The 131,361-nt window shown below is 42.5% G+C and overlaps 9 protein-coding genes and 1 long non-coding RNA gene across 21 annotated transcripts; 2 read left to right on the top strand and 8 right to left on the bottom strand.

Moving 5' to 3' along the window:
* Positions 1 to 7,180: 7,180 nt before the first annotated feature.
* LOC103716822 (thiamine thiazole synthase 2, chloroplastic-like) lies at positions 7,181 to 8,604 on the bottom strand. Its single transcript, XM_008804994.4, has 2 exons — positions 7,605 to 8,604; positions 7,181 to 7,512 (listed from the first exon to the last, which is right to left on the bottom strand). Exons 1-2 carry the CDS (start codon positions 8,505 to 8,507, stop codon positions 7,348 to 7,350), a joined length of 1,068 nt encoding a protein of 355 aa, XP_008803216.2. The 5' UTR covers positions 8,508 to 8,604; the 3' UTR covers positions 7,181 to 7,347.
* Positions 8,605 to 19,485: 10,881 nt separating this feature from the next.
* Positions 19,486 to 22,089, bottom strand: LOC113463370. Its single transcript, XR_003387499.2, has 3 exons — positions 21,489 to 22,089; positions 20,817 to 21,002; positions 19,486 to 20,647 (listed from the first exon to the last, which is right to left on the bottom strand). It is a non-coding gene; the product is annotated as an uncharacterized LOC113463370 (long non-coding RNA).
* A 1,222-nt stretch (positions 22,090 to 23,311) lies between these two features.
* On the bottom strand, positions 23,312 to 24,568 carry LOC120110676 (protein GrpE-like). The gene is made up of 2 exons (XM_039126261.1): positions 24,149 to 24,568; positions 23,312 to 23,515 (listed from the first exon to the last, which is right to left on the bottom strand). The coding sequence occupies exons 1-2, from the start codon at positions 24,566 to 24,568 to the stop codon at positions 23,312 to 23,314; spliced, it is 624 nt and encodes a 207-aa protein (XP_038982189.1).
* A 17,480-nt stretch (positions 24,569 to 42,048) lies between these two features.
* LOC103716823 (probable xyloglucan endotransglucosylase/hydrolase protein 8) lies at positions 42,049 to 43,973 on the top strand. Its single transcript, XM_008804995.2, has 4 exons — positions 42,049 to 42,378; positions 42,589 to 42,689; positions 42,778 to 42,980; positions 43,372 to 43,973. The coding sequence occupies exons 1-4, from the start codon at positions 42,177 to 42,179 to the stop codon at positions 43,760 to 43,762; spliced, it is 897 nt and encodes a 298-aa protein (XP_008803217.1). The 5' UTR covers positions 42,049 to 42,176; the 3' UTR covers positions 43,763 to 43,973.
* A 1,428-nt stretch (positions 43,974 to 45,401) lies between these two features.
* Positions 45,402 to 49,787, bottom strand: LOC103716824 (protein translation factor SUI1 homolog). Of its 3 annotated transcripts, XM_026808376.2 has the most exons (6): positions 49,662 to 49,767; positions 47,715 to 47,766; positions 47,346 to 47,460; positions 46,994 to 47,199; positions 46,832 to 46,885; positions 45,402 to 45,709 (listed from the first exon to the last, which is right to left on the bottom strand). In XM_026808376.2, the coding sequence occupies exons 3-6, from the start codon at positions 47,380 to 47,382 to the stop codon at positions 45,665 to 45,667; spliced, it is 342 nt and encodes a 113-aa protein (XP_026664177.1). In that variant the 5' UTR covers positions 47,383 to 47,460; positions 47,715 to 47,766; positions 49,662 to 49,767; the 3' UTR covers positions 45,402 to 45,664. The 3 variants fall into 3 exon arrangements, with proteins under 3 accessions (XP_026664177.1, XP_008803218.1, XP_026664178.1); XM_008804996.3 differs by lacking the exon at positions 47,715 to 47,766 and having other exon boundaries at positions 49,662 to 49,787; XM_026808377.2 differs by lacking the exons at positions 47,715 to 47,766; positions 49,662 to 49,767 and adding an exon at positions 49,389 to 49,551.
* A 2,366-nt stretch (positions 49,788 to 52,153) lies between these two features.
* On the bottom strand, positions 52,154 to 58,260 carry LOC103716825 (transcription initiation factor TFIID subunit 7-like). Of its 6 annotated transcripts, none has more exons than XM_026808379.2 (7): positions 57,961 to 58,097; positions 57,517 to 57,872; positions 53,469 to 53,602; positions 53,278 to 53,397; positions 53,149 to 53,212; positions 52,627 to 52,813; positions 52,154 to 52,532 (listed from the first exon to the last, which is right to left on the bottom strand). In XM_026808379.2, exons 2-6 carry the CDS (start codon positions 57,629 to 57,631, stop codon positions 52,650 to 52,652), a joined length of 597 nt encoding a protein of 198 aa, XP_026664180.2. In that variant the 5' UTR covers positions 57,632 to 57,872; positions 57,961 to 58,097; the 3' UTR covers positions 52,154 to 52,532; positions 52,627 to 52,649. The 6 variants fall into 6 exon arrangements, with proteins under 6 accessions (XP_026664180.2, XP_026664179.2, XP_038981856.1 ...); XM_026808378.2 differs by having other exon boundaries at positions 52,631 to 52,813; XM_039125928.1 differs by adding an exon at positions 58,104 to 58,247 and having other exon boundaries at positions 52,156 to 52,813; positions 57,961 to 58,020.
* Positions 58,261 to 58,308: 48 nt separating this feature from the next.
* LOC120110580 (polyubiquitin-like) lies at positions 58,309 to 60,364 on the top strand. The gene is made up of 2 exons (XM_039125927.1): positions 58,309 to 58,530; positions 58,912 to 60,364. Exons 1-2 carry the CDS (start codon positions 58,324 to 58,326, stop codon positions 60,055 to 60,057), a joined length of 1,353 nt encoding a protein of 450 aa, XP_038981855.1. The 5' UTR covers positions 58,309 to 58,323; the 3' UTR covers positions 60,058 to 60,364.
* A 7,362-nt stretch (positions 60,365 to 67,726) lies between these two features.
* On the bottom strand, positions 67,727 to 126,636 carry LOC103716828 (tyrosyl-DNA phosphodiesterase 1). 4 transcript variants are annotated; one of them, XM_039125923.1, is made up of 18 exons: positions 126,377 to 126,636; positions 123,492 to 123,677; positions 123,126 to 123,207; positions 122,935 to 123,041; positions 111,385 to 111,603; positions 105,656 to 105,716; positions 104,738 to 104,814; positions 104,386 to 104,643; positions 103,788 to 103,877; positions 84,151 to 84,285; positions 82,895 to 83,044; positions 78,641 to 78,744; positions 74,052 to 74,105; positions 73,799 to 73,925; positions 69,006 to 69,086; positions 68,749 to 68,899; positions 68,467 to 68,638; positions 67,727 to 68,301 (listed from the first exon to the last, which is right to left on the bottom strand). In XM_039125923.1, exons 1-17 carry the CDS (start codon positions 126,389 to 126,391, stop codon positions 68,541 to 68,543), a joined length of 1,995 nt encoding a protein of 664 aa, XP_038981851.1. In that variant the 5' UTR covers positions 126,392 to 126,636; the 3' UTR covers positions 67,727 to 68,301; positions 68,467 to 68,540. The 4 variants fall into 4 exon arrangements, with proteins under 4 accessions (XP_038981851.1, XP_038981849.1, XP_038981848.1 ...); XM_039125921.1 differs by having other exon boundaries at positions 68,429 to 68,638; positions 122,935 to 123,207; XM_039125920.1 differs by having other exon boundaries at positions 122,935 to 123,207.
* LOC120110579 lies at positions 85,721 to 87,154 on the bottom strand. The gene is made up of 2 exons (XM_039125926.1): positions 86,997 to 87,154; positions 85,721 to 86,904 (listed from the first exon to the last, which is right to left on the bottom strand). Exons 1-2 carry the CDS (start codon positions 87,004 to 87,006, stop codon positions 85,880 to 85,882), a joined length of 1,035 nt encoding a protein of 344 aa, XP_038981854.1. The 5' UTR covers positions 87,007 to 87,154; the 3' UTR covers positions 85,721 to 85,879.
* On the bottom strand, positions 96,727 to 103,780 carry LOC120110578. 2 transcript variants are annotated; one of them, XM_039125925.1, is made up of 2 exons: positions 98,909 to 103,780; positions 96,727 to 98,810 (listed from the first exon to the last, which is right to left on the bottom strand). In XM_039125925.1, exon 1 carries the CDS (start codon positions 100,987 to 100,989, stop codon positions 99,259 to 99,261), a length of 1,731 nt encoding a protein of 576 aa, XP_038981853.1. In that variant the 5' UTR covers positions 100,990 to 103,780; the 3' UTR covers positions 96,727 to 98,810; positions 98,909 to 99,258. The 2 variants fall into 2 exon arrangements, with proteins under 2 accessions (XP_038981853.1, XP_038981852.1); XM_039125924.1 differs by having other exon boundaries at positions 98,791 to 98,984; positions 99,063 to 103,780.
* Positions 126,637 to 131,361: the final 4,725 nt, after the last annotated feature.

Here is a 131,361-nt window from a genome sequence, read left to right as displayed (position 1 = left end):
GTTTGATCGCCATTTAACATTCAGTCCTAGCATGGCTCTTTATTTTACATTTAGTGCTTAATTTATCACTCAAGGATACTGCGTGGCTTTGGCTAATGGGAATCTGCGATTACTCGGGAAGTTAAACGAACATGCCTTGGTGGATGAACAAAAAAAAGCATATGGGGCGGGCTCCGAGGAAAAAAAAAAAAAATGGGCTGGCTTTCTATTTTGCCATGTTCACATAGTGCCTATCTTAAAAAAAAATCAAAAAATCAAAGTGTGAGGACACATGCGGGCATATGCTTAATCCCACATCAGTTATTTGCAAGGTAGATCTTGGGTACTTATACGAACGAGTTCAAGAAACCAAAATAAAACCATATGGTGAGCCTTTGAGGGTAAGGTCCTCGGTTATGACAAATAGTATAACTTCATCCATTTAAGCCTAAGTGTCCTCACCGATCCAAATCCATTCAAATTCAATCCCAAATTTTACGACCAGCTCGTGGTTAGCACGAATATTACCTGTGTTGCAGTGGCCCATAGCCTACATAGGTCATGGTGTCACGACCCCCGCCCCGTTCCCGGCGGGCCGCCGCGACGGTCCTAGGGTGCGGGTAGGCATAAGGCCACCAGCCACCGCGTAGAACCCTACTACCTATCAATCATCAATAAATCTTGAAAAATTTGGCATGATGCATGCACAAAATGATCACTTTTCCTATAGTGACCTGTCAGGATTATCTCAATACATACAACACACTACCTGTCAGAGCAGCAATCACATAATCTGTCACATATAAACCTGGACAATATATAGCAATACATTATCACAGGCACACAACTGATCTGCACACATATATATACCTGCTTCCCAATCCATCCATGGTCAAACCCATATCCACAACAGGATCTATGACTGTAACTATGCACTATATATAATAGAAGGTTTATAATACACCAAAAGGGGATAAACCTCTATCTACATTATACTATACTATGGAGCGGCACAGCTAGCAGGCAACCACTAATCCTGCTCCTCTCTATACAATACCTGCCCTGCAATCAAAAATATCAAACTGGGGAGTGAGTATATAAATACTCAGTGAGTGGAGTAGAGAGTACTATGCACATGAGACAGAATATAATCATGGCTCGAGATGAAATCTCAAGATCAATAACAACATGAACATGAACTCAACATAGAGAATATAGAGTAAATCATCAATATCACCACAATCAATATCAACTCATCTGAAGCATATATGGAATAATCAAGTAAACATATATGCTACTCATGAATATGCTCAACAGATCATAATGCTGGAACATACAAATCAGGTGTCAATATGCTGAAATCATCACTAGACAGCTGTCGGGAGGTGGGTTTTACGCCCCAGGCGAACCAGCAACAACTCCCTACTGTCACATGCATATGCAGGATAAGACACCATATCGATAATGTAAATGCTAGACAGCTGTCGGAAGGTGGGTTTTACGCCCCAGGCGAACCAGCAACAACTCCCTACTGTCACATGCATATGCAGGATAAGACACTATACCGATAACATAAATGCTAGACAGCTATCGGGAGGTGGGTTTTACGCCCCAGGCGAACCAGCAACAACTCCCTACTGTCACATGCATATGCAGGATAAGACACCACACTGATCATATAAATGCTGGCCAGTATCCAGAACAGAAATCCATCTCACATTTACATACTAAACGGCACCTCGCGGGAATTCTACATCCGCGGAAAGCCATACTGCACCTCGCGGGGTCTTACTATGCCCGGCGGCAAGCAGAATATAAGTCGTAGGACCGGCCGATCCTACGCCTAGGGCCGTGTCCCCCCTAGGAAGGGACTGGGCTCCGCCCACCCAGAAGGCTACTATGTGCACAAAGGCCGATGTTCAACCCCCATCGACTATAGGTGTCCTGCAGATACTGCCAAGCCATGCATAAATGCCATAATGCACCCTCCCAATACTCTACTAAAAAGGAGTATGATCAAGACTACCACTCACTCGACTCCGACCCAATCATAAACTAACATCAGGGTTAGGAGTGAGGGTCAAGGAAGTGCAATACAACTCAATATACCACTAAAAAGGCTCTACAAATCTTTGAAATAGAGGAAATGAAATCAATTTACAAAAGAAGTCATTTTACAATTCAGAATCAATTTAATTACTCATCAACCCCTCGTAATTCCTCTCAATGCTCCCTCAAATGCATGTACAGAATAATCAAGCATGGAGAATCAAAATATAGAGGAATCTACTACAATATCAATCAATATGCTCAAGTGGAATCAATTCACACTTGGCGACATTTATGAAAATGAATAAGGAATGTGCTCATGGTGCAAAGTACAAACTCCCACTCACCTGCCAATCCGGCACGGCCTCGATACGCCTCTAGAATTCTACAGCAGGCAGTGGAGAACTTCTTCCTCTCGTTCCCTAGCTTCTTGCCCAACTGTGACATGCATTTACCATACATTTAGTCTTGTATCAAGGTCATAATCTACGTGCCAATTATAATATAGGAAACTTTAATTGATTCAACTCCCCCGTTCCCTAAATCTTTTCTTTTCTTTCTCTTTTTCTTTTTCTATTAATTAACTCATCATTTATGTGTATTAGGGACTCCCTTGCACGAGTACAAGGTCTCCCTTAGCCTAATCTAGGCTTAATACCCTATTATGGCATGAAATCCCTTATTTTCCACCCGAATGAACAGTAACCCGAACTGACAGTGGATTACTTCATCCCAGTTTTGATCCACTTTCAGGACTCCAAATTTGATGAAATTTTTACCTAACATTCTACACTCATAGAGGATTCCAAAGAGATAACATGCATCATCATCGGAGGCCGTTTGACCCCCTAAATAATTCGCCGAAGTTGGGACTTCGACACAGTTTTTCCGTAGTGCCGGAAAAATTTGTTAAAATCCGATTCTTCCTCTTTTAACCACCTCTACAACCCTTATCCGACCCCTCTAGACTATATCCACTCTTTGTATAGCCTAATGTCATCAAAAGACTAGATAGGGATGGATATTTACCTTTTTCTTTTTGGAAATCGAGGTCCTTGCGTAGAGGGGAAGGAGATCTACACTTTTCCCTTCAGCTGGCAGCGCAACCGGGATCTCCTTCCTCTTCCTTTCTTCTTTTTCTTCCTCTTTCTTTCTTCCTTTCCTTTCCTCTTCTTCTTTTTTTTTTCTCTCTGTTGTCGTCTGAGAACCCTCCCCCTCTCCTCTCTGTTTCACTCCCATGAGCTAGCTCAAACCCTCCAATTAAATCACATCAAAGCACTATTCACCTTTGTTTAATATTATTAAATTCCCATTTTGCCCCTAACACTTCAACATATCTACCGTTATGCCATTAACTTTTGATTCCTTTCTAATTTTACCCTTACCACTTCAACGCATCTACAACTATGCCATTATCTTTTCATTCCTTCCAATTTTACCCCTCATATCAATTTTAAATGACTATTCTATCCTTTTTTTATATATAAAAAAAAATATTTTGGGGTTATTACACATGGGTCGGTCCGCTTTAATACCATTTTATCACGATCCAGGATCTCACCTAAAATGGCTAGCCGAAAAGTAATATTTAGATTTCTTCATCTTGTATAAATGCCCAAGATCTACCCAATAAATAACTAATATGGAACTAAACACACGCCTGCACGGACCTTCACACAAAGACTCTTCTTACTAATGGAGTCGTTATCATGTGATTACAAATAAAAAACCTAACATCCTCTTTCTTCCTTATTTTCAGGATGTACTTTTTACTGGTACATACTACGTCGTCAAGTGATATATACCAAACAAATTAATTATCTAGTAAATTATTGCATACCTTTAAGTAAATTGATACATAATTTTCAGAATATAGTATTTACCAGTATACACTACACGATCAGATGATACATACTTAGCAAATTAGTCATCTAACAATCTAATACACATTTCCAAACAAATTGATACATAGTTTCCGGAACATCATATTCACCAGTATACACTTTATGACTGGGTGATACACATTCATCGACTTTTGATACATGCTGCAGGCCTCTTTGATACACACTTGACAGTGATCCAATACATACTTTCAAGTAAATCGATTCACAATTTTTATAATATACGTTTTAATCAGTACATACTACATAACCAGATAATACACATCAAACAAATTAGTTATCTAAAAAGTCAATACATACCTTCAAGTAAATATATACACAGTTTTCAGAATATAGTGTTTACCAGTACCAGTACACAATACACAATTTTCTAGCTTTGTCTAATTTGCTAAGTATATATCACCTGGCCATGTATTGTGTTATGATAAATACCAAATTTTGAAAGATGTGTATGGAGTTATTCAAAGGTATATATTGACTTGCTAAATAATTAATTTGCTTGGAGTATTATATCTAACCATATAGTGTGTGCCGATAAAAAATATATTCTAAAAAAGAGAAAGAAAGAGGATATATATTTTTTTTAATTACGGGACTAATAACTTTGTTAGAAAGGGAAGTTTTTGGCTTTTCATTTTTTTCTTTAAAATATATACCAAAGAAAATATAGCAAAATAAAAACATCGCTTTTTTTTTTTTTTCTCTGATGGCTCCCCCATAATTTTTGTGTATGGCTGACAGCATGTAGCTCTACTTTTTGGCTCACTAATCTATGCGCGTTCATTATCTCTGGTCCTCTTGACCGTTGTTTTGCTCTCCCGATAATAGAAAATTTTACTCTCCCGCTATTCACACTCTTTTGGTCAGCTACTCCTAGTTAATTCTAGAACTCGTCCAAGCATTCAAACAGGCCCGTACCCAGATATATTCTTATTTTTTTAGGAGCCCTCACCACCAGGCCATCCCAAGATGAACTTCAATGGTATTATACCTATCGGTGAAGATAGAGTTGGAGTAGCATTTATGATCAGAAACTAGTAACTCCAGGTTGGTCACTGCCGAGAGCGTGGATCCTTCGAGATGTTAGGTTTTAGGGAGGAGCTAAGGCAACATGAAAAGGGCTCTCCTATATAAGATAGATGCTTGAGGCGGAGTGCATCATTATCAAGGGGAACTCAGCCAGGATGGTTGAGCATATCCAAGAGACAGGGCAGGAGGCTGAGCATCCATTGTTGCGCGACATCCGGCAACTGCTAAGGGATATTATGTTTCGTGAGGTGAATGAAGCTGCTGATTGGGTCGTCTCTTTTGCTGCCCACCATTCAGAAGAGTTTTTCTGGACTGGGTATGCTTTTGTTTTTTTGCCACTGTGCAGTCTACTTTCTGGTGATTCAGCTGGTTGTACTCATATGAGATTAGTGTGAGCAGCCGATATACTAAAAAAAAAAAAAAACAGCCCCCTCACCAATATTTTTTCCTTTGCATGTAAGAATAAACCCTACTGCTTTGGCGTGAGGCTGACTATGCCACCAAGATGTTACAACATCCTAAGCTGTGTTGGCTGGGCTAGTGGTTTAGGGGGCTCGAAATGAGTGGATCTTTTTTCATGAGTCCATGCAGAGTTATGCGTTATCCGCAGTGTGATTGACTGAGTATTGATTTGAGTGAAGAAATGGTTTTATTGTCTTACCTCATTCATTCAACCATAGCACCATGTATCCGTTTCTTTGTTGTAGTTGATGAACCCCTACCTTTTGCTCTGTTTTTTCTCTAGATGTCAAATCCATCAGAATGATCAAAATATTTGATGAATCAGATAAATATGATATAATAATGATGATAGCAATACAGTGTATTATATTTATCTCTTGCCTGCCGGCCTTTAGCCCGAATTGGCTGGCATCCTGCTCTACTTTGAAGAAGCACAAGATTTGTATTATCGTGGTGATAAAAAAAGACGTTATTACTCAAAACGCAGAACCCAATATATCTTCAACTCCTTCGACTGAGTTTCAAGCAGCATGCAAGATCACCATCAATTTGGATGGAAGGAGATTTTGCTGTCATATGGTATAGGGTCCCCAAGCAGATGAAACATATAGCATATCTCAGTGCAAGATGGTATAACCTATGAGGATTGTAACTTTCGAAATCTCATTACAGTGCGAGCGTCTGATGCTGAACTTGGGACCATTTGGTTCCCACGCCTCAACAAAGCAAGTCTTTAAACTTTAGTTTTTGTTGGATTTTGCTAAACCATAATTACTTATAATGCAAGTTAAAGTTTTAAGCAAAAATGATCTTTTATACCACCAAGTTGGTACGAGATTTTGTTTCTAACGAAATGACCCAGATTCGAAATGCGCGGACGTCGATTAAATGTAGAAACCGAATGCCTTCCACTTGATTTGTCCGTTGGAAGCACTACTTATTTATTTATCTGCCCTTAGAAGTAGACTAAACAAATGGAAGAAGGCGTTGGTGACAAAGCCATCTTGTCCGTCAATTAAAGATGAATAAGCCGCCACTCTCTGGAAGGGCAAGGCAATCCTTCCATCTCCAATCATGTGGGGGATGTAAAGACCATCTGAGTTCCTTCTCTCTGCCTTTTGTTGCTTTCACAACGGCTAAGTTGTAATCTTTTTTAAGCGCTTTTGCTTTCCCCTCTTCTAACATTCTTTCAAAACAGTTCTTGTACTGTACCGTAACCAGAAACCGAATCTTCACACACCCTTCCCTTATTCTGTCTTCATCTGCCTTCCCTTATCTCCTTTTCCTCCGTCCATGTCATCCTTTCCTCCCTTTTCTTCCATGGAGCTGCTGGTCTTTCAACTTTACTTCTCTTCCTACTCCAAGAGCGTATGCTTCTGTTTTAAAGATATTATTTGAAAGAAGTTCCATATAACTCAGAACCAAAACGGCCACTGTGTCATCACCGAACATTCAGTTCGAGTCCTTTCCTTATTTCCACGGAACCATCTATGTAAACCCTTCTAAAAGACGATCTTCTGATAGTTACCGAAACCCCAGCGAGCGATGAAAAACAGAGCAAGCAGGAGTACATGCAGAATAATAAATCGAATAAACCTAGGTCTTTTAGCCCTGCATTTTCCGGACAACAGACTACAAGAACAGTACTTACTAATTTCCTACTTACTTAACCAACAAAATCTTCATAACCTTTGCATATATCATATATGTCGCTAATATGCGGACATGCAAATCTATCAATTGATGTTAGAAAGAGAGCATTTCACATGAAAAATCCCGAGTTATTTATAGACTCAAGAAAGAGACATGCTAATATTATTAAAACGGAAAAACCACAAGAGAGGTTTCTGGTGTTTTTTTCTTTCACTTCTCACTACTCCCCTCCCCTCCTCTCCTCTACTACTATTCTTCCATTCCTCACTCCTACTTAAGCATCAACGACATCCCCGCCCTCCGACGAGGCCAGCACCATCTCCGGGTGCACCTTCTCCGCCCAGCCGATCCCATCCAAGGCGTTCGGCCTCCCCAACGCCTTCAGCGCCAGGTGCGCCGCCTTCTGCCCAGATATCATCATCGCCCCAAACGTCGGCCCCTTCAACACCAGAAACAAATCAGCAAACATCTTATCTCCATGAACCAAAACCATTAGAAGTGAAGAAGAAAGAGAAAAGATGGAAATTTTACCATTCTGGGGGCGCCGTCTATCTCGGCGACCTCCATGCCGGTGACGATCATGCCGGGAACGATCTCCCTGGTGAGGCGGACGATGGCATCCTCCGCCGAGTTCATGTCGAGGGCCTTCATCCCCGGGACTGAGTCGATCATTCCGATGTCCTTCAACCGCTTCACACCGGTAGCTCCGAAGGGGCCGTCGTGTCCGCAGGAGCTCACCACCACCTTGGCCTCCATCACGTTCGGATCCATGCACGACTGGGTGTCGTGGTTCATCGACACCAAGGCCCAGTTAGTCACCACACCGGCGACCCTCCCTTCCTTCACGATGAGGTCCTCCGCCGCCACGGCGTTGAAGAGCTTGACGTTGGGGCGGGCGAGGAGGCGGCTCATGATGGTGGAGGTGAAGAGCGCCGCGTGCTTGATCACGACGTACGAGTCCTGCTCGTCGTAGGGGATGCCGAGCTCGTCGAGGAAGAGGTGGGCGGGCTTGCGGACGACCATGGCGGAGAAGAGCTGGCCGCCGAGCCAGGCGCCGCCGCCGGGGGAGACGGACTGCTCCACGATGGCGACGCGGACGGAGGGGTCCTTGGAGAGCTCGTACGCGCAGGAGAGCCCGGCGGACCCGGCGCCGATGATGACGACGTCGGTGTCGGCGTGGGTGATCATGTCCGTCATGTATCTCCTGGTCATCTCCCGGGAGACGATCGATTCTTTAATAGGGTTGAAGCGGATGGAGTTGAGGTCATACCTGGGGGCGGCGGCGGAGGCGGAGATGGAGAGGCTGGGGGAACTGTGGGAGCGGGTGGCGGAGACGCGCGAGGGGAGGATGAGGCCGCTGAAGGAGGAGTGGTAGTGGTCGACGAAGGAGGTTTTGGGCTTCGCCGCGAGGGTGGAGGTGGCCATAGTCGCCATTTTTGAGGAGAATAAGAGCTTCTAGGTTCAGGGTTTCACGCGGTTCAGAGGCTTTAGAGTGATTTTCGGGATGAGGCGAGACGAAGTGAGATGGAGGGTTTTAAGCAGAAGGCGAGGCGGTGGGAGAAAAAATCTTGGGGGAGAACAGAAAGGTAAATGAGTGGCTGTGGATGATGTAAATTTTTTTTTCATTTATTTATTTGAATTTAGCCGTGTGGTTTTAGATTAATTATTTTTTGATTAATTATGAGAAATTATTTTTTTCTGTTTTTGATTTAAAATAATTGGCTAACTAATTGGGAGAGATATTTGGGCGGAGTTTTTTTTTTTTTCCACTGGCTGTTCACACACAATAAGTATGAGTACCATCTATAAAATTATGAAAAAGAAAAAAAAATATACAAAATAGAAATATGATTCTTTCAAATAAAATTTTTGAAATGATGAATAATCCCATCTATTTACATACTGGTTGCCTCTCTGTATATATAAAGTGGTTTGTTAGGTGAAAATTTTTAACATCCAATAAAAATAACAAATTGTACCAAAAAATAAATAAAATTTACTAATCTAAGAAAAGGTTAGTATCAAGTGTGGATGGTTATGATTAAGAGAGAGGTCAGGAATTTTAGTTCACGACCACAACGTGGCAGAATCTAAAATCGTTTCGAGGGAACGCACATTTGGGGTGGGGGGCCCAGTTCCCACTTTCGCTTTCACCGCTGTGATGGATGCACGCAGCGGTGCCGGTGGGGATACCTCCATCATTGCATTTGCATGCATTTCGATTAAGGCTGCAAATGGGTCGGGTCACGAGTCGACCCGACCCGACCCAACCCGCGTAGACCCGACCCGACCCGAATTTTAGGACCCGCGGATCCGGGTCGGGTCCTAAAATTGGACCCGAATCATTTTCTGGGTCGGATCTGGGTTTACCAAACAGACCCGACCCGACCCGAATGGACCCGAAGAGAGAGGGAGGAAAAGCAAAAGAAAGTCTTTTTTTTTTCTTTTTTTTTTTTGGCGTGGGTTGTAGTACTGTTGGTCAGTGTGGGAGGATAGCAAGTTAGCAACAAGCATAGGTTCACAGAATCCAAAGGAACGTCGGCCCGTCAGGATTCTCTCTCGATCTATTACACTGTTGAGACCTCTGGTGTCTCGGTAGCTGCCTTTTGTTTTTTTTTCCTTTTGTTTTTTGGTTTTTGTTTCTTTTAACTTTTGAAGGGAGAAAGTGAGGGAACACTGCAACTGAATATGGGTCATGTGCCAGTTTTCTGTAATGGAATTGGATTTTGGAAGAAGGTCTGGGATTTTTTTTGTCCTCGTGAGAGGGGAGCTGGGAGACACCGAGTTCCGTCCAATCAGTCATATAGATAAAAAATAGTGTGATATGAAATTTGGCTTGTAGACCGACTTAGTTAGTAAGTCACGGGTCTGTTCTGACTGTAGCTCAATTGCAAAGTCTTTCAAGTCATGGGTCACCCAGCACCTCATAATTATGATATGACCAAATTAGATTTACCCAAATTTTTTCCCAAAAGCACAAAAAAATTGGACCCGGACCCGACCCGAATCAGACCCGGACCCGACCCGAATCCGACTCGGACCCGACCCGACCCAACCCGATCTTCAACCGGGTCGGGTCCGGGTCCAAAATTGGGACCGAACAAAAAATCGGGTCGGATCGGGGTCACCTTGGACCCGACCTAACCCGACCCATTTGCACCCCTAATTTCGATGCATGAATTTTACATCATTCCATTTGTATGTCTTTAATCATATTTTAATTTTTAAAGAATACAAGCATTATTATTTTGGAAGGCGACTCGGCTACGACATTAGGTGGATTCAGAGGAGAGCACAGACCACTCTTTGATCCGCGACATAGAGAAATTGCAGCATGGAGATCAAAAAAAAAAAATTCTAGAAAAATTCTTCTACATATGACTTTCTGATTTTGCTGGATTGGTCGTCAGAATTAGGTTAGTTTTTAAGATGATTTCAAAGTTTGAATATTTAATGTTGTGTCCAGGCATGGATCTGATGTCCATATCTCAAGAAGCCTAAGGCCCTGTTTGGGGAGCTTTTGGAGGGCCAAAAAGTACTTTCTGGCCTTCCAAAAATACTTTTAGATAAAAAATAGTGTTTGGTAAAATTTTTGAAAAACTGTTTCAACTTTTATGGGAAGCTGAAAACAGCTTTTGAAGAGAAGCTCCAATTTGATGCTATTTTCAGCTTTGTCGGGAAGCTATTTTTTGGACCAAAATATCCCTATTTAAATCACACTTTTTCCCTCCAAAATTCTTATTCCGCCTCTTCCTTTCTCCCTTTCCCTCTCAATCTTCTTCTTCCTTTCTCTCTATTTGTTAGAGAGATAAATGGTCATTAGAATGATAAAAAATTAATTTATACTAATAATTATAATATTTTATATATTTATTATTGTATTATACTATAAATATAATATAATATAATATCATAATACATTGATATGTTATGCTAAATAGGGCCTAAATAAAATACCAACTAAGAGAGGCATTAGAAAGAAAGATTTTGGTGCATAATTAGAGAGAGAGAGAGAGAAAGGACGTGGGAAAGAAAGTAATGAGGAAAGAGTCAATGTAGGGATCAAAACTTTTATAAAAAGAGGAACGCAACAAAATGTTTGGCTAACTATATCTATTAAAAAGGTGATGGGGCAATTTGAAATCACAGCATAGAAACCGGAATTTTTTTTCTGGAAAAATTCTTCTACCCTAATACTTTTCATTTTGTTGGATTGGTTGTCAAAATAGATTAGTTTCCAAAAAGATTTTAGAAAAATAATATTATGTCCATACTTGAAGAAGCATAATGAAAAAACCAATTAAGAGACATGTTAGAGAGAGAGATTTCAAATTTCTGATTTTTCTCACTAATAATTGATTCAACTATCTATAAATCCATCATGGAAATAATCATCAATAAGTGATGTCAATTGTCTATGATTCTCTCCATTCAACTTGCTAGAAGGTAACATATATATTTTGGCTTACTCAATTGCATTTTCTTGATAATGTACTTATACTAATTACACTCTTTCTGATTTTCCAACTCTGCAATTTTTCCACACCCGTAGCAATGAGATTGTAGAGTCGAACTGGCAAATCTTCTTTGATATTAAAATTACTCATGGCCATGACCATGCAAGCATTAATTAATAACTATGAAAAAATCAGACATTTGGCAAATTTATTGGAATGACGTGCAACATTTCATGGATAATGAAAAATACCATTACACTACATATAATTTATAGTAAAAGGCCATTCTTATCCCATGTTGGTGGCAGGTGACTTCAACTGTATCACGGATCCCCAGGAGAAGATGGGGGGGAGGGCCTTCACTTATAAGAGGGAAATCCGTGAGTTCCAAGATTTCATAGCGTCAAATGGACTGATAGACTTGGGATTTTCGGGACCAACATTCACATGGTGCAATAATTAGCAGGGGCAGGCCCGGGTTTGGGAGAGATTGGACAGAGTCTATGCCACAGCGGGGTGGGCCCAGTGTTTTTCTGACTACCATGTCCGTCACTTGCCGAGAATTGCGTCCGACCACTGTTCCTTACTAGTTAGTACTGATGCAGCTGTCTCTTTTCATCCCCCTTTTAGATTTGAGAAGTTCTGGACATGTTACCCTCGGTCCTGGGAGATTGTGAGGGAGGCTTGGGATGTACTAGTGAGAGGGGATGCTATGTATCGTGTGTCTCGCCGGTTGGAGCTGACAAAAAGAAGGTTGAGAAGGTGGAACCGTGAGGAGGTAGGGAATATCTTCAGGAGGATTGAGGAGACCGAGGAGGCTATTGCCGGATTACAGGCTCAGGAGGCCTTGGGGGGGAGTTTGGCAGAGGAGGAGATGGGGGAGCTTAGATCTCTACTATCCTTACATGATTCTCTCTTGAGACAGCAGGAGATCTTTTGGAGACAGAAATCGAGGGTGCAGTGGATCCAGGAGGGGGATCGGAATACTAGGTTTTTCCACCAGTCGGCAGTGATCAGGAGGCATCGGAACAGGATTAGGGTAATTAGGGATGAGGATGGGCAGTTAGTGGAGGATCCAGATTTGATTCGGAGGGTGCTGGAGGGTTTCTTCAGGGCCAGATGGTCTGAGCAAATGGGTACTGGGAGTTCAGGGAGTATCGTATCGCCAATGGCACGGGTGGCAGAGGAGGATATGGTCGCACTGATTAGGCCGGTATCGGAGAGGGAGATTAGGGAGGTGATGTGGTCCCTTGAGGGGGACAAGGCGCCGGGTCCGGACGACTTTCCACCGTTATTCTTCCGGAGGTACTGGATGATTGTTGGTCAGGGGGTGACGGCGGCCATACAGCAGTATTTCAGCACAGCAGTGATGTCTACAGATTGGCAGAGGACCCTAGTCACTCTGATACCGAAGCGACAGGATGCTTCGGAGCCTAGTCACTTTCGCCCGATCAGTCTCTGTACTACCTTGTACAAAGCGACGGCGAAGTTACTAGCTGTCAGATTGAGGGATATACTTCCGAGATTGATCAGTCCGGAGCAGGGGGCTTTTGTGGGAGGACGGAGTATCACAGATAATGTTCTTATTGCCCAGGAGTTCATGTATGATCTTGGCAGGGCGTCGAGCAGGAGGAGTCTGATGGGGGTCAAGCTTGACATGGAGAGGACATACGATAGGATGAGATGGAATTTTGTACAGCAGTCCTTGCAGGGGTTTGGATTTCCCGAGGCATGGATCAGATGGGTCATGGGATGTATCAGAGGCCCTTCCTTTGCCATTTTGGTAAATGGAACGCCATCACGGTATTTTGTGTCCTCTGGTGGGCTGCGTCAGGGTTGTCCCCTCTCCCCATTACTGTTTATTATATGTGCAAATGCGCTTTCCAGGACCTTGCGGCATGCAGTGATCACCCAGGAGCTGGAGGTTTATAGGCTTGTGCTGGATGCCTCACCGATTTCTCATCTACTATTTGCCGATGATTGTCTTCTGTTAGTACGTGCGACTAGACAGGCAGCAGGGATCATTTGGACGATCTTGCGGGATTATTGTTCTATGTCTGATCAACGGGTTAATTCATCTAAATCAGCAATTTGTTTTAGCCCGAAGACCAAACCAGATGTGAAGACCGCTATACTGGAGATTTTGGGGGTGGGAGAGCAGGAGGGCAGGTTAAGGTATTTGGGAGTCCCGATCTCTGGTCAGCGTCTGCGTAGCAGTGATTGCACCTCTCTTGAGATCAGTATCCGGCATAGGTTGGAGGGGTGGCAGATACATTCTCTCTCCATGATGGGCAGGATTATACTGGTACGGTCAGTTCTTTCCTCGATCCCGATTTACCTATTATCTAACTCTCTTATACCGGTAGCGACAGTTAGGAATATTGAGCAGATCTTCAGGGATTTTATTTGGGGGAGGACTGGAGGCAGAGGGGGTATCCATCTTATGGCTTGGGAGGTTGTATGTCAGCCGACGAGATATGGTGGTTTGGGTGTGCAGTCTTTGGTGGCGAGGCGTGAGGTTCTAGCTGCACGACACGCTGCTAGAGTGGTGTTGGAGCCTGATGGCATGTGGTCTTCACTTATGAGGGCCAAGTATGGCGATCCAGTGCCGGGTGCCCGGTCTGGGCGGCGCCACTCACCGATCTGGAGGGAGATTTGTGCTAGAGCAGGGTTGGTGTTTCCTGCGATTAGATGGGCCATTGGTGATGGTCGATCTATTGATGTGTTGGAGGACCGTTGGGTGACGGAGCAGCCTATGAGTAGACTTCCGGTTACAGTGGACACATCGAGGTTAGCCGGTCTCAGGGTCAGTGACTTGATGGAGCCGGGGGGGACCGCTGGAGGGTGGAGCTGATTAGGGAGGCTTTCGGGGAGCAGTTGGCGGAGAGGATCCTGGCCCTACCTATTTTTGCCCAGGGAGGGGCGGATAGATTAGTCTGGATGCCGACAGGGCGATCGCAGGTGCGAGCCAGGGATATCCACACATTATTGAGCCGAGAGCCAGCCCGACAGATAGAGGGAGGATGGATCTGGAGGATGCGGATTCACCCGCGTGTGGCGCTCTTCATCTGGAAGGTAGCGTGGGGTTGCCTACCGACCAGGAGCTTACTAGCACAGCGAGGGGTGAGGATCACTCAGTGTTGTGATTAGTGTACGGAGACAGAGGAGACGATGGATCATGTTCTTTTGCAGTGCCCCAGAGCTTGGGGCATTTGAAGCCGATCGCCCACATTGCTGCCCCATTCAGTCGAGTCGACACAGGATTTGATTCATTGGTTGAGAGTGGCCATGCGGCGGCCCAGCACGGTTGAGGCCGGGATCCGGTGGGCATATTTGGCTCATTCTATCTGGCTGGACAGGAACGCGGGTATTTTTGAGGGCAGGCGGTTACCCCCGCGGATGGTGGTGGACAGAGCCATGCATCTTGCCAGGGAGGTTTCTACCACTGCTATTACTTTCTCTTCTGAGATGGCCAGGGACACCTGGGGTACTCTTTCTGCTGTCACAGCGCCCAGGTTTGCCCTAGTGTAATAACCCCAAATTTTTTTTTATTTTTTTATATAAAAAAGGGATAGAATAGTCCTTTAAAATTGATATAAGGGGTAAAATTGGAAGGAATCAAAAGTTAATGGCATAACGGTAGATATGTTGAAGTGTTAGGGGCAAAATGGGAATTTAATAATATTAAAAAAGGGTGAATAGTGTTTTGATGTGATTTAATTAGGGGGTTTGTGTGGCTTTTGGATGGGGACCGAGAGAGAGTCACAGGGGAGTCTCAGACAGACAGAGAGGAAGAAAAAGAAGGAGAGGAAAGGAAAGGAAGAAAGGAAGAGGAAAGGAAAGGAAGAAAGGAAGAGGAAGGAGATCCCGGTTGCACTTCTAGCTGAAGGGAAAAACGTAGATCTCCTTCCCCTCTACGCAAGGACCTCGATTTCCAAAAAAAAAAAGGTAAATATCCATCCCTATCTAGTCTTTTGATGATATTAGGCTATACAAAGGGTGGATATAGTCTAGAGGGGTCGGATAAGGGTTGTAGAGGCGGTTAAAAGAGGAAGAATCGGATTTTGACAAATTTTTCCGGTACTACGGAAAAATTGTGCCGAAGTCCTAACTTCGGCGAATTATTTAGGGAGTCAAACGGCCTCCGATGATGATGCATGTTATCTCTTTGGAATCCTCTATGAGTGTAGAATGTTAGGTAAAAATTTCATCAAATTTGGAGTCTAAAAAGTAGATCAAACTCGGGATGAAGTAACCGGCTGTCGGTCCGGGTTACTGTTCATCCGGGTGGAAAATAGGGGATTTCATGCTATAATAGGGTATTAAGCCTAGATCAAGCTAAAAGGGACCTTATACTCATGCAAGGGAGTCCCTAATACACATAAATGGTGAGTTAATTAATTAAAAAGAAAAAGAAGAAAGAAAAGAAAAGATTTAGGGAACAGGGGAGTTGAATCAATTAAAGTTCCCTATGTTATAATTGGCACGTAGATTATGACCCTTGATACAGGACTAAATGTATTATAAATGCATGTCACAGTTGGGCAAGAAGCTAGAGAACAAGACACTACAAGAAGAAGGAGCTTTCCCGACTTTTGTCTGCCGACGCTAAGTAGAAGCGTCGGTAATTTTTTTGGAAGTCTGGCTTCCGCCGACGCTTATAAGCGTCGTCGCAACCCGTGGCTTGGGCCGACGCTTTTAAGCGTCGGCAGAAGCAAAAATCATTTTTTTTTTAATTTTTTCCTCCCAACGACGCTTTAGAAAGCGTCGTCGGAGGCCATTATCCCCTCCTCCCTGCAAATTCCTCCCGATATTTTTCCTCCCAACGGCGCCCCCCTCCCCTTCTCTCTCCGCCGCTCGCCCCCTCCCCCTGCAAAGGTGGGAGATCATCTGCCACAATCACCACTGACTCTGCCGCTGCTCCGAAAGCCTAAAGTCATCAGCTGCAGTCTTCCTATTTCAGCGTTCTCGTCGCCACAATCTGGTTCAGCTGCAACGAAGAGCTTCAAGAAATGGAGAATTCCAGCACAAACAGCCCCACCCTGCTTTCCACTCCTTGGCTCGCCAGCGATCCACAAGTCTTGTGGTGAGGGGAGATCTTCTGCGCCATCAGATGAGTTCGACATTCTTAGAAGTCCCGGCATGAAGCTGCCTGAAAATGGAGTTCCTCTGCAAGTGTAAGGACTCTGAAGAGCTTGATCCTCGAGCGGAAGAAAACTTCAAATGCGGGGTATTGTGCTTGTTTTTGCCCGCTTTCTCCAAGAAGAAACAAGTAGAAGCTAGCCGAGATGAGCAAGGAGAGTAGAGAAGCACCGTGTCAATCCCCTCCCCTCTCCCGATCCCTCAAACCCCCTCCCTTACAAATCTCTTTTTATCAATATTGGCTCTTCTATCTTATCTCTCTTCTTGCTTTGCCGGATTCTTATCATGGCGTCCATCGTCGACGATGACTCCACCCTCGACCTGATCCGCGAGCATCTCCTCGGAGACCTACCCCTCTCCCCTCTTCCCCCGCCCTCCGCCCCCCACGGCATCGCCGTCTCCGACTACCTTGACACCACCCAGCCCTTCTCCGGCAGCGGCCGCATCGATCCCTACGGAGTGCTGGAAGCTTACCGCTTCGCCGAGCCGGTCGACCCCATGATCCGGTTCGGCGGCGACTCGCAGCAGGCCTCCGACCTCTGCCTCCCGTCGCTCACCATCTCCCTACCCCCGGTCCGAAAGTTCGAGATCGAGTGGACGGAGGCGGCAGCAGCCGTAGGGCCGGCGGAGCACAACGACGGGCGGCGGTAACGGAGGGTGCGGCAGCGGCCGTGGGGGAAGTTCGCGGCGGAGATCCGGGATCCCAACCGGCGGGGATCCAGGATATGGCTCGGGACTTTCGACACCGCCGTCGAGGCCGCGAAGGCCTACGACCGTGCCGCTTTCCAGATGCGCGGCTTCAAGGCGATCCTCAACTTCCCCAACGAGATCGGCAGCTCCGGCCGCTGCATCCCGCCCCCTCCACCGCCGCTCGCGACGGCGGGGAAGAGGAAGAGGGCGCCGGCCGCGGCGGAGGAGGCGAAGGAAGGTGAGATGAGGCCGATCAAGAAGGAGAGGTCTCCGGAGATGGAGGAGTCGGCGGAGGAGAATATTCCGTCGGTTTGCCCCTTGACGCCGTCGATTTGGAACGGGCGTGCAGCGAGGAGTTCCTCTGCAACGAGGAAACCGTTCTTTTTTCTTTTTTTTTGCAGGGGACAGCAAGGTTTTCTTGGGTATTTTTATATTTTTTTTTCCATAAAAGCAATTTATGACGACGCTTTAAAGCGTCGCTAATTGAAGCTTTAGCGACGCTTAAAAGCGTCGCTAAAAGTTTTTAGCGACGCTTTTCAAACGCGTCGGTAATTTTTTTTCCACTCCGACATAGCCGACGCTTTGGTGACGCTTTTAAAAGCGTCGGGAAGAAAATTACCGACGCTTATAAGCGTCGGTAAAAGCCTCAAAAAGCGTCGCCAAAGCTCCTTTTTCTTGTAGTGAGAGGAAGAAGTTTCCCACTGCCTGCTGTAGATTTTTGGAGGCGTATCAAGGCTGTGCCAGATTGACAGGTGAGTGGGAGTCATGTACTTTGCACCATGAGCATCCTTAATTCATTTTTATGAATACCGCCAAGTGTGAATTGATTCCACTTGTGCATATTGATTGATATTGTAGTAGATTCCTCTATAATTTTGTTTCTCCATACTTGATTATCTTGTGCACGCATTTGAGGAAACATTGAGAGGAATTACGAGGGGTTGATGAGTAACCAAATTGATTCCGAATTGTGAAATAACTTCTTTTGTAAATTGATTTCATTTCCTCTATTTCAAAGACTTGTGAGTGGTAGCTTTGATTATACTCCTTTATGAGTAATTAAATTGGATCTGAATTGTGAAATAACTTCTTTTGTAAATTGATTTCATTTTCTCTATTTCAAAGACTTGTAGAGCCCTTCTCATGGTATATTGAGTTGCATTGTACTTCCGTGATTCCTCACTCCCAACCCTGATGTTAGTTATAATTGGGTCGTGGCCGAGTGAGTGGTAGTCTTGATTATGCTCCTTTTTAGTAGAGTATTGGGAGGGTGCATTATGGCATTTATGCATGGCTTGGCAGTATCTGCAGGACACCTATAGTCGATGGGGTTGAACATCGGCCTTTGTGCACATAGTAGCCTTCTGGGTGGGCGGAGCCCAGTCCCTTCCTAGGGGGGACACGGCCCTAGGCGTAGGATCGGCCGGTCCTACGACTTATATTCTGCTTGCCGCCGGGCATAGTAAGACCCCGCGAGGTGCAGTATGGCTTTCCGCGGATGTAGAATTCCCGCGAGGTGCCGTTTAGTATGTAGATGTGAGATGGATTTCTGTTCTGGATACTGGCCGGCATTTACATGATTAGTGTGGTGTCTTATCCTGCATATGCATGTGACAGTAGGGAGTTGTTGCTGGTTCGCCTGGGGCGTAAAACCCACCTTCCGACGGCTGTCTAGCATTTACATTATCGATATGGTGTCTTATCCTGCATATGCATGTGACAGTAGGGAGTTGTTGCTGGTTCGCCTGGGGCGTAAAACCCACCTCCCGACAGCTGTCTAGTGATGATTTCAGCATATTGACACCTGATTTGTATGTTCCAGCATTATGATCTGTTGAGCATATTCATGAGTAGCATATATGTTGACTTGATTATTCCATATATGCTTCAGATGAGTTGATATTGTTTGTGGTGATATTGATGACTTACTCCATATTCTCTATGTTGAGATCATGTTCATCTTGTTATTGATCTTGAGATTTCACCTCGAGCCATGATTATATCTGGTCTCATGTGCATAGTACTCTCTACTCCACTCACTGAGTATTTATATACTCACTCTCCAGTTTGGTGTTTTTGATTGCAGGGCAGGTATTGTATAGAGAAGAGCAGAGGAGAGGAGACACGGGATGGGGGTTAATTTCAAGGACAACTTTAAGCTGCAGAAAGGCTATGTTTGGTTCAAAAATAAGTTTACACAGGATAGGAATAAGACAAGGAGAAGGTGAACAAGAAGAAGAAGAAGAAGAAAGGAGGAGTGCTACAGGAACTAAAAAAATCTTCATAGGCGCCAAGAACTGCACTGATATCAGGAGAACCGGAGAACTGAGCGGGTTAAGAAATGGGACAGCTGTCGGTAGCGCTGTGACTCCTTATATGTCTTGCAGTATAGTCTTGCTTTGCCATTTCCAATAGACTTGCTAAGAGAGAACCAAAAAAATATTTGTCTTGCCCATTGGGAAGAATTTACCAAAGCTTCACAAAAAAATTTCAATAATTAGAATTAAGAAAAATGAAAGAAGAATTATATGTGCATGCATCTCTTTTCATGCAACGATAACCACTGAAGAGGCAACCATCCAAGTTCTTCCAGAATCCTCATAATAAAAATCAACAAAAGTCTTTGAAGGCACCTTATTTTCCACATATAATAATAGTACTAGGCATGTCCAATGAACATGGATTAGGGAAAAAGCTGTGAAATAGGATTTTGAGGCTCTGACAAGTCCTGCATCTAACAGACCCCATCCATGCATCTGAAAGATCCAAACAACCCTAGCAGACCGTAAAAGTTCCTCCAACATTGTTAGAAAAGACAAAGGAGAGGAGATTGAGTTAAAGTATAGAAGTGTTCTTATGTGGAGCTGAATAAGAGAAAAGGCTCATTTTTCCTGCCTACCAGCAATCTTGTCCGGTCTCCAATATGCTGCAGTAGTAGCCTGCAGAACAACTGACCTTCCGAATTACAAATAATACAATGTTTACATTTTATTTCCACTCTTTCCCAACTAATCTGTAAATTATATAGCAAAAATACAAGTATAAGTATAAATCCTCAATTTCAAAAGGATATAAAATATATTTTTGCTTGAAATGAATATAAAAATGTATGGTGAGTAACTGCTTTCATGAATAAGTCCCCTAGACAAGCAATACTAAGATATTTAAGAGCAAAGAATAGTTGTAATGGACAGAGTTCATATCAAATTCGAAGATGTTGTATAGAAATTCTTCGAGAAGCACTTGTACACCACTTGATAGCAATATGAAACATGATCCAGGTACCTGAAGCATAAAAACGTAAAGCATAACGGATTACTGCCACCTCATTAGAGATAAGTAGGAAGACTAAGAAAAGGAAAGGCAGATAAATCAGCAGAATAAATAGTTGAATGGTTCTATTGGATATTAATGAGATTGACAACATTATCAAGGAAAAGTTAGAGTGGATAACCTTATTTAATACTGTCTCCAGCAAAATTTATAAGCTGTGAAACTCTTGCATAAAAGAGGCTCTAAAAATGAAGCAACTTAAAGTTGTCATTAATCCCGGTCAACTCCTCGGCTAGCAACGTTAGAAGAGCAACGCCAGGGAAACCAGCTTACGGAACCAGATTGGTGCAGCAACATAGAATTTGGTCTGGAGGATAGCATTGGAGATTTTTCAAGTTGTCTCGTATGTTATCATTGTTCATATAAACAAGAGAATAGACAGCAAGGGAGGAAAAAGGAATCTATGCAATACCAAAGCCTTTGCTACTGAAGTAAAAAAGAAGCCGAAAAATGAGTAACGAAAATTGAGAATATGCGGCTGGAAGGGAGTAGATTCAAAACCCTTAAATATGTAATAAACCCTAATCCACAGCGTACAATCCCTAATCTTGAACAACCAAAATAGAAGATTTCGGAATTTGGGTTCTCCAAACCCTAGCGACTATCAATGCAAGATCCCCACCCCAATCTTTCAACGGTCTCCAAATTGTATGAATTCTTGGGGAGCCAAAGAAAAAAATTATCCGAAGAAATTAATTACGGTGAAGAAATTAAAGAACTCCTGAAAAAAACGAAATCTTTGAAGGGAGAAAAAGAAATTGCAAAGCGAAAGGAGGAAGAGGCTCAGATTTACCACTTAATCTCGTATTGTGTTGTTAGTCACCAAGTCTCCGCATCTAAATTGCCCGTAGAACAGCAGCAGACCATCCAAGATTGCCTTGCCGTTAGAAATAGTCGTCTTCTACTTCACAATGCAGCAAAACGTTCGTCAAGAAATCATTACAGCCTCTTCAGATAAAGCTTAAACCGCTGCCACTTTCCCAATTCGGGGAACAAAAAATGAAGAAGAAAATCAAGAAACAAAGAGAAAGAAAAGCTAAGAAGAAGAAGAGAGAGAGAAAAAGACGCTCTCTCAGATTCTTGAATGGATGAGACCAAAGCCGAAACATCCCCCTTCCTTTCTCCTCCTGCGACCTCTCCATCCAACAATGGCTGCATACTGGTTGCCTACGGTACAGACGGCCTTCCAAAGTTGCCTCGCCCATCGTTCAAGAAGAGAAGACAAGCAGAGGAGAGGAGAGACGATATGGGGTTTGATTTCAAGAACAAGATGGCATGAGATAGGAATAAGAAAAGGAGAATGTGAAAAAGAAGAAGAAGCGAGGAACGGTGCTACGGTAACAAAAGAAAACTCCATAGATGCCAAGAACCATCCTGGTACCAGGAGAAGCCGGAGGGAGAACCGAGCGAGTGGGATATTGGGAAGCGCTGCGGCTCCTTATATAGCTATGGGTCATGTAGCCGTTACAAATACCCCGTAGCTTACGTCTTATGCGACCTCTCATTCTCGAGCGTCTAGCGAGATCTTTTTCATGTAAGTCGGCATTGCTTGCCGATATTATGTACGCACGTTAAGCCTCTTTTTTTTTTGGTACAACATCTAGTATGAGTACTACTAGCAGAGTCAAGGAGCACCGACCTTTATATAAGCACTCCTATTTTTGATATCTACACTAAAAACTTTGCCTTCTAAGATACACCAAAGGAGTGCGACAACCAAAAATAGAATCATGTTTATCATATCACCCGAAAATTATAGAATCATGTATATAGGACTTGATCTAGTCTCGGCATGCCAAGTAAAGGATGCTTGTATAAAATATATATATATGATATAGCAACCTTAAACATAGTACGTCAACAAATATTAGTATTAGAATACCAATATCTAGTTTGAACTAGTCTTGACATGCCAAGTGTTGAGATAAGCTATAATACAATAGAAGTAATCTTATATATAAACCCTTGAATAGATGTTAGTAATAAAGATGAGAAAATTTTTGTTCCACACATGTTCAAAATAAACTAGTCTTGACACACCTAGTGCTGGGACTAATTCAAACATGATAGAAGCAAAAATATCACAGATCTTTGAGAATGTAAGTATTAGATGTGGATGTAGGACCCTAGCTGCAGCATTATAATGAAGAATGCAAACATTAAGTCCTAAGTAGCCATTGAAATTGGATTTCCAGGACCTCCAACTATTGATGTATTGACACAAATAGGCCGACATAGCATTTGTTGACAATGGCTTAGATTACTGAATTTCCATGGCCAGCTTGCTGAATTTCATCTTATTCTCAAAATCCTAGGAGTGAAGAAGAAAGTGAATTCAGCAAGAAAAGTAATGCATCTGTCTGTAAAGATGTCAGGATATGAGACTTTGTATCTATCGATCTATTTTAGTTCAGCAACATGACTTTAAACACAACATCCAAATCTCACATGGACTCAAACGATGACTCTTGGAGTTTCCCTCTCCAGAACAATAGCTGCAACATTGAGAACTTGACTGCTAGTATGGTGCAGCCATAAGTCTAAAGCTTCAGATCTTCTGAGACACACGAGCTCTTACAAAATTGATTCAAGAACTAACGAACTCGACAATACTAATTAATCAGAATCTCCACCTTGCTTGGTGCTTTCTTGACTTGCTTCTCCATTGTCTTCATCTGCTGGTGAGCCTCCATTGTCAGGCTTTGCGGGGCCTGGTCCTGCCGATACCTTCACCATCGATGGATGCAAGAGCCTTTCACTGAGTTCGAACCCCTTACGAAATTCTTGAATTATAATGCCTTCTTCAAACTCCATTGATTCCTCATGCATTCAAGAAGCTTTTACAAAAAAAATGAAAGTAACGTAAGAGTAACAACATAAGTGAATGAGAAATGTAGAGATTGCGTATATAGATGTGTGTGTATTTCAAATTTTACACAAAAATAAGAAGGAAAGAGAAAAAATCTTTTGCAGACAATTCTTTTCCTGTCACTGTAAAAAGAAAAGTTACATATATTTGTTAGATCCGGAGCACAAGTACGATTATCTGTTTGCACCATTCTGCTTCAATTAGGTTATTTGGCATGGAACCTGTGCCTCCAAGATAAATGCAGCTCCTTCAATTCAATGGCTGCGTCCATAGCGAGCTTAGACTGCATAATTGAATGGTTATGCCAAATGTTGCATCAAACATCAATTTGGCAATGACAATCGCAGCGCTGCTGTCTTGTTGAGAGTCAGTCAAATGTTCATAAACCTCAAGTTTTCATATTTTTAACAATAATTCTTGCACCTTATGCATGTAATTAGAGGCTTGCTGGTTAAAATTGAGAACAGCTTGAATACCACGCAGGTTTATTCATGGATTAGGCAGGAATGAAACTTCTAAAGCTTCATAGCAGGCAGCACATATAAAGGGGGCATAACTCGACATTATAAACAAAGACGACTTACCAAAGGATCAAATGGATTGCCGACACTTTCCACCCCTTCAACACCCAATGAGCTCAAAATCTCCAAAAACTGTTTGTAGGTGCTCTGATAACTGTTGTGTACTTTTTTTCTTCTCCCTGTCTCCACCTTTATCTGAGTTTTATCTCTTTCAAAATTGTCTAGAACAGGCAATAAGCTTTCTATAACTTGTCCTTGCGCTTTTGTCATCAAAGAAAGCCCTTCTTTCTCCGTTCTTTTCCTGAAGTTGTCAAAGTCCACAATGATCCTAAGAATGTGGTCTTCTTCGGACAAAGTAGCATCTTTGGTTGCAAGGGAGGAAGCCATTGATCTTGAACTTCTGAGGCGGGTATAATCATTAAGATCTGGTGGAATCTTATATACTTGGACCCGGAAGACGGCCTTAGACTGGCTGGATTCCATGATGGACGTAAAGAGAATGCCACTTACGGCAATTGTCTTTGGCTCTCTCAGGAGGGAAGTCTGTAATTCTTCTCATAGTTCATGACCCGGGAGAAATCTAAGCTCTGCTAACAGTTTCCAGCTTCTCCATAGATGCAGTCAGAGGTGTCTTTTTTCAAAGACCTAATTTTTATTAAGGCTACAAGCACGATTTGCAGGAGCAGTAGGTGTTTGGTTGCTTTTTTTTTATTAAGCCCCTCTGACTCCTACTGATTGCTTGGGCCACGATTTAACCTCTCGTTGAAGCTGAAACTCTAGGCTACAAGCACAATTTGCAGGAGCAGTAGGTGTTTGGTTGCTTCTTTTTTTTTTTTTTGCTCCTTCTCTTATTTTTAGACAAGAAGGAAAAAAAAATATAGCTATAGAGTTATTACTAAGGCCCCGTTTGGATACTTTTCTATGCTTTTTGGCTTTTCAAAAATATTTTTAGATGGAATAGAAGTAGCTCTACTTCAAAAAATTCTACTTTCGAAAGCTCTATTACTAATAGCTTTACCAAACAGAGTCTAAGACTAGCAAAAGCTAGTTCTCGCTACCCTCTCCCATCCCAAGCCAAGCCAAGATTGGTTGGAAAAAAAGTATCCAACTTCTCTTATTTTAACACAGGAATGGATAAAAGAAAGGAAAAAGAAAAATAGAAATCAATCTCCACTCGCTACCGTATCCTACACCCCAACTACGAGCCTAGATTGCTGGACAAGCCGAGACACTACTCGCAGTTGCTTGCTTAAAGGGCAAGATGTAGTACTCTAAAGTAAGGTTCAAGAACCGGATGTCATCAAATCACACACATAAATTTGGGTCATCATAGTCCATATAACCATGTACCATGATATTTATGCTAAAGTAATATTTATGTAAAAAATATATTTTTATTAAAAAATATTTATTAAGAAAATAATACCAATATATCAACAGCAAAATCATATGCTATAACTCAACTATCCATAAGTTTACACTATATGAAGAAGCATGCCAAATGCTGGTAGACATGGTGTTGCTTCTCTGAAATGTCTTTTGTTTCAATGTTTAACCTAATTTGCCCGAGTCCCAAAGTATATACAATGGATAGAGCCCAATTTAAAGTCTAATTATTGTAAAAAATCTACGCATTATTAGATGGTATGTAGAACCACATCATCGCCTCCAAAATATGATCAGTCGGCTCAGGATCACCTAATTTAAAGTTGAAGAAAGTAAAAAAGAAAAATTACTTATGAACAACATATGAAAATCGAAAAAAAAGGGCAGCAACCGAATCCCACCATGATAGGAGAGCGTACGAAGGGGGAGAGGAGTGAGAGAGAGGAGTGAGAGAGAGCCGCGTCAATAGTCGTGCGGTCTTGGGGGGTTTTTCTCAAACGGGTGTGGGGTGGCTCAGATGGCCGACAGTAGGGCTAAGGAGAGGGAGACGGGGGAGCGTGGGAGGTCCGGGGGGTTGGGGCGCCAGCCCCTTAGGGCCGACTCGAAGGGTGTGTCATGGGCGGCGGTGGCTAGGGGTTCGGCGAATCAAGGTCGATGGACACGCCACCAGATCTCGAAGCGGGAGCTGGGAGCCCTGAAGACTTGTTTCACGGAAGTCCTGGAGGTCCCTGAGGAGAGGTTGGAGATGACCAGGAAGGAGTGGAGGAGTACCTCTGTTTTTATGCAAAGTGTGGGGCGGAAGGTTCCGGCGGAGTGGGTTGGGCGGGAGCTGAGAAGGATGGGGAACCTGGACTATAATGTCGAGGTCATTACAATGGCTGACGACGTCTTGGCGGTCCGCTTCGCCTGCGAGGAGGATCGGGAGGCCATGCTGGTGAGGGGGCCATGTTTATTGGCCGGCCAACTTCTCACGATGGAACGGTGGAAGCCAAACTTCATCACCGGCTCCGGTGGTGCTGGACGGGTGGTAGCTTGGCTCCGCCTCCCACGGCTGCCGCTGGATTTCTGGGCTAAGGAGACATTGATCCAGATTGCAGCGACGGCGGGGAGACCTTTGGCTTTGGACGCAGCTACCGATCAAGGGAGGAAGAGGTGGTTTGCACGGGTTAAAGTGGAGCTTGACATAAGAGCTCCTTTAAAGCCGGGAATATTCATGAAGGGAGCTAAGGAGGGATTAGAGAGGAAGATCTGGCAGGAGTTTGTGTACGAGAACTTACCCGTCTACTGCTACAGGTGCGGCCGAATCGGTCATGGGGAGGCGGCTTGTGAGTTTTCTTCCCCGGTGACGGTTGGAATGGAGGCCGAAACTGGTAGTAATGCTCGATGTCCAGATACTGGGAAGATGTCAAGGGAAGCGGAGGATCCTCTGATCTACGGCCCTTGGCTCTCCATGAGCTGGAACGAGGGCATCGGAGCTCCGAAAGGGGGGAAAGGGAAGATGATGCAGACAGGGGCGAGCACCAGTGTGGGCTCGGCTCCGGCGACGTCTGCGGCGAGTCCGAGCGAGGGAGATAGGGGGCCGCGACTGCCCGTCTCACCGCAGGATTTGGAAGGTTGGCAAAAGCCAACCAAGGTGGCCAGACGGAAGTCGCCGGAGAAGTCAGCTCTAGGCGGCTCGTCTGTGGAGATGGACGGAGGCCTGAGTCAACCAGGTGAGCAGGACTAACCCAGTTGTGACTCGGTGAGGGGACTCGGTGGGGGGACTCGGCCGCCCTCGTTGGGCCAGATGGATCTGGGAAGGGCTGGGCCGGGCCCAAGTCCGCTTAAAAGGGCCCGGAGTCCGTCTAAGGTCCACCGGGCGCTGCCAACGCGTGGGCCAAATCGGGCAGCCGGGACGCCATCTGTGGCCGGCCCGAATGCAGTACCGAGACGAGATTTCCCCCCACCCCCCGGGGAGATGGGTTCCGCTCGGCCGGAGGTGGCTGCCGGCGTAGCAAGAGTTCGCCGCCACCCCTTGTGGCGGCGGACACGGCTACGATGAGGCATGCGGGGAGGAAGGAGGGGGCCGACGGCATGGGGAGAGCATACCTTCTTGGCAGGGGCTGGCCCGAGCGGCGTCGGTAGCGGCGGAACTGCTGGCGGCGGTGACCGGTGAGCCGGCGAGAGTTGTAGCTGGACCGTCAGTTCAGGTGGGAGCCGGGGAAGCCAGTGAACAGGTGGAGGTCACTCATTCCGGTGTGGTACGATCCATGGCCATGGGGGTTTCAGTGGAAAGGGAGGAAGACGACTCGTGCCGTTTGGTACACCAACAAGGTGATACGAAGGGTGCTGGGAGCTCCCTTTCCTTCGACACTCTGGTGGGAAGCAGGGTCTGCGGCCCAAGATTGGAGGAGAAGGCACACTGCGGTGCTGGTAATGGGGAAGAAATTAGTTTGATGTCGATGGAATCCGTGTGCCAAATGGCACAGGTGCATAGGGGGTCACACCATCAAGCTGTTCAGCAGCTGTTGGCCACTGCTAAGGGTGTGATGCACAGTGACTTGGAGCAGGGAGGAGCTGTGCTGTGTAGTAAGGAATTGGAGTTGGAACCTAGAAGCGGGAGCGGCCCTGGGGAGGTGGGCTGTGTCGACACACCAGGTGCACCATGAGAGCCCTCCTTTGGAATTGTCGGGGTGCAGGTAAGCCCTCCTTTGCCCCGGCTTTTCGCAGGTTGGTGCAACAGCATAAACCTGAAATTTGTGTTTTGTTCGAGACCCGGCTCTCCGGGTAAAGCCTTCAGAAGGCCCGTGCGACGATACCGAGGTCTTGGGATTTTTATGCAGTGGAATCTCAAGGACTGTCGAGAGGTATTATAGTGACTTGGGCACAGGGTGACTACCAAATTGATGTTTTCAATGTTTGTAAACAGGAGGTCATCGTAGTGATATCAGAGGACAATCGGAGCCCGTGGGTTCTAGCAGCTGTGTATGCCAGTACAGATTATAGAGTGCGGAGGCGGTTGTGGGCGGAGGCGTCTCAGCTTATCACTCAGGGTTATCCCATGTTGGTGGCAGGTGACTTCAACTGTATCACGGATCCCCAGGAGAAGATGGGGGGGAGGGCCTTCACTTATAAGAGGGAAATCCGTGAGTTCCAAGATTTCATAGCGTCAAATGGACTGATAGACTTGGGATTTTCGGGACCAACATTCACATGGTGCAATAATTAGCAGGGGCAGGCCCGGGTTTGGGAGAGATTGGACAGAGTCTATGCCACAGCGGGGTGGGCCCAGTGTTTTTCTGACTACCATGTCCGTCACTTGCCGAGAATTGCGTCCGACCACTGTTCCTTACTAGTTAGTACTGATGCAGCTGTCTCTTTTCATCCCCCTTTTAGATTTGAGAAGTTCTGGACATGTTACCCTCGGTCCTGGGAGATTGTGAGGGAGGCTTGGGATGTACTAGTGAGAGGGGATGCTATGTATCATGTGTCTCGCCGGTTGGAGCTGACAAAAAGAAGGTTGAGAAGGTGGAACCGTGAGGAGGTAGGGAATATCTTCAGGAGGATTGAGGAGACCGAGGAGGCTATTGCCGGATTACAGGCTCAGGAGGCCTTGGGGGGGAGTTTGGCAGAGGAGGAGATGGGGGAGCTTAGATCTCTACTATCCTTACATGATTCTCTCTTGAGACAGCAGGAGATCTTTTGGAGACAGAAATCGAGGGTGCAGTGGATCCAGGAGGGGGATCGGAATACTAGGTTTTTCCACCAGTCGGCAGTGATCAGGAGGCATCGGAACAGGATTAGGGTAATTAGGGATGAGGATGGGCAGTTAGTGGAGGATCCAGATTTGATTCGGAGGGTGCTGGAGGGTTTCTTCAGGGCCAGATGGTCTGAGCAAATGGGTACTGGGAGTTCAGGGAGTATCGTATCGCCAATGGCACGGGTGGCAGAGGAGGATATGGTCGCACTGATTAGGCCGGTATCGGAGAGGGAGATTAGGGAGGTGATGTGGTCCCTTGAGGGGGACAAGGCGCCGGGTCCGGACGACTTTCCACCGTTATTCTTCCGGAGGTACTGGATGATTGTTGGTCAGGGGGTGACGGCGGCCATACAGCAGTATTTCAGCACAGCAGTGATGTCTACAGATTGGCAGAGGACCCTAGTCACTCTGATACCGAAGCGACAGGATGCTTCGGAGCCTAGTCACTTTCGCCCGATCAGTCTCTGTACTACCTTGTACAAAGCGACGGCGAAGTTACTAGCTGTCAGATTGAGGGATATACTTCCGAGATTGATCAGTCCGGAGCAGGGGGCTTTTGTGGGAGGACGGAGTATCACAGATAATGTTCTTATTGCCCAGGAGTTCATGTATGATCTTGGCAGGGCGTCGAGCAGGAGGAGTCTGATGGGGGTCAAGCTTGACATGGAGAGGGCATACGATAGGATGAGATGGGATTTTGTACAGCAGTCCTTGCAGGGGTTTGGATTTCCCGAGGCATGGATCAGATGGGTCATGGGATGTATCAGAGGCCCTTCCTTTGCCATTTTGGTAAATGGAACGCCATCACGGTATTTTGTGTCCTCTGGTGGGCTGCGTCAGGGTTGTCCCCTCTCCCCATTACTGTTTATTATATGTGCAAATGCGCTTTCCAGGACCTTGCGGCATGCAGTGATCACCCAGGAGCTGGAGGTTTATAGGCTTGTGCTGGATGCCTCACCGATTTCTCATCTACTATTTGCCGATGATTGTCTTCTGTTAGTACGTGCGACTAGACAGGCAGCAGGGATCATTTGGACGATCTTGCGGGATTATTGTTCTATGTCTGGTCAACGGGTTAATTCATCTAAATCAGCAATTTGTTTTAGCCCGAAGACCAAACCAGATGTGAAGACCGCTATACTGGAGATTTTGGGGGTGGGAGAGCAGGAGGGCACGTTAAGGTATTTGGGAGTCCCGATCTCTGGTCAGCGTCTGCGTAGCAGTGATTGCACCTCTCTTGAGATCAGTATCCGGCATAGGTTGGAGGGGTGGCAGATACATTCTCTCTCCATGATGGGCAGGATTATACTGGTACGGTCAGTTCTTTCCTCGATCCCGATTTACCTATTATCTAACTCTCTTATACCGGTAGCGACAGTTAGGAATATTGAGCAGATCTTCAGGGATTTTATTTGGGGGAGGACTGGAGGCAGAGGGGGTATCCATCTTATGGCTTGGGAGGTTGTATGTCAGCCGACGAGATATGGTGGTTTGGGTGTGCAGTCTTTGGTGGCGAGGCGTGAGGTTCTAGCTGCACGACACGCTGCTAGAGTGGTGTTGGAGCCTGATGGCATGTGGTCTTCACTTATGAGGGCCAAGTATGGCGATCCAGTGCCGGGTGCCCGGTCTGGGCGGCGCCACTCACCGATCTGGAGGGAGATTTGTGCTAGAGCAGGGTTGGTGTTTCCTGCGATTAGATGGGCCATTGGTGATGGTCGATCTATTGATGTGTTGGAGGACCGTTGGGTGACGGAGCAGCCTATGAGTAGACTTCCGGTTACAGTGGACACATCGAGGTTAGCCGGTCTCAGGGTCAGTGACTTGATGGAGCCGGGGGGGACCGCTGGAGGGTGGAGCTGATTAGGGAGGCTTTCGGGGAGCAGTTGGCGGAGAGGATCCTGGCCCTACCTATTTTTGCCCAGGGAGGGGCGGATAGATTAGTCTGGATGCCGACAGGGCGATCGCAGGTGCGAGCCAGGGATATCCACACATTATTGAGCCGAGAGCCAGCCCGACAGATAGAGGGAGGATGGATCTGGAGGATGCGGATTCACCCGCGTGTGGCGCTCTTCATCTGGAAGGTAGCGTGGGGTTGCCTACCGACCAGGAGCTTACTAGCACAGCGAGGGGTGAGGATCACTCAGTGTTGTGATTAGTGTACGGAGACAGAGGAGACGATGGATCATGTTCTTTTGCAGTGCCCCAGAGCTTGGGGCATTTGAAGCCGATCGCCCACATTGCTGCCCCATTCAGTCGAGTCGACACAGGATTTGATTCATTGGTTGAGAGTGGCCATGCGGCGGCCCAGCACGGTTGAGGCCGGGATCCGGTGGGCATATTTGGCTCATTCTATCTGGCTGGACAGGAACGCGGGTATTTTTGAGGGCAGGCGGTTACCCCCGCGGATGGTGGTGGACAGAGCCATGCATCTTGCCAGGGAGGTTTCTACCACTGCTATTACTTTCTCTTCTGAGATGGCCAGGGACACCTGGGGTACTCTTTCTGCTGTCACAGCGCCCAGGTTTGCCCTAGTGTAATAACCCCAAATTTTTTTTTATTTTTTTATATAAAAAAGGGATAGAATAGTCCTTTAAAATTGATATAAGGGGTAAAATTGGAAGGAATCAAAAGTTAATGGCATAACGGTAGATATGTTGAAGTGTTAGGGGCAAAATGGGAATTTAATAATATTAAAAAAGGGTGAATAGTGTTTTGATGTGATTTAATTAGGGGGTTTGTGTGGCTTTTGGATGGGGACCGAGAGAGAGTCACAGGGGAGTCTCAGACAGACAGAGAGGAAGAAAAAGAAGGAGAGGAAAGGAAAGGAAGAAAGGAAGAGGAGAGGAAAGGAAGAAAGGAAGAGGAAGGAGATCCCGGTTGCACTTCTAGCTGAAGGGAAAAACGTAGATCTCCTTCCCCTCTACGCAAGGACCTCGATTTCCAAAAAAAAAAAGGTAAATATCCATCCCTATCTAGTCTTTTGATGATATTAGGCTATACAAAGGGTGGATATAGTCTAGAGGGGTCGGATAAGGGTTGTAGAGGCGGTTAAAAGAGGAAGAATCGGATTTTGACAAATTTTTCCGGTACTACGGAAAAATTGTGCCGAAGTCCTAACTTCGGCGAATTATTTAGGGAGTCAAACGGCCTCCGATGATGATGCATGTTATCTCTTTGGAATCCTCTATGAGTGTAGAATGTTAGGTAAAAATTTTATCAAATTTGGAGTCTGAAAAGTAGATCAAACTCGGGATGAAGTAACCGGCTGTCGGTCCGGGTTACTGTTCATCCGGGTGGAAAATAAGGGATTTCATGCTATAATAGGGTATTAAGCCTAGATCAAGCTAAAAGGGACCTTGTACTCATGCAAGGGAGTCCCTAATACACATAAATGGTGAGTTAATTAATTAAAAAGAAAAAGAAGAAAGAAAAGAAAAGATTTAGGGAACAGGGGAGTTGAATCAATTAAAGTTCCCTATGTTATAATTGGCACGTAGATTATGACCCTTGATACAGGACTAAATGTATTATAAATGCATGTCACAGTTGGGCAAGAAGCTAGAGAACAAGACACTACAAGAAGAAGGAGCTTTCCCGACTTTTGTCTGCCGACGCTAAGTAGAAGCGTCGGTAATTTTTTTGGAAGTCTGGCTTCCGCCGACGCTTATAAGCGTCGTCGCAACCCGTGGCTTGGGCCGACGCTTTTAAGCGTCGGCAGAAGCAAAAATCATTTTTTTTTAATTTTTTCCTCCCAACGACGCTTTAGAAAGCGTCGTCGGAGGCCATTATCCCCTCCTCCATGCAAATTCCTCCCGATATTTTTCCTCCCAACGGCGCCCCCCTCCCCTTCTCTCTCCGCCGCTCGCCCCCTCCCCCTGCAAAGGTGGGAGATCATCTGCCACAATCACCACTGACTCTGCCGCTGCTCCGAAAGCCTAAAGTCATCAGCTGCAGTCTTCCTATTTCAGCGTTCTCGTCGCCACAATCTGGTTCAGCTGCAACGAAGAGCTTCAAGAAATGGAGAATTCCAGCACAAACAGCCCCACCCTGCTTTCCACTCCTTGGCTCGCCAGCGATCCACAAGTCTTGTGGTGAGGGGAGATCTTCTGCGCCATCAGATGAGTTCGACATTCTTAGAAGTCCCGGCATGAAGCTGCCTGAAAATGGAGTTCCTCTGCAAGTGTAAGGACTCTGAAGAGCTTGATCCTCGAGCGGAAGAAAACTTCAAATGCGGGGTATTGTGCTTGTTTTTGCCCGCTTTCTCCAAGAAGAAACAAGTAGAAGCTAGCCGAGATGAGCAAGGAGAGTAGAGAAGCACCGTGTCAATCCCCTCCCCTCTCCCGATCCCTCAAACCCCCTCCCTTACAAATCTCTTTTTATCAATATTGGCTCTTCTATCTTATCTCTCTTCTTGCTTTGCCGGATTCTTATCATGGCGTCCATCGTCGACGATGACTCCACCCTCGACCTGATCCGCGAGCATCTCCTCGGAGACCTACCCCTCTCCCCTCTTCCCCCGCCCTCCGCCCCCCACGGCATCGCCGTCTCCGACTACCTTGACACCACCCAGCCCTTCTCCGGCAGCGGCCGCATCGATCCCTACGGAGTGCTGGAAGCTTACCGCTTCGCCGAGCCGGTCGACCCCATGATCCGGTTCGGCGGCGACTCGCAGCAGGCCTCCGACCTCTGCCTCCCGTCGCTCACCATCTCCCTACCCCCGGTCCGAAAGTTCGAGATCGAGTGGACGGAGGCGGCAGCAGCCGTAGGGCCGGCGGAGCACAACGACGGGCGGCGGTAACGGAGGGTGCGGCAACGGCCGTGGGGGAAGTTCGCGGCGGAGATCCGGGATCCCAACCGGCGGGGATCCAGGATATGGCTCGGGACTTTCGACACCGCCGTCGAGGCCGCGAAGGCCTACGACCGTGCCGCTTTCCAGATGCGCGGCTTCAAGGCGATCCTCAACTTCCCCAACGAGATCGGCAGCTCCGGCCGCTGCATCCCGCCCCCTCCACCGCCGCTCGCGACGGCGGGGAAGAGGAAGAGGGCGCCGGCCGCGGCGGAGGAGGCGAAGGAAGGTGAGATGAGGCCGATCAAGAAGGAGAGGTCTCCGGAGATGGAGGAGTCGGCGGAGGAGAATATTCCGTCGGTTTGCCCCTTGACGCCGTCGATTTGGAACGGGCGTGCAGCGAGGAGTTCCTCTGCAACGAGGAAACCGTTCTTTTTTCTTTTTTTTTGCAGGGGACAGCAAGGTTTTCTTGGGTATTTTTATATTTTTTTTTCCATAAAAACAATTTATGACGACGCTTTAAAGCGTCGCTAATTGAAGCTTTAGCGACGCTTAAAAGCGTCGCTAAAAGTTTTTAGCGACGCTTTTCAAACGCGTCGGTAATTTTTTTTCCACTCCGACATAGCCGACGCTTTGGTGACGCTTTTAAAAGCGTCGGGAAGAAAATTACCGACGCTTATAAGCGTCGGTAAAAGCCTCAAAAAGCGTCGCCAAAGCTCCTTTTTCTTGTAGTGAGAGGAAGAAGTTTCCCACTGCCTGCTGTAGATTTTTGGAGGCGTATCAAGGCTGTGCCAGATTGACAGGTGAGTGGGAGTCATGTACTTTGCACCATGAGCATCCTTAATTCATTTTTATGAATACCGCCAAGTGTGAATTGATTCCACATGTGCATATTGATTGATATTGTAGTAGATTCCTCTATAATTTTGTTTCTCCATACTTGATTATCTTGTGCACGCATTTGAGGAAACATTGAGAGGAATTACGAGGGGTTGATGAGTAACCAAATTGATTCCGAATTGTGAAATAACTTCTTTTGTAAATTGATTTCATTTCCTCTATTTCAAAGACTTGTGAGTGGTAGCTTTGATTATACTCCTTTATGAGTAATTAAATTGGATCTGAATTGTGAAATAACTTCTTTTGTAAATTGATTTCATTTTCTCTATTTCAAAGACTTGTAGAGCCCTTCTCATGGTATATTGAGTTGCATTGTACTTCCGTGATTCCTCACTCCCAACCCTGATGTTAGTTATAATTGGGTCGTGGCCGAGTGAGTGGTAGTCTTGATTATGCTCCTTTTTAGTAGAGTATTGGGAGGGTGCATTATGGCATTTATGCATGGCTTGGCAGTATCTGCAGGACACCTATAGTCGATGGGGTTGAACATCGGCCTTTGTGCACATAGTAGCCTTCTGGGTGGGCGGAGCCCAGTCTCTACCTAGGGGGGACACGGCCCTAGGCGTAGGATCGGCCGGTCCTACGACTTATATTCTGCTTGCCGCCGGGCATAGTAAGACCCCGCGAGGTGCAGTATGGCTTTCCGCGGATGTAGAATTCCCGCGAGGTGCCGTTTAGTATGTAGATGTGAGATGGATTTCTGTTCTGGATACTGGCCGGCATTTACATGATTAGTGTGGTGTCTTATCCTGCATATGCATGTGACAGTAGGGAGTTGTTGCTGGTTCGCCTGGGGCGTAAAACCCACCTTCCGACGGCTGTCTAGCATTTACATTATCGATATGGTGTCTTATCCTGCATATGCATGTGACAGTAGGGAGTTGTTGCTGGTTCGCCTGGGGCGTAAAACCCACCTCCCGACAGCTGTCTAGTGATGATTTCAGCATATTGACACCTGATTTGTATGTTCCAGCATTATGATCTGTTGAGCATATTCATGAGTAGCATATATGTTGACTTGATTATTCCATATATGCTTCAGATGAGTTGATATTGTTTGTGGTGATATTGATGACTTACTCCATATTCTCTATGTTGAGATCATGTTCATCTTGTTATTGATCTTGAGATTTCACCTCGAGCCATGATTATATCTGGTCTCATGTGCATAGTACTCTCTACTCCACTCACTGAGTATTTATATACTCACTCTCCAGTTTGGTGTTTTTGATTGCAGGGCAGGTATTGTATAGAGAAGAGCAGGGTTAGAGATTGCCTGCTAGCTGTGCCGCTCCATAGTATAGTATAGTATAATGTAGATAGAGGTTTATACCCTTTTGGTGTATTATAAACCTTCTGTTGTATATAGTATATATTTACAGTCATAGATCCTGTTGTGGATATGGGTTTGACCATGGATGGAATGGGAACCAGATTTTTATACAGATGAGTTATATGCCTAAGATAATGTATTGATATATATTGTCCAGGTTCATTATGTGACGGATTATGTGATTGCTGCTCTGACAGGTAGTGTGTTGTATGTATTGAGATAATCCTGACAGGTCACTATAGGAAAAGTGATCATTTTGTGCATGCATCATGCCAAATTTTTCAAGATTTATTGATGATTGATAGGTAGTAGGGTTCTACGCGGTGGCTGGTGGCCTTATGCCTACCCGCACCCTAGGACCGTCGCGGCGGCCCGCCGGGAACGGGGCGGGGGTCGTGACACCTAGTCTCTTGGGTACCCCCACCCCTTGGTCATCTCAAAGTGAATTTTGATGGTAGTAGGTCGGCGGACGGGGTGTTAGGAGGAGTTGGCTTTGTTATCAGGGACCATCTCGGCAGTTTGATAGCAGCCGGCGACTGCCGCGCGTCGGGATTTACTGTAGTCGGTGCGGAGCTGCGGGCAGCCTGGGAGGGGATATCCTATGCGAGGCGGGTACTTCGTGCTGAGCACATATGCCTTGAGGGAGACTCCTCTGTGGTGATAGAGTGGATTCGGGGAGTGGACAGATATGGAGATGATCATCCTCTCATCCGTGAGATTCAGAGATTGGCTCAGGAGTCGACTGTTTTCCAGGCTTCACATGTTTTTCGGAAGGCGAACAGTGCAGCAGACTGGGTCGCCTCATTTGCCGCTCGGCACTCCGGAGAGGTCATTTGGACATCGTTAGGAGATATTTCTCCCACCTTGCACTCTTTACTTTATTTTGATATGGCTGGATGTACTCAACTTAGAGCTATATGAATTGCCGTTTTCACAAAAAAAAAAAAAAAAAAAAAACCTCTGCTCGTCTCTTTTACCATAGCGCTTCACGTGAATAATTCGAGTTAGGGCACTTTCAAAGAAACGCCTCAAGGCCTCTCGTCCAAAACCAAAAGTCGCCTCTCTTTCTCTCTCTCTCTCTCTCTCTCTCACTCATAAAAGGGAAGTCATTTAAAGAAAACTCTCCAAAAGACTCACAAAAAAGCACTGAACTGGGATGCCTCACGTGAAACTCTAAAAGGACGTCTCTCTCTTCTTCTTTTTTTTTTTTTTTTTTTTTTTTTTTGTTGCTAAAGAAAAGGGATAGGGGGGAGGAAGGGACAAGCCCACCCCCGCGTAGCAGCCCCCACTGGGCCCCTGCCCCGCCAGGAGAATGTTCGATGCGGGCAGAAATGGCCGTGTGTTGGGCACCCCGACCGGTTTTACTCATACCCTCCCCACCCGTGGGCCCGGCTCAGCTACTCCTCTGAGCTCTGGCTCGAGTCCCACGTGTGAGTACGTCACACCCGGCACCACCCCGGCTACTAGCGGTTCAAGAGCGGTCCTACACCACAAGTCCAAGCAGTGGCCAAAGTAGTGAGCTTCGGTCCACAATTTAATCGTCGCCGCAGCGATTCGAACTTGAGACCTTGTGGTTAGAATTGCTGCCCAGTACCACTAGGCTACCACCTTGGTGGCGTCTCTCTCTTTAAAAAAAAATAAAATCACACTTACTTAAGCCTTTTTTGTTTTTTTTGATTTTTTTTATGAATAATCTTCTCAAAATTCAAATTACATAAATACCTACTTAAAATTAATATTTATTTCTGTACCTTCATAAAATACTATTTTTGCACAAATACTCTTAATATAACGGATCTTCCAACAACGTTAATAAAAATCATATTTATTTTAATTAAAAATAAAATAAAATTTTAAAATTATTTTTTTTATCCTTCAGTCTTACAAATGTTTTTTTTTACTTATCTACATATTGAGAATATTTTGTTATTTTAATTTAAAAATCGTTAATTTTTTAACGGCGTTAGATGATGTAGTTACATATGCAGAAGCAAAAATAAAAAAATAAAATAACAAAACAAATATTTTTGAAAGTATACATATAAATATTAATTTTAAAAAATATTAATATAAAATTTGATATTTTAAAGAATATTCTTGTCCTCTTTCCTTTTCTTTTTTTTTTTTTTTTTTCACTGATCCAGCACACCTCGTGGACACGCTGTGGCAAGCTAATAATGCTTTATATTAAAAGCTGCCAACCTCACCACAAGACGATGACATCTAGTTCCGATAGTACAAAGACTTCTTCCCCGTGTCATTGGGTGACTTCTCCCACTCGTGACGGACTTTTTACGCTCAAACAAAACCATCTATTCTCCCAGGGACAACAATGGAATAGCCCGGATTAAACTAGAAATAGGATCTGAGTTCAGCTATGACAAGCAATGGACTCCCAGCAGAAGCAGTTGAACAAAAGCGATCGAGCAGAAAAAGTTTAATTTTTCAAATTCGGATATGTAGAGGAGCATGGAACACTGTAGTTATGATCTTGAGGAATTGATGTCATTGGGAAACGAAATGATAGAAAAGCCATCCACCCGCCATATCCTGCACTTAAAAAGAACTTGATGCTACAAACCAAGCATTGAACTGCCCCCAGGGTCGATTTCAGGCTCGGCTCTGACAGTACTCCACTGTCCGCTGGAAAAAGCACTCCCACCAGCGGCACTCCTTTTCATGGCTAAATCTAGGACAGTCCAACTTTTCGAGTGAAATCTTCAGCAATGCCGCCCAAGCTCTCCCAAAGTTTTAACAAAATTTTGAAGAGCCTTTCGGCATGATCATAAGGCCTGGATTCGAATCTGAATGACAGCAATTCGGGGATAAGTTATTGCACTCCATAATTAATTTTGGAATAAGATTGGTAATGGATAAATCATTTTTATCCCTACTTATGTTTATTTTATACCATACTGTCATTGAATTATATTGGTTAGTTGTCGATTAAAGACAAATCTAGTCATCTCTTTTTTATTTTTTTGGTGCTAATGAGTGATACTTCTGATCATTTTAACAATATAGATGGGATAAATATGGGGATAGGGTATTTATCCCTTCGTTATCTATAATATACAAAAATGATAAATTTTGAAAACTTTCATCTATCATTTTCTATGTCTAGAAAATCCTTGTAAATCTTTTTCAAAAACGTATTTTTTAACCCGATTACTTTGTGACTTACGGTAACTACCGTATATGCTTTCTCTCCCTCCCTAATCAAATTAGAACCCTTCTATAAAACTCTCAAAAAGATTGGATTTTTTCTCTTTCTAATTTGACTGAACAAATTCTAACCTATCACTTGCTTCTCCTCTCTTTTCCCTCAAACGTACCTGATTATAGCTGTAACATCAAAACCGTCATTCACACATTGAGGCATGCATGATTATATAATTTAAATTATCTACTTATAGGGCACTACTTTTTGTAAAAAAAATTATTATTTTTTTATTTTTTTACAAATTCTTTATAAATAGTTACTGTAAACTTTATTTTTTTAATAAAAGCCAGATTTCTTTGCTTCTCGCTTTATCAAAAAAAAGATATATAATTTAATTCTTTAAAAAATATCCTAAGGTTTGGCCAGACTTGAGCTCCGCATTCTTCATCAGAACTAGATTTTATGGTCCACGTATAACCCAACCTAATCCTACATAATAAAGTTGCATTTGGTTCAGGAATAAGAAAACTACGAATAGCAAAAGCTATTCCTTTGGAAATAATTATGCTGAGTTATGCCAATTTTTTTTGGGGTACCATTTGTGAATATCCAATAGTACTTTTTTGAAAGAATTGTTGAATGATGACTTTTGTTCATAAAAAATAAAAAGTAGGTATAAATGGTGTCTTTGTGCCAAAAAAAAAAAAACAGCTTGTGCAACTCCCATTGAGGCAGCCATACCTGTCTTTAGAGAGTACGAGCGAGATAGCAATGTCCTAATTATGCCTCATGCCTCCATCTCGAGTGATGAAAAAGTAATTTTTTTATATCCTGTATAAACTTTTTTTTATAAATATAGAAATTTTATTACCATATGAAAGCTATTTTTACGGGTTTCTTAAAAAAATTAGGTGTAAGTAGATTGTTGGATTTGGTTGAGACCCGGTATGTTTTATCTAAAGCCAGACCTGGATCCGAAGCTTTTTACGAGTTATCTTTGTACTTTAATCAATGTAAAAGTTTACAGTCTTGATTGGATTTTCCTTTTTTTTTGGTAAAAAAAAAAGAAAAGAGGGGAGGAAGAGACAAGCTCACCCCCACATAGCAGCCCCCACTGGACCCCCACCCCGCCAGGAGAATGTTCGATGCGGGTAGAAATGACCGTGTGTTGGGCACCCCGGCCAGTTTTACTCATACTCTTCCCACCCGTGGGCCGGTTTGGTTACCCGACTCGACCCTCCGTGTGAGTACGTCACACCTGGCACCACCCAGGCTACCAGCCGATCAGTAGTGCTTCCAGACCCCGTGTCCAGGCGTGGGGCATCCGGTCCCCAAATTTAATCGACGTCCGTGCGTTTCGAACCTGTAACCACTTGGTTGGAAGCAAACGTTCCGTTCCAACTGGGCTACCATCTTGGTGGCCTTGGATTTTCCTTGGGTTCAGAGGTTAGAATTCATAAGAAGAGTGGGCATTATTGCTATTGGGAAGGTAGGAATGCTGAGAAGAAGTGTGTCATCCAACTTTACGTTAATGCTAAGCAGCTTTGTTATGGTCTTGCTCGAGGTGCTGGAATTGTGCAAGACATTTACAACCTTCCTTTTTTTCCCGGCCATAAGTCCTTTTTTTATTGCTTGCAGAACCAAATCTACCTACGCTACTTCAAGAGATTCTAGGAGCTTTTCCACAGAGGCCTTCAGAAATTTTGTCAAACTTTCCTGACAACCCAAAGTACAGAGCTGGCTTTGGCTGATACACTGTATCTTACCCAGGCAAAAAAGCATTCCGTTTACAATGCACCACATTATTGGTTTATTTGCTAAAAATCTTTTGCTCAAATCTCGATCTATTCATCTCATTTGTAATGCCTTCTTTTTTCACTCCATGCCACTGAAGATTTTACTGAATTATTAAAGCATTCAATCTTTTTGTTCTATAATCCTCAAACATAACACACTTAACATAGAACTCAGATTGCAAAGTGAAACAAGCTTTTCCTTCCACGTTCAACATGTGAAATGGAAGAGGCTTTACACTATATTTTAACCTGAAAATAGGTCTGTAAGTCTTCTTTCTCTGTGTCGGCAGAGCACCTACAAGGAAACGCACTTGTATTGGCGATTTGAGAAGAGCAACGGGGCCAAAAGCAGACCAATTCACAGCATCACATCATATGGGAGCATGTCAGATACTCACTTTAAAACTGAAAAGAATCAGTTCCTAACCTTTTGCTTTACCCAATTCAAATTCAGATTTCACGCGCAAGAACAGCTCTAAGGACAGCCCTTAACAGTGGCTTCCCGTGACCCAAGGGAAATACTTTTGCGTGGCCCAAAGGAACCTTCCCATTATTTAACAGCCAATCATTCATATTATACACGGGACATGCAGCCCCCACTTGCAACTGTCTGTTTTTGACCCAAGCTCAAAGGCCAGCCCAAGGCAGCCTGGATTTCTGTATTCTTGACAACGAAATCGAGCACTTCACTGCGAGTCTTCCACACCGAAATGGAGCTCAATTGTAGCTGAGGGAACAGTCTTGAAAGCCATCAGTTTCATTGCATGTTCATGGCCAGTTTCATAGTATACAACTTAGCCTGGTGTGGTGGATGCACACCTAACAATGTATTTTTTTGAAGGACCGGATCTGGCGTGATAAGCTTAGCATTGTATAATTGTGGGTCACACGGAATGTGAGAGGAATCAAAGCTGCTGCTATAAGCTTCGGTGCGTTGTACGCTCTGGGACTCCATCTCTCCTTCTTCCCTTGCTTCCAAGGAGCAAATATGGGGGGGGCATGGCTTTCTTCTTCATGGCTGCTGCTTCTATGCTTTGCAAGCTCCATGAGTCGTTCATGGGCAGCTCCGGCGAAGAACCCGCCGACCTCTTCTTCCTTCAAGGATAACTTCCACATAATGTGGGCGGAAGACCATTTCAAGACATCGCCTGATGGGCAAGTGTGGTACCTCTTTTTGGACAAGAAAACAGGTGACAGCACTTCTTAAACTTTTAGCAGCATTCTTGCATGATGTTCTTCGGTTGATAACATTCCTATTTTCCTGCTCTAAATCTAGCAATAAGAAATTGAAGATTAGAGCAGGAAACATATGATACTGCAATCAATCTTTTTTATGCACGTATCTTTCATTTTTTTTTTTTTTTGAATTCTAATGAGAAGAACACAAAAATGGACGATAGGTTGCGGGTTCCAAACACGTCAGAGATTCAGATTTGGGTGGTTCAGCATGAAGCTGAAGTTGGTCGGCGGCGACTCGGCTGGAGTTGTCACGGCTTATTATGTATGTGGCATATAGATGAGATACAGATGGCAGTATCTTTGAAGGATTTGGATTGGATTTATTAGATCTTTGTGTTTGATGATTGCAGATGTGTTCGGACCTGGGAGCAGGGCCGGACAGAGATGAGTTGGATTTTGAGTTCTTGGGGAACAGGACTGGGCAGCCATACACCATTCAGACCAATGTGTACAAGAGTGGGATCGGTGGGAGGGAGATGAGGCACATCCTGTGGTTTGATCCCACTGAAGACTTCCACACCTATTCCATCCTTTGGAATAGCCACCACATCGTGTGAGTATTCCCTTCAAAAATTCTCCCTCAACTCCCTCGTTAGCACCACTTCGAGATCCAGGCAAGCCTAAGGTAGATTGAAATAAGCAATAACTCCAAACAAAGTCCAACTTGACCCCAAGCACCAGATTTAAATGCTAGGACCAAGTTTACTAAAGGAAAAGATGGCAAGCTTTGGATCTCGAACCTAGTAGAATATATATAGAATTTGCATCCAACTTGATCAGATTAGATCTGCTGAACTTAGTAAGTTCCTTGATACACAAAGGCCTGTTTGAAGTCGAGACCAATTTCATCAGACAAACCAAGTCATGGACCTCAGTACCAAAGTTTTCTATCACTAGTTCAAGTTAAACATGCCTACAAACATCTCAATGCAACTCTGCTGCAGGTTCTTTGTGGACAGAGTTCCCATTAGAGTTCACAAGAACTCCGGCAAGCCAAATAACTATTTCCCAAACGAGAAGCCGATGTATATGTTCTCAAGCATCTGGAATGCTGATGACTGGGCGACGAGGGGAGGCCTCGAGAAGACCGATTGGAAGAATGCGCCCTTCGTGTCCTCCTACAAGGACTTCCATGCTGATGGTTGCCCATGGGAGGATCCCTACCCGGCCTGCGTCTCCACCACCACCGAGCACTGGTGGGACCAGTATGAGGCGTGGAGCCTCACTGACAACCAGCTTGAGGATTTTGGCTGGGTTGGGAGGAACCTCGTCATATACGACTACTGCACAGACAAAGAACGATATCCCACGCTGCCAGAGGAGTGCAATATATAAGAAGCTCTCTCCAACGCATCAAGAGAGAAAATGGTTTTGTTTCCTTGCAACAAATCCTGAGCATGCTGCAGATGATAATATGATCACATTATTTAAGAGAATGATGCATAACATTCATTCATTTGTTTGTGTATTTACTTTTCATTATCAGAAACCAACTTAATTTTTTTATCTGAGACAACCAGCTATGCAGGTATGGCAAGGATTACGAGAAAATGAACTGATACGGTCTTTAGATTTCGAGTTGCAATATAACTTTTTTTTTTTTTTAAAAGTAAACAGTTTAGTGATCCTTTAAATAGTAATTAAGTTAAAAGAGGCTTTCATCACTTACAATTTTATGTTTTTGTACACCAAAGGTTCATATCTGATAATCCTCTCTGAAAAACTAACATAAATTTATACTGTTGTACATTAAAGGTTCTTATATGAGGATTCATTGGGTTGTGGGTGGTCTAGTATAGGCAAAAATCCTATGTTACAAAAAAATAATGAAAGAGATGGAAAAATAAATTATAAACTACATACTTATCACTATCATCCTTAACGGAAATACTTTCATTTTTTTTATTGAAACCCACAGGATACCTCTTTTTAATATTGTCAATCTCCCAACAATCCCAACTCAAAACATATCGCCAGCTAACCATTTTCAATAAATCTCTCTCATTGAAAATACTAAAATTTATTTATAATAAAAATAAATTTTATAATATATATATATAATTAATTTAAAAATATTTATTAACTTATATAAATATAATTAAACAATATTGACGGCGTTCATGTAATTGCATACCAAAAAATAAACTGAAAAAAATATTAATTAAATTATTCATTTAAAAGCATTCTTGAAAATTTGATTATCTCCAATCCAACATAATAGTCTGATACTATTTTTTAAAATAATTTTTTACAAACACAATATAATAAAATATATTTTCTTTTTCATTACCTTTTTAAATAATTAATTTTTAGGAATCTTTAAGTTAATTTACCTGGTGATCTAACAACATATCCCCCAACCAATCGAGCGTCGAGAATCCTCTCTGAAAAACTATCTTAGGACCATAAATTACAGAAGTTGGCATAAAATTTCCAACAAAAATGATCAAGCGAAAGTCTATAAATTTTCAGTGAGCCCTAACATACAGATTTTGTTATTCTCAACACCATCATCAGATTACGGACATAGACACCAAAAAAGACATCTTGAACTAAATTACTTCGCCACCTTCCAGCATTTGGTATTCAACTGGGTATAGCAAGTGCTTGAATTTTTTTCCCCTTTTCCCCTCTATATCACACACAAATCTATCGGGATCAAGACAGGGACTTGGACACCTGTAACACCTCTTACAGAGCCAGAGGGCGTCCAAACCAGACCGAAGTTAGTGGTCAAGCGCTCTTGGTCTAGGTTCCATAACAGGTGCTCCTCTATACCGTCGGGAGCAGCTAAACTATTCGGCCCTTTACATTTGGCTGTTTTCCGGTCATTCCCTCAAGTAGAGACTCGGCTTTCAGCACTTCCCCTCGTCCCTCTCTCCCTTGAATGACGTCCGGACAATGCCAATTGGCCAACTGCTGGTTTTCTCGATGACTAGATGAAAATGGAAATGCTCTAGAGCAAGGAAGCACGTAAAGTAAAATACCAAGTACCCAAACTACAAGTTCTGTCATTCAAACTCAAACAAGCTGACTTCAAACTGTCGTTAATAACAAAAAACACCACATAGCATACGTCCTCAGTCCAAGACAGGTCACAGAAACAAGGCAACTGAAGAAGTGTTCCCATAGTCTCACAGGACAGATTATATCAAGCATGAAGAGAAATAGCTAACAAGATAATATTATGTCCAACTGCCGTCTAGTAACACTGTTGTTGCCTTGATTTGCAGCTACTCAGAAACCATGTATCTTAATGTGCTCTTTCTTTACGATGCCGGCCTGCACCACAAGTAAAGCATTACATGTCAATAGCAGGCATAAATAAAACTTAGAACAGCCAGCATGCTCTTCATCACAAGCCATCATACACAGAAATAACAAGCACACTTGGGCTCGTCGAGAACAGTAGCGACAGAAAAGGGAGGCATTATGAAACCAGACCCATCTATCTGAAACGAAGGGATCAGGGAAGACAAATGGGTTAGATCTGGTTTATCTCAGAACAACCCACTTACAATTGGGTCCCAGCCTTCTGCATAAACAGGTTTTCCCAAGCCTTCTGCACAGACAGGTTCCAGTGGCTTGATAAATTCTGAAACCTAATTCCAGTTCCCATGGGGTAGCGGAAAGATTCCAGTTGGCCGCAAGGCTAATCAAGACACCGTTCAATATTCTCTAGTCACTTGAACCAAGTATAACAAATTCAACATTTTTGTCTGGCCTCCTGCAGTCACAGGTTCCATAGGCTTGATAAATTTGTAAAACCTAATTTTAGAGCCCTGTAATAGTGGAAACTTAGCGGTTGTCCAACATTCTCTAACCACCTGAATCTAGCATAACAAATTCAAGATTTGGCTGGCCTCCTACACTAACAGGTAAAATGGGCTTTGATAAATTCTTAATCAAACTCAGCTACCCTGGATGGTGGAAAGATTGCAGTTGCCCACGAAGTTAATCAAGACTTTGTCGAATATTCTCCGACCACTTGGAAAATTCAATATTTACTGCATTTTCTTCATCACATTTACTCTCCCCTCCCTCTCTGAAGACCAATCCTAACTCCCTTCCTCGTGTTCTTATTTCTTTTTTGTTTTATTTTTAAATATGACTAACGAGGGATGCTTTTTTTGTGTTGGGGAATTAGGTGCAGTTCTATATTAACATAATTTGGTTCGGTCTTGCGGTCCTTATCAACCTGATTGTCCACCCCAAATTTGACCTGACTCAAAAAAATGACCCAGCCCCACCAATTGCCACCCTAAGCCTCATCAGCCATATTAATGATGCTGAAAGTTTCCATGAGCGACCGTTGCAGAGATTACCAATTTCTATTCGGAGCCTAGAGAACTAACTCACGATAGGAAATCACTTCCCATAAAAGAAACATGGCAAAAAGAATACCTGAACTAGGAAAGTGGCCACATTCTTCCGTTGGTCACCTTGAAGTTGAATGACCTGCAAACCACAATGCATTCGAGGATGAAACAGAGGTAATAACATGTGCACTAGAAATTTATCCAGATTTCTTGCAATGTGAGCATCTAAATACATGCAATATCATACCTGGCCCAGCTCTGGGTCCTGGACAACAGTACCATTGCAGCAGAACTCCTTCTTGAGATCCTTCAAGATCTTGTTATAGCTAAATTCCTTTTTCAATCCTTGCACGGTGGTCAGACTCTTCCTGCCGTTGCGCTGCTGTATGCGCACATGCACATACTCTTTTGCTCCAGCACCAGAGTCCTCAGCATTTGCCTCAGCAAACGGATCTGCGCCCAAAAGAAATCAGGGCACTAAAAGATTCAGAAAGTAGTATATCATGCTTTCATATAATAAATGTTTTGCTACAAAGAGATTGTGAATGCAAGCAAACGATCAAACATATATACACAAAGTCAAGAACATGCAAACATACCAAATGTAGTTGGAATCTGGACGTCAAGATCAGACATGAACACTTGACGGTTGAAAATCGACAGAGATCAAACAAACAGATGACTACTACCTGCTTTTAGAAAGCTATGCTCAAGCTGAAAGCCACAAGACATGAGTTTGTTAGATTTCAGTGGACAATTAAGGCAAAAAAATGTAATTCATAACAACCAGCAAACGATCATATCATCTGTTCAGCGACTCTACCAAAAGCAAACAAACAGATCTCATTGAAGGCGAATGAAGTATAAAATCAGCATGGCGTTTTCTCAGCAACAGCACAACTATCATTATTTCTAAATTATTAAAAAAAAATACATATCTAGTTAAAATTATGTCCCAAGATTTTTACCATAATATCCGCAATTTCCTTTAAAAGTTTAAGAGGCAATTAACTCCAGCCTCTGCAATGAAAAGACCTTATGCATTTAAGCAGAGTGACATTTCAATGTATTAGCCCATAAATCATATAAGTTAACAGAAGGATGACAAATATATACATGCATTATATGTACATAAATATAAGTAAATTTATATGTATATCCATTCAGTTATATTATCATTCAAATGACTAAATGTTATCCATACGATCTTACACACTATATAGTCTCAACATATCCTACGGAAGGACGCACACAAAATACCAAGCAGATAATTAAAAATGAAAAGAGAAGATTATATATATCCAGAATCAACAGCATGAATCCATGAAACACGCCAGAGGCAAAACCACACTTGTACAATAACAAATGAAGCAAATAACCTCTGAACTTGATCACTCAAAAGGGTCAAACAAATGCATGGAAGTTTATCGAGTTAAGGAGCTGTAGATTCCACTAGACTATTTTATTAGCCTAACCTGGAATATGTAACATTCAATGCCCAAATTTTTATTCATCAGTAAGGTTGCATCAGCATTGGCAAAGGACAAGCAAACTTATCTCGTCACCTGAAGGTTGAAGCTCCTTGCATTGTGCAAGACCAAACTAGGACATTGCCACAATCTCACCCAATTGACCAAGATTGAACATGCACGACTCCACTAAATTAATTTCTTTAAGATCTTAACTCTTTACATCTAGACTAAATGAATGGTATAAATCCAAATCAACTTTTGACCCCCCAAAACGTTATCACCATGTTTAATCCTGTCCTAACATGATTCTTTTCATGAAAATACCCATAAAAATTCTGATCAAATTTGAATCCACTAGATCAGATTAACACCATTAATTATTATGGATCTTAGACCAAACCAAAAAAGTCTTGACAACAATAGACCAACACAGATCACAGAACAAGACTCAATAAGCTTTCAAAGCTTGGTCTATAAAATCTAGCATATTATTGCAGTAAAACAATTTCTTTTGCACCCATCAGTATCTGAAAGAACAGCAGGCATGGACAGATACAGCTTAGAATAAAAGGTTGGGATCAGAAATAACTGAAGCCAAACTCCTAAAGGTTACAACAGATCTACATAGATTATTCAATATATAACAAGCTTATAAGCGCAAACAAGTGAACAAACAAAATCATAATAAGCATAGGATTTCTCCTACACAGAGCACCCCATCCCCCCCATCCACCCCTTCTCCAACACACACACACACAAAAGGAACAAAGCCACCATATATTTCAAAGATGATGGAAGAGAACCACCATCAAAATGGATGTTAAGCCAGGATCAGATACTTTTGTTAAATTAAAACCCCTATTTTTCATGGAAAACGAATATGACCTTCACATACACCCCTCTGGACTTGTAATCCTTTTTTAACCTTCCCTGATAAAGATATCATCTTGCGTCTAGATTTAGAACACAAACAGATCACGCTATGATATACAGTAAATATCATGCCAACGATGAACAAAAAAATTGAAGGAAAAAGAACCAAGATGTACCTATTTCTCAGCATAAACCAAGGAAAAAAGCCTTCTTTTCAAGAAAGTCTTGCAATTATACATATCAGAGAACAAAGACGAGGGGAAAACAAAGATATCTTGAATAACCCTCAACACAAACCAGTAATAATCATCAAGAAGCCCTGACTTTCAAGAACTCTCCACCAGTAATCCACGCAGAGACCATCAAGAACCAGATCTCAATATCGCCAACAAGAACAGAACCGACAACCAAAGAATTCACCAAAGAATACGAAAAAAGATACAAAAAACCCCTTATCAGCTCCAAATCAAAAAGAGGGAAGAAGAAAACCCTAAGATCATCCAAGAACTAAACGAATACCCAAAAAAAAAACGAAAACACGACAGAAAAACGAAGAAGAACCTTTCTTACCTCGCCGGATACGAGGATTTGGTCTCACGTCGCCGAGATCCCCAAATCGCTCGCACGTCGCACGGGAGATCTGCTCTCGGTCTTCTTTATGAGCTCCTCCGTCCGGCCTCAGTTCCCTATTTATAGACGAAGATTAAAAAAAAAAAAATCTTAATTCCTGGGGTCTTCTTTTTCTCTCTCTTTCTGACCACAGAGCCTTTTATCGTCCGGTTAAACTCTCCATATCCCATCCAACCGCCCGCATAAGAATCCTATACGAGAACGCCAATCTAAGGTCAACGTTCCCTACAAGTGGTAGGTTGCTAATCATACAGCTAAGCGCATACAAATAAGTACGGACGTCTCGCGATAGGACCTTCTAGATGCTGTCCGGTAGTTGGCGTCCGCTGGCGGTGGTAGGAGGGTGCGGACGGCTGCGATTGCTGGGTGGGTGCTTTGGGATTCGGGAGTTGAGGTCGGTTTCGGGGATCTCGCGCGGTGGGGGCTGTCCGTTTGCCCACATCACGCGTGGGAATCGAATTCGTGGGGACCTGCGGGCTTGGCGCTGGAGCGACGCGATTCCCGCACCCATTAGGGTGGGCCCCTTATCGGGATTCGGATTAGCTGGATGGTGCACAACGCGCAACAGCCAAAACCAGCGGCAGCGAGCCCGTTAGTTGATTCTGGTTTGATTTTACCGGTCCTTCGTCCGAGGATTACTGCAGATTAACAGCTTAATTGAAGTCGTGAGCTGGAATCCAACCCAATTCACCTACCTCGTAGCCTGCTTTATGCGAGATAAAAAAACCAATACCAATGAGGAAAGGTGACGCCATATTGCAACAAAAAACTACGCAACAAGGTGATAATTTAACAATAATATAATATAAACTATGGTAAAGATTTTCTCTACTTTAAAAAGACCACGATAAGATACGGAGTTTAAAAAATAGCAAAGAGTTAGTGTAGGTAAAGTTCCGTTAAACATCATGTCATTGTAAAGGATAAGTAAAGTTAGTGTAAGTAAAGTTTGCAAAATTTGTGAAACATCATGTCATTGATAAACTTTTATTTTATATATATATATATATATATATATATATATATATATATAAAATGGCTTACATTGAGCTCTCCATTTACCATATGAGTATCATTATTAATAACATAAATATTTACATGTTCAGCCACCATTAAAATTTATTATTTAATATACAACAAATATTAATGGTATCAAATATGCTCGACTGCTACTAAAATTTATTGCAAACGCAATAGGAATTTTACTATTAAAACATCTATTTATTACAAAAATAGTTAAAAAATAGGAAAAACCATTTTCTACACACAGGCAATATTGATGATGCAAGTATTAATGACAGAATATTATATAGAGTTTTAGGCGGATGTCAGTATTAATGATGTCGATACAAATACTTATAAAAAAATATAAAATATATAAATAAATCTATCTTATCCTATTAATTTAAACTTTTGGGACAAGTAGTGATTTCAACGTAGTATTAGAGCAGAGGTTCTGAGTTCGAACCATGTCTTCACACTCTTTAACTTAATTATTAAAAATTTCATATGGTGAGTATTTCAACAATGCTATCATTAAAATTTATTACTCAATATAAAAAGAAATTTAACTATTAGAGTTTTTTATTTATTATAATTTGTTGAATCACTATATTACATTTCAGGAACAGTTCAAATAACAAATCATACATGCAGTCGCATACTAGTTTCCAAAACAACACCAACAAAATATTAGTGAATCATCGAACAAGTCTTCTTTAGCTCGGTTAACAGATGATGATTCCAAAGACAATTCGACAAATGAAAAGGTCATGAACGATTCAGCATTTATTCAATACCCAGAAAAATATTGTTACTGTAGTTTGAGATATTTTTTGATGAAGGACTTGGATGATACTATATACATTCGCTCATGGAAAATAAATCTCAAGTATCATGCGTCAAAGCATGATGATATCTAATGGCGTAGAAACTTGCCAAAAAGATTGATAAAAACACACCTTTTGAAGAAATACAAGATTACCAACTTACTTACGTCTAAGAAGATCAATCGACCATTTATTTTCATCTTGGTGGTTAGTTTAATTTCCTTCCCATGTCATTCGTAGTACACTACCATCTTGCATCCTGGACCCATAAATTATACTACTCGAACGTTGTTATTAATGGCTGAGTCTTCCATGTAAAGTCTCCATTATTTTGTTTGTTTAACTGAGCCTTTCGCATCTAATTCAATTCTATGCCCGATATGGTCCACTCCCTGAACTTGCCTATATGTGAAACCAATCCATCGTGGATGCCTGAGAGAGAGCTACGCTATAAATGTCGAGATTTTCTCAGGGCTACGCTAATCTCTGACAACCCGGTGCGGCAAGCTGGTTATCTGTCACAACAACACAACTTGAAGAGAACATCACATCCAGCCCGGGATTTTAGCCCAGCCGCAGGTCAAACAGCCAATGAGAGCAAAATGACCCAAAAATGAAGAGCTAAATGTATTCATTTTCGTTGTCGTTATCGACAAGAAAGCTAGAAAGTTCGGCCATTAAAGATAGCACCATCAGGCTAAATAAACCAGGAACTTCTACAGTCACATCACTATATGTGGAACACACAAAATTTCCACGGCCATGGCAACTATTGATTAAGATCTTCAACATAAACTGTGAATCTGTAGGAGATATCACGCAGGCTGTATATACATCATGTCCAAAATGAGATTTTTCGAGTTCTAAGACAGGCAAAGAGAATTTAGCACGAGTTTTTTCCATGACAATGTAAGAACTTGTAAAACCTTTATTAGAATCTGATGGGCCTGTTTCTACAGCCTCTTCTTGTTGCAGCCAAAGCCTGCAGGAGATGAACCCAATTAGCACCTCTATCATGCACTTCAGAGGGCTGAACTAAAGCTACCAGAGGCTTAATATAGTAGTGCACATCCTACCAACCAAGTCGGTACTTGCTGCCCTAACTTTCAGGCTCCATTGAATCATCAGAGTCACTTTTTTCACGTTCACCGCCCCCATTAGTAGCAGCCTCCAAGGGAACATCTTCTGGCTTTGCCTCGGGTGTCTCAGCAGGTTTCTTGCGCGCACCACGTGCCTCAGGTTCAGCCATTTCAACACGCGAGTCTAGGAAGGAATTAAGGAAGCACTTCACCATAAATATAATTCATACATCCGTGTCTTACACAGCAAGACCTACAGAGAAATTTCAGTTCCAACATGTAACTCAAGACATAAGAGGTCTCCAGATAGGGAACTAGAATCAGATTGAAAAGAATGCACTGTTTGTTCCATGGTTATTACTGTGAGAGAATAAGGTGGAGAAAACAACATGGAAAAAATGAAGACAAAAGGTCGCATGCATAGATCAAACAACCTCCCAGAAATTCATCGGCAGATGTAAGTTCCCAGTTGCACGAAAGCAATAATATCTCTGCAACATTATCATCCAAAAAGGATATTCTCTACTGTCCCGCCAGACATAATGTTGAGTAGATCTCTTTCAACCCGCTGGACGAACTCTGGCTGCACATGCAAAAAGATGTGAGAAACTACCAAAGAAATCATAGACAAAAGTCGCAGCTAAGTACATTGAGATCAGGTTCTCTCCGGAACCGCCTTCTGCGAGCATCCCTCATTGGTGGGGTAAGCCCATGCTTGAACTCAATCCCTTCTGGAGCAGGATCACCTTCTTCTCTTACCATAATAATCTGTTCCATTTCAATAGGTCAAGTTCTAATCAATCTTTAACTATGCAAAGCAGAGGACGGTCATCAATTACCTGACCAACATCAGCGGTTTTGATTAACACAGTATCATCATAAGTTTTATAAGATTCAACTATGCAAGGAAGATCCAAGAGGGAGGCAGGAAATCTTTCATTGCCAATCATAAAAGTACCATTTCTTCCATCCTCTGCATGAAATAGAACTTGTTAGAAGTATACAAAAAAACAATCAAGAGAACAATGTACATCAACTCAAAACCAAACGTCATACAAGAAAATGCTTGGTGCATACAAAAAGCAACATAAATAACATAAGATAAAAGAATTGGTGGGCATTAGAAATCCACAGAAGGAACCAAGTTTTCTTTCAAAATTGTAAACTACAAGACACTACATCCAGAAGAAAATCAGATGGATGTATACACTAATAACATTAGGAGGTTGAACCTTCCTTTACAGTATTGGAAGGTTTCCCTCTAAAAAGGACAACTCAGTGCTTGGGAGGGCTCGTTATGAGGCTATCAAAGTAAACTAGCACCACTCTAGTTAAAATATGTATCTCTACCCATATCATGCTCAAATAAGAGGTTCACAATCTATCTGCACTATCTTCCCCTGCAACTTCACCCCTTAAGATCTCTTTCCCGTTTTAAACCCCACTCCACATACCAGAATTTCGAGCACATTCTGACTCTCGATGGGCAAAGTAACTAGTTTAATATTTTGAAATTACAGAATACATGGGAACATGGAAAGTTCCCGATAACATTACTAGCCTTAACAAAATCTCATGCTAGCCTGACCCTTCAAAACCTATATCAGATACCATTTTTAGAGTTCATACATATGAGAAATATTTTTTTCCCAAATCCTATCTTAGCAGAATAGGATAGTTGCAAGGAGAAAAAACATACATGCAAATACACACATGGTAAATAATTTTGAGGGAGGACCAAAAACTACCATCCTCTATATGTGTTAGGTCTCTTGCAAATTTCAACTATTTGGCTGCATAAGGCGCACAAGTTGGGAAGTTGGCATTGCTGCCCATTAATTCTATGAATATGTGCTTCCAAACCACTGGCCATGTTGGCTCCCACAGTAGCACAACATAGTCACTGACAATTAACAGATTCCCAGAAGTCTGACAGAAGAAAGTGGAAGTGCAACGCGTATAAGTAGACACATTTAGAACTGTTTGCCATAAATTCACTGGTAGGCAAGGATATAGAGGGTAGCCCCTAAGGCTGCGTTTGGAAGCAGAACAGTAATTGTTCCTAACCCTCTATGTCCAGTTATTCCATGGATTAAATGGTATAAGCTTAAATTCCGTTTGATTCATGATCTGTTATTCCTGATGTTAATTCTGAATGTTGCTTGGTTGGAAAAACTGGAATAAGAAGGTTAAATGGTAGCTTCTCATAAATTGGACAAAATTGTCCCTGCCCCATAGGAATATAAATTGGACAAATATAGAGAGAATCAAAATGCTATTATAATAATTTTTCAAGCTATGACAATGATAATATTATTTTAATAAAAATAACAATAATATATTAGAAAGTCTCATAGGAAGCTCGGAAGGAGCTGAATCAAGCACGCTGCCCTTGCTTGTCAATTTTTCATTTGACTAATTACTTCAATATAATCTATTTAGTGGAGAAACATAACATTTTTTGACAGTCTGGAATCACTTCCTTTGCTAATCAGGTATCTCTCCTTGTGATTAGTTGGAAACCACGTCACTTCGAAAAAAGATCAGCATCAATTTCTACTTGGAAATTCAAATAATATTATATGCACTAAAGATTCAACAATATAGCAATGCAATTATGAGAAAATCAAAAAAAAAAAAAAATCCATAGTAACCATGGAACTCTAAGATTAAGATCAAAAACTAATACTTACACAACTATAACCATTTTTTAATTCATTCAAATATAATGATACTTAATAAATGTAAACCCACCCAATTAAACAAGTTCAAGCCATTAGCAAAGTTCAATCATTGGGGATTACAATCTCTACTTTTTTAAAAATTAATAATACAAAACATACCAATAAGAAGAAGAAGCACATAGATAGTAGAGATGAGATAAGAGGGAGCACCATATTATCTTCATACTATTACAAATATACACTTAGATGTAATTAAAACACTATGACAACTGTGATCCATGGACTACACTGGTGCCCTCCCAGGGTGACAACAATGATGGTCCCATGCAGGGCATTGATGGGATGATGGATTCAACTATCATCTTGGAGCCTCACCCATCTAAACATTCCATGAATTCTGGCCCCACTGAGGACACCATCACCTATCTTGGCTGGATCACCAATGGCCTCAATCAAAGGTGACAAGGATGATGGGTTCAACCTCGGTCTTGGACACCTCTACCATCCAAACATTGCAAAGAATGGTGGCCTGGTGTCAACGAGGATGTCGTCATCGATCTCTAGTGGCAATCGCTGATAGCCTGGCCAGTGCCATGGTGGAGGTTCGGCAAAAGTGCTAGTTCGACGACCTACGTAAAAAAAAAATAGGAATTTTTTGATTTGGAGACAAGGCCAATGATGGTCGTTCTGTTGATAAGGGCAGCGGTGTCATGCCACAGAAGAACCTTTAGCACAGGAAGTCAGCAAGGTGGTTGTTTGCAGTCAAAAATCTTGAGAGAAAGATAAGTCACGAGAAGGAAGAGGGATTCATGGGTGTTTTTGGGAAGTCATGGGCCTTGAACATGGAATAAACTAATCCACCTCTCCCAATGGAGTTGTTTATTCTGGGTTTACTAGGGTAAACGGATTAAGATGAAATTTGACTGGAGTAATTTTACTCCAGAGTAACTAGAATACCATTATGTTGTTTGGCAAAATGATTGGGTTAGCTGATATCTATTCCACGGTATTTTGCTTCCGAACATAGCCTAAGAAATCAAAAATATGCAAAGCAATTAAAAAAGAAGTCATATATTTAAAGGAAGGTGGGAATCCAAATTTCAATGCCTAAAACACACCAGCTGCACCTAATGAATGTATGACAACGGTATCAATAAGAAATAAATCTTCTGAATAAGTCAAGATGAACTGACCTCATTAAACTAGGGTAAATAACTCAGAACTACTTTAGATGAAAATGATAGTCAAGTTCTCGTGTAGCCATGACAACATGACACGCAACTATCAATAGATTGCAAGTAGCAATAAGCCTTAAATTGCCTGAAGCTAACTCCCACACCATCCATCATGTCAGAGAGAAACTCTATCCCCTCCTCTAAACTGAAGATCATACCAAGATTCCACAGTCCGTCCTTCCCAAACCCACGACTAACCTATTGACCTCCCTATTCCAATCAACGTTCCAATTGTAACACCTATATCTTCATTTGTAGTGCTTATGCTTAAACTATAATCGTATTATATCACATATTGCATAATACTCAACAAGTTTTAAAATGCACGTGCTCAACTTTACCAAACATTCATTGCGAATCGCTTGTTCAATCTTAAAATTCACTCACTGTGGTTCCAGGCCAAATATCCTTGCATCTGGATAGGGAGTATTATGTTATCAAGATCCCTTAAAAGTTCTAATAACAGGATTTTCCAAGCTGTTGTACTCAAACATGTACATATCCTGCTTAAGAAAATTTTATTGCCTAAATGGTTTCTTCACTGTCTCTGATTTATTTTTTAGAATTGATTAGTTTTCTCCTAGATATGCCTATGCAAAACTCCAACAACCCACACAATTGGCCCCATAATTTCTCCAAAGAGAATAGTAGAGTGAAAGATTTTCTTAGAGGAACTCCCTCTGCCATCAGCCCTAGTCAACAAAAGAGGAATTACCGTCACCTTCACGGAGGAGTCTTCTGACCTCAACTATTCCTTCATGAAAAGTTCATGAAAAAAACTACAAATTTGCATGAAAAGTAGGGAACGGTAGGTAAAGAAAAGAGATTGTCACAAGTACACCATTACAGTTTGTAACACGACTGAAGACATTTAATAATTATCAGCACCGATCAGGCATGAACTAGATTACCTTGCAGGACTATTTTTTACAAAAAAGAAAATAAGAAGCATAAGCACAAGGAAATACCTGAAAAGGACAAATCCAACGACCCGTCTTCGGAAGAGGAAGCGTTCTCATTGAAAAGGCGTTCTATTCGTTCAGATACAGAAGGGGGGACTCGGAGTATGAATTGTTCTTCCATCTCACGGACGTCCCCAACTCAAGAAACCAAATCTCCAACCCTTCAGTTAAATAAAAACATTGTATAACACCTCTCAAAAGGACTCGAACAATAATAGCAACTCACCCAGGACGCCGAATCAAACAATTCACCAACAACTAGGCTCAAATTTTCCCTAAATCCCTTCAGAATTCAACAAAACCCTAGCTTGCACACAAGGGGAAGATCGATGGGTATATAGCCTTGCATCCCAAAAGAACAACTGAGGGAATCGTATAACCCATCACTTATGAAACCTTCGAATAAATTAATCAGAAAAATTCATTACAACCGATCGGAATTTGTCTCACCATTGATGGACCACGAAGAGGATCCTGGCAACCCAAATTTAAGACCAAGCAAAGCCAAACCTTGGCCAAGCCGTTGAACAGAGGAATGGTTATCCAAAAACAGCTCAGAGAACGACAAAAGAAGCAGAAAAATGGGGGCATACCTTGAGCTGCGCTCCTCCGCTCGGCGGTAATGGAGCAAGGAGGGAGAGGGTTTCGAATTTGTATTCGAAGACCTGCTATGGACATCCGGACTCTGCTCCGGCTCAGATTCAGTCGACCAACTCTGTCCGTAGATAATTTTAATCATCACATGGGTTGCCACATCATGGCCGTTCATCAATTTATCCCTCGTCACGGGGGAACAATGGTTAAAATAAAACCATGTCCCGTGTACGCCACGTCTTTACAGCTCATAGCCCACACGTGTTCTCCCATAATTGGTCTTGCTTTTCTCGGTGGTTCCGTCGTCCGTTCACATTCTCCACCAGGCGTCGGCAATTCCAGCTTTATATAAGACCCATCCCTCTTTCTTCTGCCATCCAGTTTTCTTCGGTTGAAAGGGAAGAGTTCTCAATTCGTTCTTGTAAGGTATATTCTTTTGTCTCATTTCTTGTAGATCTCATAGAACGGTTAACTATCCTAATTCTATTTGGATTTTCGATGGGTTCTGCTTGGCTAGAAGTACATATGATTCTTTGTTTTTTGAAAAAAAATATTTTGGATTTTTTTTTTATTTTGTTTCCTCCGTAACAATCGAGATAAAGATCTGTTGTTGCAATTTCTCTCGCTATTTTTTTAGATTTTAATGTGATACATATGTCCGTCGCTTGAATCCCCTTGCCCTATTGTCGATCTGCTCATGGTCTCCACCATCGATCAACTCCTTTTCTGTTTCTTTGTCAAGTAAGTTTGATCTGTTCGTAGAACTACCTCTGATGCCTGTTCTTGTTTTTCTTTCCGTGAAAACAGATGCAGATCTTCGTGAAGACCCTCACCGGCAAGACCATTACCCTGGAGGTCGAGTCCTCGGACACGATCGACAACGTCAAGGCCAAGATCCAAGACAAGGAGGGCATCCCCCCGGACCAGCAACGTCTTATCTTCGCCGGCAAGCAGCTCGAGGACGGCCGGACGCTCGCCGACTATAATATCCAGAAGGAGTCCACCCTCCACCTGGTGCTCCGCCTCAGGGGAGGGATGCAGATCTTCGTGAAGACTCTCACCGGCAAGACCATCACCCTAGAGGTCGAGTCCTCGGACACGATCGACAACGTCAAGGCCAAGATCCAGGACAAAGAGGGCATCCCCCCGGACCAGCAACGTCTTATCTTCGCCGGCAAGCAGCTCGAGGACGGCCGGACGCTCGCCGACTACAACATCCAGAAGGAGTCCACCCTCCATCTCGTTCTCCGTCTCCGTGGTGGTATGCAAATCTTCGTCAAGACCCTCACCGGCAAAACCATCACCCTGGAGGTCGAGTCGTCCGATACGATCGACAACGTCAAGGCCAAGATCCAGGACAAGGAGGGCATCCCCCCGGACCAGCAGAGGCTCATCTTTGCCGGGAAACAGCTTGAAGACGGCCGGACCCTCGCCGACTATAATATCCAGAAGGAGTCCACCCTCCACCTGGTGCTCCGCCTCAGGGGAGGGATGCAGATCTTCGTGAAGACCCTCACCGGCAAAACCATCACCCTGGAGGTCGAGTCCTCGGACACGATCGACAACGTCAAGGCCAAGATCCAGGACAAGGAGGGCATCCCCCCGGACCAGCAGAGGCTCATCTTTGCCGGAAAACAGCTTGAAGACGGCCGGACCCTCGCCGACTATAACATCCAGAAGGAGTCCACCCTCCACCTGGTGCTCCGCCTCAGGGGAGGGATGCAGATCTTCGTGAAGACTCTCACCGGCAAGACGATCACCCTGGAGGTGGAAAGCTCGGACACTATCGACAACGTGAAGGCGAAGATCCAGGATAAGGAGGGGATTCCGCCGGATCAGCAGAGGCTGATCTTCGCCGGGAAGCAGCTCGAGGACGGTCGGACTCTCGCCGACTACAACATTCAGAAGGAGTCTACCCTCCATCTGGTGCTCCGCCTCCGCGGTGGGATGTGAATTCTCAGCCGTTGATCTGGTGGTCCTGGTGCTGTTCGCGTCCGGTCTGCGTCCGTGTTTTGTCTCGTGTGGTCACACGTGTCTGGTTCTGTTATGCGTCCGTGGTTTGTCTCGTGTTTGTGTGGTGTCGTTGGCCGACTTAATGTGGGCGGCTCGAATCGTATCCTTGTTTTCTTTTGTGTTCTGCTTCGGTGGGTGCTTTTCCTGCCGAAAAATAATGCCAGGACTAAACTTATTTTGCGCCCATGTTTGAAGAGAGAAATTTTATTTGGCGTAAATTTGAGAGTATTTAACCTTTTCTCCTGCATTCTAAATTTTTGTTGGTCGAGCTCCTATATATGGCCGGGTCTGATGGTATTGATATTTATTTGGATGCATTAAAAAGAAACAAATAAATTACAACCATATATTTATTTGGATGCTATTAATATTTATTCCGACGATATATTATTACTAGTATTGCTAAACTTTTTGTGATGCTCTTTCTTTCTCGTAGGAACTTAGTAAGTGCTTTAGTGTAGGATGAGCAAACTAATTTTCTCGAGCTCGAAGCACCGGATCGATTTCACATTCAGCATTAGCCTACGAGCTGTAATTTTAGATTGCCGCAATCAGAAGATTGATGTTGTTCGATGGGCGTCGATCTTGCAAGGCACTTTAAGATGCGGGTGGCTTCAAATATACAATATAGTTTTTAGCAATGTAATGGAGTTGGACCCTTATGTCGCAGTTTTTGAACAAAGATAAATCTAGCAGGCGGTCGTAGAGAATCTTGGTTGTTAATATAGTCTTACTAGTTAATTTCAAAAACAAGTCTCAAGATGGAGAGTTCTTTGCGCATTGGTGGTGAGGCAAATTTTATTATATTTCAAAAACAAGTCTCAAGATGGAGAGTGCTTTGCGCATTGGTGGTGAGGCAAATTTTATTATAGCCACGGCCTAACCTCAAATTAGAGGAGCACGTTTATGGGTCTCTTATTTGGAAATTCTTTAACCAGCCCTTGCCCCCATAATGCCACGTTCAGCGGGAACTAGGAGAAAAGTTCTGAATGGCATTCGATAACATTTCTCTTTCCATCGAGGGGATCCACTTTTGCAAGTATAATAGCATCATGAAACCTTGGGCCAACTCCTACTTCGTAAGGAACTATGTTTTTAAGCTAATATTGTTGCTCCTTCAACTTTGGCACAGCAAATAAAAAAAAAAGAAAAACGAATTTGGATTTCAAGTCAGCAATTGTATTTACGTCTTGTCTGGTGAGATAATTTTGGCATATAACTCGGCGAGATAAATAGAATCGTTCTCTTTGGCATAGAGCTCGGCGAGATTCTTAGAATCGTTCTCCTTCTAATAATACGAGCTGATTCATTTCATATAAAGGTAGAAAAAAGAAACTATCTATTTTTCCTAATTGACACCGCTTAACTATTTTCCTAATATATCTTTTCTCTTTGGCTGATAAGATTAACGTAATCTATGGAAAAAAATGGACAAAAAGGAATGCATTTGCTATTTTGGTAATGGCTGCTACTTAACTAATTTCCTAAAATATCTCATCTCAACGGGCGATTTTCCATACTTGTTAAAATTTCAAAAATATATATTTCCGCGTGTCGCAATTATTACTAATCTAATTGACACATACTTGCCTTCTGCTGCCACTTGTTAATTCCACTTTCGAATGCATCGCCTAATAAAAAATTTAGAGGACGTATTTACCCTTCAATCTTGACCGTTCGCATTGTATTGGGAGCATCTCAACTAAGTTTTCTGAAGGCCAAATTTGTGATAGACACCGTATAGACAAACATGCTCGCATTTTTATGCGCTTTCTGATGCAGTTGAAGCTGTGTGAGAGAGAACAAAAATGAGAGTCGGAGTGGAGATTCTAACAGGGAGGTTCTTCTATGTGGAGATTGAGGAGGATGCAACGGTTGGAAGCCTTAAGAAAGCTATCGCAAGGAAGGAGAGCTTCCAGGAGAACAGGCTAATTTTGATGCTCAGCAATGGCCGTCTGATGAAGGATGATCAACGTGCCCTAGCTGACTATGAAGTCCTTGACGGGTCCATTATCTATCTTTTCTTCACATCCGCTGGAAATCCCAATTGGCTCACCTACTTCGAAGATTTTGTCACTTTTTTTGTAAGGGAATGTTGAAAACCTATTCTGCTTCTTATGTTTCCTCCAAATACAAGCTTAATGTTGAACAATATATGAGAGTGCAATGATCCAATAGATGTCCGGCTTGTCTCATATTGTTGAAGATCCATACAGTAGTTTTTTTTTTTCTGAGTTCATGGGCCAATGTGCGTATTTGTGGATCCAAGAGATTTCTTAGATTCTTTAGTGTTTGATATATGTTTGTCGTCCAAAAATGGCTCGCAAGGCATAATCATCGATCCTCTTCTAAATGTTTAAATTGCTGTGAATTTTTCTTTCCGAGCAGGGTAAAGGACATTTGCTCAAACTTATGCGTTGCACGAATGCAGAATTATTTGAACAATGATTATAAAATTATCTGTTGACTAAATTTATTATTATTAAAGTAATTTTAACGGATACCACAAAGGGCATTTGCTTTTGTTACTGCCTTTGCGTTGAGCATCAAACAACAGATAGACATTCTACCAAATATATGTAATATTATGATGCGAGAGTTCGAAAGCAAAATTGCACCGCCGAACAACTCCACCGCGGGGGCCAAGGCGGCCGGCGAACAATCTCAGGCTCCGGCTCTGACGGCGGCGGACATGGTTGGCCGGGTTGAGACCGGTGCAGGAGGGAATGGGGGTAATGGTGCCCAGGGAACAGTAGCCTGCCCACCGTAATAGTAACCATGCCGCATGCGCCAATATCCGTGCCGGGCTGTGAATAACACCACTACTCAGCATAAAGGGCTTGTTAACCTTCTGAAGGAAGTTTTGAAAGGGGGGCACCAGATGGCTGTGGAGGAGCTTGGGACATCAACCAATCAGGGGGAGCAGAGGCCTATCGAGGGGGCCCTTGATGACACCCAGGAAGCCCAATGAAGATTCTTCTATGGAACTGCTGGGGGGCGGGGAGCCTTCTTTTGCTCCGGCTTTTCGAAGGTTAATGCAGATTCATAATCCTGAGATTTGCATGCTCTTTGAGATGCGCCTGTCCGGAAGGGATTTACAACGTGCTAAGCGGGCCTTCCTGCATTTTTGGGGATTCTATGCAGTGGAGTCCTGAAGGCTTTTAGGTGGGATAATTGCAGCTTGGAGGACGAGTTTCTGTCATTTGGATATCTTTAATGTATGAGAGCAACAAGTGGTTATGGTGATCACTGAAGGCAATGGCAGTCCGTGGATCTTAGATGTTGCGTATGCCAATATAAACTTTAGGGAGAGAAGAATTTTATAGGAAGAGGTAGCCAAGCTGGCACAAGAGGAGCATCCATTACTGGTGGTCGGAGACTTCAATTGCATTGACGAGCCGCAAGAGAAAATTGGGGGAAAGGCCTTCACCAACAAAAAGGAGGTGAAGAAAGTTCAGGAGTTCATCATGACTAATGGCTTGATTGATCTTGGGTTTGATAGTCCAAGATTCACATGGTGCAACAACCGGCAGGAACAAGCTAGAGTCTAGAAGTGCATTGATAGAGTATTCACCATGATGAGGTGGATGCAGAGCTTTCCGGATTACCGGGTGACCCACTTGCTCTGGATTGCATTAGATAATTGCCTGATCTTGGTGAGTTCTTCTCCTGTTCCCTATCATTGTCCTTTTAGATTTGAGAAAATCTGGCTATCCTACCCCCAGTCTTGGGAGGTGGTCTGCGAGGCATGGCGGGTGCCAACCCAAGGTAGTGCTATGTACAGGATGTCTCGTAAGCTGGAGATAACCAAGCGGCGATAGTGCCGGTAGAATAAGAAGGAGGCGAGCAATATCTTTAGGAGAGTGGAAGCAGCAGAACAGGCTATCAATAGACTGCAGGTATAGGAGTTATAGAGAGGGGCTGACGACCGAAGAGCTAGAGGAGCTAAAATCTCACTTATCCACCCATGATGCACTTCTTCACCAGCAAGAGATATTTTGGAGGCAGAAGTCTTGGATTTGGTGGATTAGAGAAAGGAACCGCAACACCATATTTTTCCACCAGTCGACTATCATTAGAAGACAGATAAGCCGAATCAGGAGCATTAGGGGTCCCGATGGCCAGATGACTGAGGACTCGGACAAGATCAGGAGAGTACTGATGCAGTTCTTCAGGTCCAGATGGACAAAGCAGGTGGACAGCAAGGGCCCATCCCCATGCCGACGTCGACTGCTAGGGTCACTGAGGAGGAGAATGTAGCGCTGATTAGGCCGGTGTTCATGAAGGAGATTCGGGCAGCTGTGGTCATTGGGAGAGAACAAAGCCTCAGGTCCAGATGGTTTTCCACCTTTATTCTTTAGAAGATACTGGGTGTTGATTAGACAGGATGTGGTAGAGACCATACAACAGTTTTTCAGTTTGGCAGCTCTACCAGCAGATTGAAAGAGAACCTTCATCGTTTTGATTCCAAAAAGGCAGGATGCCACAGAGCCAGCACATTACTGACCGATCAATCTTTGTACTACCTTATATAAGGTGATAGCGAAGGCGATGGCCGATAGGTTGAGGGGCTTACTATCGGATTGATCAGCCTAGAGTGGGGGCTTTTGTAGGAATCTCAAACAATGTTCTTATTGTCCGTGAGTTCATGTCTGATCTACTGAGAGCCCCATGTCGAAGGATCCTGATGAGTATCAAACTAGACATGGAGCAAGCCTATGATAGGATGAGTTGGGAGTTCCTGAGGAGTTTGCTTCAGAGTATTGGCTTTCACGAGGAGTGGATTGGATGGATTCTGGGCTGTGTGGGCAATCCGTCTTTCGCCATCCTAGTGAACGACTCGCCCACATAGTTCTTCGAGTCCTTGATTGGTCTCCATCAGGGTTGCCCACTGTCCCTTTTTGTTCATCCTATGTTTGAATGCATTATCTAGAGCTCTTCGGCGGGCTACGGAGTCACAGGATCTAGAGGCATATCGACCGGTGCTGACATCTATTCAGAATTGCACCTCTTATTTGCTGATGACTATAACTGTTGGTCCATGCGATGAGCCAGGCGGCAAGGGTGATACGAGGCATTTTGGAGGATTATTATGCCGCATTGGGTCAGTGTATTAAAATAGCTAAATCGGCTATCTGCTTCAGTTCAAAGACCAAGTCGCAGGTGAAGGCCTCCATTAAAGAAATTTTGGAGGTTGATATGCAGGAGGGCCCGATGAGGTACCTAAGGATCCCTATCACAGGGCGTCGCCTCCGTTGGATGGAGTGTTCCGATATTTAGGTGAGTATCAGACATAGGGTGGAGAGTTGGCAGGCGGGTGCTCTCTCCATGATGGGCAGGGTCACCTTGGGTGCAGTCGGTTTTGAGTTCAATACTGGTGTACCTGCTAGCAAAAACCCCGGTACCACTATCATTACTACAGACACTTGAGCAGTTATTCAGAAACTTTATATGGGGCAGGCGAGAGGGCCATAAAAGAGTCCATTTGGTGGCTTGGGAGGTGCTATGCCAGGCCCCCAGGCAGGGAGGATTGGGGATCCAGTCACTAGTGGCGAGGCGGGAGGTTTTAGCTATGCGGCATGCTGCAAGGCTTATTTTGGAGCAGGATGATCTTTGGAGTGCCCTGATGTGAGCCAAGTATAGAGTGCACACGATGACGGCGAGTTTTCAGGTGGGATGCCAATGTTGCTTCTTATGGCGGGAGATCTGCTCACATGCCTCGATTGTGTTTGATGCGATCAAGTGGGCTATCGAAGATGGACAGTTTATTGACATTTTGGAGGATAGATGGTTGATAGAGCTACTTCTTAGTCGGATGCCGATGACGGTGGACGCGGCTAGGCTAGTCGGTTCCAGGGTGTATGACCTGTTTATACCAGAAGAGGGTCGATGGGATGAGGTGCGGATCAGGGAGGCATTCGGAGAGCAGTTGGTGGAGCGAATCCCATCCATCCCAATCCCTCTTGGTGATTTGACGAATAGATTGATTTGGGCGGCCACAAGGAGGGCCAGACGGATTGACGCAGGATGGATTTAGAGGATGCAGGTCCACCCCCGGGTGGCCTTGTTCATCTGGAAGGTGGCCTGAAAATGTCTACCAACCAGAAGCATGCTGGCCAGGAGGGGGTTAGGATTCCCTCGATGTGTGTGAATTGCCCTGATGAGGTGGAGACCGCCTGTCATGTACTACTGTTCTGCCCTCGGCCTGTGCAAATATAGAGAAGGGCCTCGATTTCGCTACTACCGAGGTCACTTGAGTCAGTTGAGGACCTGTTACGGCATATGAGGTTAGCCATGCGGTCAATAGGTACTGCTGAATGGGGTATTGCCTGTGCCTATTTGGTATATCATATCTGACTGGATAGAAATGATAGGCTCTTCGAGAACGGGAGGGTACCCCCTGAGGTCTATTGTGGAAAGAGCTATATGTCAGGCTATTGAAGTCACAGAGGTTATAGTGGCGACTTCATCCGGGCTGGCTAGAAAAATCTGGGACCCCCACTCTATTGCTACAGCACCCAAGTTTATCCCTTGTTTCATGGGAGCCCTCCTCCCTTGGCCAATTCAAGGTGAACTTTGATGGTAGCTTGCCTGATAGTGGTGGTGGAACTGGAGCTGCATTCGTGATCAGAAATCAGGCATCCAGATTGGTTGCTGCTAGGGGGCATCGCTCCTTCAAGGTTTCAGTATTAGGGGTGCAGCTCCAGGCTGCGTGGTAGGATATCTCTTATGCGAGACGGGTGCTAGGGGCGAGACACATCATTCTGGAGGGAGACTCGGCGGTGGTGGTGCAGTGGATTCTACAGAGAGAGCGGAGGAGAGAAGAGCACCCGCTCCTTGGCGTCATCTGATGGTTGGTGAGAGAGTGTATACCTTTCAGGCCATCCATGTGTACCGGAAGGTAAACAGGACAGCTAACTAGATCACCACCTACGCCGCCCAGCACATTAGAGAGATTCTCTGGACACGGGAGTTGGATGTTTCTTTACCATTGAAGTCTTTTTTCTTTTGATAGTGTTGGCAATACTCATGCAAGATTAGCATAAATAGCCGATGTACCAAAAAAAAAACAAAAAAAAAAACAACTCCAGTATCCTCTAAATTCCCCATCTTTTTTCCATTAATGTGAAATCAACCATAGATTTTTCATTTCATTGCAACATTTGGCTCATGCGAGCTGCAATGTGCAAAGTATGTACACTTTCATAATTGCAATCTCTTGTGATCTTTCAAAATGGAAGCCCCTTCTTTTTCTTTGTAAACTAACAGAAGAACTTTCTCCATTAATATAATAATTTTTTAACGATAAATCACAGTATGTTCTTTAATTTATATCGTGGTTTCTACCATAACAAAGTTATTTACGTCTAAGTCAATCATCCACTGCAACAAGAGCTTGATACGGATTGTAAGAAACCAATATAGTTTTTTTTTTTTTTTTTTCTTCCGACAGAAGAATCCTTCATGGCTTATAGCATCCCAGTTGGCCCAGAGTCATAGAAAGCTTCAGCCCATCAGATCAGCTTTATGTCCTCTGAACATGATAGAGATCTTAATTTATGCTAATTGTATCTGGTTTTGAACCATGACCGGGCAAAAACTTAACAGATAACGGAGAAAACATATCTTAATCTCTCATTACTCCGAATGGAGGCAGCTTTAAGCGTGCAAAGCATGCCAAGAACCCCCCCTCTCTCAACCACTATGATTCACACGATTAACCGAACTTTTTGAAGCCAACACAAGACTCCTGAGGCAGCATGTTCTCTGAAAAATTAAAACTTGCAAAACAAAAAACAAGCATTTTGCCGTACAGCCACTTTTTAGTGCAATACTTCGTTGATAAGGTCTCCGACAGCTTTGCAAAACCTTAAAAGGTGATCAAGAAGCAATATGGGACCCTGACGCTCTATGCACACCATCATTATTTATCAAGAGACTTCATAGTGAGCTACCGACGAATGCTTCATAGTTGTTACATGTCGTTTCATCACCCAGTTCTATGAATATGGTATGACGAGAAAACAAATTTGTTTACCATCCCAACCTACAAATCCTGAGTCATACAGCTAGCTGATAACTGCCTTCGATGGCTGAAGCTGAAGAAGTGTTACCATCACTTGCTCCGCATTCATGACTCCTAGGAATTGGGGTAGGAGAGTTGTCCTTTGGTATCATTCCTCCCTAGTGTAACAAAAGAAAACGGGGGAAAGATGAGCATCTGAATTTAATAAAAAAACTTATTTCAGTAAACAGAGACTTGCAACAATATATTGTCAAAAATAAAACCAATTCAAGTTTAACTTATGACCTGCTCATTTTACTACAAAAGAAGGTTAGCTTCTGAACCTGCTTGTCATTTCCACATGAACCAAGACTACGATCATAAATGTGCATCTTTAGCGGGAAAAAAAATGCAGGGGTCAAGCATCTTCATTTGCATACAGCTCAACATGATGTGGCCAAACTTGACCATACACATCTTTCTCAAAATATTGCCTATCCCAGGACCAGGGGATATCTGGATAGATGCAACAGTAAACACAACGAAAACTTACTTTTCTGTACCACAGAAATATAGCTACGTAAAACTAAAAAGCAGAGATTAGCTGCTGCTTGTCATTGCCCAACCTTCAGAGGTGTATGGTTGCGGCGGGAGCTGATATGGCACAGGCAGTCGGATCACCTCTGAAGACGAGTCTATTCCATTATTTCCTTTCCGGCAGAGAGTCACCAGCTTTGTTTTGCACACCTCAGTGTCACTAAATGACTTGCATTCTCCCTGAATGAACAAGAAAATGGTGGTGTTCACAGAGAGTTAACAAAGGAGCATGACAACATTTCCAGAGTAAGCTGGAAGCATGGCACACCAGCTCTGTTGGCAATACCTGATTTAAGATCAGGTTCTCCGTGCATGAGAATTCAGAACCACGGTCCTGAATGGTGGATGGCAAGAACAGAACCCCCAACTGCAAAGATTGAGATAAATATGATCTTTAATACAGAATTAGATGGTAAAGATGAAGCAGGAAAAGTGTTTTTTCTTATTTGAAGGGAGGAAAAAACACCAGCTTGTGTAACATTGAATTTGAAAACACATAAAGTTCATCTATAGTTTCTTATTTTCATGACAAAACAGAACAGACAGAACCCAATGCGTATGAAGCTTTTTTTTGTGTGGATAACAGTAGGAATTATTAAAACAATAAAATATAAAATTATTTAAAATAAATAAAATATATGAATAGCATAATTTAGAAAATTAGATTATATAAAATTTTGAATTATAATTACGTTATTTAACAAGAATCTTATGCATCCAATATTTTTTCTCAAAATAAGAATAGTATTCCTTATATTTGTCAAAAAACAGCCTGTGCTTGGTATATCTGTCACATTTCCTGTTTAAATTTAAAAATATAAAATGGAAATTCTATTTCTATTTTTTCCTGGATTTATGGAAACAAGCATTTTTCTTAGTCATACTATCTCCATGCATAGAAATTGGAAAAAATATAGACTCACTCCGTGCTTTCGAAACATCGAACCAGATCGGCCTTGCTGTTGCAGGACAATCAGTTGCAAGAGCCTTTACAAATTCATAGAGATATCCAAAATAGAGGTAGTAGCAAAAATCCTTTGTCAACTTCGTAAAAAATCATGCAAATCCTCTTCAAGCAACTAATAATCTTAATATTCTTGTTTGCTCACTGAACTCCAATCAGAACAGAGTGATCTAGATAACACATACATCTAGTAACTACGAAAGATTGTTGATTGGAAACCTTTAGGAGCTCACTCTTCATCTGCTACAAAACCAGATTCTTTGATTTTTCACTACAGACAATGGGACAAAGTGTATGCACCGATATAAGAACCAGAGCACCTCAGCATGGTCCTCTACCATCTCATGGAACACCTCCCTGCCCGTCTAATGGCCCCAACCCCTCCAACCTCCAGCACACCTTTGTTTGCTCCTCTGTTCTCACCTCCAACTCCACTCCTCTCCTCCAAGAGCAATCCCCAACAACAGTCTCTCCCCCAGTGCCCCCATCAGCTCCCCCCTCCCTCTCTCCTCCAATCCATCAGCAAATGTGCCCTCCTCCCTCTTCCTTCGGTGCCATCACAATCCAAACTTGCAACCCTACCATCACCACCATCCCAAGAAGCATAGACAATTTAGATCGCATGCCTTGTCTATATCAGATACATACCGGATACCAATACTCATGCAATACTTCTAGGATACATGCTCGATACTTATGTTAAGTATCTTATTTTTCAAAATCAAATGGATACTTTCCAATTATACTCCAGATACCCTCGAGAAACTTTCAAGAATGAGGGAGATGTTTTTTCTTTCTCCTTTTCCTATAAAAGTTAAATTTTTTAATGATGAATGGTTGATTTAGGAGTTTGTGATGTTGATACTAAAGTATAGAATATGGATTGGGGCCTATGGATTTGAATGATGATGAATTAGTGGAAGTTGATGTTTAATGTATGAAAGATGGATGCATTGGTGCATCCATACTCTATATCCGTGTCCATGCTTCCTGGCCGCTAACCATGACAGCTCGACCAAACAATTTGGCCCCCTGTCCCCCTACGAGCAGTGCATCAGACTTGAAGGTGAAAGAACTTGGAGAGGGCACCCTAGACATTGTTGAGCAGGCATCGCCGAGAGGAACGTAATGGTGATGAGGGAGCTAGGCGTGGAGAATAATATAGATATGGCAAAGGAGCAAGTGTTCAATGCGAGAGAAAGATGAGAAAGATGAGAAAGATGAGCAGGTGTCCCCTTTAACCCCAACTACTAGACCAATATACCCCTAAGCCATTGAGACCACTTACTCAAAAATTTTACAAAAACCAATGCCACCCGTGTGCAGTGTTTTAAGTGTACTCACATGTCAGACACAGCAGTCCCTAAAAATCTAGGCACATGGACCTGGTGCATACAAACATACATACATACATATAGGCGTGCATGCATGGTCACCTACCTATACACCATTTTTTTGATACTTATCCAAAAGAGAGATTAGAAAGGAGAGGAGAGAAATGTTGTCCAAGACAGTAGACCAATCATGACAATGTGAGTAATCTAAAATTCACAGCACATTTAACATCACTTACAATGTATGGAATTACTTAACTTGTTAAATAACCATGATAACTTTATATTGAAAACATAATGACTCTTCGATTAGCGTATAAAACACTTGAAACTAAGAAACCCTTGAATGACACTCCAATAAAAAGGTAACCAAGTGTATGCACTTTCCGGCTAATTTTAGCAGAACACATCAAAGTGAAATATCCAACATTGCCATGTCCTATCCTGCCGTCCAAGTATCTAGAAGTGGCAACACTTTTGGAAACCTAAAAAATGGAGTTTTCCACTAAAATGGAATGTCCCTCAAAAAGATATTCAGGAGATAATTTGCAAAGTTTATACTTAATTTTTGGTCTAATGACAATGTAAATATCCTAGTGGTAGTGTCGACAAGATTTGAGATATAGGGTAACCAGACACTTGTTAAAAAAAAATTACTTTTCCTCTAAGTATTTATAAAGTAAACAAGACCTCCTAAGGTTCACAATTTACAAAATCATATTTTAAAGAAATGAAGGATGACGAAACACATTTACATAAATTTGGCCCCATGATTTGTTTCCGCAAAACCACCAAAACAAGTCCTAGTTTCAAGTACAAAAAAGAGATTAGCCAATAAGCTCTTGTAAGCTATGTCTATTTCCACTGACTAGGGTGTGCAAAAAATTGGCCAAATCGTAAACCCGATTTGAATAGGTCTCTTCGGTTCGGTTTATATTGATTTTTTTCTATATTCAATTTGGTGTCAATTTGAGGAAGGCTTGATTGAAAAAATTCAATTCAATTTCAGTTTGGATTTTCAAAAAATCAATTCAAACTGACCCGACCGGACCTGACCCATATGCATGCGTATATATATAATTCAATTTTATTTTATTTTATATTTTCTCTTATATATAAAATGGAATTTTTATGTTTACACTAAGTCTAGCCCATTTAGCCCAGTCCATTGAATATCAACCCTATATAATATAGAATTTCTATGTTTAGACTTAGCCTAGCCTATTTAGCCCCAACCATTGAATATCAACCATATAAATTGAAACAAACCAAACCAAATTTCTTGGGCTGGCTTTCAATCGGTTTTTTAAATGGTCGGTTCGGTTTTGGTTTTGGTTTTAGTAAACTAGTTTAAATCGGTTCAATTTTTGGTTTATCTCCAAACTGATCTGACCAGACCCGTGCACACCCTCGGCCACTGATAAAACATTGTAACAAACTATAAATGCACTATACCTTATGTTTTTATTAGGAATTTTTTTCATCTAAAATAAGAATGTATCGAATTATTAGGAGTTAGGAAAGCATGCACTTGAGTGCATTTACCCAAATGCTTCTTGGTGGAAATCAATAATGCACCTCTCAAGTGAAAATCGACATGATGGATCATGAACTGTGGTGCATAAAATGCCCAGATGCTAAAATCATTTATTTTAGAGGTATCTTGCCTATGCATCAAGCGACCACAAAATGAACAGTATCAATATTTCTAATGAGCTAAAGCAAATTATACACTACATACTTGCAAATCTTAACCATTGATGTTGATATAAATACTTTAAAACATATGCGGATCAAATTTCAAATGATTTGGATACTTCTAGACTATAGATCAAATGAAGACATGGCATTATACCATTAAATTTGTTTATTTTTCATCGATTTGATAAATGGGTAAAAGATCTCGAAACTGCATGATTTTTTTTTCTAGGCATTTTATGCACCACAAGTCATATTTAACGGTGTTGATTTTTATTTTGAAAGGTCTATTATTGATTTCCACCGTGAAGCATTTGGGGCCAAACACACTAAAGTGGATCCTATCCTGATTTTATTAGAAGCAAACTCTTAATGATAGTCTTCCAATTTTTAAACCTTAACTAGATTTAAAACCAATTAATGGAGTGATTAAATCTTCTCTTTGGCCGTGAACCAAACATTAGAGGTCAACACTGATCCGCCTAGACCTCCACTCATAGATTAAGCTGGACTCTAGTCCAATTATCGACCTAAGTACAACACACTAAATTTATTTACAAATCTCTAAGACAAATAGAAAAAAGAAAAAGAGGTTTTATTTCAACTAAAATCTGAAGAATTAATATATCTATCTTCATCCAGAAATTTAAGACAACCTACAGCAGATGTTCACAAAATCCTGAATGTAATAGAAGAGGAAGAAGAAAAAGGAGAAGACATCTAATTTCTAAGCCAAGAATTACATAACTTCAAAATGAAAGATTTTTTTGACTAAGTTTCAATTCAAATATTCAAGCAAAAAGGTTTAAAAGGAAAAATAGGATAAGCAATGCAAAACTAGGATTACAAACTCGAACAATAAAGCATCTGTGCAACTAACAACATTCCAGTGTGACAAAGTATAGTTTACCTATATATCAGACATATAAGAACATCGTGGTACTGTTTTACTGGTTTTGACATGCTTTTCTTGGTGCTGATTTTATTGAAATGACAAACTAATGAAGTTGCAGCATACTGCAGGACCCAAAAGACACAATATGTAACAAGAAACTTATGGAGTACTTAGAGTTAAAAGCCTACCTCGTAAGAACGTATCATTAGTTGGGAACTGTTCTTCTGTAATGCACCCCAAGCAGCTTTGCTTAGATTGGCTGAAGTAAGCAGAAACCATCTGTTGAGAGGAAACGAAAATGATCGCACTGAAACACTAGAAACAACAACAATAACAATAATAACCACTATCTCAACAGAACATGATTAAAAATGCTTAAAATTAAAAGCAAATCCAGTTATGCACAATCTAAATGGTTAGAGGATAAAGATGAAGCCTTACGCAAGATTCTGACCATTATAACGAGTGTAGGTTTTTATATGAGGCATTGCACGACTGTAACATCAAAAGACAAATGATCATCAGCATGATATCAGCAATTTCACTTACAAAATGAGGATAAAGAAAGAATGTGTGATTTGTTCAGTAAAGAAAGAATGTGTGATATGTTCAGTAAAGAAAGAATGTGTGATTTGTTCAGATAGAGCAGCAAACTATACTAATCAAGATTAAAACCTTTTATGAAAGAATTAGCCAAACAACATAAAGGAATTAATAATCTTACCAAAAACATTATTTGCTCTTACTCAACTTTTTTACTTCCTGACTACACCATCAACAAATATCTGAGCTAAACTGAATAGCATTTTCAACAGAATTAAGGTAATGCATCTGATTCAAATTTACCCATCAACAAAATTGTAATGGATGAGGATAACGTGACTATAATTTCTCCTTGAACTTGGAACAAGAATAGAAGTGATAGTTGTGTTATAAAACATTCAGTGCAAGGAGCAAATGGGAAGCATTGTAAGTCATATTAATCAATTAGGTATGCATGCATATTCTTTTGGTCACTTATTGGGTTACCATGTTACATCAAGGCTTCCTTTGCTTGCACAATAAGGCACAATGAAGGGGAATAAAGCCCCTTTTCTCAATTATTTCACTTTAACCCACCAAATTCTAGAAATGAACCCCACATATTTTGGAGGCAAAATTTATTTTGAAGAATAAGTAGGGTTGCTTTTTTCACTTAACCTGGAATAAAACACTCCAACATGTGTAATGGAGCAGTTTATTCCGGAGTAAAGTGGGTTAGGAGTAAGCTAACCCATCTATTCTAAGCTAACGTACTCCACAACCAAACAGAGACAAACAATCATTTCAACCCATCCAACACATGACACTCGATATTAATGATATGAGAACACCTTTCCAAGGACTACCTTTGAAAAGCTAAAAAATTTAGTACAGTAGATAGGCTCACTTTTAAGTTTTAACAAATTTCGCTGTGTTATGTGGCCAACTTGCCAGAACCCAACACATAAATACCCATAGGAAATGACATTGCCAAACTATTTTTGTATTAAGGTCATCAAAATAAGGCTATTGAAGATTCGTAAGTAGCTAAAAAAGATTTCTTGGATCCTAAGATTCCTTGAGGCCATTGAGTCAGCTTCCAATGCCTATGCTTGGACCAAAAGTGGCAACTTAAACTCCTAACATTTCAGCCACTTACTAATGGAAGTATTTCCATTTTCTGCCACAAAATTTTTATCAAGGCTCGTACCAAATCATTTTCAACACAAATTTCATAGTCTCCCTGTAATGATGCTTCTATCACCCTCTACATCAATTTTCGAACATTAAAACTAAAGGACAAGTTTTCCGACCCCCAAACATTCACTCGAACTTTTTATGTAGGTTAATGGGATTTTTTTGCAGGGTTTCTTTCCCCTTTTAGGATGTACATTGACATTCCTTGTCCTCCAAACTCTGTCCACTAATCAAATCTAGGGATCCAGCCCCAGGGATATATTTTACTTTACCCTGATGTTGAGCCCTGAGCATTCTTTTCCTTCCTCCTGTCTTCTCCCTTATTTCTCTTCTTTCTTTTCTCTTTCCTTCGGCCAGTGGAAGAATGCTGGTGGGCTGTTGGCAGCAGAAAAACACTCTTCCTTCAACCACCAAGACCAAAGTGAGCAAGGGGAGTAAAAGCAGAGAAAAGGTGGGAAAACAGAGAGAGGATGGGTGGGGGACAGTTGCAAGGAACAGGGCAATGCCATTCATGGTGCAGCTGGAGCTTTGCAGTATCCCTCTTCTCTGCCTTTGGTGGGAAAAGGTAAACAGTAAAAAAAGAATTGGGAAAAGAGCGAGAGAAGACAATAGAATAAAAGAAAGAAAAGGCAAGATACAAGTTAGCAGCAGGGAGAGGCAGCACCAGTGGTGGTGCAGCATCAGTATCTTTCTTCTTCCTTGTCTATTTCCTCTTTCTCATCCTCTCTTCTCGTCTCCTTTTCACCCTCTCCTGCCCTCTTTTTTTCAGCTACAACTCAATTCCTAGAGCCCTCAAACCACCCAGTGTGTATACACAAAAATCAAACTAGTCTTAACTCCTAACAAAGCCCTACCTAACCCAATTTAATTAAAAACAAATCCAGCCTGCTTTAGGCCTAAAGTCCCCGCTTTGCCTCGGCCATATAGTTAATCCCATGGTGGATTTGGGCCCAACATGGTGCCTCCTATGGATCCAAATGCCATATTAGGCCACTATGGGCCATGGTATGGTGACAAGAGCTCAAAAACACATGGCCAAGTTCACCAACATTGTGAGTGCTGCATACCAACACCTTAAAATACTTCTCTAGAGGCTGATCATCAATCATCACTGTTCAGGTATTAATCTCATGCTCCAGAAGTACACAGGTTTTGGTATTAATTTCATGTTCCAGAAGCATTCAGGTTTTAGTACTAATATCATGCTCCAGAATACCAAGCACATTAAAACATCAGCAAGATAGTCGGCCTTTAGCATTTCTCTGCTTCATAAAGCTACTCAAACTCCTAACATTCAAAGTGATTTAACTTGATCAATCACCAAGAGAAAAATTGCCCCTCTAAACCTTCAAAGATCTACTTAATCTTATAATTAGGAAAGGTACGAAGTACGAACTATAATTCAATTCCTTCCATGCCAGGCTCCATATAATTATATTGTTTTTATAATTATATGAAACTCCTATTTATCATGACATGAACTCAATGAATACAAGATGGATTCTCCACCTACCCTCACTTCAGGTCCTCCTAGGTTTTAATATGACATCGCTAGAAATTACCTCTTGTCTAGCTTTTTCTAATCAACATAACTTGAGAACTCCACCTGGTTAGCTAAAGTGGTTGATAACAGAACCATCTCAACTTCGTTACCAAACTTACGTTATCAGCACCAAAAATTTGAAACCTGGTCATATGGAGAGCATATTGGTCATGTACCAGGATCTGCAAGGAATGGCATGCTCCCATATACTCATAGTTCACAGGCATAGATGATACAACCATGTTGATATGACATGCAATATGGAGAGGTAGAGCATGCAGCACATGATGACACAGTTGGCATTTCCAACCTTCACCACCACACAACCTTAAGTTTCCAATTCCTTGAGATACAAAACTTTCTAGAACTCAGAATCTCATTTTTCCCTCCTTTTGCCAGGGCATTGCCAACACACTGAACCGACAATAATTCACTATAGCCTCCTCCATTGTCTTTCTATCAACCCTCTTTATCTTTTCTGATAATTGCACGAACACAAAACTGCATTCCAAATTTTCCTAATTTGCATTAAATCAGCTTTTATTTCTTTTAATACCCATAAACTAGTATTAGTCCGTCATCCTCATTCATTTGAAAGGAGACATACAACATAGAAAATTTATTATCAAGGTAACCAAAACTTATTCAAGTTCAACAAATGTCCTTGAATCTACTAAATCTCCATATTCCTCGAGTTTTCATACACAGACCTGCATGATATAAGCAAGAAGGTACTTAGCATCAACTTCATGCAAACACTGGAAAATTATGACTCTACTGAAGTCAGAATATCCAGGACTCATGGAACTTTAGTGACACCATAAATTTTGCTCAAAGTGATGTTAGTTCACCATAAAAATAAATTACCAAAAGGATTTTTTTTCTATGCTATTTTTGTGCACCATGAAACAAAGAAAAGCTAAAGGCCAGCATTGGTCAAATCCTATGTCTTCCTAGTGAAGCTAATGATCAATAACTTTTAAACTTGTTTCATATAAAAGCTTTCCAGCAAGCACAAACCTTATTAGAAATGTCATCATGCTTTATCAACCAGCATTAAATTGCTCTAAAGTGACAAATGCAATTTCTTCTTCCCTTCCAAACTAGTCAGTACTTCAACCATAATTAAATTCAATTTAGGACCATGCCCACCTAACATCAAAACCTCACTTTAAAGGGCCGGAAGATTTACTTCACAATTTGCCAAGCCACATTCCTCAAATCTACAGCAGTCTGACTAGCAGGCAATCTGTCCCCCCCACTAGCAGTTAGCCTAAAGCTTGAACAAATCTTAATTGTCTTTCTCTACTGGTAAAAAATTTGCCTTTGACAACATTATTTTTCTTGATTTCAAGTTGACTAGTCAGAAGTAACTCCTAACACCTTACCAAATGGGGAAGCTTTAACATTGTGACCTGTTACAAACTTAATAATGGCCTTCTATGTATTTTTTTTGAACAAATGTGAAGGTCCTCTAGATTTTAGGAAAAACACTCAGCATCATTTTGTCATATGATACAAAATATTGATCAAGCTGTGTGAAACTGTACAAATAACTCATTCTGAAGGTGCAGGCGCGTAGCATCCTACCATAATGAAAAGTTGAGAAAAAAAACCTTGAAATTGTACTCGTAGGTTCATAAACTAGGATGAAATTATATAATAGCAAGAAGAAATAGTTAAGCAAAGGGAAGAAAAACAGGCCTTCCATAATTTAAAAATTATAATCCAATAATTTCATCAAATCTTTAATGAATAAAGGGTATACCACCGGCCTACATGGTTTGCCTTCCATCTAGCCCAATATTTTTTCAGAAAGTCCTTTTCTACATTCTTTTGTGGGCTTGGAATTGCATTACCAGCTGCATAACCCTGAAACATTATGCAACACGTTAAAGAAATTAGAGATCAAAGCGAGCGAAGATGGATAAGTAACGGAACAACCTAGTAAGATTTAAGTATTTGACAGGCCAGAACTCAGGAAGTTCTAACCTCGTGCTAACTATGAAACGAATAGGACTGGTGTATTAATACAATGAAAAATTTATATATTATGCAAATTAAGAGTTTATGAATTGATCTTTAAGAATAAGCTAAATATAACCACAAATGTCTAAGATCCAGCATGACATGAGTTACAAGAGTAGAGCATCAACATATACATGTAATTCTTTCCCCATATGCAGGCATTAACCCTCACACCCATATGCAACATAACAAAGCCAAATCCATGCTATATAAAGTAGCAAAATTGCCATATTCCATAAACGTGGTCCTTACTGGCCATGATATTTGGGTTAAATCCGCAAATCATGATATATGCAGCTGAATCCCGCATCTTATCAATGCATAATCTGACACCATATGTGCATGGAGATATAGCAACCATAAAGCTGCTCTTAGACTATAACCATCATTGGGGATGTAAGTTTGGGCATAATACATATGTCCAATATCAGTCATACATTTAAGCATGAAGTCCAAGAATACTTTTATATTAAATTCACTTATGCAACCTGTGTACCAGAACCAGGGCCTTCAAGATGTACTTCATGCACAGACATACAAAATCATTACATTAGAACCTAGCATAGCATAGTCATGCAATTAAATACATGTTTGATCATATTCAACAAACCAAATTTACACATAAAGTCTATTTCCTGCCCAAGTCGAAGGGCAAGAGCAGAATTTGTTGTTATCAACCAGGTTTTTGTAACTATTTCACCCATCCAACAAATCAGCAGACTGAGTTCGACCAGCTCTGCAGTAACTGGAATAAGAAGTCCACCACCAAACATAAAAAAGAAAAAACATCACCTAGTTATGATCCCAACAAGCCAGGACCCTAGAAGGGGCAAACTAGGCAAGGACCTAATCTTTAGCAGTTTTTTGCACAAAAAGTAGCTGTCCTAGGACTCGAATCCATGCCATTGTGCTTGTCAGCCTAAGCCTTTTACCACTGCACAAAGCAATGACCCCTTCCACCACCAAACATAACGAGGAATAATTGAAGAGAACTAATGATGCCTTCAAGTTTACACTTAGTTTCAGAAGAAACAACCAAAACCTGTATAAGGATGACTTTGGATTATGGTTGGAAGGCTTTTAGAATTATCACTCAAACCTAGTTCATTTTTAATCACCATTTATTGCTATGAACTGTTTTGCAAGAATCTTCAAATATGAAGTTAAATATATCGCAAGATACCTTTTTAGGGCCTATTTCGGAAATTCAGCAGGATAGGGCTGGATTTCCTATAGGAATCGAGCCTATTAGCCTATCCAGCCCCTTTTTTCTAAAGGCCCGTCTGTCCTCGGCCTAAATCCCATCTATAGGCCTGTTGGACTGCAGGATGAAAAAAAAAAGTCCTATTCCTCCCACGGGATTTGGGCTAGAGAGGGATTGCCTTACTTAAATAGATTGTGCAATCCATGATCCAATAGGAAATCCGGCACAATCCTACTAGATTTCCCAAACAGGCCCTTATTTGTTTCCTACTTTACTAGGAGGTCTACTGAAATTATCAAATCAGAGTGGCCGCAACTAGTTGAGCTCGTAATGTAATAGGGTGTTGGATGCCAGTAGGGTCAGAATCCCGGCCTCACCAAGACACACTTCTGTTTTAGAAAAAAAAGGACTAGATGCAACAACAACATTCCCTCCAGGCCCTTACGGATGATTGCTTGACTTTAATCTACAACCCCCCCCCCCCCCCCCCCCCCCCCCCCTCCTGCATCTGAGGGATCAGATGGGTGCAAGGACTTAGGAGTTAGGAAGAGCAAATCCTACATATCATTGTCAGACAGAAACTTTCATATTTTATCTATTTCTTTTCTTTTTCTGTTAATTTTTCTTCATATCCAATTCAAGCCAACCTATCCACAAACCTGAAATTCATCCACTCCAAAAACCTAACAGCAGCCCTACATTAGGACTGGCAAAACCCAGTCATCAATCAGGTCAGTCCAATATGTAGTAACAGCAAATATTATCAGCTGTTCACCAGAAAGTCCTCTTTAAAAACCTGTGCAACAAGCCTTAGTCGATCCTCGACAGCTACAGAACCTAAAATCTGAAGCTGCCCTTTCCTTCAAACCAGTTCAGTCTCAATTCCAGTCCAACCACAACAGATCTGATGTACTGTAAATCCCTAAACCCCTTCGGCCACCTATTAGGCCTTACAAGGCCTTCCCCATGTCCATACATCTTGTTCTGTATCATGTTTGGTTAAGCAGCAGAAAGACATAGATATGGAAGTTTTGTTGCTGAGTCTTACCAGGTGATCTGATGAGGACAGGCTCAGAAGATAATGTTGTAGCTTCAAACTCAAGATAACATCAATCAATGATTTCAAAGCTTCTAAGTTCTAACTTTTCTTCTAATACATCTCTGAACTTGTTAATTTTTGTATAATAAATTTTAATTGCTCATTTATGTCATCAGATGACTGTCGGTTTCATGTCCATGCCTTTCATATATATAGTTTTAATTTATGCATCCTAATCACTAGCTGATCTTTGCATTTGCTTGCATGTTGATTTCTTCAAATAGGATTGAGATTATATAATTTGCTTCTGCATTCAAGTAGGTTGTAAATGGCACTAGCTGCACCTTAACCCAATAAAAAAAGCTGTGCCAGCTTGAATTAAAAACCATATTTAAATTTTTCTCTTCCCAGACCAACTGGGACCCAAGTTTTTGAGCCTACTGTATTTGGTCAACCATTTTCAGTGGTACATTGCCAACCACCACCTCCTGTCTGGGAAATTTTGGTCATTTCTATCAAACAGAGCGACCTCCCATATCTCTTCTTCTTCATCTTCCTCTCTTCTCTCTTATGTTCTTCCATTTAGTAGTTTGATCGAGTTTCTTTGTCAATTTTCTTCCACTTTGTCGTCACCCTATGCTCAACTAAGGAGATACCGCTGTCACTTTGCTGCAGATATGAAGTATATTTGGATCCACCATCTAAGATTATTTACAAATGATATATGATCCTTTCTCCCTAGCAAAAGTAACATCAAATAATTCATCAGAATAGATCAAATAGCATCTATTATGGAGTGATTTGCATCAAGAATAATATTCAAAGAGAAAATTAAGGTTTCAAAGACAATAGGGGCAGCCTAATGCACAAGGCTCCCACTATTGTGTGGTTTGAATAGAATCAGATGCACACAGCCTTACCCCCGCATGAAGAGAGGCCATTTCTGCACTTCAAACTTGTGACATTCAGGTCACAATAGAGCAATCTCACCGTTGTGCCAGGCTCACTCTCTAGGTTCTAAAGACAAAACTGTTTAAAAATTGCAAAAGTAGCATATACAAAAATCATGAAACTTGAATTGAACAGATATTATCAAAGTGATTTGTGCCAGGAATAAGATTAGGGGAAAATTTTGGTTGAAAAATACGGTGAGAATATTTAATGAGAAACCTAAAGAGAGCATAATGAGAAACCTACAAAGATTAGAACAATCTTTAAATACAAAAAAAGACACAAACTAATAGATAGACAGTTTTTGAAATTTCAAATACAATTTACCCATGGACTTAATTGAGAAAAAGAGTGCAGAAAGGGTCACAGCCAACTAAAAATACCATTAATTGGTTTAGATTTTTGACATAGCAAAATCAAATGTAAGATTTGTCACTAATGTAGAAAAGAATTCGTATGAAACAAAATAAAAAAGAAAAAGAAGGAACTGTCATTAAAAAGAAAGAGGAAAAAACCGTAAATTAAACAACCACCAGAGATCTAGCTTCATGCCTCATGGCTTTTATGTACTTTTACAGTCATTTCTATAGACAGGAAGAGTATAAACTGAACCCTTAACTCCTATAAGGTAGCTCAAACAAAACAAGCATAACAACAATGGTGATGGTGGAGAACATATGACAACAATAACAGTAGTAGCAGCAGCAGCAGAAAATGCAGTTAAGAGTAATAAACCAAGTCATGGCACAATGATGGAGGGCTGGATTGACAACTATTCTTAACACAGTTTAACGTCATACCTCTAGGGAGCATCTAACATCCTCCACGGTTGGCCAGATTATAAGCGGTTTTCCAGAACCCAGAGGTGATCCGTCATTTAAGATGCCTGATGACATAGACACTGCTAACTCAGCTAACCACCTCTCATCCAATGAACCAAGGGAAGAAAACTGCAACAACTTGCAAGTTATATTTTACACCAGGAATACTTTAAATGATCATAAGAAATACAGGTTACCACACAAATTAGGATGAATGGTGGAATAGCAGGACAAAAGAATGTAAGTAATGAGACCAGATTTTGTGTTAGGAAGTAGTTATACTATCATGAAGTCTGATGCCCTAAATTTGAAGTATAAGAATCATACGTTAGCAACGAAAAATAGGTTAGTGATTCTTTTTACGAGAGAGAGGATATATTTCACTGGTCTGAGGTTTGATTTAAACTACATTTCTTACTTAATAGTGTCTAAAAGCATGAATTCATGTAATTCAACACAAATCAATAAAACTGTAAGCATTTCTGGAACGAAAGAGATGTGCCAAATCTAAAGTAACAATGTCTTGCCATTATCTATGTCATTATCATGTTAAGTTCTGGTCTAGTTCCTGTAACATCAATATATCTAACATTAATTTTTTACAAAAATTCAAATGAACTATGCCACCAACTGTATAAGTATAGGGTAATCAATAGCAGAATGAATATTTTTTTACAAAGCCCTCATGTAAACAACATTAATTTCAATATTCAATAAATTAACCTCTCTGTTCCCAAAACCCAGCATCACCATGAGTCATGTTTGGGCATAGCTGAAAATAATCAATTCAATCTCTACCAAAGTATGGATAAATTTCGGCTGTCTCTATGTTATTTGCAAGATTTTTGCTATGGCAGTTTTAAGATATCCATAAACGAACTGCTAAGGATTCATCATGCTAAAATCTAATGCAATTCCAGTACAGTTAAGCCATCTAGGAGGTCCTTGGAAATGTCCATAATAAAATCTTAGAAGAACACCCATGCTCAAGGTATATGATATATCCGCACTCTATTTCAGAGGCAAAGTATCTAAATGCAAATTTCCAATTCAATGCATACAAACGATGTAATGTTACAATAAAAAAACATGCTAGGAAAGGTGAAAAAATTACAACATGCTAAAAATGTTTAGTGAGTCAGTTCACAGTCCATGCATTAAATACGCGTCAAAATAACTATCGCAGAATATGAACAAACAACATTTTGAATTGTCAAAGATTAACCCACCAATACCTGGTAAACAAGCGGGGATTTACAAAATTCTTTATCAAATATACATTCTTCAAGGACACCTCGCAATTTCATATGGCCCCATTTTTTCAAGTTGGTACCCTTATGATATCCAGGAACAGATGCAATCAACCTAACCTGATAGTTTAAGAGTCATGAGGCAAAAAACATAAGATTAACAATTCCAACAGACAAGTTAACTTCAATAGTAATAATATAATTCAGAATATCTCATTTTACACAATAAAACATGCAAAAAAATCACATCAAGCACCAAAAGCTTTATATATTATGTACCACAGTCCAAGAGGTTGTATCAGTTAGCATAACGCAATCTCATCAAATTAAAGAATCAAAAGGTTATTTTAGTAGTGTCTAAAAAGGAACTATTATTTGAGGAATAGATCTAGATGGACCACAATTATAGTTAAAGCATGCATTTTTCCCTTCCTCCTTCCATCCAAAAGACAAAAGAGAAGGGGCAGCAAGATGGGATCTTCTTCCTCCCTTTTCTAGACCTTCCTCTTAAGATCAATCAAAGAGTTGATAGATCAAGAGAGGATTTCAGCCATCAAAACAAATCTCTGCAAGGGAGCTAGCACCCCGGGGAGATTCAGGTGTTTGGATTGGTCCTCTGCCTCGTATGGACACCCATAGAGGCCGGACGCGTGTGCGGCTTCAAGCGAACCTTCAACAAATCCACGATCATCAGATTTGCGGTGTTCATCTACCCGCACAAGGTGAAGATCTGATCTTCCTAATCATATAAAAAGTATTTAATCCTAATCTATCTACAAACGATTGTTCTAAAATACATTCATGCGATGAACGGGATCTCGTGCATGCCCTTTCGCTGCGTTCTGATTTTTCTACGGCGTGCGTGGGATCCCAATAGTTGTATCAGAGCCAGGTTATGTAGATTAAGATTAGGATTAATCATTAAAGGCATATTAGTTCTGAAATTTAAAATATTATGCTTGCTGAAATTTTCTGCATGCAGAATTTTAGGTTGCTGATTTTTTGCATGCTGATTTTTGTATGCTTGGATTAATGATTCTATTGCTTTGATAATATGATTACAAATGTTTAGAATCATATCTTGCATAATCAGCAAGTCATGAAATGACATAATCAGTTAAATTACAGATCTGAAAATTATATTTATGCATGAGATGCGTATGGTGATGATCATGGATGAACCCTTTTGAATGTGCTGAAATGTTCTACGATGTTCTGTGATATTATGTGATGGCATGTAATTTTGATTTTTAGATGTCTGCGTGCATCTTAAATTCATGTATTAGAGACCTGCGTGTCTCATGAAAAAGGGTTATAATTTATTCTTTTATTTTTAAAATTTAATCTGGGATGTAATCTGTGATGTGTGTTGCACGTCGATGGTTGATCGATACCAAGGTCCGCCGTACCGGTCCGGTCCGGCGTACCGGTCGCCGGCCGGACCGGTACCGGCCGGGCTCCACGAGTCAGACTTTTTTTTTTTTAATGTTGTCTCTGTTGGATCTTAAATTAAATGAAAATTGATGTTTTTTTATTACTTTTTTCATGATTTTTGATATTTTCATATTTAAATTTAGGGTTGAAATTTGAAACATATATGATGCATGATTGCATGTTACGTTTTCCTCCCGTTCGAAATGATAAAATCATACACATAAAATATCTTCGAATTAAGATACAATCATTTACATACATTTAAAGTACTCTAGGATATCTAAAATCGGGACGAGTGCCGATGGCTCTCGTAGATATCTGGATCATAAGTATAATCAGGAGGAGGCAAATCAACCCAATCAGAAGGAACACGCGCCAGATTATAAGAACTGTCGGATCTCTCGCTCACGCTCTGGCTCTGAGAGGTGTCCTCTGATTGTGTAGGAGCCCATCCAAATATGGCGGAAGCAAAATCCAATGCACCATATCCGTATTCGTCAGGCTGAGGCTGTGGATAATAGAATCCGTATCCGTATGTCCTCGGATCTGCAGTCGTATCCTGTCTTCCTGAACGACCTCGAGGAGCCCGTCTTCTATATCCAATAATATCCTCACGATCTCTATCAGGTGGTCGACCGTGGTCCGTATCCTGTGTAGCACCCATAAATTGGGACTCACCGGTGAAATAAAGACCACCCTCCGGCTGTGTCTCATGAGTACCATACTGTCCTCCGCTCCCTCCATGGCTAGAAGATCCATCACCACCAGAACCTTCATCGCTACTAGTCCAAGTCTCTTCCTCGACACTCTCCATTGGGATTCTTTGTTTTCCTTTCCTGGCCCTCTCTGTCTGGCTCCCCTGTGCCTGCGGCTGATCAGCTCTGGGAGTGCGTGGAATATTGCGCTCAGCCCATTGCTCTGGATCGACCCCAGCTTCGGTGGCTATGAAGGTAGCTGGTCGTGGAGGCGATCCTGGCTCGTCAAGCTCGGGCTCCTGCTGCTGGCCTACAAGCCAGCCGAGTAGTGGATCATCGTCATCAGCGGTGAAGGACCCGTAAATCGGATCTGTATACTTGAGCTCCACTTCCTCCTGGATGCACTTTAGCCTCAACCGCAAATTGTAATGCACATAAACAAGGTCGTTGAGGCGCTTTTGCGTCAAACGGTTTCTTTGTTTGCTGTGGATAAGGGCGAAGGTGGACCAATTGCGCTCACATCCACTAGAGGAGACTGTTTGGGAGAGGATCCGGATAGCTATCCGCTTTAGATTTCTCGCGGATCCGCCAAAATGCACCCACCATTCAGCTGCAAAAATATTTATGAAGATTACATATATGATAGTTCCATAATAGTAACTAAGTAACACCAGGTGAATGTTTTGCTGATGTGTCACGTACCTGGATTCATATTGTGTTTGCTGACGACAGCCGCTCGTTGGCCAAAACTGTAGCTGCCCTCTCTAAATAATTTGCTCTGTGAAAAATAAGCATAAGAAAACCATGTTAATAATTGAAGATGCTGATATACTTACACATGCTAGTAATTACTAAATCATAATTACCTCTTCAAGACATAGGGCCGCTTTTTCTGGATCTGCCTCCATCTTGTAAATCACATTACGCAAAGCATCCAGAAGTGTTTCATCCATACCAATTCCATCTATGCTGTACTGAAACCGGGGGTTTAGGTAGTATGCTGCACATATACGAGACTATCTTAGCATAATTATATAATTATATCCATCACTATAATTGTCACTATAATTATATCTTAGTTTACCTGCTAGATGTAATTCCGTACCCATTTGCGCTCCCCACCGTTGCTCAATGATGTTGATGTATGACCGGCCATGTGCTGGATCTGCCTCCATAATCTGATCCTTTGCCTTGACCATCATGTGATACAAAAACCGCATCTGGGGGTAGATCTCGCTATCTACGGCCCGCAGCACTTCATATAATGGTTTGATAGCCTTGACTATTGTAGTAGCCCGCTGCCAGAATGGTTGTCTCGTCACCAAGTCTTCTATCTTGCTCCCTTCAGAGCCGGCATAAGAATATCTACTATCATACCACTCCGGACTGGCAAACATCTGACGTAAGGCTCCTCTCTTCTCGAGTATGCTATCAAGTGCGATGAAGTTGGTAGCAAACCGTGTGACTCCTGGTCTCAGAATCTCTCCCCCTGCATACTTTCTCATCAATGAAAGAACCCAGTTATGGTTATAAATATACCTCGTAATGCGTTGGGCTGTCTCCACCGTTTGTTGCACCCTACGGATCTTTCCAATGTCCATCAACATAAGATCGATACAATGTGCAGCACATGGGGTCCAGAAAATATGTGGCCGCCGCTCCATCAAGACTTACCCGGCAGCCTTATATTGCGGCCCATTATCAGTGACGACCTGCACGACATTCTCCTCTCCTACCAGATCAATCACATCCTCCATAAGTTTCAGCATGTACGAGGTGTTGTGCACAGAAGCCGAAGCATCAATCGACTTGTGGAAGAAGGTCTTAGCATCACAGTATGTCAGGAAGTTGATGATGCTCCGCCTGGTCGGACCGGTCCAACCATCGCACATGATGGTTAGTCCATATATGGGCCACTTGCTCTTGTAGGAGTCAATCCAATTCTCCAGCTCCTCCTTATTGTTGTCAAGAAGCTCACCGTATATATCCTTCGGGCCTGGAGGAGCTACACCGGGACCGGCAGCTTGTATGGCGGCAATGTCAGACCTGTAGTATGTATTGTCTGCCACATTCGCTGGGATGTGGCTGAAGTGAAACCAGGATCCAATAGCTCGCCACATAGTTTTCTTCTTATCCTTCATCCACATTGTGTCTACCCTCTGCTGCCTTGAATCTCTACTGGGGAGAGCATGCGGATCTACATCATGAATTGTCGCTCCTTCTGCAACTCCTCTAGATGACTTCTTTCGGCTACCAAAACCACCCAGCATAGATGCAATCCGGCCACGTTCTTTGCCGACGCCCTCCCTTACTGAAGTTGTCCTCAAGAACTCTGGATCTTGTCTAGTGCTTCGAGAACCGCCGCCCGACTCGTATGCAGAGGGCCCAAATCGAGCCCTATGCTTGGCCACCTCCTCCTGCTGCCACTGATCATCCAGGCTTGCATGCATGGCCGCCTGAATATCTGCCTCCTCCTCATCTAGATCCTCGACCTCCTCTGGCTCCCTAGAGTGATAGGAAGGTGGCTCTGCCGCTTGGCGATCGACCTCCGCCCTCTTCTTGGAAGCCACCTCCTTCGCTTCTTTGGCCTCAGCAAGATTCTGCCTCATCAGCACACGAATCTCGTTAGGACAATTTCGGCACGTAGCAACCTCACCGGAATTTCCGGCTAAGTGTTGCTTCAACCTGGTTACCCCTCCTCCCTTGAAAATCTTGTCGCAAAACTTGCATTGAAACTGGTGTCGTTGCCCCTCACTTCCAAGTCTTCGCCCATAAGACCAGCCAATATCACGCTTTGCAGGGTTCGTTTTTCTTGATGGCTCCATTTCTATCATAAAAGGACAACTTATCAAAAAATTAAGCTAATAAAGTAAATTTTTGCATTATCTTATTATTTAAGTAATTTATAAACTATTTTTTTAAATAAATTATTAACAAAATTAATGAAATAATATAGGATAAAAAAACCGCACCTTAAATAGTCTCCGCTGGATTTTTTGGGCAGGACCTCCTCCTCGCTATCTCTCAAATCTTTCCGTCTCCGCACCTTAAATAGAACCCATTTCTATCATAAAAGGACAACTTATCAAAAAATTAAGCTAATAAAGTAAATTTTTGCATTATCTTATTATTTAAGTAATTTATAAACTATTTTTTTTAAATAAATTATTAACAAAATTAATGAAATAATATAGGATAAAAAAACCGCACCTTAAATGGTCTCCGCTGGATTTTTTGGGCAGGACCTCCTCCTCGCTATCTCTCAAATCTTTCCGTCTCCGCACCTTAACTAGAACCTCTCAAGTCTCAACCTCAAATTGTTTGGGAAAGAAGTGAGCCTCGTTCGGTTTTTATAACCGAACGAGAGGCTTAAGTTAATCCCAGATTAACAGAAAATTCCAGCTTAGTAATGTTAAATTCGTACGGAAAGAAGTGGCCGGTCGGCCGCTTCTTGGTTTTTAATGGGAAGGAGTGGCCTCCGGCCACTCCTTTTCCTATTAAAAAAAGGGAGAAAGCTGTGGCCTGTCGGCCACAGCAATTTTTTTTTTTTTTTCATTGAAAGAAGTGGCCGGTTGGCCACTTCCTTCACAAAACCACGCGCGGCGCGTGGTTTTTGAAACCACGCGCCGCGGTGGTTTTGGGAACCACAGCGCCTCGCTGTGGTTCCCCGAAAAAAAAAAAAAAAATTGAAAGAAGTGGCCCCGTGGGCCACTTCTCCCTAAAACCACGCGCGGCGCGTGGTTTTTGAAACCACGCGCGCGCGTGGTTTTTGAAACCACAGCGCGAAGCTGTGGTTTCGTAAAAAAAAAAAAAAAAAACCACCCGTACCGGTGCGAACCGGCCGGTTCGCACCGGTACGAGTCCCGTACCGGCCGGTACGGGGTCCGTACCGGCCGGTACACAGATGAAAACCGGATATACCGGTTTTCATCGCTCTCCGGTACCGGTCAAGCACCGGACCGGTTCGTACCGGCCCGTACCGGCCGGTACGGACCGGTACGGCTTTCCTTGATCGATACATACCTCAACAAGCACAACTTGCGCGGATCGAGATCAAGGGTTGATTAAAGATGGATCAAGGAGTTGATCACAATTGAACCTAGGGGATCAAGATCGAGTCAAGAGTTGAAGACGATCTAACCAATTGACATGCATGTGCTTGTACTATGACCTCATCCTAGATCCATGATCATCACCAGTTACATTTATATGTTGATATTATGCCTGGATGTTTATGTTTATGTCTATGCATAGCGGGTAGAAATATATTTGCATGAGATGTGGATAGTCAATCGTTAGAGACCTAAATTAAAACCTCCTCAATCAGTCGAGAGTGAACCAACATGAGCTAGTCATATTAGATTAATTGATCTAATTAGTGTCTAGGAGAGCATGAAAGGTGGTTACTTAATTAGGACCTTACTCTCTGAGTAAGGGGAGCCTCCCACCTGCTTACCTGGTCAATTGCTCGATTACCTCTTATGAAGAGCACAAGGTTGCAAACACTAAGACATGATTACGCAATATTAAGTTCATAGGTCTTCCACCGTAGTAGAGTTGCTAAGGTCTTTCCGGTGTTGATTTGTCTCGGCTGGACACAATGGGCAAGTTGTATCGGGGGCTGGACCTCTCTATTGACATGAGATGTTGTAGGGGTAAAGATGGGGTTGGGCGCCAATAACTGTTAGGTGAGGACCCAATGACGACTTTATTTCTGCGGTTATACGGTGGATCTGACTTAACGAAGAAATGGAATCAATAATTGTTAGGTAAGGTTTTCATAACTTAGAGACCAAGTAGCACTGCAATTTGCTTAAGAAGCGTTGTACAAGAGTTGTACACTCATCCATTTATATGTCACCAGTAACCGTTAGGTGAGGCGGCATGTAAATTGGCGGGACCGTAGTACCCACTAGAAACCCTAGTTGCGTAAGATTTTCGTTTCTCCACCAGGAGAGTGTGAGGGATTTGAGAAAATAGTAGGAGTACATTTGTTTTTAAAGTTCCTAAAACAAATAGAGTTCAAGTATAAAGTTTAACTAGAATCTTTACTCTCTATAGATCACAATGTCAGCTTTGAGCCCTTTGATCCGTATTCTTGAGACCAACCGATTGACCGGAACTAATTACAAAGACTGGCTAAAAAACCTGAAAATTGTTCTGAGTTGCGAGAAAATAGGTAATGTGCTCGACAACGATATCCCTAGGTTACCATCACGTCCGACCGATGAACAGCGTGAGACGCATGAAAAATGGACGGACGATGACATTAGGGTCAAGTGCTACATCATGGCATCCATGTCAAATGAACTCCAATGCCAGCATGAGAATATAAAAACTGCTAGATAAATATTGGCACACCTGCAAGAGTTGTATGGTGAGCAAAGCCCCACAGCACGCTTTGAAGTGTCTAAGAGGCTCTTCAAGGCAAAGATACGCGAGGGGCAGTCTGTCCACGATCACTGTTTGACTATGATGAAGGACCTAGAAGAGCTTCAGAAGCTCGGTATGACCATGCACAAGGAATTGCAAATAGATCTGATCCTGCAATCCCTTCCTGATTCATTTGGGCAGTTTATAGTAAACTACCATATGAATAAGATTTAATGCACTAAGACCGAACTGTTAAATATGTTGGTAACTGCTGAAAGGGCCTTGAAAGGTTCAAGGGGCACTGTTCTTGCTGCTGAGTTGACTTCTGATTCCAAGATAAAGTCTACTTGGAATAAAAAGAAGCCAGCGAAGAAGCAAAAGAAAGACAAGAAACCAAAGAAGGAAGTTCAAAAGAAAAAGGCTAATGACAAAGAAAAATGTTTCCACTGCAACGTCAACGGCCACTGGAAAAGGAACTGCCCTTCATATCTCGAGAGCCTGAAGAACAAAAAGGCAGACATACCTTCATAAGGTATGTTAAACTTGCTCGTAATTGAAACTAACCTTACGGTTTCTTCTACTTCTAGTTGGGTTATAGATTCTGGTTCTAGTGCTCACTTGTGCACTACTATACAGGATCTAAAGGAAAGTAGAAGGCTAGCGGAAGGTGCAGTAACCCTTCGGGTTGGCAACGGGGCAAGAGTTGCGAATGTAGCTATGGGCACCTATCCTCTGCGACTACCGTCTGGTTTTAGTTTGTTGCTTAGAAACTGTTATTATGTCCCTACTACTAGCAAGAATTTGATTTCTGTTTCGTGTTTAGCGCAAGATGGTCATGTTTTTATATTTGACAAAGACTGTTGTTCTAATTATTTCAAAAATAAATTAGTTGCACAAGTAGTGTCTGAACAAGTAGTGAGTGCCATAGGATCCAAAAGATCCAGAGATGAGATAAACCAGAAGTATTTGTGGCACCTCAGGCTTGGCCATATTGGAGAGGACAGAATGAACAAAATGGAGAAAGATGGGTTTCTTGGCTCATTGACTTCCGAGTCATATCCAGTTTGCGAGTCTTGTCTTCAAGAAAAAATGGCTAGATTACCCTTTGTAGGACATGAAAAGAGGACCACTGAGATACTTACCCTGGTTCATACCGATGTGTGTGGCCCATTCGATGTGCTAGCCAGGGGTCGTTATTCATACTTCATTACCTTTACCGATGATTTTTCATAATATGGATGCGTATCTTATGAGACACATCTGAATCTTTTGAAAAGTTCAAAGAGTTCAGAAATGAAGTAGAAAAACAAACTGGAAAATCCCTAAAAGCTCTTCGATCAGATCGAGGAGGAGATACCTTAGTGGAAAATTCCGAAACTATCTCAAGAAAAATGGCATAGTCTCACAATGGATGCCTCCGGATACACCTCAACTCAACGGGGTGTCAGAAAGGAGGAATCAGACTCTATTGGAAATGGTCCGATCCATGATGAGCTTCACTGATTTATCTATGTTTCTTTGGAAAGATGCCTTACTATCCGCAATTTACTTGTTGAATAGAGTTCCCTCTAAATCTGTTCCTACCACACCGTATGGGATATGGCATGGTAAGAAGCCGAGTCTTGGTCATTTCAAGATTTGGAGATGTTCGGCCCACGTCAAGTGACCGCAGGCGGACAAGTTAGAGCCTAGAACCATATGTGCTCGTTTTATTGGATATCCTAAAAAGTCATTAGGATATAATTTTTACGTCTCAGAGGATCACAATGTATTTGTGAGCCGACATGCTATCTTCTTGGAAAAACAGTTTATCCTTGATAGAGGCAGTGGGAGAAAAATTGGGCTTGAAGAGAGTCTCTGAAAAGCAACAAGTTATGGATCCTATAGAACCTATTCATATATATCCAGTACACGTAGTACCTCCTCCACCTCATAGATCTAGTAGGGTCTTCCATCCTCCTGATAGATACTTAGGTATGCTTATAGAGGATACTAAAGAAATGTTCCTCATGGGAGATAGGGAACACGTACAGGATCCCAATACCTACAACGAAGCGATATCAGATATCGATTCCGAGAAATGGCTGGAAGCCATGAAGTCAGAGATAGACTCCATGCATTTCAACCAAGTCTGGATCTTAGTAAATCCACTAGAAGGTATAGTACCTATTGGATGCAAATGGATCTACAAAAGGAAGATAGGTTCGGATGGAAAGATAGAGACCTATAAGGCAAGGCTAGTGGCGAAAGGGTATAGTCAGCGCGAAGGTATTGACTATCAGAAGATCTTTTCACCTGTAGCCATGCTGAAATCCATTTGAACATTGCTTGCCATTGCAGCATTTCATGATTATGAAATATGGCAGATGGATGTGAAAACTGCTTTTCTAAATGGATATCTTGATGAAGACATCTATATGGAGCAGCCTTTGGGTTTCACTTCCAGTGATGGAGATCACAAGGTCTGCAAGCTGCAAAGGTCCAACTATGGACTAAAGCAAGCATCTCGAAGTTGGAACACTTGTTTCAATGATGTGATCAAATCATTTGATTTCATCAAGAACGAAGAGGAACCATGTGTTTACAAAAAGGTCAGTGGGAGTGCTGTCGTATTCCTCGTATTGTATGTGGACGACATGCTCCTGATTGGGAACGATATTCCCATGCTAACCTCGGTTAAGATCTGGTTGTCAAAAGAATTCTCCATAAAAGACCTTGGGAAAGCATCCTATATTTTGGGGATTAAGGTTTATAGAGACGATCTAAGAGGATGCTTGGCCTATCACAGAAGATGTACATAGAGGAGTTGCTGAAGAGGTTCAGCATGGAAAACTCCAAAAGGAATCTTTTACCCCTTAGGCATGGGATTCATCTCTCCAAGAAGATGTGCCCCAACACATCTGAAGAGATTCAATGCATGAGCAAGATCCCTTATGCTTCTGCAATAGGGAGCCTCATGTATGTCATGCTGTGTACACGACCTGATATAGCTCTTGCTGTGAGTGTCACTAGCAGATATCAGTCGAATCCAAGCGAAGAGCAATGGACAACTGTGAAGAACATTCTCAAGTACTTGAGAAGAACTAAAGATTTGTTCTTGATCTTTGGAGGAGCATCAGAGTTAAAGGTAGAAGTATACACAGATTCAGACTTCATGACTGATATTGATGATAGAAAGTCTACATCTGGATATGTGTTCTTGTGCAATGGTGGTACGGTAAATTGGAAGAGTTCCAAACAACCGATCATTGCTGATTCTACCATGGAAGCTGAGTATATCGCCACCTCTGAAGCTGCAAAGGAAGCCTTCTGATTCATTGCAGAGTTAGATGTACTGTCATCAGATGCCATAACACTCTACTGCGATAATAATGGCGCCATAACTCTTACTAAGGAGCCAAGGACTCATCAAAAGTCCAAGCACATATAGTGGCACTTTCACCTCATACGCGACTACCTCGAAAAGAAATATGTCAAGGTGCAGAGAGTAGATTCCACGGACAATGTGGCGGACCCGTTCACTAAGCAGCTAAGTCAGCAGAAAACTGAAGCCCACCTTGAGAAGATGGAACTTAGATATATGACTGATTGGCTTTAGTGCAAGTGGAAGATTGTTAGATGTATGCTCTATAAGCCAATCTGGCTGACACATTATTAATTATGGGATATAGTTTTGTACTTGACTTTATTATTATTGATTAATAAATGGGCATTCTTTTCATTCATATTGTTTATGTGTCTATGAATCGTCCAAGAAATTAATAAGATGATACATATTCTCAAGAGTTGAAAATTTGAGCCATGTATCATTGGTGATTAATTTCTAAATGCTCCTGATCAATGGATCATCATGAGGACGGTGATCAATCCGATGAGATCAGTGCATAGATCGCTTTTCTTATGGATGAATGACTCGAGTCCACAGTGTAGGGACACTGAAGTGATAGTGCAGGTGCTTGTTAGAGAACAAGGGTACTGAGCGTGACTAATACAAGAAGTCACTTGGATGTCTATCCACTCGTCAGTGACTTGCTTGATGTTGCAGTAGTGTGACTGGTCCTTTGACTTGCGGTGCTTTGGCTACTCACAGTGAGATTATTGTAGTTTGACTGCACATATACATGGTCTGTAGACATATGGATCCTTGTAGTGTAGATTGGCTGCAGTAGGTTCACTGTAGGAATAGGGTATGCACCTACATGGAATCTATCGATCTTGATAGATGAGGAGTGATTCTATGTGATTTATAAGACTAAGTTCGTAAGACCTCAGCTGGGGCAGTATAAACAGTGGAAAGCCCTCTTAAAAAGGATTGGTCCCACGCATTAGATCCAATCCTTATCTTAAAAAGGAATAAAAGGGGCAGCCGTGAAGGGGTTTTTGACTTCTCCTTTGAGCCATGAGAAAGCCCTCTTATCCCTCTTGGTTTCAGCCGCCAACATAAAAAAAATGAGGGAGATAAACATGAGCTCCTAAAAATTAGAAGCTCACGTTTAAGATGATTCAAAAAGCCTCCATGCGGGCCCCCTTGAACCTCCCTCCTTGGAAATACGTGGGATTCCTCTCCTCTCCTTAAAAGCCGTGAACAGCACCTCTCCCATTGGGTTTTTCAGCCGCAAAGAAAAAAAAAAGAAAAAAAAAGAAGGAAGGTGGCGTTGGCTTCTTCCCTTCCTCCTTCCATCCAAAAGACAAAAGAAAAGGGGCAGCAAGATGGGATCTTCTTCCTCCCTTTTCTAGTCCTTCTTCCTCTTAAGATCAATCAAAGAGTTGATAGATCAAAAGAGGATTTTAGCCATCAAAACAAATCTCAGCAAGAGAGCTAGCACCCCAGGGAGATTTAGGTGTTTGGATTGGTCCTCTGCCTTGTGTGGATACCCGTAGAGGCCGGACGCGTGTGCGGCTTTAAGCGAACCTTCAACAAATCCACGATTATCAGATTTGCGGTGTTCATCTACCTGCACAAGGTGAAGATCTGATCTTCCTAATCATATAAAAAGTATTTAATCCTAATCTATCTACGAACGATGGTTTTAAAATACGTTCATGCGACGAACGGGATCTCGCGCATGCCCTTCTGCTGCGTTCTGATTTTTCTGCGGCGTGCGTGGAGAAATCAGGTTTTGGTCTAGCTTGAGCTAGGCTTGGGTCAATGCTGAACCATATGGATCCAAACTAAACTTTGGAGCAACGTTGAGGGAGGTGGGCTCCACTCTAGTTTAGTAGACCCAAAAGGAAACTTTGTCTAGGACTAGGATCTAACTTATACATCTATATATAGGATTTACTTGGGTTTAAAAGGATTACCAATATAAAATTTTCAAACCTAAAAATTGCCTTACATGGAGGTGAGGAAGGAACAAAAAATGTCTGTTTCTTGGCTTGGATCATCAAGAAAACAAAACACAGAGCAAATGCATATAAGCCTAGATGATTTTTTTCTAGCTTCTCCTAACAGCCACTTCTTGGCTTATGCTCAAATGATAAGCACATCTCAAGTTACATAACTAAATATTTATTCTTTACAAAAGCAATTATTTTACTTTAGAAGTCACAAAAGGACTTCTTCTCAACAACACCAAATCAATCCTATCATAGGTTCGCGGTACCGATGGTACCGACGTACCGGTCGGCTCCAGTAATGGTACGGTACCGGTGCCAAACCGAGCCGATCCGATACCGTACCGATGGGGCACATTCGGCCTGGTTTCGACCCCATTGTCGTTTTTTTTTTTGGGGGAGTTCTTTCACTTTTGGATACTTTTTTAATGTTTTTATGTTTAGGTTTAAGGTTAAAACTAGATGATGCAACTTATTACTTCCAAATGATTCAAATAATGAGATGAAGAACATAAAATATTTTCAAATTAAGATACAATCAATTACATACATTTAAAGCACTCTCGAATATCTAAAATCGGATCGAGTGGCGATGCTTCTCGTCAATATCTGGATTATCAGCATAATATGGAGGCAGATCAACCCATCCCTCTAACCAAGCGGCATTGTAGTCTTGTATGCTCAATCATCGAGGAATGCGCGTCGGGTCATAAGAACTCTCGGATCTCTCGCTGAAACTCTGGCTCTGAGAGGTGTCTTGATAAGGGGCCCATCCGAATATGCCGGTACCAAAATCCGACCCGTAAGACCCTCCGGGCTGCGCAGGGTAGTAGCCACCGGCAGATGACTCCGATGCACCATATCCATAGGCTGGCTGAGGCTGCGGATAATAGGAAGACTCGGAACTTGATACATCAATGGATCCGACTCCACATGGAAGGTCATCTGCAGCTGCATCCTGGCCTCTTGAACGACCTCGAGGAGCTCTTCTTCGATATGCAATGGTATTCGACCGGCCTATATCAGACGGCCTACTATGGTCCGTATCTTGTGTAGCATGCGTAAACTGAGACTCACCGGTGTATCGAAAACCTTCCTCCGGCTGTGTCTTATAAGTAGTACCATACTGTCCTCCACTTCCTCCATGGCTAGTAGATCCATCACCACCAGAACCTTCATCGCTGCTGATCCAAGTCTCCTCGACACTCTCCATTGGAGCCCTTTCCTTTCCTTTTCTTCTTTGCTGGGATTGACGCCCTTCTGATCGAGTCGACTGGGTACTAGAGCGTCCTCGTCCTCGCATGAGAGGATCATCTCTCTGAATGGAAGCATCGTACCAGTCATGCGGTGACTGGCTCCCCTCTAGCCACGTCATATCAGCTGTAGGAGTACGTGGAATGTTGCCCTCAGCCCATTGCTGTGGATCGACCATAGCCTCAGTGGCTATGATGCTGGCTAGTCGTCGAGGCGATCCTGGCTCATCAAGCTCGGGCTCCTGCTGCTGGGCCGCAAGCCAGTCGAGCATAGGATTATCTTCATCATCTGTAAAAGTCCTATAGATGGGATCTGCATACTTGAGCTCCACTTCCTCCTGAATGCATTTTAGCCTCAACCGCAGATTGTAGTGCACATAAACTAGGCCGTTGAGGCGCTTTTGTGTCAAACGGTTTCTCTATTTGCTGTGGATGAGGCCGAAGGCGGACCAGTTGCGCTCACAGCCACTCGAGGAGACCGTTTGGGAGAGAATCCGGATAGCTATCCGCTTAAGATTTTTTGCGGATCCGCCAAAATGAATCCACCATTCAGCTGCAAAAATATTGAAGATAATTACATTTTACATATATGATGGCCTCATTGTCGAAGATAATTCATATGCAGAGGTGTCTTGCAGATTTGTATTGTACCTGAATTCATAGTTGTCTTGCTCACGACAGCTGGTCGCTGTCCAAAGCTATGGCTGCCCTCTCGAAATAATTTGGTCTGTGGAAAGAAGCTTGTTGTAGTATGTCAATAATATAAGATCCGATATATTTACATATGTTACTAAATCATAGTTACCTCTTCTATACATGACGCGGCGATTTCTGGATCAGGCTCCATCTTATAAATAACATTACGCAGAGCATGAAGAAGTTCATCATCCATACCAATTCCACTCTCGTACTGAAACCGAGGATTCAGATAGTATGCTGCACATAGATGACACCATCTTAGTATAATTATACAAATATATCAATCAGTATAATTATCAATATTATCGCTTACCTGCTAGATGCAATTCCCTACCCATTTGGGCTCCCCATCGCCGCTCAATGATGTCGATGTACTCCTGGGCATGGGCTACATCTGCCTCCATGATCTGAGCCTTTGCCTTCTTCATCATGTGATACAAAAAGCCCATCTGGGGGTACCTCTCGCTATCCACGGCCCGCAGTACTTCATATAATGGTTTGATAGCCTTGACTATCGCATTGGCCCGCTGCCAGAATGACTGCCTGCTTACCAAGTCTTCCATTCTGCTTCCTTCAGTGCCGGCCTGGGCATATCTACTTTCCTGCCACTCGGGACTGACAAACATCTGACGTAGGGCTCCTTTCTTCTCGATAAGGCTATCAAGTGCAATGTAATTCGTAGCAAACCGTGTGACTCCTGGTCTAAGAATTTCTCCCCCTGCATACCTTCTCATTAATGAAAAAACCCAAGTATGGCTATAAATATACCTGGTGATGCGTTGGGCTATCTCCACCGTATGTTGCACCCTACAGATCTTTCCAGTGTCCATCAGGATGAGGTCGATGCAATGTGCAGCACATGGGGTCCAGAAAATTTGTGGTCGCCACTCTATCAAGACCTGCCCGGCCAACTTATATTGCGGCCCGTTATCAGTGACGACCTGCACGATATTCTCCTCTCCAATCTGATCAATCACCTCCTCCATAAGTCTGAGGATGTAATTGGCGTTGTGCACCTTATCCGAAGCATCAACTGACTGGTGGAAGGTCTTTGTATCACAGTATGTCAGAAAGTTGATGATGGCCCGCTTTGTCGGACCGGTCCAACCATCACACATCAGAGTGAGCCCATATGTGGGCCACTTGCTCTTATATGAGCCAATCCAATTCTCTAGCTCCTCATTGTTGTCAAGAAGCTCACCGTAGATGTCCTTCGGGCCTGGAGGATCGACACCGGGACCGGCAGACTGTATGGCAGAAATGGCAGACTTGTAGTATGTATTGTCTGCAGCATTCGCTGGAATGTGGCTGAAGTGGAACCAGGATCCAATAGCTCGCCACATATCTTTCTTCTTCTCCTTCTTCCACATTGTGTCTACTCTTTGCTGCTTCGAATCTCTCCTGTGGAAGGCATGCGGATCTACATCATGGATTGACGCACCTGGTGGAATCCCTCCGGAAGACTTCTTTCGGCCACCAAAACCACCCAAGATAGATGCAATCCGGCTACGTCCTCTGCCCTCGCCCTCCCTGACTGAGGTTGTCCTTTGAAACTCTGGATCTTGTCTGCTTCCACCAGAACCGGCGCCCGACTCGAAAAACGAGGGCCCAAATCGAGCCCGATGCCTCGCCACCTCCTGCTGCCACCGATCATCCAGACTCGCCCGCATGGCAGCCTGGATCTGTGCCTCTTCATCTGGACCCTCGACCTCCTGTGACTCCATCAAGTGATAGGAAGGTGCTTCTGCAGCTTGGCGTTCCACCTCCGCTTTCTGTTTGGCAGCCCTCTCCTTGGCTGCTTTGATCTCAGCAAGGTTTTTCCTCATCAGCTGACGGGTACTCGGTGGGCACTCCGAACATGCAGATATCTCACGAGAATTACCGGCTAAGTGTTGCTTTAATCTGGTTACCCCTCCTCCTTTGAAGCACTTGTGGCAATAATTGCACTGAAACTGGTGCCGTTCACCGAGCATCTTCCCATGCTCCCAGCCAATATTACGCTCTTGGGGTTGCCCTCTTCTTGATGGCTCCATTCCTACGACCACATTAATTTTTTTCAATTTCTATTTTTTTGTAATTAAAAATTATTTAATTAATTTTTTAATTAAATTATAAATTATATAAATTCTGTAAAAACAAAAGTTAATGTCATCATTAACATTGTCCATATATCGACAACATATAAAAAATTCAAGACGAAATGGAATCATTGAATCATTTCCTATTTTTTGGCAATTTTTGACTTAATCTTTTTAAGCAATTTAAATGAAATATTAAAAAACCAATGTAGGGGAAAGAAATTTTACCTTATTTAGTTTTTGCTGGATTTTTCTTCAAGAAAAACGACGCTCTCCGACCCTTCTAATTTTTTTTCACGCCTTTCGCTTCTTTATCTCCTCCTTTCTCTCTGCCTTTTCTTCACCTAAGCTGATGGATTTGTTGATTGCATTCGGTCGGCTTTTATAGCCAACCGTTGAGCCACTGTGCACGTTGGATTTTGCCACGGTGCGGCACTTGCACCTTCAAAGTGCCGCACCGGCACTTCGAAGTGCCGCACAAAGGGGCACCTTCGAAAGTGCCCCAGTGTGGCACCTTCGAAGTGCCACACTGGCACTTTGTCAAAGTGCCACACTGTGGCACTCCAACGCTGTGGCCACGCTGGTTTCAGCACCGAACCGGTGCGAACCGGCTCGGTTCGCACCGGTTCGGTTATGTACCGGTGCAAACCGAACCCGGTTCAGTTATATACCGGTGCGAACCGCACCGGTACGGGGGTCGAACCGAACGGTTCCGACCCATAATGGGTCGGAACCGTTTTATACCCTCGTACTGGACCGGTAACAGTCGGTACCGGTCCGGTACGGGCTGAACCGACCGGTACAGGTCGGTTCAGCAGACCTTGATCCTATGTCTCAGTGCATTTGTTGATGATGAATCAACAATATTTGAGAGGTGCTAAGGTTTGCAGCTAATATGGTGTTCACTTCATAAGAAGTATCAAGCCCAGCCCACTTCCCTATAAAGTTGAGCATAGTAGGCTTAGAAAAGAAAACAAATGTATGGAAGCCAAGGATATTCCATCTGAAAATTTTAGCTAAATTAGATCTAAAAAAATCAAAGAAAATGGAGTGATGCACAATGATATTATGTGGATTAAGGCACAAGATAACATTGTGGAAAGGCATGTCCAGACTAAGTGACTGCACATGCTTTACGGACGTGAAGCTGGCACTATAAGTGAAGTTGGCACTATGAGGGCCTAGGCATGTAAGGTTAAAACGGAATACGATACATGAAGTCAAGATGCATCATTTATAAAAATGTTGCAGGGGTCAGACAAAAATAATATAGGTATGTTCAACAAAAAAAGTCTTTGAATAGGACTCAGATATGTCTTGAAGAGTCAAGAAACAAGAAAGTGTAAGACAACCACGATGGGAATTAATTTAAAATACCAATCACTGTCCTTTAGAAGCAGGAAAAAAATCAGGAAGTGAGATATATGATGTCATAACTTAGGATTTTGTTTTATCCAAGAGGTTAAGATTTAGAACCAAGCAAAAATAGAATTCTGAAAGCATCTATAGTGATTATGCCCACTGTTGTCTTAGACAATTCCATGACCATATGGTTTATCAGCCCACGATTGCTTGCTTCGTGATTATCTACTTTACAAAATCACGTGTTAATATAATGCAACAATTCAACCACGCAACTATGTCAATGTTTTTTTTCTTCTCAGCAACAATTCTGCTCACCGAATCTAAGATGATATTTTACTTCCGATATATGTATTTGAAAGGTGAGAATTATAAATGATCTCGTACTCCAGAGCATCAAGATTTCATGATTTTAATTGGCACAAATCGCCACTGCGCTAAATATTCATGTGCATATTTAATGTTGTCATATCCTTCAAAACAATCATCATAAAAGTAAATACAGAAGACTAGAATAACCTAATACATCCTGTTCTTTTAATAAATCAAAAAGCATTTGAAGCATGTATTCCTTGATTAAAAAAAGGTAAGAAATTGTACTGAAGAAGCAATAGTACATTTGCACCACTTGTAATTACAAATATACAAGTCATTTTCAAGAATTGCTGAAAAAGCAGCTACTGCAATACTGCATATCTATGAATAAAGATTATAATGTATTAGAAACAAGATCTGCTAAAACAAAAGGAACATTAAAACTGGTTCAATAACTTGTAACTAGAAGATTAAGTTCACAGTACAAAGCAGACTACTAGTAGACCCAGAGATGGCAAATCAAGGTTTCAAGTGCTTGCCTGTGCCAGGCCAGTATGGACACCAAGCACAGGATGCATAGCAGTTAATAATTTTTAAATATATCAAAAAAAATAGTGCAAAATCTGTTTGGAACAGCCCAAACACCAACACCCACAGACGAAACCTTTTGACAGATTAAATTTGAAAATTTTCCAAATACGAATTATGATATGAACATCGTGAGTAGAGAAAGAAAGGAATCAGGTGCAAGAATTAACGAGCATGTAAATTCTCAACATGAGACAAATATTAATATTCATATTCAATTTTCATTTGACACAAATAAAAAAGAAAAGCTAGTATTCCATCATACTAATGCAAAAGATTTTTTTGATGATACCATCAACATAGGAATGGAAGTGGAAAACAATTAACATCCAGAGATGCATTATAAACAAAATCATGTCATTAACCAATTTGGGGATATAAGTTCAAATGGAAATGCTTAGGATAGCAATGCTACAAGCAGCAACTCAGAACACCAAGAAACTAGTTTATGAAAATTTAGATCTACAGACTGAAAAATGGGAGGATACCTTTGAGCTGCTATAATCAAACTTCTTGAAGAAGGAAGGATTGATGTTAACATTGCCAACCACAGGCAAATTAACGTTAAATTCAGACCACTGCATATTTATTGGTAGAACTAATTAGTTTGCTGCAACCATTTCAGATTAATTGAGTAAACTAAGGAAGACAAACAATGATATGTTACAAGTAGAATATTGTTGGCCAGAGATGTTGTATGAGGAAAATTATATGAAAATAGCAATCTGAATAATCTGAATTCAAAAGACATTATGTGCCCAATAATGTTCACACAAGACGAAATTAGAAGACTTGCTGGAGAAACAAATAAGAAATAGATGGGGTTTCAACTTCTGAAAAAAGTTATCCTAACAGAAGATGGAAATTTCTTATGCAATACAAGCAGAATTGTTTGCAATTTGCAACCAATTAAGTCAGTAAAAGTGGCCATGCCGAGATAGTGAGAATCCTAGGAAACAACTAGGTTGACTACATAGTGCCCAAAGCACTTTGTAAGCTAATGTTTGTGCATCTATGAGTGCATGTGCATATTCTTGCATGTTTATACACCTGCTGTGAGTCCTTTGCATGTTCCAGTCAACATACCTTTAGTGTGTTGAGATAATCAACCAGGTCATTTTCAAATGAAGACCCTTTGTTCAAATTCTGTTGTTCTTTCCATGGGAAATCTTGCATCCATAAACCTTGGGTTTTGTTGTTCCAGTCAACATAGATTAGATTTGCAGTGTGTACAACAACACGCACACCTTGAGGATATACAAGAAGCATAGCTTTGGAATGGTGTGTTCCATATGAAATAGGAAGTGGGGGCTTGTGAAGGATCCAATTTGCAGGTCTATTTTTCTGTTAATTCCATGAACAAAAAACATATAAATATTTTTTAAAAAAAGCTAATAAGGAAATGAAAATCAAAAGGATGGTATGTAATCGTAGGTACTTTCAAACGGTCAATCGTGGCACCACTTTCTCCATGAATGACAAGCACGTGAGGAATTTTCCTCAAATCTGGACATGCTGCAAAATATGAAAAACATGGATTCTTAAACTACATGCTTGGCAAGAAAGTGTCCACACAAGAGAATGAAAAAATGTTACATGGTAATAAGTAAAATAATTTCCACTCAAATACATGTTGAACCTGCAGAATGCCTTTTAGCGGAATAGGTTGCTTGGACACAATCCAATTCACACAGTTGTAACAATTAATATAACTACCATAAGTGCATCTAACACTTTAAAAGTAGTATTAAGAACTCACAACAGACATGAACAAAAAACAAATTATGACTTGATGAAACCAAAAGCCCCAATGAGTATGGATCTCAGAGTTTAGAATGACAGAAATATGAGAAAGAAGAAGTTCTGAAGGAGAACCTATAATGCACGTGTTAGAGGTACATGCCCTAAGAGCACCAAAGGAATGTTTGGAATTAATATCTTGGTTAACTTCAAGTATTGCATCGGTAAAGCTAACGGTACATTTGCACCATATTGGCAGTATCAGATTTCAACATTTTCCACCTTACTTTCAGATAGAGGCTCTTGATCTTAAGAGAAATAATCATAAGATATAAGTGTTGCAATATAATATTTTAACACCATCCTTACAATATATATAAACAGCACCTCATACGGGCATTTCACTTCTTTCAAATTCTTGGTATTAAACCAATGGTGACTCATACAAGCTAAGGAACAATTTAAATTTACAGATTCATAGCATATATGCAGTATTACCCCTTCAAGGAGCAAATAAGTTAAAAGAAAGAATAAGATGTAAGAAGTTAAAAAATAGGTACTACATAAGCCAATTTATAATTACAAAAAAGTCTAATTACTGGAATGTCAAACTTACCAGACATCAACCAATCAATGTCCACCATGTAATTTGATAAGACGGCAATAAGCACGTTCCCCTACTAATACATAAAACAAGTCAAAAAGTTGAATTCATTTCTGAGTCCAAGTAGGTAATCAATGGGGGAACAAAATGTCAAACATGAGTCAAGGTATGATGCCTCAGCTATATTATTCCTATAATTCCACCCACTACCAAATTGCTTAATGAAAGGACCAAAAATGTTACTTTAGATAAGTGATTAGCAGTTAAGAAACTGTATGACCAGAACACCAAAGGTACGTGATATTCTGACAACATCTAATGAAATTTTGCTTTCTCTATGATTTTCACAACTTTCACAAAAATCATTTACCAATAAAACATTTGTGCATCTACGAAACATTTGTGCTTCAACTACAAGTATATTCACCAATAAAATTAAAGTAATAATATGATAATCATATAATGTCCCTTAAGGTAAAAAAAGGAAATCATGACATATAATTGCAGTATCCCCGTTCCATTTCATTGCAAATGTCCTTTAAGGTTAAAAAAAGGAAAATCGGAGATAAAATGGAGCTTGGGAATAAAGAGGCAAGGACTTAAATGAGTTGACATGAATACTTCAACATTTCACAGAAGTAGGCACCATATGCTATTTTTACAATAAAGATGCAACTGCAGCATTTACAACATAGCAATAAAGGCATGGTTATTGAAGACAATAAAGAGATTGTTCTATTTTGAAATTTTAACACCCTTTTTGAGAAAGCATAGATGGTATAAAGAAGAGACCAACTTCAAAGAAATTGATATCAAGAATATCCTTTTTCTTCCTTTCGTAGGAAAGGTTGCTCAATTATGAGAGGCAGGCAAATCAAAGACTGAAGAGCTTGAAAGGTATGGTTTTGGGCAGGGGTCTGCTGTGCCGATACTAGGCACCATACTGGTTGTCCGGCGGCACAAATCGGTACTGGTTGTACCGACACAGGAGACCGTAGGAGAGGAAAAGAGAGAGCGAGTGGGGGAGTTCAAAACAGAGGTCCGGCCACGGCCTCCGCCACCTACACCAGCACCGACCTCCGTCGGCCCTCTGCCAGCCTCCCTCCCTCTCTCTTCCTCCCCCGCTCGCTCTCTTTTTTCTTCTCTTTCCTTCTCCTCCTCCGGCGACCGTGTCTCGGTTTCTTTGCCGGAACCGCTCCGGTCCGCCACCGGTACGGCTCGGGACGTCCCAAATCGGGCAGTTCGGCACAGTTCCGCCGACCTTGGTTTTGGGTGAAATTTGTTGACAATACCATATAAAAGTTTAAAGCTTAGGTGGCAAACAGTGCGAAAGAAGTTACAAAAAATGACAATACAGTTGAGGTCAAAACTCCAGGAAAGAACAACCTATGCACATTTCTATCGATTCTTAATAGAGTTGGTACGCATGATCCTTAAATGTACTTTTGTTTTGCATGTATAGCAACTAGCAAGTTACCGTGCTGCATCAGACATTCTTTCTTCTAAGAAGAAAGGAAAATTAACAAGAATTTCTTGAAGTCGCAGTTCTTGAAGTTCCAATATCTCTTCACTAAAACTACATAGTTATGGATTTCCGAACCAACCCAACTCGGGCGGTTCAGGCCATACCAAACCATACCGAAGCCAGCCGAAGACCGTTCAACCTCTCGGGTTGGTTTGGCCCTGGTTTATTAAAACCCTCCCCTGACCACCACTATTTGGCTTCGAAAGCCCTCCCAAGTTCGTTCCCTCACAAGGGTTTCGCACTCATCTTGTCCTCACCAACCACCGTCGTCGCTCCCAGGTAAGTCTCGCCAACATTCTCTCTCCCTCCCTCCCTCTCTCTCTCTCTCCCTTCACCTCCCTTTTGGTTTGGGTTTCTCTCTCCCCCCTCTCTCCATCTCTCTCTATCTCCCCCCATGTCCATGGTGGCCCTCCTCCCCACATTCTAGCACACCCCCTCTTCTCTCAGTCTCTCTCCCCCTTCTTTCCTCTCCCTCTTGCTCTCTTCCTCTCTCCTCCCTCTCCCTCCCTTCCCCTCTCTCCCACTTCCTCTCTCTCCTTCTCCCTCTCTCTCTCCCTTCACCTCCCTTTCGGTTTGGGTTTCTCGCTCCCCCCTCTCTCTATCTCCCCCCATGTCCATGGTGGCCCTCCTCCCCACATTCCAGCACACCCCCTCTTCTCTTACTCTCCCCCGTCCTCCCTCTCGCTCTCTTCCTCTCTCCTCCCTCTCCCTCCCTTCCCCTCTCTCTCCCACTTCCTCTCTCTCCTTCTCCCTCTCCCCCTCTCCTTGTTTTCAATACACCCTGGAATGGTATATAGACCTATACCAAACCAATTGCCAGCTGGTACGCCCTCCGGTATCGGTTTGGTAAACCTTGCTGCACAAATATATTATTACAATTGTTAGTCATCTTAAAAAGCATATGATTCACCACATCTAGCAAACTTAAATTTCATTATTCTTCAATACACACTACATCCACAAAAATAAAGTGGTAGATCTATGCCTATATGAGCTTATAAGATTTTGCATGACTAACAAAAGAATTGGATGATCGCCTCAGCCAAAGCACAGCAAATGCATGTTTGGTTAATTAGCTTTTTCAATGATAGTGGATCAGGCAAAAAAAACTATTTTATAAAAACAGAACCTTCTAGTAATATGACATCAATGAATTGTTAAGCCAGCAACTTGAACATGTACTCCTTTATACTGCCTAGTAAAGTTTATTGTACCCCCATATTTGTAAGGTACTAATACAATATTGATGTTCGGTTCGTTATACAAGTCGAACCAATCCATACCAATCCAACCTAACAGAACCACCCCATGTTGGGAATTGTGTCCCAAAGCCAATTTTTTAATTGTAAGAAATTGGTGTATGTATATGTTTTATTAAAGTGAATAAAAATTTATTCTGGCATTTTTCTATTCATTATAAGTGTTACATCTTCAAATTGAACTCCTGTGTATTGTGATGAAGTCCTTAGGACTAATTTAGTGGATAAAGGAGGTTTTATCATTTAGTCCCTAAACCAGTTCGCGACCAAATGATGAGCTGTCAATTGGACGATAGCTATGTCAAGTATAGGTCGTTGTGTGCCATTTAGTTGGTTGTCCTCTTAAACCAAGGAGTGTGGAGACACTATATGGCATACAGGTAAGATGTAGGAGTATATCGTCACTGAACAGTGACTCACCTGCGTAGCACTCCACTGTCGGGAGTTAGCTAGCAAAGCGTATGGGCATAAGTACTTCTTAGACCTGAGACTATTACGGTGACTTGCAAGCAACTCACTGTACTTAGACACTGGACGACCTGAATTTCTAATTCAGGGACTGGATGCAGTCAAGTACTCGCGAAGTCTGTGTATGAGTCAAGATGGGATTGACCGCTCCAGATTATAGGAGTTGATATCTCGCTGTATTTCAATTCAGTAAAACCTTGGCCAGGGTAAACCAAGTGATAAGTCACTTGATTTGATTATTTGAAATACACTATGGATGACCGGACCCAAAGTTCGACAGTCCACTCTGAGGTCATCTTGAGCATCGATAGTCATAAAATGAATTATGCAATAACCATACGTCTAGGTTCTTGAATGTTGCTTTGCATATTCGACCTATCCGGACGTCGGGTATCTTTGCTAGATGGTCACCTTGATTAGTGCATGGAGTAGTCCATGTACTACCGGCTTAGTGTTCGAACCTATCGGAGTCACGCACATTAGTCAAGCTAAGTAGGAAGGTCTTGACCCAATTTAATTAAGAATTAAATTGTGGGTCATTTGGAATTTGGTTTTGTCTATGTTCAGCTACCACAGAACATGAGGTACATGCTAAATTTCATGGATGAACAACTAATTAAGTATCTATTCAGGGTCAATCAAGTTTCATTTAATGTAATTGAACTTGATCAGAACTCAATTGTTGAGATTGGGTTTGATTGGGTCTCAATTAGAGTAATTGGGCTCGATCATGATTTAATTGGGATTTAATTTCGTATTTGTTTTGATCTAAGTCAGACTGGGATTGAGCCGAGACTGGACCCAATTGAACCTCCCATGAGTCGAACTCATGTGGATTTTTTTTTTGGTCAAAAATCATTCAATTGGGCCATCAATTTGGTTTAGAACCAAGTAGGCTAACCCAATTGATTGAACTGCTGACCCAATCCCAATTTAAATAACCCATGGACCCGTGGACCCTTAAGCTCCCATGGACCCTTAAGCATCCCCTATGAGCCGCGATGGATAAAAGCTATGGACCCTTAAGAAGTGTCCTGTGAGCCGCGATGAGAGAGAGCCTGGGAGAAAACAGAGGACTTTCCACCGATGCTTCAAAGCCACGCCATGTCTCCATCTGGACTCCATTTGGATTGCCGTTTGGACTGGAATGTCCGGTTTTGAACCGGCTACATTCCAATTCAATTTGATTTTTGAAATACGGCAGTTATCGGCATTAATCGTTGTTTTTTTCCCACGATTGTTTTTGAAACAAACGTTATGAAATTCATTCATATTAGATAACGAATGAATACAATAACGCTCGGCCATTTACGCCTCTTAACTCCTCTCAGCATTGGCCTATTTGTAGGCCACCGTTTCCTCAAAGAAGGAGATGAAAGAATTTTTTTTCTTCGGAAGAAAACGTCAGACAGAAAGAGATAGTCTTGATTTAGTGAAGAAGAAGAGAGAGGAAGAAGTTCTCTCTCTCTCAGGTGGTACGAAATCCAGCTCAGATCCGGCGTACACTCCTGCCTTCCCTCTTCCTCTGTAATCGGGATCAAACTCAGGCGTCAATGCTCTCGGGCGTGCCGCGAAGAAACGGGAGAGAAAAGAAAACAGTGATTTACTGTTAAGGAAAAGGAAAAGAAAGAAAAGAAAAAGGGAATTTCTTTTCTTCTAGGGTCCCTTTTGCAAAAGGTGTTTTGCCCGAATATCAAAGTCATCCTACATTCCTACGAAGCTCGACGTGCGTGCGAAGTAGAGGGCCTGCAAATCCAGACCCTATCTTCAGGGATCCAGATCCAGATCCAGATCCGACATACCTCATCCAACTTCCACTGCGGGATCGAGGTATGTTTTACATATTAGTAGTTTAATATTTATAATTGTTATAAATAAAAATTTTAAAATTGATTTTTCATGCCTGGCGTCCGATTTTATCAGACAACTCGGGAAATTTTCCCTTCACCCCATATAGCCTAGACCTAGTGTTGCCTGAAATGGGGTGCATGCCATACCATACCAACCTGTACCACCAGGTATTGGGCGGTACCGTGATAAAAAGTGAGATCAGTATGGAATCCATATTGTACCTAATGAACCAGTAACGCATCGATATAGTACCCAGTACTAATATTGCGGTCCTTGCTGCCTACTTTTATCATGTCAAGCCGATAGGCAGTACATCCCTACTTTTCATCCAAACAAGGGTCGGAAAACTCTTAAAAGTCAACTCATGATACGTCTAGATGCTGGTTTTTATTTGTAGTTGTTTTTGAGTTAATAATTTCAGTACCAATGGAAATTAGCCATTTCATATCTTTGTAATAACAAAAATCCAGTACAGGATTATCTTTCACCTTTTTCTTTGGCTGGCTAGTGTTAGATATCTACAATATCCTATCTAATGTAACATTAGGTGTTTAGAGTAGAACAACAATAAATAAACGTCACCGAACTTATTGAAAGTGAAAATGCCTCATTCTCTTAACCCTACGTATAGATTTTACCTGTATCACATCTTGTATAGCAACTGAGCATGAATTTGTCCATGCAGGAAGGCCTTGGACTCGCATAAGTCGAAAGATCAAAGAGAGTCTATCCTTAGGAACACAAAAATGGCGAATGGCCTCCACGTTCTCACAAGAAGCCAGAACCTCAGGTGGTTTCCACTGAGAATCAGTAGGTGCAATAGCCACTACATCATCCTGTTCCAAGTTGTCATTTTCCTGATCAACATGTAGAAAATAGTGAAATGAGTGCTCAAGTGAAAATAACTAAATTGGCTGAAAGCATATGTTATCCCTAAGGAAATTAGCAAGAAGTGTCGAAAAGCAGTTGCAGGTGTTCCTTAGTCGATGAAAGACAAGGAACCCACAATGGCCCATATAAAATAAAATAGCAAAAACAGAGCAAAATAGCAAAATAAAACAATATATTTATATCAGTGTAAGGATCATCATATATTCCTCAAAGCAAGCAATCAGAAATCAGATGTTAGGGAAATTGAGTAGGGCCCAATAACTGAAGATAAGAAGACAACAGGGACATTAATAAGATTAACAGAACTTTGATTAGCATGATGTACAATCTGGAATAAGTACGGTTCATGCATATGTAGGAGTAAAATAGTGTCTGTCAATAGGATCATATAGAGCACTGAGAAGCCCAAACTAAAACAAAGATCTTTTAAGCTGAAAAATCAAAATTGTCAAGCATGATATTAGTAGTCATTCATATTACTACTATTCTAGACAGATAATTCAAGTACTACATGAAAGAGATACTTTTCACTATATCAACAAGGATGTCAAATAAGGTGTCATACAAGGTTCGCCGGACCGACCGTACCGACAAGCACCGGCACCGGTACAGTTCCGGTTCGGTACCGGCTTGGAACCGGTACCGAACCGGAGCTGTGCGCGCGGACATCAAAAAAAAAAAAACAACGCGTCCACGGGCACGCGCGGACATTAAAAAAAAAAAATAACGCGTCCACGCACGGACGCGTCAAATGTCGCAGAGAGGCATTTAATGCCACTCTGCCCACGCCGGCTGGCAGCCCGCGTGGGCACGGTGCCCCGCGTGGGGAACGCGCGCAAACTCGATTCCCTGCTCGGGAATCGAGCGCGGGCGCGCGTTCTCCACTCGCGCGTCCGCGCGTGATTCCCAAAAAAAAAAATTCACCACGTCCGCGCGGACGCATCAAATGCCACAGAGTGGTTAAATGCCACTCTGTGGCATTAACGGTGCCCTACGCGGGGAATCGCGCACGGGTGCGCATTCTCCGCTCGCGCGTCCCAAAAAAAAATCACCGCATCCGCACGCATCCGTGCGGACGCGTTAAATGCCACATAGTGGCTTTAAATGCCACTCTGTGGCATTAAGAGGCCACGCAGGCTCCAGCCGCGTGGGCGCTCTTCCCCGCCTGCCCATGCGCGGGGAAAATGTGCTTGGCCGGTGCGAACCGGGCGGGTTCGCACCGGTACCGGCTTGTACCGGCGCGAACCGGCCCAGTTCGCACCGGTACAAGTACGGAACCAATCAATTCCAACCCAATTTGGGTCGGAACCATTTTTATACGCTGTACCGTACCGATGCCCGTCGGCACCGGTTCGGTGCAGGCTGAAGTACTGAACCGACCGGTTCCGGTCGGTTCAGCAAGTTGATTATGTTTCGCTTCTTCCTCGGAGAAAGACGATCAAACAATTCCCAATCATGGTCCTTGCGGATCCATCTTTGTGTAATTATTTACACACAATTTGCCTTTTTCTTGCTGTATTCATACTTAATTTACTTTTTTTCTTGTTTTGTTTGTTGCGGGAATCCACCAACAAACAAGGGGTTCATCTTGCTTATTGTACCTCTATTGATTGAATAAACCAATTTATTTAATGGGAAAGGCTTTTGAGACTAGCATCATGCATCTGGCCTCAAAGTGTGAAGCTGGGCCCTACCATAAAAGAATCCCAAATAACCTAGCCTTGCGTGTCCCCACTATTTCAGAATGTCAAGGCATCACATACTGTATAGGAGGAAAAGAATCCCAAATAACCTAGCCTTGCGTGCCCCCCGCGCGCCATGCGCGCCCGCACCGCAGTGCCCGGCCCCTCGTGCGCCCTCACCGCAGCGCGCGACCTGATGGAGGGTGACTTTCGGCCTGAAAGCCTTTACAGCACTCTATGCCTTGCGCTCCTTCTGCACACCTTGAAAATGGTTGATTTGGGCCGATGCAGGTAACGTCGAAAGGTGTTCGGGCACTTCAAGTATTCATGGGAATCAAAATAAGGGGCGGATCTACTGGTTGCAGCTTGGCCCGACCCTTGGCTTAAAAGAAAACAACCAAAGAGCACAAGTAATGTCGAAGAACGCTTGAAGGTTGATTCAATTCTCAAAGACAAGATTACAAACACTCTAGTGGAACTATGATGGGTCCTCACTAGCCCAAGTCTTAGAACATGCTCTAAGACCGAATACACTAAGACAAAAGCCTTCCCAAGCCCTTAGGCCGAAATACAAATGAACTCTCCAAGACAAAAGATATCCCCCCAAGCTCTCCTCAGGGCATATTTATAGGCTCTTCAAAGGGGACAAACCAAGGCCCGCCGTACCGGTACTGGTCGGCGTACCGGTGGCGGCCCAAATCGGGCCCGAACCGATCCCATACCAGTCCGAACCGGTCCCGTACCGGTCAGAACCGGGCCCGAACCGGTCCGAACCAGTCCCGTACCGGTTCTCCAACAATAAACTACCGGTACTGAATTCCACGCTGATCCGGTACCGGTTCCAGGCCGGACCAGTACGGACCGGTACGGCAGACCATGGGACAAACACTTAATGAAAGATGGCAAATGGTGTGGCCTAGGCCGGCCAAGGCCTGCGGCTGGCAGGCTGCTGGGCGCTGTGGCAGAGCGCTACTGGGTGGCTGGGCCGCTGCTGGGCGACTGGGGCACTGGGGCGCTGTGGCAGGGCGGCTGGGGCACTGGGGCGCGGCAGGGCGCTTGACGGGCGTGCGCGCAGGCTCGCTGTCGAGCGCGCGCGTGCCGCTGCTGTACACGCGTGCATGCAGGCATAGTCGTGATGGAGGGTGGCTTTCAGCCCCAAGCCGCCACACCAAATCCTTGCAGAAATTCCAGCAAGCAAGGAAGAGGCCAAAAGCGCTGTTGCAACTCCAGAAGACAACAGCAGCAAATCAGAACCTTTAGAGCGTCATCAAGCATTCCTATTTGAGGGCAACAACAAAGGACCTAAGGCTGGAACCATTTGCAGCAAAGCAGATGATGCTGCAACCAACCGGCAGCAGCATGCCGTGATGAAGCCAAGCAACACAAAATGGCTAATGCAGGAAGCCCGAATCAGAAGGTAGAAGATCATGTCGGTGCGACCCTTATCTGCAACAAGTTGCAGATTTGTAACCATGACCGAAGAGGGTTGATCTTCTACATTCGATAATGTTCATTTGCCTATTATTCCAAACTTCAGCAAAGACATGTTTGGGCACTTCCACAACAGTCAAGTGGGTGGACTTCCTAAATGGCTTCGCATCCGGGCAAAGCACTCTTCCTATTGGGGAAGATTGAAGGCGTCACAGATGCTATTTCATTCGGGCGACGTACCGAAGGCCATCAACCACACGAGAGGATGGTGACAAGTTGGCTCCAAGGTATTCAAAAATATATCCTTGAGAGCAAGGATGTTCTCCAAGAGAGGGTGAATGTTGCGAACCCCGCTCTGCTGAGCCAAATTTCAAACGGCACAAGTGAGGCCAACCTCGCTCAAGGCCAATAATCGGGCCAACTCCATTGCTGGGAGGCTTGGCCGCCCGACCCCACGCAAGCCCTCCACAACGCCCACGCAAGGTCCGGGGTCACCACACGCATCAGCCCAAGAGGATTGCGCGCTCGACCAAAGGCCGTGCGCAGCACCTCTTGATCGCAGCCACTCGGCCTGCGCACAGCACTTGCCAAAGCGGCCGCGCGCCAGGCTCTCGACCGCGAGGCCTTCGGCCCTCGCACTAGCAGCAACGCGCAGCCAACCGTGCGTCCACTTCGTAGCAATACGCGGCCAACCGCGCGCGCACCGGCCAGCGCACGGCCCTCCGTTCGCCCGACCAGCAGCACGCGGCCCTCCACACGCCCCAGCTCTAGTGCGCGGCCGCACCGCAACGTGCGTCTCTCCGCACGTCCGCACCGCAGCGCGCACCGGCAACGCAGCTCTCGGCCCCCCACACGCCCTACCGCAGCACCCGGCCCCCCGTGCGGCCCTCCACTCGCCCGCACCGCAGTGCGCAGCGCTGTGGCACGCTATTGGACCAGCGGGGCGCTGCAGTTCCAAACCCCGCGCCAAGGTTCAGTCGAGGGAGTTGTTGAGTGCAGGACCATCTTTAGGGCGGGTAACGCGCTATCTCTTGCTTGTTTTGGAACCTTGCCTATGCTACTTTCAATGTTGGTGCTCGGCCAAGGAGAAGAATCAAGATGTGGGGAAGAAAAGATGATTCTATTCCAAATGACAACGAAAAAGAGAAATCTAACAAGATTGGGAAGGGACCAGGCTAGCCTAATACAATCTAAGGGGAGTTGATTTACCCCACCCTAGCCTAAGTCCTAGACAAAGATCTAGACCGAAATCTATTGAAGGCCTAACCCCTCAATAGCCCAAGTCTAAGGCCCAACCCCTAGACCGACATTGGCACAAGTGCCGCCCAAGCCTTTCGGCCGACTCCCTAAAGGACCTAAGGGAAAACTCTTTACCAGCTGAAAATAAATGATCGAATTGATTGCCTCGAAGAGCCTTAATGGCTCCTTTATTTAGGCCTAATACCCATGTGCTGAATAGGCTTATTGGCGGAAACAATTCAAAATTCAAAAAACATTCCTAATCAGCCGCAAGGGGATCCAAACTAAGTCAGATCCCTTGCGGTCATGTGCTGAATTTGCTGGGCTCTTGGACGTCCAGGATGCATTGCCCGGTTGGCCGGGGCTCATGTCCCGTGCAGGTGCCGCCATGTGTCCGCGGAGTCTTGATTTAGCATCTTGTATGGCTGGCTGGATTGATCTCCCGGGCTGGTGGCCTGGCAGTGCACCGGCCCCTTCTAACTGAGGCGAGGTTCGAGCGCGCCATGCCGGCGTGGGCGTGGAGCGCTGGGTGCGCGCTAGTGCGCGGTGCATCGGGTCGGCCTGGCGCTTGGGTGTTGGCCGGCCCGGATGCTGGGGTGCGCAGAGCGCCGCGCGCTGCTGGTCGGGCGCGCGGAGGGCCATGCGCGAGCTGGCGGGAGCGCAGAGGACCGCGCGCTGCCTAGTGCACACGCGGAGCCGCTCGTTGCTAGGGCATGCGTGCGCAGTTGGCTACGCGTTGCTACAAAGTAAAAACACGATTGGCTACACGTTGCTGCTAGAGCAAGGGCCGAAGGCCTCGCGGTCGAGGGCCTGGCATGCGGCCGCTTTTGCAAGTGCTGCACACAGGCTGAGTGGCTGCGATGAAGAGGTGTTGCATGCAGCCTTTGGTCGAGCACGCAGTTCTCTTGGGCTCATGCATTTGATGACCCTGAACTTCGCGTGGGTGTTGTGGAAAGCCTACACAAGGTTGGGGCGGCTGCTACAATGCTTGGCCACGACTCAGCCAAGCCTCCAAGCAACAGAGTTGGCCGGAGTATTGGCCTCGCTTGTGCCAACTGAAATTTGGCTCGGTGGAGCGGGGTTCGCAACATTCACCCTCTCTTGGAGAACATCCTTGCCCTCAAGGATATATCTTGAATACCTTGGAGCCAACTTGTCACTGTCTTCTCATGCAGTTGATGCCTTCGGTACGTCGCCCGAATGAAATAGCATATGCGACGCCTTCAATCTTCCCCAATAGGAAGAGTGCTTTGCCCGGATGCGAATCCATTTAGGAAGTCCACCTACTTGACTGTTGTGGAAGTGCCCAAACATGTCTCTGCTGAAGTTTGGAATAACAGGCAAATGAACATACCGAATGTAGAATCTTCGGTCATGGTTACAAATCTGCAACTTGTTGCAGATAAGGGTCGCACCGACATGATCTTCTACCTTCTAATTCGGGCTTCCTGCATTAGCCATTCTGTGTTGCTTGGCTTCATCACGGCATGCTGCTGCCGGTTTGGTTGCAGCATCATCTGCTTTGCTGCAAATGGTTCAGCCTTAGGTCCTTTGTTGCTGCCCTCAAATAGGAATGCTTGATCACCCTCTAAAGGTTCTGATTTCCTGCTGTTGTCTTCTGGAGTTGCAGCAGCGCTTTTGATCTCTTCCTTGCTTGCTGGAATTTCTGCAAGTGTTTGTTCAGCAGCCATGATTTGGGGGGGTTACCTTGGAGTGGTTGGCTGCGGTAGGAGTTGCAGAATTTTGGGCAGCTGCGGAAATTTCTGCGGTTGCAGAAATTTCTGGTATGGTGTCGGCTTCAACACCTGAATCTTCAGTGGAACTTGAGCTGCATTCATGGATCATGAAGGCACGTCTTCGTCGGATGGGTCATTTGCAGTTTGATTCCCATCTGAAATTCAGTACCTTCATTGGTTTCTTCTTCACGTTCGAGTTCTATCACAAAGGCTTGGCCACGATTACATCGGTGGCCCTTCTCCCACTTGGCGCCACACTTGTAACATAGACCCTTATCAAAGTATTTTTGGAGTTCACGAGTTAGTTTTCTTACTTCTTGGGGCAATGATTTGGAAGTGCTTGCGGCTGCATGTGTAGCCTCGATTGCAAGGGTTTGGTGTCCTTGCAGTTGGAGACTTCCTTAGCCAGTCGTCGGTCGGGATAGCCGCTTTGGTCAAAGATCTTCACCATCCTCATTGCATCTTGAAGGCTTGTGGGCTGCTTGAGTTTAAGTTCTTTGGATAGCCAAGGTTTGAGCCCGTCGATGAAGGTGCCTAGCAAAGCTTCTTCGAACCATCCATCCACCATAGTTTGGAGTTGGCGAAAGTCGTCGATTTAGCTATGCACCTTGCCTTCTTGCTTCAGTTTGGCTAATTGGCCATGGTGATTAACAACTGGGGACGGCCCCCATTGAGTCATAAATTCTTGTACAAAGATCGTCCATCCCAATCGATTCCCCTCTTTCTCATACAAATCCTTAGCCATCTCCACCATTTACTTGCTCTCCCTTCTAAATGATAACTAGCTAAGGTAACTCTTTCCTCCCATGGGATCTCATAGACTTGAAAGTATTGCTCCACCTTGTCAAGCCATTTATATGGATCTCCACCTTCGGAAGTTGGAAAATATATCTTAGGTCTTCGAATCCCTTTCTCTTGGAGACCCGAAACCCTAACTTCTTCCTCAATATCAACCCGATCTCTCCTCCTTTCCTCATGATCTCTTCGGCCAGAAGGCCTCCAAGGTACAGGGTTCCTTTTGGGTTCACTTTCCTCTTCATAATAACCCCAGGCCGATCCTCCTTTAGGATGCCATCGGCCCATCTCTCAACTACTACATCACCACTCTCTATTCTTCCTCCTCTTCTTGTTTCTCTCGTGTTTTTTTCTCAATCCATCACTCATATCACTCTCCCTCTCTACAAATCTCCTTTCTAACCTCTCAATATTGGCGTTATTTTCTCTACTCATGTCGACCAAAGTGTTCATAACATTCTCTAACACTCAGCCAAGTTGGGCATTACTACTCTCCGAGGCTTCTACAAGCCTTTGTTGGGTGTTTGAGTCTCCTCCTGACTTCATATCTAATCAATAAAATCAGTCCCAACAATAACCCAATCCTCCAGTGATCGTCACCCAAGGGATGAACCGACCTTTCTTTTAAAAGTAAACAATACACCACTTAATCAACGCCAATATCCCACGTATGGGTTGTACAAAAAGTGAATACAAAATAAAAATATCTCTCAACCCAAAGAGGTCTTGATAAACGATTTGTTCCCTGAAACACTGTAGTTGGAGAAGGCGCACAAGGTACTACCAGTAGCCTCCCTTTATGCGACCCCTAATATATCCTACAGCAGATCAGTTTGGTCAAATAGCACTGGGTACAACCAGTAGCCTCCCCGTTGTGCTATCCCTAGTTTGAACAAGATAAAATCAAGAGAACTCTTCCCCCTTACAAAGAAAGACTCACAATACGTCAAGACTATAAATATCCCCAATACAATCAGATCTCTCAAATAAATACAAAAAAAATTCAGATCTGATTTTAAACTTCAGATCTCATATGAATATGTGAAGAGAATATAGATCTCAAAGATAAGTGTGTTACCTTTTGAGATTGCCCTTCCGTGGACCTAGTCGAGTGCCCGACGATCTATCTTAATAAAAGCCACCAGTGTTGGCCCCATGGGGCACTGCGGTCCCAAACCCCGCACCGAGGTTCAGTCGAGGGAGTTGTTGGTTGGTTGCGGGATCATCTTTAACGCGCTATCTCTTGCTGCTTTTGGAACCTTGCCTATGCTACTCCAATAATGGTGCTCGGACAAGGAAAAGAATCAAAGTATGGGGCTGAAATATGATGACTATTCTAAAAGACAACGATGAAAAGAAATCTAGCAAGATCGGGAAAGAATCATGCTAGCTTAATACAATCTCAAGGGAGTTGATTTACCCACCCCTAGCCCAAGTCTTAGACAAAGATCTAAGGACCGAAATCTATTGAAGGCCTAACCCCTCAATAGCCCAAGTCTAAGGCCTAACCTCTAGACCGACATCGGCACGAGTGCTGCTCAAGCCTTTCGGCCGACTCCCTAAGGGACCTAAGAAAAAATCCTTAAGAAGCTGAAAATAGATGATCTAATTGATTCCTTCAAAGGGCCCTAATGGCTCCTTTATATAGGCCTAATGCCCATATGTTGAATAGGCTTATTGGCGGAAACAATTCAAAATTCAAAAAGCATTCCTAATCAGCCGCAAGGGGATCCAAACTAAGTCAGATCCCTTGAGGCCATGTGCTGAATTTGCTGGCTCTTGGATGCCTGGGATGCGTTGCCCGGTTGGCCGGGGCGCGTCCCGCGCGGGTGCTGCCATGTGTCCGCGGAGTCTTGATTTGGCATCTTGTATGGCTGGCTGGATTGAGCTCCCGACCTGGCCGGGACACGGATCCTGGTTGGCCCGGATGCAGGTCTTGGTTGGCCGGAAAGCAGATCCAGCTGCCTCTCCTCCCGCGGATTAATAACTTGTCTTCTTGTGCTCCTTTGATCCTGCAGCCTGTTGCATCTTGGCCGCCCATGCTTCTGTTTGCCTGGCCTCTATGGAAGAATCCGCGGACTCCATGGATTCTGCACGCGTTCCTTCCTTCTTTGGCCCTTTGCTTGTGCTTAGATGCTTGCCATGTGGCTCAGCCTGCTGTCTTTGGCCGAGCGCAACCTTTGGGGGCCTTTCCATTCTTGCTCTTGCGTGCAGATGCATGACACTTGTCTCGGCCTGCTGGCCGAGTGCTTCCTTTGGGGATCTTTCCCTATTTGCTCTCTTGCCACTTGTTGCTGTCGGTTGTTGACCGAGTCCATTGCTTGGCTTGCGGGCACGCTCGTGCTAGCTGATGTGTGGCCCCTTGGATGGCGCTCGGTTGGCCATGTGCTCGGGCTCGGCCTGATGTTGCTTGCTTTGGCTTGGCTCAGACCATGTGCATGCCTCTTGACCAATTGGCTTGATGGTGCTTGGTCGGGCGCAATGTTGGCCGAGCTCTGTGCTTGACGTGCCATGCCTTGTCGTCGCCCACGACCATGCCCACTCTTGGCATGCGCGCAACGGATCGTTGTGCATGTGCCAGGTGCTGGCAAGGCGTAGGATGGCGGCCTGGCACTGCTTCAGCCCCTTCTGGCCATAGCAAGGTTTGGGTGCGTCGTGCGGGCACGGGCGGAGAGCGTCGTGCTCGTGCTAGTGTGTGGAGTGTCAGGTCGGCCTAGCGCTTGGGCGTTGGCCGGCCCGAGTGCTGGATGTGCGTGCAGAGGGTCGTGCGCGGGCTGGTGCAGGCACGATCGGCCGCGCGCTGGCTAGTACGCGCACGGAGGGCCGCGCACCTGTGGCGTGTGCGCGACAGGTGTGCGCGCGGTTGGTCGCGCGCGCCTGAGGCTGGACGGGCGCATGGAAGCCCGCGCGCTACTGGGTGCGCGCGCGGGGTCCGCGCACAGCTATGGCCGTGCTGGTGCGCAGGTTGGCCGCGCGCTGGTGCTGATGGCCCCAAACCTCGTGCAGGCGCTAGGCAAGGCCTACGCAGGGCTAAGCCAGCTACTGGCGAAGTTGGCCAATGCTTGGGCAAACCTACAATAAGTGGATTTGGCTCGCAACTTGGTCTTGGCCAAGGCCAATCTCGGACTAATCTCCCGAAATTTGGCTTGGCGGAGCTCGTTTGTGGGTTGGCCGTCTGGGGTCCACAATAGCGCGGCCCTCCATGCGCCCGCACCACAGCGCGCTCGGATGGGCGCAGCCCCCCGCCCGCGCGCCTGGCAATGCGCAGCCCTCCGGATGCCCACACCGCAGTGCACAACCCTCCGCGCGCCCGCATGGCATACTTTAAACATAAATCACACAAAAGAGTAGAATACAAATGTTTTAACAATTTGTAACACACTAAGATTTAAAAGATAAACTTCAAAATGAGATCATGCAATGTGCAGACGTATCTTTTGCAACTACCATTATCTATAAGTTATCAAAGTGTTAGGTGGAAAAAAAAAAAGGAAAATCAACACTATTGGAAAGTCATGAAAACATTGAGTGTTAAAGTGTATCTTAACCTATAGGCCTTGTTTATAGGCATAACTTGTATGGTGTGCATATTTTTGTCCTGCACCCCGGTGGGGGGAATATATGTCACTTTATTATGCATAAAAGATGCCCTTGTCTAATGTAAACAGAGAAAGGGTCAGGTTGTCACACATCTAAATTGTACATATGCCCCCTCCTCTTGCTGAATTTCTCTCTTCTTTCTTCTTCTGCATCTTTCTTCTTTATTTTGTTCTTCAGACAGAGGCCTTTAATGTTCTGGCAGCTGGACCATTAAAGGATCTCAAGTTCATACAACAAGAAAAACGAATAGTTAAGTGCTTAAAAGGTACAACATACAGCATGCTCATAGATAAAGAAAAGGTGTAGAAAATGATATTTTTCAATGTAGAGCAGAATATCAAACAAGATAGGTGTCCAAAAAAAAACTTAAGTGAACCTAAGACATGTCAATAAGCCTCAGGATTCCAGTTCTTTATTGATATATCTGAATACAATATAACTACCAGACTTGCGAAAAAAATATTCTCATACAATTTGATCGAATTGTCAATATGCAAGGTTTGCATGTTTCTTAATCGAGATAAACCAGTAGGCTTAATTTAGCGCTTCTCCTCCCATCTTTTTTATTCTAAAATTGAGCTACAACCCTTTCATCTATACAAGGGTAAAATCATGTGCATATGAATGGAGAGGAAGAATCTAAACAATATTAGCTTATGACATTTAATTTCATCCCTCAGAAACAACGATGGCAGTATTATGAAAAATGAACCAAAAACATGAGGTCGGTAAAAAGTTTAATAATTCAAAAATTAATAGAATGCCATTTTACCAAAACAGGGATACATGTCAGCAAAGCAGTTTAGAACAAAACCTGCAAAGTTTTTTCCAAAGATTCATCTTCAAGAATATGTCGATTCCTTTTGACAGCTGAACTCTCCTCTTCACTGTGTCTTTTTTCTTTTCTTAAGAAGCTCGAATCTATTTTTGATGAAGATGCATCCTCATTGCCAACTGTTACATACTTAAATAAATAATTACCAGGAATCAACTCAAGAATGTCACCATGAACAAACGGAGCTTTGTCTTGAGTAGAGAGCTTCTTTCTTTCATCCCCAGATTTTACAATAACAGGATTTGGTCCTTCCTGCAAGGTCATTTAAAATATCGAATATATAAACAGGGTCTAGATATCTTCACTTTTAATCCCAGGTTAAATGAAATAGCAAATAATTAGCAAATAGACATAAGTATCAGAAAAATAAGCTCTGATAGAATGATACAATGTGTTACAAATTATATGCCTCATATCACAACCTGTAGCAAGGTCACAATTATTAAGTGTAGCTGGACCGCCAATTTTTTCCCATTGCAAGTCATAGAAGCAAAGAAGCAATTTAAGCTAATATACTGCATAAATAGATGACGTACCACAACAACTTCAGCGGAGCCATCAACTGTTGTATGCAAACTGACATGCTTGCGGCTAACTCTCTTGTCAGATATAGCAAGGTTATTGCGGCCAATAATATTACGTCCTTGAAATATTGGTATATTCGAGACTGAGTAATCTACCAAAAGGTTCTTTTGAAGGGGAATTAAGAGGCCAATCTTCACCTAAAACAATCAAAAGAATTATATTCTTAGGATCCTAATCCGTGGTCGCTTTAACAAAAAATCAGTCATCCTCAGCTCATGTAGGATATAACAACCATTTGCATACATATAAAGCACGGGACAGAATATATTACAATGCATATGTTAGAAAGTTAACATGAAAATTACATGCATCCATAATGTAATAATCAAAAGAATAATCAAAAGAATATATGCACATGCATCCACAAAATTCTGATGAACTGAAGGTGCACCCGTAAATCTTGGGTTAAATGAAAATATCTGCAAACAGCATTTTTATGTCATTTGTTCCTTTCCGCAATTCCGCCGATGATGTTTTTCAAGTACATATGATTATAAGCAAAAAAACTTTTCTTTCAACTATTTCAGATGGTCAACTTTCAACTCCTCTTTGCAAGTTCCATCTATAGTTTCCGCAGCATCATCTTCCTAATTCTTCCATACAAATCTAATCACCTCACAAGCAGGGCCTTCATTATCTTTGCTAGTACTTATGTACTTATCTCATATACATCGTAAGTATACAATATATATATATATATATATATATATATATATATATATATATATATATATATATATATATCCAACTCAGCACACTCAGCTCTAACACATGCATATTGTGGATTTGCAGATTGATTATTTCCAAAAAATTCTGATTTTGACAATATAGCTAGAGCAAATATTATCTTATAAAGGTGCATTGCGATAACAAATTTCATTTGTACATTTACCACAAAACCTGATTTGGAAGTGCATATTTGCATGATACCTATAACTATTGGGGGTTCCTTAACGCCAAAATTTTTCAAAACAAAAAATTTGATGTCTAGTACATGGATAGTTATCTTTATAGCTACATTTAATCTTATTCACCGATTTTTTTCCTTTTTGTTTCAGTCAATTTTAGGAATTAAGTGCATGATGCATCAAGTTGAGAAAATTTTTATGACTACTTCTCATTCTAGCATTGATCATCTGTGATTGGTCCAGGCATCTCTAGCAGGGAGAGATATCCACCAGGAATGTGCACAGAAGACATTCCCTAATGGGTATAATGTCTAGTAAAATTTCCAGTGAAGCTTTATTTGCATCACAAATATGTAATCCTAAATTAAGGACAACTATATAAATCAAAATTTTAAGAAACCATAAACCATGGGAGCATAGCTCGGTTGCCCAGGTGTGGATCAATTGCTTTGGACCAAGGAATGCTAAACCAGCCCGTTCAGCCCGTACCGAACCGGTACCAGCCGGTTCGGTGTTAAAAATCGGTACTGGCCTGTACCAGTTTCAATTTTTTTTAAGACTTTTGGATGCATGAACCAAGCCAAACCTCTGATACCGGTCCCTACCGGTCGGAACCGGTACCAGCGCCCACCAGTGCATTGGTCCGACGGACATTGCTTTGGACCAAATTAAATCAAGGCATTTGATTAAAAAATCTCTACAGTAGGATTTATGAAAGATTTTAGTATAAATTATCCAAATAACTCATTCCAATAACTCAAAAAAGAAGCCAATTTTAGGACTACTCCGAAAGTTTTGATGTTAATCTAGTTTTTTTGGGAATATTCTCTGTTGTGCATATTGAAATATCCCCAAATACAACGTACCTAAAAGATCATCAACATATTAAAGACATTAGTAAATCATTCAAGAAAGTAAACAAAGAAGGTATCTTTATGATTAATCCGAGGTACTTAATGTCATTCGTAGCAAAATATCAGAGGGATTAAAAAAAATGTCGTCATTAAGGGGCCAAAAAGAAAATTCAAAGCGTAAGGAAAAAAAAACGAACATTAACGACCCGTGAACGAAATCATCCAAAGAAGAAGCAATCTTTAGGATTGATCGGAGGATCTCAATGTTAGGTAAAATAAAAAAAAACGGGGGCCAAAAGACCACAGTAAAAAAGGAAAACGTCAAAGATTGCGAAAGATCACAGAGATTAAAAAAAAAATATCGTTAAGGAGGAAAGAAAGGGCAAAATGTAAGAAAGAAAAGAACATGAAAGATACATGAGCGAAATCATCTTTAAAAAAAAGAAGCAATCCTTAGGATTGACCGGAGGATCTCAATGTCAAGAAAAAAAAACGGGGGGCAAAAGATCACGGCGCAAGTAATAAAGGAAAACGTAAAAGAAGGCAAGAGATCACAGCGATTGAAAAAAATGTTATCGTTAAGGGGGAAGAAAAGGCAAAACGAAAGAAAGAAAAGAGCATGAAAGATGCATAAGCGAAATCATCCAAAAAAGGAAGCAGTCCTTAGGATTGATCTGAGGAACTCCATGTCAAGATTATTATTTTTTTGGAGGGGAGCGCAAAAGATCACAGCGCTAATAATAAAGGAAAATGTTAAAGAAAGAAAGAAACATTAAAGAAATACGAACAAAATCCTTCAACGAAGCGGAAAAGAGGCGATCTTAATGTACGGTTGGACGGAATCAACGTCAAGAAAACTCAGACAAGGTTTTCCAAGGGAACAGAGAAGCCAAAGATCACAGCTTAAATAATAAAGGAAAATGTAAAAGAAAGAAAGAAACATGAAAGAAATATGAACGAAATCTTTCAAAGAAGCGGAAAAGAGACAATCTTTAGGTACATTTGAAGGGAATAAACGTCAAGAAAACTTCGCAACAGATAAGGTTAGCCAAGATATAAGAGAAAAAGAAGTACCCGAGACCCCGCCATGTAGGAAAGTAAGCGTTCTTTCCTAAAACCCTAACGATCGTTGAAGGATCGGCGAACTCCTCCGGGAGAGATCCGGAGGACAAGAAGCCTCAATTTTTTTGGAATGGCGTAGCTTTTGCAGCCGAAACAGAGGATCCCCAGCTCTCGCCCGAGGGGAAGGGGAAACCTAGCTCGCTTCCGTTTCCCCGGCTCGGAGAGCTGATGCGGCCTTTTATAGGACGGAGAAGGGCGGCACCGGTGAAGTCGGGAAAGCGTCCCGAAGCAATTTAGGCGGGGTTTTATAGCCCGGATGCGTACCGTTACACGGACCAGTGCCAGCTTGGCAATTCCTAATTGAGATGGACGGCCGTGATCTTATAATATTTACTAAGTTTTTTTTCATAAATATCCTCCTAAATTTAAATTTACAGAATGCCCTTTTTAAATTTGTATTTATTTCAATATTTTCATAAAACATTATTTTTGCACAAACACCTCTAATATAATAATTTTTTTAACGCCATTAATAAAAATCATATTTATTTTAATTAAAAATAAAATAAAATTTTGAAATTATTTTTGTCTTGCAGCCGCCTTATAAATATTTCGTTTTACATATTTATCCATTAAAAATATTATATTCATTTTAATTTGAAATTGTAAATTTTTTAGCGATATTGATGATGTAGGCATATATACAAAAATAAGAATAAAAAAAATAGAATAACAAAACAAGTATTTTAAAAAAATATGGACCAGATGTACTAATAACCTTTTCTGAGTCCCCTCTATGGGATTCCAAAACTATGTTATTTGCCCTCAGGAGTAGGTTAGACCTTCCCATGCCCCTCTTTATATCATAGTGATGGTATCCACCGTGCCAACCAAATGAGATCGATGCTCTAGGACTATTTTTCCTCTACTTTTATCCAACTTCATGACATTTTGTTCTCGGATTCCAGTGGATGCATCTACACTATGACTGTTTAATGTAACCTCCTTACAATAATAATAATAATTTTGATTATATTTTATGTTCAATAAATAATCTTGATGTATATTTTTCCTTTATCTTGTTCACTTTTCTGCTTTTATACTTCCCAAAGAAGGACAGGCTATCAGTCACCTGGCCACAGCACAATGTATGGCCTTGCCAAGCCAAAGGGAGGCCACAGAGGAATGTCTCCCTCACACCTCTAAGTTCCTGAGATTTGATTGAAGGTGATCATCATTGTTATTGTCGACATAGATTAAAAGCAGCAAAAACTTTTGCGCATGTAGAAGTGGCATTATATTGACACATTGGTAGTCCCAAATTTAGTTCAATTCTACCATCTTGGATGTTAGCTAATCTATTTTATTGGCTTATGAGATTGTTTTATGATTATGCAATACCACGTGGTAAATCGAATGTCTACTTTCGCCTTTTATTTCTTGTGGCTAACCCATCGTGGCATTATTTTCCTTGACGTACTTTGAATAGATTTTGCTAGGCTGACTTGCGTATTGGAGGCATAGATGGATTCAAAAGGTAGACTAAGAGAGCAACCATTTGTTGAAATTTTTTATAAAGATGTACTTTCATTGGTTTGAACTAATTTTAATTTTTTTATTAAGCAATACGGACTAAGTTGCAGTCCAAACAAATATTTAAAAAGTTCATAATTAATTTATGATTGTTTGGTTATTGGGCTCTATTGTCATAGTCATGTGATATGGCGAATATTGGTGTATGTCTGATTTAGTTAGTGGACTCTGTATTGGATGGACACATTAGTATTAGGCTAAGTTCCTACTCCACTTTTATATATATCTACTTGTAGAGAAATCTTAGGATATCAATGTTTCTACGTTTCTAGAAGGCACCTATCCCATTAAGAAGATAGACATCAAGAATGAGAGAAAAATCTGCCCCATCTTTGTGATTTCTTCTTCAGCTGTTGCAGCAATCATCAATAACCGCTGAAAACTCTCAATGTACGCTTCAGTTTTCTTTGATTGGATTTAGATATTTCTTTTGTATTCTAATCTCCTGCACGTAGTCCATAAATTTTCTACATTTGGTATCGGAGCCTGGATTTTGTGAGAAATTAGAATCAAAATAAGTGATCAAATCAAATGAAGAAGAAATCAAGTTAAAAAAAAATAATCAAAAATGAGGTCTAAGGAAGAAATAAAAAATGAGAATAAAAAGAAGAAGAAGAAGGGACAACAACACTCACGTTCCCCGCCACTGTGCCCTCTTCCTCCCATCGGGTGGTTGGAGAGGACACCGCCAGCTGCCTGGGATGGGCCGATGGTGAACCCGGTGAGTGGCTGCACCGCCGCATGGTTCCCTTTCCTCCTTCCCATCGGCTTTCAAGAAAAAAAAAGAAGAAAAGGACTAACTATTCTCCTCTTGATAGCCGGTCGGAGTTGCGGGGAGAAGGCGGCGGGCCTCCGATCAAAAGATTTCGGCGGCTGTCGGTGCTTGTTTGGGCAAGGATGGGCCATCGAATTTGGTGCCCTCCTGCACCCAATTGTGATGGAGACGATGAGGAGAGTAGAATCAGGTTTTGGGTTTCGACTCAAAATCCGAATTTGCTTGGCAAAAGAAAAAAAGATTTGCAGTTTAGCCCCTAAAGAGTATATTATTTGACAAAAGTGTCATCCATGAATTACATTTTATTCCCTATTGTGAAATTTGTTTACATAAAAGGTCTCTAAATACTTAGTTTGTCTCTATTTTATTCCCTATTCATTGAGATTTGCAAGATCTCTCTATTTGCTATTTTAAGGAATTGAGGGTAATGTTAATTTTTGATAAATTGAATGTCATTGGCGCATCAGGATTAATGAATGGATTTATGGCATGGCTTGCTGATTACCATTTTTTCTTTTAGAGGGTTGTTGATTTTAATGGACGGTGACCACCAAAGTGACCCATTCACTGAAATTTGTGGGATCCTCCTATTTGATATTTTGAAAGAGATTGAAATGCGTTGAGGAATTATTACACACGATCATCTTCCCAAAGAGAGTTTATTGAGTGTTATAATTCTAAAATAGAATTTTTTTTTGACAGGTGAGTGTGCATGGTCTAGAAATTCATTCTACCAAAGTAAATGGACCTCCGAAAGCTAATGATGCTTTTCTAGTTGATTCCACTATACACTGGAGAGGGGTACCTCATGTGGGCTACTTTCTTTTAAAGAAAATTTGTGGCATTGCACCAAGAGCTCTCATTAAAGTAATGCTAATAGATATTCTCAAGCATATTGTTTATCCATATATGTCCATTAATTAAATGCAAAAGGTTGTGCAGCAATTAGCACCTTTACTATGAATAACACTGATGGTTCCACTAAAACTTTGATTGAAACAAACTACAAAATATGAAAAGGTGGCATTGATCTTGCACTGAGTTTGATGGATTCGGATATTGCACTTAGGGATGATTTTTCATCTCAAGTTACTAGTGGGAGTACTTTAGAACAAAAGGTTGCTTATGAAAAGTGGGAGAGAGAAAATCGTTTTAGCCTAATGATCATGAAGAGGTCCATATTTGATTCAATTCTAGATGCTATACTTTATAATAGTGACACTAAACAATTCTTTGATGCCATAAGTAAGAGGTACGTAGAATCTGATAAGGTTAAAGTTAGAGAGTTAATGGATAAATTAATCAATATGAGATATGGTGGTATTGGTGGTATTAGGGCTTACATCATGAAACTAGAAAGTATTGCACCGTGCAATTTAGTCAGCTTAAAACTACATATAATGTGCAGAGGGATAAATGAAATGTAAATGAACAGAATTCTGTTTATGTTCAAGAGGAAGAAAAATATCTTAAGAAAAAATGTGAGAGTGCTAATATGGTGTATCAGTGGCACCCTAAGAGTCCCACACAATAAAAAAAGGGCAATGGTTCCAAAATGGATGGTCAAACTCACAATGTTGAAAGTGGAAATTAGAATTCTAGAGGCCCACGAGCTGCTATTAAGAAAGTTTTCGAGTGCTTCTTCTGTAAAAAAAGGGTCAGAAGAAATTTGAATCTTTCAAGCACAAGAGTTAGCTAGAGAAGAAAAAAAACATGCATGTTGATGGTATTGTCTCTAAAAAGCAGTTGACTAAGTATAAATCTTCTATGTTGAGGCATAAGCAATTACGTCACATTTCTAAAGAGACGAATCAAATGTTAATTGATGTTGAAATTGTGCCTTCGCTTGACTATGGTAATTTTCATACTTATGGTGACTATCTTAGGGAAAAATTTACCAAATCTAAAAGAAAGAAGTCCACATGTAGCAATAAACTTTTAGAACTCATTCATACATATATTAGTAGACCCACTAGATCTTGCTATTTATGGTAGTAGATGTTTCATTGCTTTAATTGATAACTTTTCTTGCTATGGGTGTGTCTACCTTCTCAAGGAAAAAAATCATTTGATAAGTTTAAAATATTTAAAACTAAGGTTGAAAAGTAGAGTGGGAAGACAAGTAGGCTGGTAGATCTGGTCGTAGTAGTGAATATTATGGTCGACAAGGTGTATTTGGGCAACAAATGGGACCATTTTTCAAATACTTGCAGGAGTGTGGAATAATGGGTCAATACACTATGCCTGAAACCCCTGAGCAAAATGGTGTGGCTAAGAGGCATAGTCGTGCTCTTAAGGATATAGTTAGAAACATGATGAGTGAATGCAATTTATCATAATATCTTTAGTGTGAGGCCTTAAAGAATGCCATATAATCTTGAAAAGACTTTCTAGTAAGGCAGTTCCTAAGACCCCTTTTGAGTTGTGGGTTGGAAGGAAGCCCAATATTAATCACTTTCAAATTTGGAGAAACCCTAGAGCGGTCAAAATTTATAATCCATTAGAGAATAAGTCTGGACCTAAAACCATTCGTTGTTATTGCATTGGCTATCTAGATAATTCTAAAGGATACAAATTTTATTGCCTGGATAGAGGTACAAAGATTATTGAGTCTATCCATGCTAGGTTT

The sequence above is a fragment of the Phoenix dactylifera genome, chromosome 4, assembly GCF_009389715.1.
Source record: "Phoenix dactylifera cultivar Barhee BC4 chromosome 4, palm_55x_up_171113_PBpolish2nd_filt_p, whole genome shotgun sequence".
NCBI classification, from domain to species: domain Eukaryota; kingdom Viridiplantae; phylum Streptophyta; class Magnoliopsida; order Arecales; family Arecaceae; genus Phoenix; species Phoenix dactylifera.
This window is presented reverse-complemented; position numbering and strand designations above follow the sequence as displayed.

Excerpts from the sequence above, each read along its gene's own strand:
- LOC103716822 (XM_008804994.4), bottom strand. The coding sequence starts at position 8,507 with ATGGCGACTATGGCCACCTCCACCCTCGCGGCGAAGCCCAAAACCTCC. Across the intron at positions 7,513-7,604 it reads TAGACGGCGCCCCCAGAATG|GGGCCGACGTTTGGGGCGAT; the intron begins GTAAAATTTCCA and ends CTGGTGTTGAAG.
- LOC120110676 (XM_039126261.1), bottom strand. The coding sequence starts at position 24,568 with ATGGAATCCAGCCAGTCTAAGGCCGTCTTCCGGGTCCAAGTATATAAG. Across the intron at positions 23,516-24,148 it reads GCAATCCATTTGATCCTTTG|GAATCAATGGAGTTTGAAGA; the intron begins GTAAGTCGTCTT and ends TGAATGCATGAG.
- LOC103716823 (XM_008804995.2), top strand. The coding sequence starts at position 42,177 with ATGGGGGGGGCATGGCTTTCTTCTTCATGGCTGCTGCTTCTATGCTTT. Across the intron at positions 42,690-42,777 it reads GAGTTGTCACGGCTTATTAT|ATGTGTTCGGACCTGGGAGC; the intron begins GTATGTGGCATA and ends TGATGATTGCAG. Across the intron at positions 42,981-43,371 it reads TGGAATAGCCACCACATCGT|GTTCTTTGTGGACAGAGTTC; the intron begins GTGAGTATTCCC and ends ACTCTGCTGCAG.
- LOC103716824 (XM_008804996.3), bottom strand. The coding sequence starts at position 47,382 with ATGTCTGATCTTGACGTCCAGATTCCAACTACATTTG. Across the intron at positions 47,200-47,345 it reads CCAGATTCCAACTACATTTG|ATCCGTTTGCTGAGGCAAAT; the intron begins GTATGTTTGCAT and ends TTTTGGGCGCAG. Across the intron at positions 46,886-46,993 it reads AGGACCCAGAGCTGGGCCAG|GTCATTCAACTTCAAGGTGA; the intron begins GTATGATATTGC and ends TGTGGTTTGCAG.
- LOC103716825 (XM_017845131.3), bottom strand. The coding sequence starts at position 57,631 with ATGGAAGAACAATTCATACTCCGAGTCCCCCCTTCTGTATCTGAACGA. Across the intron at positions 53,603-57,516 it reads GTTGGATTTGTCCTTTTCAG|AGGATGGAAGAAATGGTACT; the intron begins GTATTTCCTTGT and ends TATTTCATGCAG. Across the intron at positions 53,213-53,277 it reads GGAGAGAACCTGATCTCAAT|CCAGAGTTCGTCCAGCGGGT; the intron begins GTACTTAGCTGC and ends TTGCATGTGCAG.
- LOC120110580 (XM_039125927.1), top strand. The coding sequence starts at position 58,324 with ATGTCCCGTGTACGCCACGTCTTTACAGCTCATAGCCCACACGTGTTC. Across the intron at positions 58,531-58,911 it reads TCTCAATTCGTTCTTGTAAG|ATGCAGATCTTCGTGAAGAC; the intron begins GTATATTCTTTT and ends CCGTGAAAACAG.
- LOC120110578 (XM_039125925.1), bottom strand. The coding sequence starts at position 100,989 with ATGGAGCCATCAAGAAGAGGGCAACCCCAAGAGCGTAATATTGGCTGG.
- LOC103716828 (XM_039125921.1), bottom strand. Across the intron at positions 104,644-104,737 it reads CCACGATTGACCGTTTGAAA|AAAAATAGACCTGCAAATTG; the intron begins GTACCTACGATT and ends TGGAATTAACAG. Across the intron at positions 73,926-74,051 it reads TATAATGGTCAGAATCTTGC|TGTTTCAGTGCGATCATTTT; the intron begins GTAAGGCTTCAT and ends TGTTGTTTCTAG.